This window comes from Homalodisca vitripennis, chromosome 4 (genome assembly GCF_021130785.1).
Source record: "Homalodisca vitripennis isolate AUS2020 chromosome 4, UT_GWSS_2.1, whole genome shotgun sequence".
Lineage (NCBI taxonomy): Eukaryota > Metazoa > Arthropoda > Insecta > Hemiptera > Cicadellidae > Homalodisca > Homalodisca vitripennis.
The window spans coordinates 90889371-91033549 of NC_060210.1; positions in this window are offsets into that span (position 1 = coordinate 90889371).

Sequence of the window (144179 nt, forward strand, 5' to 3'; positions counted from 1 at the left end):
CATAAATGACAAATTGATGAGAGCCCTTGACGTTGAAAGGGCTGAAACCTCGTCCCTCTCCAAACCACACTGGCGTAGGTCACAGTTAATTGGATAAACACGTTTTAACTCCGCCACAACAGTCGAGAGCCGGGGAAGAATGGGGACATTGTTGGTAAAAACGGATTGCCACTTGTCGTGAAATGTTTACATTTACAAGGATGAAAGGACAAAATGTATTGAGGTATTGAGACAGAGTAGCCTAGCATTGTGGCAGCACAAAGACGATTCAGCGCGAAATTGAGGTGTGAGGCGAGGTGTCGAGGGCACTACACCGGCTATCACGGCCTGAAAGCCACTAATGAGCGAGACTGACTGACCCTTGGCGAAATCACATGTGACGAGTGGCGCCTTTTGTACCAAAACGCGGGACGGCGCGGCGGCGGGCAAACTGCGCGCGTTTTAATTGCCGCATTTACGCTGAGAATGCATTCACCCGCGTATGAATGCAAAATGCTCAAGAGCCGCTGGTCCTTGCCTTCCGGCCGCATTTGCCTAATTATTGGAATTGTTTTAATGAGCTCGCCGGTTTCCCTCAATTAGAATGGATTTGTTTGCGCTATAACGGTGAATTAAGGGTTTTATTTTTAGAGTGGTACGGACAATAATTATGTGTTGCCTTTTAATAACGTGGTTTTATCAATGTAAACTGTTCGTTTCACAGGTGAAGCATACTCATTGTAAACAGATGCTATTGAATATGTACAACAGCTGATATGTCAGCTGTTTATATAAATAACGAAAACGAACCACGGAAGCTGGGCAGCCACTAGAATACTTGCACTAAAGATAATATTAATGAATTAATCTTCATGAAGTACTACATTTATTAAATAGAATGGTGAAGAGGGACGTCGTTTAAAGGGGTTCAAATCAAAATCATTATCATATTATATATATATATATATATATATATATATATATATATATATATATATATATATATTACATTATTTTTAATTTCATTCACGTATAACCAAGCGTAAGATACCTAAATAATATGTCAGTGTCAGCCAAGGAGTAACGAGACTGAAAGTCACAATTCTCAGTCAAATAGTCGGTATTTTTCTCTCTTACTTACATTTTACACTTACAACAAGCGTAAGATACCTAAATAATAGGTCAGTGTCAGCCAAGGAATAACGAGACTGAAAGTCACAATTCTCAGTCAAATAGTCGGTATTTTTCTCTCTTACTTACATTTTACACGCGTAAGATGCCTAAATAATAGGTCAGTGTCAGCCAAGGAGTAACGAGACTGAAAGTCACAATTCTCAGACAAACAGTCGGTATTTTTCTCTCTTACTTACATTGTACACTTACAACAAGCGTAAGATACCTAAATAATAGGTCAGTGTCAGCCAAGGAATAACGAGACTGAAAGTCACAATTCTCAGTCAAATAGTCTGTATTTTTCTCTCTTACTTACATTTTACACTTACAACAAGCGTAAGATACCTAAATAATAGGTCAGTGTCAGCCAAGGAGTAACGAGACTGAAAGTCACAATTCTCAGTCAAATAGTCGGTATTTTTCTCTCTTACTTACATTTTACACTTACAACAAGCGTAAGATACCTAAATAATAGGTCAGTGTCAGCCAAGGAGTAACGAGACTGAAAGTCACAGCTCTCAGTCAAATAGTCGGTATTTTTCTCTCTTACTTACATTTTACACTTACAACAAGCGTAAGATACCTAAATAATAGGTCAGTGTCAGCCAAGGAGTAACGAGACTGAAAGTCACAATTCTCAGTCAAATAGTCGGTATTGTTCTCTCTTACTTACATTTTACACTTATAACAAGCGTAAGATACCTAAATAATAGGTCAGTGTCAGCCAAGGAGTAACGAGACTGAAAGTCACAATTCTCAGTCAAATAGTCGGTATTTTTCTCTCTTACTTACATTTTACACTTACAACAAGCGTAAGATACCTAAATAATAGGTCAGTGTCAGCCAAGGAGTAACGAGACTGAAAGTCACAATTCTCAGTCAAATAGTCGGTATTGTTCTCTCTTACTTACATTGTACACTTATAACAAGTGTAAGATACCTAAATAATAGGTCAGTGTCAGCCAAGGAGTAACGAGACTGAAAGTCACAATTCTCAGTCAAACAGTCGGTATTTTTCTCTCTTACTTACATTGTACACTTACAACAAGCGTAAGATACCTAAATAATAGGTCAGTGTCAGCCAAGGAGTAACGAGACTGAAAGTCACAATTCTCAGTCAAATAGTCGGTATTTTTCTCTCTTACTTACATTTTACACTTATAACAAGTGTAAGATACCTAAGTAATAGGTCAGTGTCAGCCAAGGAGTAATGAAACTGAAAGTCACAATTCTCAGTCAAATAGTCGGTATTGTTCTCTCTTATTTAAATTTTACACTTATAACAAGCGTAAGATACCTAAATACTAGGTCAGTGTCAGCCAAGGAGTAACGAGACTGAAAGTCACAATTCTCAGTCAAATAGTCGGTATTGTTCTCTCTTTTTTAAATTTTACACTTATAACAAGCATAAGATACCTAAATACTAGGTCAGTGTCAGCTAAGGAGTAACGAGACTGAAAGTCACAATTATTCTCAGTTAAATTGTTGGTATTGTTCTCCCTTATTTAACTTTTACACTCATTACCAAGTGTAAGATACCTTTCGATACGTCTTATTTCAATCCTTAAAAAAGGTTGTTGGGTACATATTTCGTTGTTAAAGGAAATTCCTCGGTATTTAACGGAAAACTAGAAGATAATGTGAAAATTGTCTCTTAATTTCTGAGCTATTTCGAAAGAGAAAAATCATATACGTATACCTCAAAAAAAAAAAAAAAAAAATAACAAAGCAGAAAGAAATTAGGTTTTGTGAAATATTTTTGGTAGGCCTACTTTGGTACTATCCGGAGGCCACTATCTTTGGAAGACTTTTTCTTACCGGAGACCGAAAAGAACTACATACATTAGAATCGCCAGATTTTATTTGGCTTACGTAATATGACGGTGGAAAAGTTGGAAAATCTTGGTCGTGATATGAGGTTGAGAAAGTGCGATCGAAAATGCCCCTGGCCATCAGTAACCCGCCTTCGGCGACACTCCGCGCTTCTGGCAAAAATCCCTCGAAATAGTACTCAAACGTAAGCGCAGATCACATGTCAAATCGTCCACCGTGATCTGACATTAGAAAAGTTTGCAGATCGTGGACGTGATTTAAGGGCGGGAAAGTACCGATCGGAAATGCCTCTGGCCATCAGTGCAGGCCATTATACTTTTCATATTTTAACCACTTTGAAACCCTGTCGTTTTAACCTCCACCAAAACTATCACGGCTGACTATATATTTCTTTCTTAGTAAAAAATCCTTTATTGATTTTAAGAAAACCAGTTTGTGTACTTACAAAATTCAAAGTAACTCTTGGACTACATTGGACACATACACAATTTGAATCTAAGAGGTAAGTACCAAATTAAAACAAACTTGCGGGGAGAAATTAGAATTAACACTGAAATTCATTAAACAAACTATCCCTTTTTAAAACAATTACGTAGAAAACTAAATACATTGGTAATAAAAAATGTTACCTACTTTAACAGTTAAAATATAATAAACAATGGATCTTCACAATATGTGACAATTAAACTATATTTATTTCAAAGAAAAGGCTCGAATCATGACGACACACAAGCGAATTTAATTAATTATGAAAATAACTTATGGAAAAGTGTAGAGTATTTTGCTAGAATGCAGTTGACTCTATTCACTCACGGCAAGGCTCTCGGCCGCGGCCTGTGGCGCGCCACTACCGATGTCATAAAAGCCTTATCAACACGCCACTGTGGAGCCGGGCTACCCGTCCGTGCGAATGTGAGTGTAAATTAAGAACTAAACAATGTGCTGAACAGTTCGCATGTCGGCAGACCGTACATAACCTACAGTGGGCGAAGAAATCTAGGGTCGGCTTTCGTGATCCCAGTCGGCAGCGTAAATAAGAGTAATATCACCAGAAACGCGTTAATGGGCGCCGTTTAAACGGAGTTTAAAACCAGTAGTGACGCGATCTAATTTGTTATGTGGATTCAACGCGTTTGGTTTCATAGAGTACCACACTAAGTAAAATGACCAAAAATCAATGATGCTCGTTCAATGCGATGTACGGATAGCATAACACACTGAATATGTATTTTATCTCCCAATGTATAAAGTATATAGAAACCCAAATACATTTAACGTGAATTCGGTTTACTATTGAGATGCCTAATTAAAAAATTTTAATTAAAATATGTGATCTCAAGATTGGGAAAAATCGAATGAATTGAGTTTTCTTTAAGGAGAAGCCGATTCCTTTTTAAATTGCAGGGCTTTTTCTGCACCGTCTTTTCTCAGACCTATAAAGATATACAGGTAGTAAACATATGGGCAAAGTTTTAATATTGGGATGGATTGTTAACTTGATAGTATGAAAAAGGTAAATAAATAAAAACGCCTTTATTGTCGAGCTATTTTTCAGACAAATTCTGTTTTTAAAAATAACTCCAGTTATATATATATATAATATATAATTATATAATTTATATAACTAACGTAGGTGGTCGTAGGTGGTTAGTAGACGAATGAAGACGTATTGTGACCTGTATTCCGTAGTTCAGTTTTAATGATTAGTATTTTGTATAGTTTTTTATTAAGTGCATGTTTATAGAGTTAGTGAAGTTGACACACAACATGTAGGTTGTGATTCCTGACTTAGGCGTGCCACAACGCTTTGGTAAGATTTGTTTATTTTAACCTAGTTTGTAATATTATGTATTAGGTTAGTTCTTTACCTGAAGAAGAGATCAGATTGCAGATCTCGAAACGTAGTGTTACTGATTTATTGTTTCACTGAACGATGGCAAATGTCCGGAAAAATCCTGTTTCCTTCACAATCCTTCCATCGTCAAAAATAACCTTAAAAAAAATGAACTGTAAATTTGAAATTCGTCATACTTTTATTACTTTGTCCCTCTCACTATATGTATGTATTTCTGTCTTGCACAGGATATCTCGTCAACGAATTAGGATGGCAAGAATTCTTTCATGAACCTTCCTTCATACGTAGGCAAGATTGAGTTGGATAGTGGTGCATGCCCGACAACGAGGCATGCATGGCTGAGCGTTGCCGATGTTCAACTGACTGCGTGAATCTCTAAAATTAATTGAGATACCAACTTTTTTGTAAACATTTGCTTAGTTAGGGAAGGCAGGTCAACGATGACGAATGGACATCCAGGAAATGTCCTTGATAATCGTTTGTGAATGGATGCTACGCGAACCGTGGTATCTTGTTATTAGGTTCTCCGAGGGGTATTGCTATTTCCACAAAAACGTATTAATAAATACTCAAAAACACTCTCACATGAAGGTAAAACAGCCTTCCAAAATAGATAAGCTATGAACACCTGTGTTACAAAATGTGGTCGTGTTGTTGCTTTTGAAAGGAAATATTTCGTCAGTACAGTATATAAGTCAAGAGACAAGCATTTGAGCAAGCGAGAGGCAACATAATAGTCGTAAAACCTCTAAGTACAAATCTCAAAGACCATGAAGTCATCTGGCGCTCGCGTGATAGGACCAGTTAGAGCAACGCGCCGGTTTGCAGCGTCAACTATAAAGGAAAATGGGATCTCTTATTAAATAAGCTGCCTGATGGCCACCGAGCTCTGTAGTTGTGGCGCGGATGTGAACAGGTTCGGGCTGTAAAGCTCCAGGGCTTTGTGGCCATCAAAAGTTTATGTGGCCATCAGATACTCATGACACTAGGATTGCCCTGAAGAATGTAGAAGTGTTCGCACTTATGAGAGTCTTTGTAGCACCCGCCCAAGAGTATCCATGGGGAGTTAATAACTCTACTGACATCTTTGAAATTCAATTTAGGAAGGATCTTATTGAAATTGTAGCTTTGTCTATGTATACCTGTCTGTTCAACTGTGATAATTATCAATAGAAAAGTCCTAGAAATGAGCTTCTTCTACTACAAAAGAAGAACCCTATTGGCTTATGGATCAAAATGTCATGATAGCCTGTCTATCCTCTGTGTCTGTCTGTCCGTCTGTGTGATAACTCTTTAAAGTTCTAGAGACCAGAACTTGTACAGCTTCCTCTTGATACAAGAAAGAACCCTATTGCCTTTTGGGTCAAAAAGTCATGAACAATATGTCTGTCTGGGCGATAATTCTTGATAGAAAGTCTTAGTGACTTGGCACTTGTATTATACAAGAGAGAATTTGATTTATGGGGTTAAAAGGTCAAATCTAAGATTGTACTTTTATGTGAAAACTCTTTCTTTCTATTTTCACGTTTTTTCCATACTCTATTATATCGATGTATTTATTCCTACGGTTTCACTATTATTGAAAAATATCCCTATACAGTCTAGATCGATAGCTGCATGCTGGTCTAAAATAATATTTAACATAAAAATAATATTCATAAAATAAATTGCATTAATGTAATGAAAGTATAATACGTATAAGTACACACAAACTAAGTACAACAATAAAACTAACATTATAAAGTGCGGTTGTATTTGCAATATATGCCATAACAATCAGCATAACAATGACAACAATATACAGAATAACAATTACTATATAATTAGTAACAACAATATAATTATCAATAATAACACAATGGGTATCATCAACAATTATAATATGAGAATGAACAATAAAATGGAGTTATGCAGTTATTAAAAATAAACAGCTAAATAATAATAACTAACTCTAAAAATATATATCAACGTAATAGAAGGGACATGTTGTTTAATACAGGATGTTTGAACAAATAAAACATATTATGAAAGAAACATTCTTTATGTTTTGTATTAGTAGACTTGCGATACGATGTTGACCTGCACACGTCGAAACGATATTCCACATATCGCCATGTATTCAGCAACATTTTACGTGAAACTGTCCTAACCGCCGCGACCATTCTTTCCCGTAAATATTTGATTTCTCTGATATTTTCACTGAACACACAATTTTTTACGTGGCCCCAAAAGAAAAAGTCCAGTGGGGTTTAGTCTGGGCTTCGTGATGGCCAAGGTATCGGACAAGTCCTGACTATCCACCTTCCTGAAAAGCGAGTGTAAAGAGCACTGGTAACTTCTCAAAGGTCAAGCAGACCTTCCAATTGCAGGGGACCCAAAATTGGAGAGTTGTTGAATCAAACACTACAAACTAGAATAGTGTAGCCTATGTTACTTTATTATATACATTCTAGAATACATGAAAGTTAAGGAATTCTTATTAAAACTTCCTCTATTATGTGGGATTAAAGATTAAATTCTTAAAGTGACGTTCGTTGACTATTTCATGCTACTTGCCAAAGTGATGGATTTGGAAAAGGGGGTTCTTAGAACTGACTTCTTTCAATTAGTCTGATAACTATGCATAAGTAGTTGAAGGCCAGTTTATACCCATTGCTGTTACTTAGTTAATTTAGTTAAAATTAGTAAAATTAAGTTGTATCAATTATATTAGATACAAGTTTAACCTCCTTGTTTTGAAAACATTGAAACTGATTTCGAGGAGTTCTGCAAGCTTCTAGACTGCAAACACGAGTCTGCCAGGTAGGATAGGAATGTACCTGCAAACACGAGTCTGCCAGGTAGGATAGGGATGGACCTACAAATATGAGGCTTCCAGATAGGATAGGGATGGACCTGCAAACATGAGGCTTCTATGTATGATAGGAATGAACCTGCAAACACCAATTGACCGTGACGTAATTTGTACAAGTAGGTTCCATGGGCACTCTGGAACTTGGTTTGTATAGTTTACATTGAAAGGAAGCAATTAAAATTAACGTTGTAATATATAATTTTGAGTAAAAGAATTATTTATTTAACGGAAACCCATTACATGCAACTACATTACAATTAGCATTTAATGTGTGAAGAAAAAAATTTACACAATAGCTATATATTGCACGGATGGCAGCAGGCAACAACATTAATCAAACAAGAGTCCATCGAGCATGAGAGGTATCCAAGTAAAAAAAAGAGAAAGCGTATACAACCAATGACAATACTGTAAGTAATATAAATAAAAATAATCATAATGAGAGAATATAAATATATATAAAAAACAAGGAAAAGAAATATGAAGCAAACTGTGCATACCACAGATGGTTGTAAGAATTCTGCTTCAAAAACTATTGCTTTCATCACGTTCTAGCCACAAGTTGACTGATTTCATTATATTACTTGTATAGTAAGCAGGGTACAATATTCACACTTTGGTAGCCTCTATAAGTCTTTATGTCTGCTCGTAACTATGAAGGATAGATTATATTAAAACTCTTTTAGGAATCCAGTAGATCCTTTTTAACTTTAACGAGTGATCATTTATGATTAATATTAAAATTTGAGTCATCTATAAATACGTTTACATACATATTTAACCAAACAAGCGGTTCGGCAATCATTCCATAACGAGAAAATTATAATAATACGATCTTTTTTCCCTATTTATTTTATACATTGCCTTACCATGCACTTATAAAGTACATACATTTTTGCATGTATTATGTGATAACGGTTGATCGAAGTGATTGAAAGCAATCAGTGTACTGTTTACGTTCGTTTGTCTTAACTAAGATTAATTTGTATTTTATTCTATAACGATCAAATACAAGCCATACTACGTATTAATGAAGTGTAATACTGTAACAAGATAATACAGGCCTTGAATTTTTATTTTGACTACCACTGGGATCAAGGAAACATATTATCTAGGATGGAAGTGTCCGGACAGTTGAATGGAATAGAGGAGGTGGTAGAAAACTGGAGGATTATTTTCTAAACTTAAGGTATAGTTTATAAAAGAAGACACATTTTTGAACTCACTATTTCTTCCAATGTAAAATATCCTTGAAATCTTAAATTGAGCATGATTGCCACAGTATACGCTTACGTCATTGATGAAGAGCATAAGAGCGTGAACACGATGCTCTAAATAATGGGGATACATCTTTAGGACAAAATGTCTTTCAGATAACCGTGTGAATTTAACTTTTCATATTGAAGGAGCGATAGCGCGCCGAGGTTAAGACAGCATCATGCACCACCTACCTTAGGATAAGCCGTAACTGGGAGAAATCTTTATCTCCGACCTTACTTTGTCCGATCGCTACTGATGAAGCCGTGGGAAGGTTCCGATGCGGCATCAGTCTTATTACTAAAACTGTCAATTCCACAAAATTTGTATAACTAATGGTGCCATAAAGGGTGTTAAGGTGACGGTTGGAGTAGTATTCCCATTTAAATATTTATGTAATTATAATGAGTTTCGCACAACCTTTACGTAAGTGTATATTTTAGAAATCGATGATGCATAATTGTGTTCAAAGCTCTTCCACTGCTAAAATTAGATAAATATAACGTGATATTAAAGCTGGATCAATGGTTGTAAAAGATGTGGCCACTGTTGAACTGTTCCCGGACTATCAAGATCTCACCCATCGACCATCGAGTTGCCGACCAGAACCGGCAGCGGTGGCTTCACGCATGGAGGCCGACGGTCGATGGTTTCGAAGAACGTTTGACGGAATCTCGCCGAACAAAGCTCGAACCGTTACAGCAAGTAGATAATGGCGATGGCTAATTAAGACCATTTCTCATGAGGTACAACCGCGACGCGGCCGGCCGGCGTGTGCAGCCACGCGTGAGGCTATACATCCCGCGCTGCTGGCTGGTGCTGCTGGGCCTCGTTAGGCGGTCGGACTATCACTCATTCCGCGGAGAAACTGGTGAAACTATTGTTTACCAATGAAATCATCAGAACTGGAGTGAAATCAACGAGCCACTTGATTGGTGGCAGCGCTATAGTGAAATCCGTGGTCGTTACAAGATACCTGTATTGACACAAATATCGTGGATCTCACGTCAACTACACTAGGGTACAACAACAGTAAAATATATTGTTTTATAAACAGTAATAGTGGGGTATAGCTATATACATTGTGAGGCGTGTTCGTTAAGTAGGGCTATCATCCATCTATACTATATTACTGAATGCTCAACTACTGTGTTACTAAAAAAGTAAATAATATCTTATTCCCACCGTATTCAAACGAGAGAAATTATCACAAAGTGAAGTCCGTGTCAACGTAAATACAATTTTATATTTGCATATGTTTACAAGCTGAAACTTTGTGTACTATACAAATCCTTCTAATAAAATTGCATGTTTTTGAAACACAATAGAATTGAAAAAAGAAGCCTTTGATGAAATGATTAAAGGGACGCTTAAAATGCACGTCCACTGAATATCTAATTTATGCCAAAATAAAACTGTTATCGATTACGCATAAACTTAAGCGGAATCTCATATAATAAGGGAAGCTAGAATGCCGAGAGGAACACAAATAATGTAAGAAATATTTGATAAACTGTAGTGATTAATAACAGGTAGGAATATGCCATACCACGAGTCGCGTAACAGTCTTAGGTTGTATGCAAAATTAATTACAATTCTATAGCTACATATGTTACCATGTCATATATTAAAATGTCATACGAATTTATTGTTTGGTTACAACATTATCTGTTCTGTGATTTATCGTTGTAGTCATGGTTACCCATAAAAGCAATGTAAAAACGTTCACTAACGCTCTGCCAAATCCTATAATGGCATGCACCATTATTGTACTCGATGTTCATCGTATATATATATGAAGCTTATAATAAAAAAATAATAATTTTGGAAAAGGATTTATATAATTTTAATTTTATAAAATTAATTATTCAAGGAATATTACTGTATCATTTTTGTAATAATGCCATTATGTCTTTATATACAGAGTGAATTAGATTTCCAGAGCCACTTATATTAGCGGGTGATTGTATTGAAGGTAGATACTCCAATTCAACTTAATCCCATATTTTGAGGCCGAATCATTTGATTAAATTATTTTTAATGTAAAAAATCTGTATTTTGAAGGTTATTTTGAGGAAAGTAAACGTGGGACATGTGGTATCTTGTTTTTTGTGTTTCTTAGAATGAATAATTAAAGAATTAAATTTATCTTACTGTGTAATGTAAAGAGTGCTCAAAAAGCAATGAAAACCAGTTTTCAGCTTTTTTATTTTTAATTTTACTTTACTGAAAAGCGTATGAAACTACAAATGCAATCCAAAATAGCTAGGGACCTATCTTTCCAAAAAATAACTAAAAATGTAAGCTCCCAAAAAGTGTGGACAATTAAAAACTATTAGGCTAAATAAAACCGCGTGGTTTACATTTCACGAAATTAATCGTAGTTAAATAAAACATTACTTTATTTAACATTTTGCTTCATCTCTAGTGGTTTCAATTTTGTAATAAAATTTCTATATTTTTTAAATTTGTAACTACCGATTTGTCAGTATTATTTTATATAATACTAATTTAACAGTATACTAATACATGCAGTATTATTATTACTAAAGGTAATACATGAACGCTAGGTAGTCAGTAAAAAGCAACTGTAAACGTTTTATTGTAGGAATAAAGAATTATATGATGCATTTCAGCCTGTGTTTTTTCATGATGTTGAGAAATTACAGTTTGTTTGTGATCGTTATTAATTCATTTCTGTCCGCACTAGCTGCCCTCATAAGTTTTAATCTGAACCGAGCGGTCTGTAGACAGCTGAGCTTTTTTTGTTGGGATGAAGAAGCTGTGAAGGCCATTACAATGATGGGCAGGTGAGGTAATTTCTGAGCCTTTGCATAAATATTATTGGCCATGGTTTGACTAATGGTGTGGAGCACGCCGGCGCGGCGATACATTTTAAAGGCCTTTGAAGAGTAATGGCCTTCTTGAGACAAATGGTGTAGGGCCGGGTGTTTAGAGTGCGGAGATTGGAACGAATTAAACAAGTAGCCAAGGGTGATGGATGGTAGGTGATAGCGGAGAGGACGATGATGGAACCAGTCTTGGAACACCAGTACAGGATTCTGAGAGCACTTGCTACTCCATCATTGCGATTTGGAAATCGCATAAATAGGAGAAATTGTAGTTGAGATTTACTTAGTTAGGCTGTCATTTAAATAGGTATTTAAATATCAAGAAAGTGTTTTTAGATATGAAGATAAGATAGATATTTGACAATTGATTTTGTCTATTCTCATGAAGAAACTATGGATAATGTTTTAACACAATTTCTATGAGTTATCAGAAAAAATGTTCGAAACTGCTTCGTTTTTAAGTTTATTTTTATGCCAAATTAAAATACTGTTAAGAGAATGTAATTTAGTTTACAATGTCATGTTTGCTATTACAATATATAGCCTAAATAAAATTTATAAATATTCTAAGAGCATCATGTACAAATTAATGTTTTACATTTTAATTGCATAGTTTTATTGGAGAAAGTGTTTTAAGTTTCTTTTATGCAGATTTGTCTAGTAAAATGCCATTATAATGACTTATATAATATGCACATTTATAATACAAATACTTGAAGAATCGAACCTTAAACAGAAGAGGTTTTTAATCAATTTTAAGTTGAGAAGAAGAATTATGTCAATTATAGGTCTCTAAATGGATTTAATATAAAATAACGTTCAATTAGATAGTTTTTTACGGGACGCATTTCTGATCAAATTGTCATAAATTGATTTTGTGGAGTCTTGGGTTTTGGCTCTATAAAAAGAGTATTTTTGTTGAGGCAAGTAAAAGATTCTTTAATAAAAGTCCAATTATTACTAAGACTCTCATTTGAAGGTCTTGATGAATGAAGAGTAATGTAAATTGACCTCCGTATTTTGCCTTTATTCTAACAGCGCTCATTACGTACAGAAAGGTCGAAATTGGGTTTCTGGGTGTCGTTGGAATTGTATCATCCAGAACTTTCATTTGAGATATCATTAGATGAGGCATTCCATTTAAATTTTTGGGTTGCCTTGTAACACCCAGTTTTATAATGCGGTTGGTAAATTTAAATACATCAGAAACATCTTCCGGCGTTGATATTACATATTTTCAGACAACTACAAAGTTAATATGTGGGGTTGAGACTTTTGGCACACACTATGTACATACTCACAAATTGTGGAAAAAGTAGACATTCTTTGGTCGTTTAAACAGTTCAGTATCCTAAGTTGTTTTTATATACAAATCTATCTACACCTCAATACAAAAATATTATACAATTTTATACATAACAAAATCTGATGTTCAGCCCATATGAATTCCTTCCCAATTAAATCACATAATTTTAAGTTCTTTTTTATTAATAAATGAGATTCAAAATTGAGGTGTTATTACACAAAAAGTTATCATGCAAAAAGAAAGGGAGGAAGATGTAATTACTAGAGAAAGCCGTTTCAAGCGTTCATTGAGATCAGTCATTAGCCTAGAGTTTTAATTAGGAAATTCATAAATTAAATCGACTTCTTAATTATTATGCATGTATTTTTAATCGACTTCAGAATAAGACAAATTATTCATGTTGTATTTTTTGTAGCTTTAACAATCTTTAAAAGGTTGAAAAGGTGGAAAATATTTCCCATTCGATATACCAGTTTAACACTACTGTATATCGAACACCTATACGCAACAGCAATCTCTTGTAAGGTATAATTTGATAGGTCCATCGTAAGATGGAGTGATTCTACAGAAAACTAAGCAGCAAAAGTATACAGTGTATGAACATAATTAAAGTTACTTTACTTTTCAGTTTCTAATATTTTATTTTCCCTTAAAATGCGTAAATACCTGGAAATTCATTCAAAATAAATATAAATAAAATTATTGCATAAGCTTTTACAAAAACTGATGCACAATACAACACTTTTAGATTAACAATAGAAATGTACAAGCCAGGAGTGCTCTAACCACCTATCATGCAACAGCCTTAACTAAGGTTGCATGCAAAATCTTTGAGTTTATAGTTCATATCATTCTGAGAGTAGTTTGAGTACATGTGTTGCTATTGCATAATGTTAAAATTTTATATGATTATTCTCATTTTTTTTTTACAAACAATTACTCTGCGATATTCTTATTGCCATAATACGAGTCACAAGACCAATAAATAAGTTTACTCTCGTTCAGCCAAATCTCATAGAGTGACATGTTCCATCATCGAACTAGATATAGGCTTTAAAGAGATCATGCTTCGTGGAAAATGTCAAGTATGTAGTTCTGTTCGTTCCAGAAATATCGTGCTCGCAAACAGAAATTACATTCTTCCATCCCCTTGATTGATAAAGTTTAGTAACGACCTTCCATAAATGAGATACCGATTAGGGCATATTATGGGTTGATTTACTCCCACTTTTCTTACGGGGTCGTTTTGTGGGGAGCCTATGCAATCAGTCATTCCTGAGGGTGCAGATTGCAAATAGGTGATTTGCGTTATGGGGTTATACATGAGTATGAGACGAGAAGGAGAGATTTATAGGTACATTACTGGAAGACAGGACGTTGGTTTATAAGTACTTGCCTTCGCAGGTAGGTGTTCAATTCATCAACAGATTGCCCGATTAAAAAATACCTCTTAGCCTAAGCCATCAAAAACTCGTCTGAAAAGCTTCCTTGCGTCAAAAACATTTTACAGCGTTGACAAGTTTCTGGAATTTAACCGCCTAATTCGATGACTGGTTCCGTCGCTGGAAGTGGGTTGAATTTGGAAATGGACAAATGAGACTTGGGTGTATAAGTTTGTTTTAAGAGTGATTGTAGGTTTATGTTCCAAATTAAAAATAACGTTTGCTATGGATTGTTTATTGCAACGAGCAAATAACCGATTTTATTTATCATAAGCAAAACTTTGGAATAAACATTGACTATGTCTTTAAAATATACGTTACAGTAAAATGTGTTAAATTATTTGCAGAAACATTTCTATATTTTGATTTATTTAAAACGACGAATTTTAGCATTTTACAGTTCTATTTCCATATGAAATTTTGTTATGCAGGGCACTCTGCTAAAGGTTATTAGAACGCTATGTAGGGTGTGCTAATAAATTTGACTCAGAGTCGTAGTTGTCTCTTTTAGTTTTTTATTCTTTCTTCTGTCCAAGAAATAGTTCCGCAAAGGCGTTGTCTAGCTAAATAAGGCCAAACCCGGTTAACTCATATATGGAGACTATGCCAAGGTTTTTTCCTTTTCTTAGGTCATGGGCGCTGGTTGGATACCAAACGGAAAGGAGAACTAATATGTGTATTCATTTTCAAAGTGGTTAAGATTTTAAGTTATAGACTTTGACACATGAACTACTAAAAATAATATATAAAACACTCCTGATTTAAGTATTTTAGGTTTCATTAATCAGAATGGTTTATACACATCCCCCAATTGATTTAATAAAGATTTAATAAATTGATGCCACGTGATTTCTTACCATAACTACTAGTAGGATTTTACGTATCTAGTGGACTATAGTCTGGAGTATATTGCACCGGCGTGCGTGGAAATCTGGCTTTAATACATTTTTCATTTTAATTCTTTTATTCTTTACGACTCTTTAACAAGAATACGCACTCTATAATACAACGGTCTTTAGCATAAAGATAACACATTTTAAACTTTTCCCATCAAATACTATAATCAGACAACTTGTTAACTGACTTACAGCCATTAGTGGGTAAATGGGGTCGTACAACAACTTATTTGTGAAGACTTTGTAAGAATTTGTAATACAATAATTAGCTTTTCGAACTGATACATACATTTAAGGAAAACTGAGTTTCAAAAGTTCTTCCTTCCCACGTAGTATTTTTTGAAGTTTTTATCGTAACTAAAAATATGATATATCACACAAGTTTTTAATAGCTGGCAATTAGAGTTTTAGAAAGCATTGCAATGGAATATCAAATTCACCTACAATCGTTATTATATAAATAACAATTACTGTTCTTATTTGGGTTCACGTAATAAACTTTTTTGTTGGTGAGCTATTTTAGAAAATATTAGCACGTTACTAAGTTAATTTAAAGCACCGTTAGTAATCAGTGTTCCCTGGATTATGAGACCTCTCCAGACTCAAGTGTTAATCATTATCATAACTTGAAACTTATATGGCAGAGTGTTTTATAGTCAACAAATCTCTTAATGTGCTTCACTAACAAGAGTTAAAAACAATGAATCTTGAATTGATAGACAGGTTTAATTGGGAGCAGTTTCCGCTAAAAAAATGAGCTAAGGGATTGCACAGCAACATTCCGATCAAGCCACTGTCAAGTATTCTCAAATGGCTCGTTATTCTTGTAAAGACATTATTTTTGCATTTCCTTAGGACTTAATGTGCAAATATTAAAATTGCCCGGCCAGAGAACGGCAGAACCAGAGTCTGTAGGCGTTCCACGCACACAGGATGGCACTACGTGCGGTCGTGCCTGGCCGCCTGAGAACTGCCGACCGTCTGTCCTGCAGTTTGCCGACAGTCCTCGCTGCCGCGAGCATCATCTGATAACGGGGGCGGTCGTCGGACAAGCCGTTAGCGCCATCTTACGCCCGCCTTCGGTGTGACTTGAAGACTTGCCGGTCGGTGAAGTCGTTCCGGCCGTTATCAGATGGGCCAAGTGCTCTGAAGATCGTAAGGCACTTACATCACGCGGAGTATCAGGCATCGGTACTTGAGAACATCGATTTGTTCATGGGTCAGTAACGTTACTCGGATAGTATCAAATAAAAAGTTTCTTGCTACATGGACAACCATTTACAAATTCAAAGGGTTCACCATTATGCCCAAGACTTCTTCGCTGTTATGTAACTAGCTGTCACTACTAGCTTCATCAATATTTACCCTGTACTATTGTTCATGGAATACTGAAGATATTAGATCATTTAAATAAATTAGAAATAAGACTGGGCCAAGGATAGATCCCTGAGGTACAGCATAGAGCATGACCTTTTTGTACGTATTTATTAATCAGCATTGATGAACCATTAATAAACCATAGTGATCTGTAATTAGAACTATTTGGACCCCCAGTACGCCAAGTTGTCTTGAGTCCTCCCAATGCATCGTATATGTAATGATTCCTCAACACAGCAAGTGAGTATTCATCAAGAACCAATAACGTTATTGAAATATCCTCAAGGATAACGATCACGTCATTGATGAATCTCCTCTTGCTGCACAGGGTTCGTAGTTTACAGCCAGCATCGGGATCACTTACTTGAGTCGTTTACAACATTTATTATCGTCCAAACAAGCATTGAGGAAATGTATGCAACCCATCCTGTCTCATAACTAGGACCAAATATTTCTAGCCATAACAGGATTTATAATATTGCAACGATATATCTGTACGAAAATTATACAGGATTTTCTAATAATCGTATACTTGGGATATGGTTTTGGTTAATAGATGAAAATCAACAAAAGGTTCCTTGAATCGATTAATTGTCTATATTTGAATTAAAAAAAAAAAACATAAGACAAAAACGATCTAATTTACGACGTTGCAATGTATGAATGTAGATTTTATTACGAATTGACTTTCTGCTGGACGAAAATAATCTATTTCTAATAGTCTGAAATGGTGATCTAATAAAACAATACAAATCTACAATAAGAGATTGAATTGTCAAGACATATAAATATATAATCCAAAAAGACAAACATTTGTATACGTTTTTGTTATATTTTTATACCTTTTGGTTGATGAATGACTATTATTGCGAATCCAATTCAGTCAATAATCAAACTGTTAATGAGTTATTTAAAAAAAATTAAAATATAAACTGGTGCTAATCGAAGCGAAATAGAGTATAGTGTTGTATGAATGTTATGTTTATTTTCACCTATTAAATCATATTCCAAAATATTTTCCACATTTTTTAAACACCTTGTATAAAAAAGTACGAGTAAATTTTTTATGAAGTGTTTTTATATTGCTTATTACAATGTAATGTAAAAATTCAATAAAAGCGAATTGTCTATTGCGTTGTTCCTCTCCGTTTGTTTCTCTATATGACCACAGGACATATCGAGAACAAAATGAGGCATTAGCTTGACATGATGCATGTAAACCTTAGCGACACGTGGCGTGGTGTTCTCATACCTTTCAGTAATAATATTTTATTTTAGAAAAATTATATTTTGAATGTTTTTAAACACACCAGGATGCCCGTTGATTAGCTTGATGTTGTATTTTTGACTTGTGAAGAAGTTGTTCTATGTTGTCTTAGCCGATATTTTCTTCCATCCCTTGTCTCCTCCTTGTGAACCTCCATATTGCTGATCAGAGTACACTATAACGTTTAATTCCGTATCAAATTCGTCATCAATAATCCTAAATTTCAAGAGAAGAGTATAAATAGTATTATGTAGTACTGTTAGATGTTCAGTTTAAAGGCAATAAGTTTGTTGTACGGCAACAATAGTGTACTTCTGAATCATACAAATAAAAGATTATAAATGATAATACAACATTATTATGGATTAATTTTAGTGAGTAGTATTATTTAATTTAATTTTTACTAAAATTTGCTTCAAAAATATGTAGGCCTATATGTATAAGTTCAAGAAAAGAAGATAATATCTCACATAAACATGAAGAATAGAATTCTTTAACCTTTTTTATGTCTAACCAAAAAAATCGTTAAAGCTGCTACATTTGCGTTGTCTCGAAACCACTAGGTTTTGGTTTATGTGTCTTTAAAGTCTTATATTTTTAATTGAATGCCTATGATGATAAAATGATCATTCGAGACATGTTTTTTAGTGAAAATATGAATTTATTCATTATTGTTTTGGGAACATAGTTTACCAACCAATAGTAACAGATGGTTTGCAATAAAATGTGTTGGTCTGTTAACACAGATAACAATTATTTGCGCAATGCCAAATTGAAAATATTTTAAACTTTTGAACAACGAACGATTTATAAAATATTTTGTTAAACGATACTAACCCAATATTACGAAATACATATCTATAACAACATAAAAAATCCTGTGTTAATCAGAAATAGATATTTTTAGGATCTGAAGCAGTAATAGTCCAACTGAGAATATAGATTTGGGGAAGTTACGTTGAAAAGTGGCCTTTAATGCCAATAGGCGACTAACTTAAATTTTTGTTTCATTATGAGTGTCCTTCTGCTTATATGCTATGGAAATGAATGGTTGAATATATTAAAAGTTGGAAAATCTAAAATTTTGCTTTAAACCTGTAAGACAGTAATGCTACACGAATTGCTACGAGCATGTTTTACGAAATTCATGGCATTTCAAGAAAAGTTTAAGATAGATAATGAAGTAAGGAACACGTTGGATTTATGTAATGTTTTGTCTGCGAAGATAAAGAAGACGGTTTTGTTCTACCCTAACATCACAGTGGGGAAATTAAAACACAGCGGTCTGGAAAGGAAGTCGGATAATCTAATGTTCGGATGAGAGAAATACCGTTATTAAGATGTTGTCACATTCATTACAATCATGTTGGCTCTAAGCGCTATTGGAGTTAGTTATAACATTAAAAAAAATGTGTAGTGTTCACTATTCATTTGAGACAGACATTTGATCACAACGAGAAGGGACATTGTAAATGAAATTGTCTTCTTGACTAATTGTTCAGAGTGACTTGAGCTTATTCCTGGAAAGTAAGCCAAGCGGGGAGTTCACAGTCTCGGCCAACACTATCAGGACAACCGTATTGGTTTTGCCATAACGTAATGGAGAGGAGAGCCAGCAATTACATTAGAGGCGGTACAATTACAACGTTAATTAGAAATGGTCTCACTTCCAACAGAGTGCCATGGCGGTGCGGAGCGGCGCATCGGATTGTTGTCTCGATTGATTCTGCCCCTGCGCGGCGCATTACAGAAGATTGTCTCAGTATCTTGGAGCTGTCACCTCAGGGAAAATTTGTTTTTATATAATCACCGTGTTTATCTAATAACAAAGCTATTCACGTAATTCTTCAGTAAGAGCAGACACTGTATATTTGACTTTTCTTAATATGTACTTGATGATTGAAACAAAGTATATATTTGTATATGTTTTAGATTGATCCAACAGTGTAGGTACTGGAAGATGTTGGAGGACCTTAATAGGGAATAAAGGGTACATTATATTCCAAAGCAAGCGAGATACTGCTATATGAGTTTCCTGGCACTTTATGTAGACATTTTTGACTCGCGACTCCTTTAATGTATATATATAATTTTCGGCGATATCCCCACGCTACCTGAAATCATCCACAAATTACTATGATATGCAAATTTAATTATAGCTAATTAATTTAAATATTAAATGTGTACTTTTTTAGGAACAGCACCATATGTGACACATATTATTTGTAACAGTCTACAATGAAACTAATACCATGAAACGGGTTTTATCATTACTTTCGAAAAGTTTTAAAGTATTGGTTATTGAAATACTAATTTAACAAGCTAGGGCGCTAGTATTTGTTTAATGTCGAGTGTGGCTGCTCCTCCTTGGATGGGTGACCGCTGAGCAATCCTGTCCTTGCAAGCAGTACACGTACCCGGCCATTTGTGGACGTTCGGAAGTCACCTTTAAGGCCGCCTCACACCGAACATCCATCCATCCACTGGACGGATTTTATGTCTAAAGGCCATGTCACACTGCCGTGGCGTCGCGTCCGTCGTCCATCCATAGTATGAACGTCCGCGTATGCCGCGACGGTCTCGAATCCGGTCAAACTAGACGTCCACGGGATAGTACCTCACACTGCAAACGTCCATCCAGCGGATGGACGGATGAATGTCTTTCTGTTGAGTTGCGACCTCCGTCAAGAAAACATTGAAATAATGACATTTAGTGTACCTTGGTATAACAGTGATAAGTGTACCATGGATTGCTGCTGAACTGTTAGTGAACGAAAACATGTTAATATGAAAAAAGAAAAGTTTATGGTGAATTTTATCATATTATAGCAGATTTAGAGGAAGACGAAGAGAGATTCAGGCGGTATTTTAGACTAAATAAAGAACAATTCGAAAAGGTTTTGACATTTATAGAGAATGATATAAATAGGGAAGACAAAAATTACAGGAAACCAATCACAAGCAGGAACGGCTAGCGATTACTTGTTACTACAAGTGTCTAACCGTGTCTAAACTATTAAGAACCAGCATAATCCCAAAGGTATGTTTTAGTTAATATCCCCAAAAACATAAATGTATACATCCATCAAAACTCCAAAAAATGTCTTTCAAGAGTAAAAGACAAAAATGTATTTTTATATACATGTATTTGTGTGTGTGTGTTTTTTTTATATATTTTTCACATTGTACTAAAAAATTAAATAATTTAAGTAATTTTAAAATATTTCAAAACATTTTTACCAATAACAAAAAGGCTACTGTATAGCAAGAAAGAGGCAACAGTCCGAAAAGGAGCTTATAATAAAGAATGAGCAAAACCTGATTTGTGAAGTTCAAATATACGGATAACAAGGTTCAGCGACCAAAGACACTACGCGGCGAGGTGGTATCTACTTAAGTGATGCCGTGCGCAAGTTTGTAAAAATTGCAAGCGAATCCAGAACATCCACTGGAAGAACTTTCGTCCAGTGAGCTGCAGCGGTTGAACGGACGCTGGTGTGCGACGTTCCATATAATAAGCAGGCGAGCGATATTTACCGAGCATCCAACCCATAAGACATCCTTTATGTTTTACATTTATTTTTCAGTTCGAATATTACCATGATGACAATTAAAAAAATACGATGTACCCTCAGGTATTAGCCACCAACTAGGGATAGAGCCACAGCGTTAAGGGGGGTCGGAACGAATTTTCGTCAAAATTATCGATTTTTAGATTTTTAGCTATCTAAATTCCTCTACTTTTTAGCTTTAATTTGATACCAAAATTACTGTTATTATTATTATATTTATTTTTTTATGAGACATTTTATTACAGTATGCACCGTAGTTTTTTTCGTGGCTCCACCACGCCGACTGGGCTTCAATATAAGTACTCACTCTAAAAACTGTTACGAAAGATTTTTTTTGTTATTATAGCTGTGTTGGCAACACTTCATATCACGTGATACACTTTTGGTTGTGTCAGTCAGATGTTCTGTTTATTGTTTGTCTGACTTGTTGGTTATGTTTGTGTTTGTAATGTTGTGACAGTGATTGTTTATGCTTCAATGGTGGAAATTTAGTTACCAAAGTTATTGAAAGTGGTTGTAGTTTATATTTTTATTCGAAATGCCTCGCGTACCTAGTAAGACATTTAAAAAACGTAAAAGTTTATTCAGTGGGGTACCAGCTTGGAAGACAAACAATGGAAGTGGTGGTGATACTTCTGCTAGGCCTAGTGTTAGCTCCAATGTCACTGAACTTACGCCTACTCCTGGACCAAGTGATGATTGTAATCTAAATAAACAGAGCACATCAGGGAAAAAGTTAGTTAGTAGTTTAGATGAGTATGAGCAATACATAAGTATGAGTAACAATTGTAGTAATGATATTGTAAACTTGCTGAGTTTTGAGAAGTTGCTTTTAGACATAGCGGTTTGCTCTCAATGCAATGGTTCACTTTCACTTCAAACAAGTAACAGAGTAGGCCTATCTGTGACAATTGAAATAAAGTGTAATGAGTGTGGATTTTCTGTATCATCTAGTAACAGTGAAAAATTAGGAAACCGTAGATCAGAAGTAAATGTTCGAGCAGTTTATGCTTTTTCGCTGTATTGGGAAGGGGGGAGCAGGCAGCGAAGACATTTTGTTCAGTTATGAACTTACCAAAGCCTCCTTCTTTCAAGGCATACAACAAAACCCTTGCAGCAACAGCAAAAGAAATTTGTGAAGAAGAAATGAAACAAGCAGCCACAGAAGCTGTGGTTGAAAAATGATGGCGATATGAATATAACTGGTATTTTTGACGGAACCTGGCAGCGCCGCGGCCATGTCTCACACAACGGTGTTATTACTACTGCTATTGCCGCTAATACCGGGAAAGTAGTAGATGTTAGGGTATTTAGCAGATATTTGTAGGTGCAAAAACAGACTAAATCAACAACATGAAGGTAATTGTGCTGCTAACTATGCCGGGACAAGTGGTGGAATGGAGGTGGCCGGTGTTGTTGACATGTTCAGGAAATCAGAGGCTACTAGGGGTATCAAATACAGATATTACTTAAGGTGACGGCGACAGTGGCTGCATTCCCAACCATTCAAAAGGAAGCCCCTTATGGCCCAGAGTATGTAACAGAAAAGTTAGAGTGTATAGCTCATGTTAGAAAACGTATGGGCACCAGGCTCCGAACTCTAAAGACTAAAATAGGGAAAAAAGATCTTTCCGATGGTAAAAAGATAGGAGGCCATGGTCGCTTGACTAACTCTGTTATAGATGAAATACAGACATATTATGGTCTGGCAATATGAGGAATACAGATAGTTTGCAGAAAATGAAAGCAGCAGTCTGGGCGACTTACTTTTCATCTTGTTTCATCTAACGCTGAACCTGCTCATGCACTATGCCCCAATGGACCTGATACATGGTGCAATTCAAGAAAGCTATAGCTGAGGAAAAACCATACAATCATAAGGACCACACCCATCTGCCTCCAATTGTTATGGATGAAATAAAGCCTATTTTCAGGGATCTCTCTCAAGAGCATCTGCTGCGTAAGTGTCTGCACGGGGGCACGCAGAATCCTAGCGAATCCCTGAACAGTGTCATCTGGTCTCGGGTTCCTAAAGCAGTTTTTTTGTAATGAAGAATACCTTGGAACTAGGAGTGTGTGAAGCAATAGCTACTTACAACCGTGGTAATATTATAAAGTGTAAAATTTTACACAAACTTGGAATCAATCCTGGGTCAAACTGCATCCCGTGTCATGAAGGAGCTTGACGAGGTGCGGATAAAAAAAAATCGGATAAAGCTATGCAAGAAATTGAAAAAACGGTGCCGTAAACAGCTCAGCATTGCCAATAAGAGGTTAGAAGATGTTTATGAAGATATGGAAGACCCTGACAACCCTTCCTATGGAGCAGGCATGCACTAAGGTAGGTTTTTTTTTCCGTTTTTTCATAATAAAGTTGGTTTTTTGGCGTTTTCCGAAAAGTAGATTTTTTTACATTTAGGTACACATATATCAAAAACTACTAAAGATTAATCCAGTTAATTCTTTTTTTGTTGTGTTCCCCACACTTATATCTTTGTTTTAAGCGATGGGTTTTATGATATTCCTATTTTTAAATTTGTCATTAAAAAAAATATACAAATAACATCCGCAAATATTTAAATGACTAATTAAAAAAAAAAGATTTTTTTGGGAAAACATTTTGAGAAATAAAAAACCAAACGCTCTAATTAAAGATTAAGGTGTGGGGAACACAACAAAAAAAGAATTAACTGGATATCTTTATTAGTTATTGAGATATGTGTACCTAAAGATATGGGTATTTTACATAGGGAAGATAGGACGTGCCGACCCCCCAGATATATAATCCTTTACTGATTTTGTCATCAATGATATTTAAACAAAGGCATACTCGATTAATAAACAATCGCGCTCACTTTGGAACTAGAATTTATGAAGAAATGTCTTTTGAGGAACTATATAGGCTGGAGATGCTGAAGTTTTTAATTTTATACAAGGTGTAACAAATCTCTTTACACACTTACAGCAGGAGCTAAAATAAAAAGAATAAATGCAACCAATGGTCTATTGTTTTGTTTACCGTCCGTCTGCCAGTCTTATTTAGTTTTTATTTTTAACACCAGTACAGATAAACACTCAAATTTGAAAAAAATTATTAATTTTGCAGTCTCAAATGAATAGAAAAATACTATGATAACACATATTAAGATGGTGGGCAGTTAAAAAGTGTTAAGCTCCACTCCGTAAAAACTCAAAGCTACATTTAATTACAAACTATTTCGAACAGTAAATAATGTACACATAAGCGTTTAACGGTTGTATTGCAAGACGACATTTCCATTGCTTACATATTAACGGTATCATAATTCATGCACTACAATAGTTAAAAGCTATTACTTGCATTATTTATTGACCGATTTTAATTATTTTAGTGCCAAAATTGGTGTAATAACTTTTACTAATCGTTAATTATTTTCATCATCTTATTAGATTTTACCGTATTACACATTACATTTTCAAACTTTGGACATGTTGAAACTTGATACGGTAATGTAATAGAAATTTCTCAAGTATTTAAGACTACAAGAAAAATAGTTGTACAAACTTTTAATTTTTTTACCTCAACTGGCTTTTGAAATAAAAACTAAAAATCAGACATGGACGGACAAATAGTAAAAGAAAATAGATGGACCATTGGGTGTATTTAGTTTTTAATTCTCTTGTTTCGCGAACAATATCCTACATTTTGTTTGAGTTTTCTGACACCCTGCATACTTGATTTAATTCATACTTGTGCTAAATTTAATTGCTAAAATTTAGTAAGTCAGCACTTTTAATCGTATCAATTTAAGTTTTACTTCTATCTGTAACTATAGAGGATGCTCGGGGGAGAGGGCTTTAAAATAATAATACTTTGCCTCCTCGTATAAACCGATACAACTGATTATGGAATGACCAGATACAACGTAAAAAAGGGGTTACACACAGACTACCCCTTTGACCCCTTTGACCTTTTGACCCCACAGTCAATAGAGTTCTGCCCTGGACCAAGAGAAATCTATGTACAAAATGTCAAGTCTTTAGGACCTTTCTATCAGGAGTTATCGCTCTGACACATGATAACGACACACTCTAAGAAGGATATTAATAAATCGCACCGGTTCCTTGAAAAATCATGTTTATCATTCATTAATTGTTTTAATATTCCATGACCACAAGCAATGAAGTGCAAACTTGTGTTCGAAAAACACACAGACGAGAAAGTGATAAAATAGTCAAATAACATTTTTAACCTGCATAATTACACATTTAAATGTGTACTCCACATCCCCGAAATAACTAAGAGACGGCAAAGAATTCGGAGCTAAGAGAAACAACCGCGGACATTGTACGTGTAGTGCCGTTTTTAGGTTAGTTTAGAAAATGGCTTCCAGGCGAACCTGAGCGTGTTCCGACGGCCGTGCGCTTATTTTTATCACTAAAACGGCAATAAAAGAAGAGTTGTGGCGGGCTGAGCAGAATGCCAAGTATTTCGGACTTGTTTTTCGGTATGCAGTTTGACCGGTGGAGGTCGCGCAGCCCGGGCCAGCCTCACTCAGTCTGGCCTTCAGACAGGTCATGGTCCTCTCTGGCGTTTTGGCCGGACTGGACCAGAAACTTTCAATACACTTTATGTGGTTTTGACACTACACGATTGTACTGTGATCTTAAAATAAATAAAGCTGTTAAGTGTAAGTTTCTTAATATTTACAATTTCTGTTTAGTTTGAAATGGTATTTTAAAATGTTTTAGCTATCCTGAGTTAGTTAAACTTCTTATAGAAAGAATATCAATAGTTGTAAGTTATAATGTCTCTGGTGCATGGAAATGTTACCATTCAGAAACTTTACCTAAATAATCTGTTCTGAATGAATTACAAATTTGTGATAGCTGGAGGAGTTAGACCAGAATTAGGTATATGCATAAACCAAAACAAAAAAATATTGAACTATATACAATAAAGATATCAGGTTTATCGAGTAAAAATACGTACTGGAAATAAAAAATCAGATTTTTAAATCTAAAATATGTATTTTTACCATACCATAACTAAGTATGCGTTGAATTAAACAAAACAAAAAACTATTTCTTAGTCATATCGACAATCACTTGCGACTTTTTTCAAACTGTGCCGAAAGGGTCACTAGTGATACCGAGACCATACTAGTATATACATCTCTTTGAACCTATTATCCGGGTCTATGCAGGTAAGCTGGCAGGTCTCTGATACTCTGTGACAGGTATTCAGTAGGTTACTCAGAGCTGCATCTATATTAACTAATGAGAGCTATCAGTCACCACAACTTTCTCAGTACCACTACCACGTATTACAGGGAGCGCAGTCTTCACAAACAGCAACGCCAGTGGTGTACATCTCTATTGTACGTATTATCCGGGCCTCTCTAGGAACGCTGGCAAGTCTCTGATACTCTGTGACAGATGTTCAGTAGGCTACTCAGAGCTACCTTTATATTAACTAATGAGAGCTATCAGTCACCACAACTTTCTCAGTACCACCATCACGTATTACAGGGAGCGTAGTCTTCACAAACAGCAACGCCAGTGGTGTACATCTCTATTGTACGTATTATCCGGGCCTCTCTAGGAACGCTGCCAAGTCTCTGATACTCTGTGACAGGTGTTCAGTAGGCTACTCAGAGCTACCTCTATATTAACTAATGAGAGCTATCAGTCACCACAACTTTCTCAGTACCACCATCACGTATTACAGGGAGCGTGGTCTTCACAAACAGCAACGCCAGTGGTGTACATCTCTATTGTACGTATTATCCGGGCCTCTCTAGGAACGCTGGCAAGTCTCTGATACTCTGTGACAGGTGTTCAGTAGGCTACTCAGAGCTACCTTTATATTAACTAATGAGAGCTATCAGTCACCACAACTTTCTCAGTACCACCATCACGTATTACAGGGAGCGTAGTCTTCACAAACAGCAACGCCAGTGGTGTACATCTCTATTGTACGTATTATCCGGGCCTCTCTAGGAACGCTGCCAAGTCTCTGATACTCTGTGACAGGTGTTCAGTAGGTTACTCAGAGCTGCATCTGTATTAACTAATGAGAGCTATCAGTCACCACAACTTTCTCAGTACCACCATCACGTATTACAGGGAGCGTGGTCTTCACAAACAGCAACGCCAGTGGTGTACATCTCTATTGTACGTATTATCCGGGCCTCTCTAGGAACGCTGGCAAGTCTCTGATACTCTGTGACAGGTGTTCAGTAGGCTACTCAGAGCTACCTTTATATTAACTAATGAGAGCTATCAGTCACCACAACTTTCTCAGTACCACCATCACGTATTACAGGGAGCGTAGTCTTCACAAACAGCAACGCCAGTGGTGTACATCTCTATTGTACGTATTATCCGGGCCTCTCTAGGAACGCTGCCAAGTCTCTGATACTCTGTGACAGGTGTTCAGTAGGTTACTCAGAGCTGCATCTGTATTAACTAATGAGAGCTATCAGTCACCACAACTTTCTCAGTACCACCATCACGTATTACAGGGAGCGTAGTCTTCACAAACAGCAACGCCAGTGGTGTACATCTCTATTGTACGTATTATCCGGGCCTCTCTAGGAACGCTGCCAAGTCTCTGATACTCTGTGACAGGTGTTCAGTAGGTTACTCAGAGCTGCATCTGTATTAACTAATGAGAGCTATCAGTCACCACAACATTCTCAGTACCACCATCACGTATTACAGGGAGCGTGGTCTTCACAAACAGCAACGCCAGTGGTGTACATCTCTATTGTACGTATTATCCGGGCCTCTCTAGGAACGCTGCCAAGTCTCTGATACTCTGTGACAGGTGTTCAGTAGGCTACTCAGAGCTACCTCTATATTAACTAATGAGAGCTATCAGTCACCACAACTTTCTCAGTACCACCATCACGTATTACAGGGAGCGTGGTCTTCACAAACAGCAACGCCAGTGGTGTACATCTCTATTGTACGTATTATCCGGGCCTCTCTAGGAACGCTGGCAAGTCTCTGATACTCTGTGACAGATGTTCAGTAGGCTACTCAGAGCTGCATCTGTATTAACTAATGAGAGCTATCAGTCACCACAACTTTCTCAGTACCACTACCACGTATTACAGGGAGCGTAGTCTTCACAAACAGCAACGCCAGTGGTGTACATCTCTATTGTACGTATTATCCGGGCCTCTCTAGGAACGCTGGCAAGTCTCTGATACTCTGTGACAGGTGTTCAGTAGGCTACTCAGAGCTGCCTCTATATTAACTAATGAGAGCTATCAGTCACCACAACTTTCTCAGTACCACCATCACGTATTACAGGGAGCGTAGTCTTCACAAACAGCAACGCCAGTGGTGTACATCTCTATTGTACGTATTATCCGGGCCTCTCTAGGAACGCTGCCAAGTCTCTGATACTCTGTGACAGGTGTTCAGTAGGCTACTCAGAGCTGCATCTATATTAACTAATGAGAGCTATCAGTCACCACAACTTTCTCCAGAACCACCATCACGTATTACAGGGAGCGTAGTCTTCACAAACAGCAACGCCAGTGGTGTACATCTCTATTGTACGTATTATCCGGGCCTCTCTAGGAACGCTGGCAAGTCTCTGATACTCTGTGACAGGTGTTCAGTAGGCTACTCAGAGCTGCATCTGTATTAACTAATGAGAGCTATCAGTCACCACAACTTTCTCAGTACCACCATCACGTATTACAGGGAGCGTAGTCTTCACAAACAGCAACGCCAGTGGTGTACATCTCTATTGTACGTATTATCCGGGCCTCTCTAGGAACGCTGGCAAGTCTCTGATACTCTGTGACAGGTGTTCAGTAGGCTACTCAGAGCTACCTTTATATTAACTAATGAGAGCTATCAGTCACCACAACTTTCTCAGTACCACCATCACGTATTACAGGGAGCGTAGTCTTCACAAACAGCAACGCCAGTGGTGTACATCTCTATTGTACGTATTATCCGGGCCTCTCTAGGAACGCTGCCAAGTCTCTGATACTCTGTGACAGGTGTTCAGTAGGCTACTCAGAGCTACCTCTATATTAACTAATGAGAGCTATCAGTCACCACAACTTTCTCAGTACCACCATCACGTATTACAGGGAGCGTGGTCTTCACAAACAGCAACGCCAGTGGTGTACATCTCTATTGTACGTATTATCCGGGCCTCTCTAGGAACGCTGGCAAGTCTCTGATACTCTGTGACAGATGTTCAGTAGGCTACTCAGAGCTGCATCTGTATTAACTAATGAGAGCTATCAGTCACCACAACTTTCTCAGTACCACTACCACGTATTACAGGGAGCGTAGTCTTCACAAACAGCAACGCCACTGGTGTACATCTCTATTGTACGTATTATCCGGGCCTCTCTAGGAACGCTGGCAAGTCTCTGATACTCTGTGACAGGTGTTCAGTAGGCTACTCAGAGCTGCATCTGTATTAACTAATGAGAGCTATCAGTCACCACAACTTTCTCAGTACCACCATCACGTATTACAGGGAGCGTAGTCTTCACAAACAGCAACGCCAGTGGTGTACATCTCTATTGTACGTATTATCCGGGCCTCTCTAGGAACGCTGCCAAGTCTCTGATACTCTGTGACAGGTGTTCAGTAGGTTACTCAGAGCTGCATCTGTATTAACTAATGAGAGCTATCAGTCACCACAACTTTCTCAGTACCACCATCACGTATTACAGGGAGCGTAGTCTTCACAAACAGCAACGCCAGTGGTGTACATCTCTATTGTACGTATTATCCGGGCCTCTCTAGGAACGCTGCCAAGTCTCTGATACTCTGTGACAGGTGTTCAGTAGGCTACTCAGAGCTACCTCTATATTAACTAATGAGAGCTATCAGTCACCACAACTTTCTCAGTACCACCATCACGTATTACAGGGAGCGTGGTCTTCACAAACAGCGACGCCAGTGGTGTACATCTCTATTGTACGTATTATCCGGGCCTCTCTAGGAACGCTGGCAAGTCTCTGATACTCTGTGACAGATGTTCAGTAGGCTACTCAGAGCTGCATCTGTATTAACTAATGAGAGCTATCAGTCACCACAACTTTCTCAGTACCACTACCACGTATTACAGGGAGCGTAGTCTTCACAAACAGCAACGCCACTGGTGTACATCTCTATTGTACGTATTATCCGGGCCTCTCTAGGAACGCTGGCAAGTCTCTGATACTCTGTGACAGGTGTTCAGTAGGCTACTCAGAGCTACCTCTATATTAACTAATGAGAGCTATCAGTCACCACAACTTTCTCAGTACCACCATCACGTATTACAGGGAGCGTAGTCTTCACAAACAGCAACGCCAGTGGTGTACATCTCTATTGTACGTATTATCCGGGCCTCTCTAGGAACGCTGCCAAGTCTCTGATACTCTGTGACAGGTGTTCAGTAGGTTACTCAGAGCTGCATCTGTATTAACTAATGAGAGCTATCAGTCACCACAACTTTCTCAGTACCACCATCACGTATTACAGAGAGCGTGGTCTTCACAAACAGCAACGCCAGTGGTGTACATCTCTATTGTACGTATTATCCGGGCCTCTCTAGGAACGCTGGCAAGTCTCTGATACTCTGTGACAGGTGTTCAGTAGGCTACTCAGAGCTACCTCTATATTAACTAATGAGAGCTATCAGTCACCACAACTTTCTCAGTCCCACCATCACGTATTACAGGGAGCGTAGTCTTCACAAACAGCAAAGCCAGTGGTGTACATTTCTATTGTACGTATTATCCGGGCCTCTCTAGGAACGCTGGCAAGTCTCTGATACTCTGTGGCAGGTGTTCAGTAGGCTACTCAGAGCTGCATCTATATTAACTAATGAGAGCTATCAGTCACCACAACTTTCTCAGTACCACTACCACGTATTATATGGAGCGTAGTCTTCACAAACAGCAACGCCAGTGGTGTACATCTCTATTGTACGTATTATCCGGGTCTCTCTAGGAACGCTGGCAAGTCTGTGATACTCTGTGACAGGTGTTCAGTAGGCTACTCAGAGCTGCCTCTGTATTAACTAATGAGAGCTATCAGTCACCACAACTTTCTCAGAACCACCATCACGTATTACAGGGAGCGTAATCTTCACAAACAGCAAAGCCAGTGGTGTACATCTCTATTGTACGTATTATCCGGGCCTCTCTAGGAACGCTGCCAAGTCTCTGATACTCTGTGACAGGTGTTCAGTAGGCTACTCAGAGCTGCATCTGTATTAACTAATGAGAGCTATCAGTCACCACAACTTTCTCAGAACCACCATCACGTATTACAGGGAGCGTAATCTTCACAAACAGCAACGCCAGTGGTGTACATCTCTATTGTACGTATTATCCGGGCCTCTCTAGGAACGCTGCCAAGTCTCTGATACTCTGTGACAGGTGTTCAGTAGGCTACTCAGAGCTGCATCTATATTAACTAATGAGAGCTATCAGTCACCACATTTTTCTCCAGAACCACCATCACGTATTACAGGGAGCGTAGTCTTCACAAACAGCAACGCCAGTGGTGTACATCTCTATTGTACGTATTATCCGGGCCTCTCTAGGAACGCTGCCAAGTCTCTGATACTCTGTGACAGGTGTTCAGTAGGTTACTCAGAGCTGCATCTGTATTAACTAATGAGAGCTATCAGTCACCACAACTTTCTCAGTACCACCATCACGTATTACAGGGAGCGTGGTCTTCACAAACAGCAACGCCAGTGGTGTACATCTCTATTGTACGTATTATCCGGGCCTCTCTAGGAACGCTGGCAAGTCTCTGATACTCTGTGACAGGTGTTCAGTAGGCTACTCAGAGCTACCTTTATATTAACTAATGAGAGCTATCAGTCACCACAACTTTCTCAGTACCACCATCACGTATTACAGGGAGCGTAGTCTTCACAAACAGCAACGCCAGTGGTGTACATCTCTATTGTACGTATTATCCGGGCCTCTCTAGGAACGCTGCCAAGTCTCTGATACTCTGTGACAGGTGTTCAGTAGGCTACTCAGAGCTACCTCTATATTAACTAATGAGAGCTATCAGTCACCACAACTTTCTCAGTACCACTACTCACGTATTACAGGGAGCGTGGTCTTCACAAACAGCAACGCCAGTGGTGTACATCTCTATTGTACGTATTATCCGGGCCTCTCTAGGAACGCTGGCAAAGTCTCTGATACTCTGTGACAGGTGTTCAGTAGGCTACTCAGAGCTGCATCTGTATTAACTAATGAGAGCTATCAGTCACCACAACTTTCTCAGTACCACCATCACGTATTACAGGGAGCGTAGTCTTCACAAACAGCAACGCCACTGGTGTACATCTCTATTGTACGTATTATCCGGGCCTCTCTAGGAACGCTGGCAAGTCTCTGATACTCTGTGACAGGTGTTCAGTAGGCTACTCAGAGCTGCATCTGTATTAACTAATGAGAGCTATCAGTCACCACAACTTTCTCAGTACCACCATCACGTATTACAGGGAGCGTAGTCTTCACAAACAGCAACGCCAGTGGTGTACATCTCTATTGTACGTATTATCCGGGCCTCTCTAGGAACGCTGCCAAGTCTCTGATACTCTGTGACAGGTGTTCAGTAGGTTACTCAGAGCTGCATCTGTATTAACTAATGAGAGCTATCAGTCACCACAACTTTCTCAGTACCACCATCACGTATTACAGGGAGCGTGGTCTTCACAAACAGCAACGCCAGTGGTGTACATCTCTATTGTACGTATTATCCGGGCCTCTCTAGGAACGCTGCCAAGTCTCTGATACTCTGTGACAGGTGTTCAGTAGGCTACTCAGAGCTACCTCTATATTAACTAATGAGAGCTATCAGTCACCACAACTTTCTCAGTACCACCATCACGTATTACAGGGAGCGTGGTCTTCACAAACAGCAACGCCAGTGGTGTACATCTCTATTGTACGTATTATCCGGGCCTCTCTAGGAACGCTGGCAAAGTCTCTGATACTCTGTGACAGATGTTCAGTAGGCTACTCAGAGCTGCATCTGTATTAACTAATGAGAGCTATCAGTCACCACAACTTTCTCAGTACCACTATCACGTATTACACAGTCTTCACAAACAGCAACGCCATACATCTCTATTGTACGTATTATCCGGGCCTCTCTAGGAACGCTGCAACAGTCATTCAGTAGACTAATGAGAGCTATCAGTCACCACAACTTTCTCAGCGTATTACAGGCAGCCAGTGGTGTACATCTCTATTGTACGTATTATCCGGGCCTCTCTAGGAACGCTGGCAAGTCTCTGATACTCTGTGACAGGTGTTCAGTAGGCTACTCAGAGCTGCATCTGTATTAACTAATGAGAGCTATCAGTCACCACAACTTTCTCAGTACCACCATCACGTATTACAGGGAGCGTAGTCTTCACAAACAGCAACGCCAGTGGTGTACATCTCTATTGTACGTATTATCCGGGCCTCTCTAGGAACGCTGCCAAGTCTCTGATACTCTGTGACAGGTGTTCAGTAGGTTACTCAGAGCTGCATCTGTATTAACTAATGAGAGCTATCAGTCACCACAACTTTCTCAGTACCACCATCACGTATTACAGGGAGCGTGGTCTTCACAAACAGCAACGCCAGTGGTGTACATCTCTATTGTACGTATTATCCGGGCCTCTCTAGGAACGCTGGCAAGTCTCTGATACTCTGTGACAGGTGTTCAGTAGGCTACTCAGAGCTACCTCTATATTAACTAATGAGAGCTATCAGTCACCACAACTTTCTCAGTACCACCATCACGTATTACAGGGAGCGTAGTCTTCACAAACAGCAAAGCCAGTGGTGTACATCTCTATTGTACGTATTATCCGGGCCTCTCTAGGAACGCTGGCAAGTCTCTGATACTCTGTGACAGGTGTTCAGTAGGCTACTCAGAGCTGCATCTATATTAACTAATGAGAGCTATCAGTCACCACAACTTTCTCAGTACCACTACCACGTATTACATGGAGCGTAGTCTTCACAAACAGCAACGCCAGTGGTGTACATCTCTATTGTACGTATTATCCGGGCCTCTCTAGGAACGCTGGCAAGTCTCTGATACTCTGTGACAGGTGTTCAGTAGGCTACTCAGAGCTGCCTCTGTATTAACTAATGAGAGCTATCAGTCACCACAACTTTCTCAGAACCACCATCACGTATTACAGGGAGCGTAATCTTCACAAACAGCAAAGCCAGTGGTGTACATCTCTATTGTACGTATTATCCGGGCCTCTCTAGGAACGCTGCCAAGTCTCTGATACTCTGTGACAGGTGTTCAGTAGGCTACTCAGAGCTGCCTCTGTATTAACTAATGAGAGCTATCAGTCACCACAACTTTCTCAGAACCACCATCACGTATTACAGGGAGCGTAATCTTCACAAACAGCAACGCCAGTGGTGTACATCTCTATTGTACGTATTATCCGGGCCTCTCTAGGAACGCTGCCAAGTCTCTGATACTCTGTGACAGGTGTTCAGTAGGCTACTCAGAGCTGCATCTATATTAACTAATGAGAGCTATCAGTCACCACAACTTTCTCCAGAACCACCATCACGTATTACAGGGAGCGTAGTCTTCACAAACAGCAACGCCAGTGGTGTACATCTCTATTGTACGTATTATCCGGGCCTCTCTAGGAACGCTGCCAAGTCTCTGATACTCTGTGACAGGTGTTCAGTAGGCTACTCAGAGCTGCATCTATATTAACTAATGAGAGCTATCAGTCACCACAACTTTCTCAGTACCACCATCACGTATTACAGGGAGCGTGGTCTTCACAAACAGCAACGCCAGTGGTGTACATCTCTATTGTACGTATTATCCGGGCCTCTCTAGGAACGCTGGCAAGTCTCTGATACTCTGTGACAGGTGTTCAGTAGGCTACTCAGAGCTACCTCTATATTAACTAATGAGAGCTATCAGTCACCACAACTTTCTCAGTACCACCATCACGTATTACAGGGAGCGTGGTCTTCACAAACAGCAACGCCAGTGGTGTACATCTCTATTGTACGTATTATCCGGGCCTCTCTAGGAACGCTGGCAAGTCTCTGATACTCTGTGACAGGTGTTCAGTAGGCTACTCAGAGCTACCTCTATATTAACTAATGAGAGCTATCAGTCACCACAACTTTCTCAGTACCACCATCACGTATTACAGGGAGCGTGGTCTTCACAAACAGCAACGCCAGTGGTGTACATCTCTATTGTACGTATTATCCGGGCCTCTCTAGGAACGCTGGCAAGTCTCTGATACTCTGTGACAGATGTTCAGTAGGCTACTCAGAGCTGCATCTGTATTAACTAATGAGAGCTATCAGTCACCACAACTTTCTCAGTACCACTACCACGTATTACAGGGAGCGTAGTCTTCACAAACAGCAACGCCACTGGTGTACATCTCTATTGTACGTATTATCCGGGCCTCTCTAGGAACGCTGGCAAGTCTCTGATACTCTGTGACAGGTGTTCAGTAGGCTACTCAGAGCTACCTTTATATTAACTAATGAGAGCTATCAGTCACCACAACTTTCTCAGTACCACCATCACGTATTACAGGGAGCGTAGTCTTCACAAACAGCAACGCCAGTGGTGTACATCTCTATTGTACGTATTATCCGGGCCTCTCTAGGAACGCTGCCAAGTCTCTGATACTCTGTGACAGGTGTTCAGTAGGTTACTCAGAGCTGCATCTGTATTAACTAATGAGAGCTATCAGTCACCACAACTTTCTCAGTACCACCATCACGTATTACAGAGAGCGTGGTCTTCACAAACAGCAACGCCAGTGGTGTACATCTCTATTGTACGTATTATCCGGGCCTCTCTAGGAACGCTGCCAAGTCTCTGATACTCTGTGACAGGTGTTCAGTAGGCTACTCAGAGCTACCTCTATATTAACTAATGAGAGCTATCAGTCACCACAACTTTCTCAGTACCACCATCACGTATTACAGGGAGCGTAGTCTTCACAAACAGCAAAGCCAGTGGTGTACATCTCTATTGTACGTATTATCCGGGCCTCTCTAGGAACGCTGGCAAGTCTCTGATACTCTGTGACAGGTGTTCAGTAGGCTACTCAGAGCTGCATCTATATTAACTAATGAGAGCTATCAGTCACCACAACTTTCTCAGTACCACTACCACGTATTACATGGAGCGTAGTCTTCACAAACAGCAACGCCAGTGGTGTACATCTCTATTGTACGTATTATCCGGGCCTCTCTAGGAACGCTGGCAAGTCTCTGATACTCTGTGACAGGTGTTCAGTAGGCTACTCAGAGCTGCCTCTGTATTAACTAATGAGAGCTATCAGTCACCACAACTTTCTCAGAACCACCATCACGTATTACAGGGAGCGTAATCTTCACAAACAGCAACGCCAGTGGTGTACATCTCTATTGTACGTATTATCCGGGCCTCTCTAGGAACGCTGCCAAGTCTCTGATACTCTGTGACAGGTGTTCAGTAGGCTACTCAGAGCTGCCTCTGTATTAACTAATGAGAGCTATCAGTCACCACAACTTTCTCAGAACCACCATCACGTATTACAGGGAGCGTAATCTTCACAAACAGCAACGCCAGTGGTGTACATCTCTATTGTACGTATTATCCGGGCCTCTCTAGGAACGCTGCCAAGTCTCTGATACTCTGTGACAGGTGTTCAGTAGGCTACTCAGAGCTGCATCTATATTAACTAATGAGAGCTATCAGTCACCACAACTTTCTCCAGAACCACCATCACGTATTACAGGGAGCGTAGTCTTCACAAACAGCAACGCCAGTGGTGTACATCTCTATTGTACGTATTATCCGGGCCTCTCTAGGAACGCTGCCAAGTCTCTGATACTCTGTGACAGGTGTTCAGTAGGCTACTCAGAGCTACCTCTATATTAACTAATGAGAGCTATCAGTCACCACAACTTTCTCAGTACCACCATCACGTATTACAGGGAGCGTGGTCTTCACAAACAGCAACGCCAGTGGTGTACATCTCTATTGTACGTATTATCCGGGCCTCTCTAGGAACGCTGGCAAGTCTCTGATACTCTGTGACAGGTGTTCAGTAGGCTACTCAGAGCTACCTTTATATTAACTAATGAGAGCTATCAGTCACCACAACTTTCTCAGTACCACCATCACGTATTACAGGGAGCGTAGTCTTCACAAACAGCAACGCCAGTGGTGTACATCTCTATTGTACGTATTATCCGGGCCTCTCTAGGAACGCTGCCAAGTCTCTGATACTCTGTGACAGGTGTTCAGTAGGCTACTCAGAGCTGCATCTGTATTAACTAATGAGAGCTATCAGTCACCACAACTTTCTCAGTACCACCATCACGTATTACAGGGAGCGTAGTCTTCACAAACAGCAACGCCAGTGGTGTACATCTCTATTGTACGTATTATCCGGGCCTCTCTAGGAACGCTGCCAAGTCTCTGATACTCTGTGACAGGTGTTCAGTAGGCTACTCAGAGCTGCATCTGTATTAACTAATGAGAGCTATCAGTCACCACAACTTTCTCAGTACCACCATCACGTATTACAGGGAGCGTAGTCTTCACAAACAGCAACGCCAGTGGTGTACATCTCTATTGTACGTATTATCCGGGCCTCTCTAGGAACGCTGGCAAGTCTCTGATACTCTGTGACAGGTGTTCAGTAGGCTACTCAGAGCTGCATCTGTATTAACTAATGAGAGCTATCAGTCACCACAACTTTCTCAGTACCACCATCACGTATTACAGGGAGCGTAGTCTTCACAAACAGCAACGCCAGTGGTGTACATCTCTATTGTACGTATTATCCGGGCCTCTCTAGGAACGCTGGCAAGTCTCTGATACTCTGTGACAGGTGTTCAGTAGGCTACTCAGAGCTGCATCTGTATTAACTAATGAGAGCTATCAGTCACCACAACTTTCTCAGTACCACCATCACGTATTACAGGGAGCGTAGTCTTCACAAACAGCAACGCCAGTGGTGTACATCTCTATTGTACGTATTATCCGGGCCTCTCTAGGAACGCTGCCAAGTCTCTGATACTCTGTGACAGGTGTTCAGTAGGCTACTCAGAGCTGCATCTATATTAACTAATGAGAGCTATCAGTCACCACAACTTTCTCAGTACCACCATCACGTATTACAGGGAGCGTGGTCTTCACAAACAGCAACGCCAGTGGTGTACATCTCTATTGTACGTATTATCCGGGCCTCTCTAGGAACGCTGGCAAGTCTCTGATACTCTGTGACAGGTGTTCAGTAGGCTACTCAGAGCTGCATCTGTATTAACTAATGAGAGCTATCAGTCACCACAACTTTCTCAGTACCACCATCACGTATTACAGGGAGCGTAGTCTTCACAAACAGCAACGCCAGTGGTGTACATCTCTATTGTACGTATTATCCGGGCCTCTCTAGGAACGCTGGCAAGTCTCTGATACTCTGTGACAGGTGTTCAGTAGGCTACTCAGAGCTGCATCTATATTAACTAATGAGAGCTATCAGTCACCACAACTTTCTCCAGTACCACCATCACGTATTACAGGGAGCGTAGTCTTCACAAACAGCAACGCCAGTGGTGTACATCTCTATTGTACGTATTATCCGGGCCTCTCTAGGAACGCTGGCAAGTCTCTGATACTCTGTGACAGGTGTTCAGTAGGCTACTCAGAGCTACCTCTATATTAACTAATGAGAGCTATCAGTCACCACAACTTTCTCAGTACCACCATCACGTATTACAGGGAGCGTAGTCTTCACAAACAGCAAAGCCAGTGGTGTACATTTCTATTGTACGTATTATCCGGGCCTCTCTAGGAACGCTGGCAAGTCTCTGATACTCTGTGACAGGTGTTCAGTAGGCTACTCAGAGCTGCATCTATATTAACTAATGAGAGCTATCAGTCACCACAACTTTCTCAGTACCACTACCACGTATTACATGGAGCGTAGTCTTCACAAACAGCAACGCCAGTGGTGTACATCTCTATTGTACGTATTATCCGGGCCTCTCTAGGAACGCTGGCAAGTCTCTGATACTCTGTGACAGGTGTTCAGTAGGCTACTCAGAGCTGCCTCTGTATTAACTAATGAGAGCTATCAGTCACCACAACTTTCTCAGAACCACCATCACGTATTACAGGGAGCGTAATCTTCACAAACAGCAAAGCCAGTGGTGTACATCTCTATTGTACGTATTATCCGGGCCTCTCTAGGAACGCTGCCAAGTCTCTGATACTCTGTGACAGGTGTTCAGTAGGCTACTCAGAGCTGCATCTATATTAACTAATGAGAGCTATCAGTCACCACAACTTTCTCCAGAACCACCATCACGTATTACAGGGAGCGTAGTCTTCACAAACAGCAACGCCAGTGGTGTACATCTCTATGGTACGTATTATCCGGGCCTCTCTAGGAACGCTGGCAAGTCTCTGATACTCTGTGACAGGTGTTCAGTAGGTTACTCAGAGCTGCATCTATATTAACTAATGAGAGCTATCAGTCACCACAACTTTCTCAGTACCACTACCACGTATTACAGGGAGCGTAGTCTTCACAAACAGCAACGCCAGTGGTGTACATCTCTATTGTACGTATTATCCGGGCCTCTCTAGGAACGCTGGCAAGTCTCTGATACTCTGTGACAGGTGTTCAGTAGGATACTCAGAGCTGCATCTGTATTAACTAATGAGAGCTATCAGTCACCACAACTTTCTCAGTACCACCATCACGTATTACAGGGAGCGTAGTCTTCACAAACAGCAACGCCGGAGGTGTACATCTCTATGGTACGTATTGTCCGGTCCTCTCTAGGAACTCTGGGAAGGACATTTGTCTCTAATTCTCTGTGACAAATGTTCTGTACTCAGAGCTGCCTCTATTTATCTAATGAGAGCTATCAGTCACTACAACTTTCTCGGTGCCATTATCACTTATTACCGATAGTCTTTTTACAACTCGTACTCGTTTCGCGTCTTCCCTTTGCACCAGACACTCATTCATCTTGTACTTGTCATAGACTACCTAAAACACCACCTGTTTTGAAAAAATCTCTGGGTACTCTATTATATGTTTCAAATTTGTTTTCATACTCTACATACACCATATATTCTTTTGCTATTGCATGAAGTAAATTCATGATAAAATAATGATCATAAAAACACATTTATTAGATCAACATCTTTTAAACATTTTTTTTGGAAACATGTTTCGTCTAAAATGTAGAAGTAACGCCTTTTACTTCCTTAAATCTAAAAGTATAAAATGCAAAAAATAAAGCTATGTGTACAAAGTTAATAGCTAACTGAAATTGGATAAAATGTATGATCTTAATAATGTATCTATCAGATTGCAATTTATTTAAAGTTATAGAAGTTTTCATTAACACTTGGATTTTTTATTACAAACAAAATAATCAGTATTTATTTTCACTTATTACATTAGATTTCCCTTAGATGACTTTTGAGAATCTTGCACTTTGCTAACTAAAATCATGATTAATGAGATATTTTAGAGTACTATATTGAGTAGTATATTTGAAAAAAAAGTGCTTATAATTAACATTAATTATTCAACTTAATTTATTACAATGAATTGTGAAAATTAATTAATACCAATCAATTTGGATTTATTAGGTAAAGCTGTAGTTAGTCATATCTAAAGATCTAAAATTTTTTAAAGTAAGAGAAAAATTCATTTTTAATAGTTAAACTTTAGTCCAGAGCATACTATAAAAGAAAAAATATCATAAAAGAATTGCCATACAGTATATTCTAATAAAATCAATAAAAGCTCAGTAATACGCCTGCAATTCTTCAAGAAAGTGCAAAAAACGAGCTGTTGATGTTTTCATGGCCATACTCTTTTATACATATTCATACGGTCAATTTAAAACACGCGAGGTAATTAAGTTGATGTAGGTGGCAGCATTGCGAGTGGTAGTGGCGGGGCGGGGTGGTACATCGGTTCTCCCGCTCACAAAGAGAAGCAGATTTTGCAAGGCGAAAAACGGTAGGTAGGTCCAGGACGTTGGACTTTTTGGTCTAGTGCCCCCGGCCAATTAAAATTAATGTTAGAGACTTGTTATGCAGCAATTTCATAATCACGATCGTGTTTCGGTAGCCGGCCCGCGCATCCACTTCAGGTTCTCTTCTCCCACCCTTTTTTCGAGCCTCTATTGTCTGGTCTGAAAACATCCATTGTTGTTAAGATCGTATCGCGTTCTATTTCCCGCTCACTTTTTGAACCAAGATGAGGTGAAATTGTAAATAATAATAGTTAAATTTGGCTTAAATAATTCTAATTTGATTAAACAACAGTCGGATGCGCTGTTTCAGTGGTTTTAAATTACGCCTGAAGTGAATATCAAAGTAGTAAATTTATGACTAACAATGATGTGGTTAATGCCCTTTTTAATGAAGATAAAACACTTGTTTCTATCATTCCAAGAAGAATGGAAGGCATTTGAAGCAGAGTTTAGAAGTATCCTAACCAGACAAAAAAGTAGTTGACTATAAGGATGAAAATTGTTACAGTATTTACTCATGAAAGATGATGATTGGGGATAAGATATATTTATAAAAAAGCTTTTTTCTTGAGCATAATCGTACTAATTTAGATTTAATTTGTTTCAGTTTGTGTTTTCTGTCACCCTCCCTCTCTATACTCAAGCTGAGAGAGATGAGCTAGATGCTCGCGAAGTACACGTAGCAATCGTCAATATTTGGAGTTATGTTCTAGTCTTTATGAATTCATCTTAATGGCAGCGGACTATCGATGTGAACTAGAGCTGTAAAATCGATACGAGACGTAATACCGGTTGTTCTGATTCTGTGTCGAACCACATCCACATCCTATCTCAATCAGTTCCACGTGATACAGTAGGCAGTCAGTGGCCGGTAGCTGCTGCCACTGACCAGTCTGACAAGACTTTCACAGTCAACAATGGCCACTGTGTTCGCGATAATTCCGATACGTTGCCGGTTTGTGTCCGTCCGTCCTCCGCCTACAGACGTCAAACAACCGGCTCACAAATGTCAGACACATTTGTTTAATTGACGCTGAACGTTGCTATCAAGTGTGACCGGCCCTGTGCACCTTTGAGCCACTGCTGTTGCCAAACACTTTTCAATTTGTGATAAGTTACATTGTCTTTGCAATTACGTACAATTCATTTATATTTCTCAATTTTGCTAATGGGACCGTTTCACCTTCCACATTTGTGGTTCGTTTCCAGTGATCGTTCAACAAAACGTTAACTTTTGCTGGGACGTTTCTATGAAAAGCAAGGTGACACGAAATATTGAAAGTGCCAGTAAATGGAATAAAAGAGCTTTGAAGTTAATTATGCTATTGTTAAATTTGCTATAGTAAAATCTAGGCAAGTGTTATTCATTAGGAATAATTTAATTGTGGTGATAAAATTATTCCACATTTACTTTTGAAGAACTTTGAAGAAAATGGTAGAAAACTGACTTGTATGGCTGTATGATTCATGTTTTGTTTTCATCTTGTTCGTGTTTTCTCAAATTGATTTAAAATTAAAATTTTTTTATATTTAAAAATCTTATAATGTAATTCAGTGATGTTTCAACAACTTTTCTCCAGGAGGCTATTGCTTCCAACCGTCACATAAATTGTACTTTTTTTATCGTTTTTTAACAATACGTGTTAAACAATACGCGTTTTGTTTACATTAGATTTGTAGACGTAATTTGATCTCATAAGTATTTTTTTGTTTTTCAGACTAATAGGAGACTAATGATACTACATAGTTTCCCACCATAAAAACTAATTCATACCTCACTCTTTCATGCAATAAATTACACTTGCATCTTCGATTCATTCGAGACTTTAGTACCGGTTTCAGTAAAACGATGGTTTGTTGTCCCAGTAAAGCGCGTAACATGAACTCTTACACAGAGTAAAACACCTCAGGTCTAAAAAATAAATGTCTTTTAATCGAGCTTTCAAAACTTTTGATTTTTAAACTTTTTAATACTTTGAAGGAGATCATTGATTGGTCTGACACCAGCTTTTGAGATAATTTCATTAAATATCGGGGTTCTACTCTATTGTACTCTATGTCTACCCCTTCTTCTAGTACAATAACTACTGACGTCACTACCCACCATCAATTCATATCGGAATCTCCAGTAGGACGATAAATAACAACAATAGAGCCAAGGTAAAGTCATCAAATCAAGCTCCCTGAAAGCAAATTGATTCGACTCTTTTGTTTTCAATTTTGCTAAAAGAATATCTATTCATGTATTCAGCCATTTATTCATATATCAAGAATTACACCTTTATATAATTAGTAAGACAGTCACTTATTTGAAATTATAAAACATATAAAGGAGGGTAAAACTTATTTACTTTTGCAGGACACTTTGTGCACAATTGAGACTAAGTAACATTCCAAATTTTGCAGTAGTATAAAAACTTAGAATATACTTTTGAATATCCCTTAGTTGCAGGTGCTGCGCATGATCAGTTTATTGATTTGATCTTTTAGCCAGTTAACTTAGCTAGAAGCTGATTGAATAGTAACGGGTCATTTATTACTGCAAGTACAATGGTTCGTCCTATTACTTACCTATTACTCTCTTTACCAATTAATTTATTTCCTATTAGTTAATTAATGTTGTTCGCAATTAATAATGCATAAAGAATAAAAATAGTGCTTCCGGCTCTAGGAATTTACACGCACTCAATATCTCAAAAGCAGTTTGAGATACAACAAAAACGGTTTATAGCAAAAAGCCTAAGAAATACTATAATGGCTATCTTTTAATTGAGTTTACATGTAAGCGCTGTCGAACCCTAGTAGGATATTTCCTTAATGGTTCAATAATGTTCAAACCTCTGGCAGTCTTCCAGACATACATACACGTTGAATATTGGTATTTGAAACTGATGTCAAACTCAACTATCAACCAACTGATAGTTTTCTTCAATGCTCAGCTGATAGTTGCACTAATCGTCTTCAAATATATATCTGGAATAATTAATTTGTTGAAACAGTATCAGTGCTGGTGTAACGATGGTTGATGTTTTCAGGACGGCACAATGAGCCGGCAGAGTGTATTTGGCAGTACGAATGTGACCAGGTCATGGTCCGTGACCTTGACTGTCCCGTCCAGAGCCAATGACCGGTCGTTATAAATTCGGCGGCCTTCGGGTGCCAGTCTGGCTGGTTGTGGCTGGTCGCCTCTGCCCAGCGCCTGCCCTCGCTCCTCGCCCCCCGCTCTGGCGAGACTCTCGGCATAAGCACCAAGTCAACAACATGCTCCCGAAACCCAAAAACTCTCCTCTTCCCATCCAGACCTTTCAAGAAACGGAATGTTTCAAAACATATCTCACCCCAAAAATTGGTGATGGATGAAGAGGAAACTACAAATGAAACAATTCATCTAGCGTTATCTCAAAACAAAAGTTTTGATGTGAAAAACATTACACACCAATTTATGACCATGCTTATCTATATCCTTACAAGTGTTATTCTCCTAGAAATGTCCGGAATTTACATCATATCAATTAGTAATCATATCATAACTTGAAAGGTCATTGAAGAGACAAAACAAAAATCTAGAAAACCTTCAGCTATATATATATATAATGTGTGTGCGTGTGCATGCGTGCGTGTGTGTGTTTGTGTGTGTCACAGTTCACAGTTCAAATACGTTTATTTATTAACAGTTTTTTTATTTTATACATGATCACATCTGCCTCACACAGCATGTGCGGGATTCAGAAAAACAAGCATTATTATTATACTTTTTTTCATATGGCTACTATACAGTGCAATACTTCCAGGAAAAGTCTACTCTACAATTAAATTACTCTTTATAACTAATAATGATAACAATAACAATTAATACCAACAATAACAATATATAATTACAATTTTAAACTAGTAAATGCAACATTTTTGAACAAAACTACATCTCAACAAAACAAAATAAATACCTATTTGGTGTATACATAATTGAGCATTGGTGTATTGTTATATTTCTTTTTACGAAGAACCACACAAAATGTATCAAAATTGAATTTAATATATCTAATTATGTTGATTAATAAATACCATTATAATTTATAGGCATAGTGTCTTAAAATTCGAACATAACCAAAATTCTGACTCTAAATACAAAATGAATTGGAGTGAAACTGAACGTTCTTTAAATTTGAAATATTACAAATAGTTTCTTTGTTTTTTTTTTTTTAGATATATTAATATTAGTCAACGATTCAACATTTCGAAGTACAATTACAAATGAATGCGTTATGTGGTTCACTGTTCATACATAATTAATGTTATTTTAAGACAAGGGATATACATAAAAACCAGACATTTTATTGACTGAGATACTTACAAGATACGGTTTTAATTGGCCAGGTTCGGCATTTCGTCCATAAAACTTATGTACGCCGCTGCCTATGTTGTTTCATTTTCTTAATGGTAGCATAAAACTTCTTTCAGATGACGTAGTTGGATGGGCTATTGTTTTGATATGGATTGTCTTTATTTTTTAACCTTAGGAACGTTATGTTTTAATATTTTTCAAAGATTATAGCTAACATGTTTACGTTAATACTTTTTACCATTTTGATTCACTATATGTTCACGTAATGGGAATAGTTTTGCGAATAGCTATTACTTTTAAGACAGTAATTTGGAATTTTGGCACAAGATCTAGTAGCCTTACAGAGAGATTTTGGTGCGATTGTATTTGAAGTATAATCTTCAAAGTATAACGCTATATAGTCGCAAGGCCATTTCCTCCACGGCACTCTTTATTATCGGTTACAATAAGGCATTTCTTTAGTTCACATCAACAAAAAGAATTATTAAGTATCTCTGAAATTTTCATATCTTGTTTGCCATCATTTTGGAACTCCTTTAACCATTTTTCGGAGTTATACGATAATCATAGTTTTGAGATCGTTTATATTAACGCTCCAAAATAATGGACATTCACTTCTGAAATGGATATTCTGCAGTTCACACAACTTTCTCCTATGCGATGCGATACGAGAAAAAGTAGTCCTAGCGGTCGAAAGATGTGAGTGGCCGCAAAAATACTAATAACTAATTCCCTGTGGAATTTACATGTGATTGATATCTCGAAAACACCTCGAGATACAAAAATATAATTAATTACAAAATGTTTATAAAATGTTATAACCATTATAGAGGCACGTTTTACGGTTCTTCTCTAGGTCCATAAATAACGTAGTCGTGAATTTTTTTAAATCTTAAAATTGAAAATACTAATTCCACCAGTTCTTAGTGGTCGTAAACATATAATGGGGTTTATATCAGATCGATATTTAGAAATCTGTTTGAGATAAATAACTAACATTTACAAAATGTTTAGGAAATATAATCACCAGATATTTTTGCATTTTTCTCTACTTAATTGTGAATTTAAAGACAGTTCAAACGATCGATATATGGGAACGAAATAGCCTATCCAGAAGGCCAACGAACTTTTAAGAGAGAAATTTTAGTAATTAGTTTTTTGGGAAATTTAAACCGGGTGTTATTAAAATTCCACCCTCCTCCTATTAATTTTATTTTGAATAGAGGTGGAGTGATTTACTTTAGGGGATGTTTATATGCCCAACTGAGGAGTTTGTTTACGTATAAACATGAAAATGGGGTATTTTTGGGGTAAGTCTAAATTTTTAAATAGGAAATGTTAGCACGTGACACCTAATTTTAAAGGTATTATAAAAAGAAGACGAATGGAGCAAACTGGAGGTTTCTAATGTTATTATATCAAATTTGGTGGCCAATTAAAGTTTTAATATTTAAAAGGCCCCACAGTTTAAGTTAAATTTAAAGTTATTGTAATGATGAGAAACATTTATTTATTCACTACTTACTTTGAGAACTTAGGACACAAAATCATAAAGAGGTTATTACAAGAAACAACAATAATTATAATTAACATAGCAGTTATTAGATTTTGTTTTGTCTGGCCGAAGCCCATTAGGAAGTCCTGAGAATACCAGTAGCTGGTTTTGCCAAAGGGGTACAGACACGGTAACTGGACTGAATGTGCCTCACATACTAACTGGTAAACAATATGAGACCTGTGACATGACAAAACCAGCTATATTTTAAATCAGACTTTGTAGTTACCTCTAAAAATTCTAATTGATACAGTAAATGCAATCATATTTTTCTGAAGATATTTTACAATGGGAGTAGGACATCCGAAGAATTACTGGTAATTTTTAAATATTCCATAGTGATCAGTTCGGATCCACAGGTGCACATCTAGGACGGAAAGGATGTTCGCCACAAACAAAGTAAGGACGGCACACGGCATAGATCGATGCGACGCCGGTGAGGTACCGTTCTGCGGATTGATGAAGGTCCGGTCCGCAATGGCTCTGAACAGGGAGCCGATGTCATCTGACCGTTAGAACATCATTACTGCAGGCTCTGGTGGAGAGTGCCAGTCATGGCCGCTACTGACTCACCACCACCACAATGGTCACCATTAGCATTGTACAGTGTACACATCGTCCGTAACATCAATGGGCTCGTAGTAGAGTACGACCACAACCACTACGCTCATTCACAACTCCGGAGTCCTTCAAGGATCACGAACCTGAAGGTCCCTTTTTGTTCCCGAAATCCATTCACCTGCCGTCATCTCCTGAATGGGCCCCGGGATAAATGCAGTCGAGGCTGCGGTAGTCATTCATATAGTCTCGGGAGTACTACTGATCACCTCAGTCACTTCTGCTCAGTCATCATCTACTCTCGCTCTCAGAAGCAGCGTAATTCTTTCCTTCAGGTAAATATACTAAACTATTGCGCCACAATAGAGAATCCTTTAATACCCAGCTTTGCAAGTCACCATTGCAGTTCGCGATTAAGCTATGAATTTTTCCACAAACTTAAAATTTGAGTCTTGTTTTCTACCATGGGACTTTTTTACGAAGACGTGATGTTAATTGTTGATTTGTCAGGACTTCACTATCACTTTGATAGTTTCCGAGAGTCAATTGTATAAGCACAGAATCTGGCTTTTTCGATAATCAGCCACGATAGTTTTAGTGGGGTTTGAAATGGGGAGCATCACAAAGATGAACTATATCCAACGATAACCTTTCTTAGATCTTTGTATTAGCTTTACACACTTAAAAAGTAACTGTGACTCGTACCTAACAGATGAAGACCATTTATTAATACAGACTATTTAAAAATGAATTTCGACCGCTTAATCTCATTGGATGACGGTGTTATAACTATTATATAAGTGTCTGGTGGTTAGTATTAAGTGTGCCAAGCTTAAAAGTACAACCTGAGATAAAAATATATATCTCGATATATCGTTTCAATACCCTCCCATTTCGACCTCCAATAAAACTAGCGCGGCTACGTTTTCTTTCGTGTGGTAAACTTTTCTTCGTTTATGAGAACCTCTTTCAATTGTTTTACGCACTAATATAGATGTTGATTGAGTGAAATACGCAAATAAAATAAACTGATATTCCGTATATTTGCAATCCTGGTGGTAGCTCATGTTGAAACTCTTCATAAGCTTTGGCAGAACAGATTTACGCGAGGTATAAGTCGTGGAATTTTGTATCTGATTTTGAGATAACGGAGGTTCGATTCCAGATTGTAACCTTTGCTTTTTTATCTCTATAATCTCCTCCTTATTCAGTTTTATAAGACCCTCGAAAAGGCCTGTGCCCATGTGGACGGGTAGAATAAGGATAAACAGTAGATTAGTCTCTTTTCTTTTTTTTAAGAAGGTTATTTAGGTTTCTCATAGAACGCAGGTCGTGAATCCTCAGAATATCCGAAAACATTTCCATAGATCGCAGTTAGAAGAAACTAACATTCAAAAACTCTTATTAGTTCCACCGACAAATACAGCATTAAAGAAGTAGATCACTGTTGACTTTGTCCCACATATACGAGAAGGATGTACCTAGATCTTGCAGGTCTTCTCATCACCAGGCCAACACCATAGCATGATTACAAGATTCTTCTACTATATGCGACTCAACAGTGGGTGTGAAAGGAAAGTGTTAACTGGAATGTGTGTTCTAGTAGAATAAAGGATAAACTGTTCCAATACTTTCAAGTAGCCAATATTTTCACCTATAGTACTAGAACCAACCATTGGGATCCTCTACTCTCTTTATCAAAGGTGCCGAAGTTGAATGGCTAAAGTCTGAAGGATTACATCGGTTCGTAACTTACAATTTACAAGAACCATTAGTAATAATCCCAGTTAACGAATGTTTATAGAAAGCCAATTAGCAGAATAACAAACTATTGGATGTTGTTCGGGGTACCTGGCAGTACAACATACTAAAAATACTTAACCATGGGTGGCACAAAAGAGGGAAGAGGAATAAAATTTCCCTTTTAGTTTTTGGGCTATCTCAATAGGGGTCCTAAAAACGTTTTGCATGTATACAAAGCCAACATTGATAACATTTCCTACATACAGTAATTTGTACTTATAATTATTTTGATATATGTTACCGTCAATGGCATAGCTCTCATAAATAAGTGCTTTTCAAAAAACCCCTTTTGGCAAAACATATTTGTGTGTTGCAAAACCTCTGTCTCCAGAGCCTTACGTTTACATTCTACAGAAAATGTATTAAAAAGTAAGTTGCATAGAATTAAATTTACTTAAATATGAGTAAATTATTTAATCGAAGGTTAAAGATTTAAAGTATTTTACTGGATGAGAGTTTTTTGGTAGGATCAACAAAATTTCATTTCTTCGTACATGATAGTACTTACCTTCAATCATGATTAGAAGTGGGTGGGGGGGGGGAGAGGGAAAATGAAAATGAAGGATAATTGTTACTAAAATATATTTCATATTCTAAATTGGTTTTATTTCGTTTAGAAGTCATCAATAAGTCACAAATGTGTGTGATGATAAAATCAGGTAAACACTCTTCTTGGTAACATTGTTTGGAAGTACTCACCTCCAGAGTAATCATTGAGATCGTTCATTGCTCGTAGACGTTTTGGGTTTTGGTTGGTGTTACCGTAAGAGTAACACTTTCTACTAATCTCAATCGCGCTGTTTTGGTTTTAAGCACTATATATCGTAACTGGAATTTATCTAGTTTGATTTGATTTATAAAAATACCATCTCAAAAACATTGTATTCTGTGACAAACACTGAGTAATAACCGATGTATCTGCTAAGGTCTTCAGGTTTCATGATAAAACAAGTTTTGAAACAGTTAGTTAATGGTTAGTAACCCTTGTAAATGAGAAAATCTTGCAGAATTACATCTTATCCTTTAAGAAAATCTCCAGTGAAAAACGTGACAACGAGCAATAAAGTAAATTATCACTTCTTCAACCCGAAAAGTCAGCACTCAGCGAAATAAGAAAGGAAGACGTGACACTGATCGGGAGATGCGAGATAAGCGGGACATTCCCAGCACTGGGCGCTTTCCACATTTTTCCCACTTTGTGGAGAGCGCGGCGACGCGGCGGGCGGCACGCGATTTCCGATGCGCCTCGTAATCTTCATAATGAGCCTCAATACGGGCCGCATGCATGCATAAGCACTGGCAGGGCTCGGCGATTAGAGCGGGTACATTGTGTACAGAATGGATTCATTGTATAGACAACGCCCCTCACTCACCCCGTGGGCGAAGAAACGGTAAAGAGAATAGGTCAACACATTTAGCGAATTAGGGGTTATTGGAAAGGTTTAGTTGTGGGATAGGAATAATCTTTAATAATCTTGTGATCAATGTTCTATACAAACATGAAATTGAGCAACATTCAATTCACCCAATAAGTTAATAATCGAATCCTTGAGAAACCTATATTGCAATAATCACTATGTTGAGCATAGTTCAAATTTGTATTGTCACATTAAAAGACGAAATTGTTCCATAGATATGATGTAAAACATATGGGGACTTTTGTAACAGTGTTATGTATCAATAGCTCAACATTTTTAATATGACACGTATCAGTAGGTGCCAATTTGCATTAAACACGGTAAAGTTTTAGATGTATTTGCAATGGAATTTCATCCCCATCCCTTCTTTGAAAGTATGTAAAACACATTTTTTTCAAAACATCCCATATACTCGTAAATTACTACTTCTGTCCGTCTTAAATGCTTTTTTTAAGCTAACTGGTCAGACTTTTTTGTAAACTACTTATAAAATAGATTGAATTTGGTATTGAAAAGTTTAAGCAGTTTAGCCTGTCAGTACGATTAATTAAAACGATTTTGCACCCAATAACTTGGAATCCCGACGTACAAATATGCATGTCCAATCTCATAGAGTAAGGCAAACTGATTTACACGTTGTATCTATTTAAGTACAAAATGTAATAATACATATCAATACTACGATATAACTATGGTAATATTGGCTGTATTATGAACTGAAATAACACAGAATAGATATTTGCCAAATAATGAAGACAACTGAACAAGAATTCAGTGTATTAATACCCAAGTTAACATGTAGACAAAAGAATTTGTTTTGAATGAGAAAAGATAAAACAAATGATATATTGTTTAAATATAGCATACAGTATAGCATAAATTAGTCACAAATGTTACATTCAATATATAAGTTCTATTTAAAACACACACACACACACACACACACACACACACACACACACACACACACACACACACACACACACACACACACACAGGGTGTTTCAAACACTCACTACAAGTTTTAAAATATTGTTCCTTTGACCAATAGGGTCCAAAAACTAGCCTAAATATAAGCTATGATAATTTTTGACGTGACAACGTCTTAAATTAGGTTGCGGCTCGGAGTCACTCATGAAAAAGTGTAACGCCCGGTAACGTTACGATGCCCGTCCAGTGGGTCCGCCGCACGGGATCCGCACGGGATAAAGCAGATAACTGTGGGTCCGCCGCACGGGATAAAGCAGATAACTGTGTTTATTCGTGAAAATGTGGAGTGCTTAGATTCGTCATTTACAACAACTACAACAATAAAGGTAAATAATTGTACACTGATATTTCATTATCGTAAACTATGATTTTGACACTATTGTTAGATTGACACAAAAGTTGAGAAACTGAGTTTATAGGTTATGTCATACTATTGACAAATGTTGATAGTGTTAAGTAAATTATTAGTTTAAATCACTCTGCAATCAATCGTAATTCAGTCGATTGAGAAGAAACAGCGCGTATTGCTAGTCAAACATTTAAAATAACAAATTATAACCTCTAACCTGTCATAACAGTGCGACCAAACAAACGAACTAAACCGACCAATCACCACGCGCGGAGTTAGAATTTAACTGTGTTTAGCAAGAATTTCAAATTCCAATTTTAGTAAATGTTTTATTCAACTTTACCATTTACAATAACAAATTTTAATTAATTTCAAATTATGTACAATGTTTTAGTAAACAAAATATATTTCTATAGTTAAAATTTGTGCAATTCTTATTTTCATTCAATTCCTTGTTCCTATTGTGCAATTTAATAATATTCATATCAATAAATATTCTACCGAGAAAAAGACGTTGTCACGTAAAATCTTCGCCCGTAAAACCGACTTTACAAGCAACCATAATTTTTTCTTTTAGCCTTTGTATGTCCGTATAAGTTTTCCTTGAACCCATCGAAAATAATTTTTTTGCTGTAATTAATTCAATTGTTAAACTGTTATATTATTAATAATTAATAACGTAACAGTTCAACAAGACATAATTGTGAAGATACTTGAAATGAGATTTACTAGATCAGACTAAACTTGCAAATAACTTAGTGATTAGGCATCCGATTTCAAGACAAACTGTGATTTGAGTTTTTTATAACTATTAGGTTTTTTATATTATTGATTATATATTTTAAATGCCCGCCATTTTGAAATTGTATCTGCAGATTCGACAAAACATTTCTAATTTATATATTCTATCAACATAAAGATTTTTAAAAATTTGGTTAAAGTTATGAAAATAATAATATTAATAAAAACACACACACACACATATTTGTTATATATATATAGTTGTAGCTTCATACATGATAATATAATGGAGTGTATACAGAGCTTCAGTTGTGAGCTAAGTCACGTGAACTAAAAGAATTTGTGTCAAACTATGTTAGCAATTCCAGATCAATCATTACTATAATTTTAAAAGAGATTTAATGCTTCCAGTATAAAGCATTTCAATAGAAATGCCTTTCTGGAATTTGGCAATCATGGATCGGGAATATTTTACTCGTGCTGTTGGAAGAGTACACTGTAAAACCCAGTTGCTACTCCAAATTAACCACTAAAATTACTCATAGCATTTACATAAGAAACGCATGCAGGTGCAAATTCAAATGAACAAGTACGGTAACGAGATCTGCCGAGGAAAATCTGTTATTAAATCTGTTTCTCAAGGCCGAACGACGAGCCGTAAGAATATCATTTACGTTGTATAATTGTTATTAGATGCCTGTCCATAAAGTGTCTGACGTGTTCGAGTCGGCCGGAAACACGAAAGTGTTATGGCGGATTGAGCCAGAGAGGATGGGCAGCAATTCTAATTGCGAGTGGGTATATTAGGGTGCCCTGACCTTCCGCAAGAATCAATGACTCCTTCGTCTGGTTCTGCAAGGAGTGAGTGGAAGGGGGACAACATTTGGCGGCAAGGACTCCAATGACCTCTCAAGGGCACGGTCTACCATTAAATTTCGCCCGTATTCCTTTGTCCCGACCGGGTGGAGGCGACTGCCCCGTTTAACTCGTTTATTTCTGCAGCTGCCTCTTTAAATTAGTTCCCCGCTTTCTGTTACGGGTTAAGATATTCCCTAAGGGATTATGAAAAATTGTTTCAACTGTCCTCTCCTTATGTGAATTACTCATATAAAGGGTTGGACTCGAAGATAGCGAGTAATTTCTCACATCATAACTCGAATCGACTTATTGTAATGTCGATCGACATTTGAAAGCTCTTGATGATTGCTTCTGATAGAATACTTACAGCAATCATAATCACGCATGATTTTTCATCGTCAGATCACACTTTTTGTTTCTCATTTTTTGTTGCTTCTATTAATATAATTTATAAAATTACGAGCATTAGCGTAATTATTTTAATGTTAAAAAAACATTCGAGTCCATTTTTCAAGAGGATATAGCTTTATGCCCCGTTTGGGTACGGAGAACAGATTCAATATTCTTGTTAAAAACAATGTATATAATCATAATCTACAAAACTAGGACGAGAAAATGAATTACATTCACTAGTCATGAACATGTTCAGTCACTAGAGCTTTCCAGATTGTTTCATAAGATTGTTCCAGTGAGATGTCTACATTTTTCAGTTGGCAGGTTCTTAGATTTGCAACGCGATACAAAACAAATAATAAACATTCATGAAACCGGTAATTAAAGGTTTAGTAAGAAAGGATTTAACTATTAATGCGAATTCATAATTACTCTGGCATAAAAAAGCATAGACACCCGAGTTTGAAAGTTAACCATACCTGCAAACCAACCAGTAGGGCTAAAATAATGGGGATTACACTAAAACTTAGTTTATTTATTTCTGTGTTTGAAATACAAATCAAACTATGTACAATCGATAATCTATACTTTGTGTGTTGATAACAATAAAAAAATTACCGGTTTTGGCGCTTTTCGACCAAACTGCAACTTTGAATAGTCATAACTCGGAAACTTTTTACCTGATTAAGAATAATGTATACAAAAGACAACTTTCTTTTATAAGTAATTAAAAAAGCAGATGTGCTTTAGAATATTATAATTATATTAAAAAAGTTGTAATCCATCTTAATTTTTATTCTTGACTGCGCGGTTCATTAGTTTCGTTATGGAATATTCTTCAAGCCACATCTTGGATGATTTATAAACCACTATTTAAAACCTTTAACTTTCAAAAGATTTAAATGAGCTGGCTTTGTTACTATGCCGTGGATGTCGCTTGCTCGTCTGAATGTAGTATAAACCACCAGACTCCTCAGGATCGTGTTACTTCGGCAATGAACCGCCCAGTACAGAATAAAATTAAGATAATAATGTAATAACTACTTTTATTATACAATTTACACAAATGTATTCTGAATTGGACCACATTCTAGATATTTTCTCAGTAAAATCCTGTCTTCATGGGATTGAATTAGAAGATTCTAGCTGTATTCACGTCAGCAAATCCCAGTGGAAAATATTATCAACTCAAGCCTATGTGCATGATTTACTTGTGTAGAAATTACGAGAATTTCGAGATCGAAATGCAAAATATTTCTTTATTATTAATAGAAAAATATAATTATCATTCAATGACTAAATACATGTAATGAGGACAAAATAAATATTCTAAAAAGAATCACTTAAAACGTTGTAATTGAGTGTATTGAAATATTTGTAATACTGTACCGTGTAATACTGTAGGCCTGACTCTAACTTTATGCAGTAAATGTTATCGTATAGTACTCATTAGTAGAAAAATAACCACTGGAGAGTATAACTGTAACTAGTTGTAGAATGCTCACCACCATCAGTATATATTATCGTATAGTACTCATTAGTTGAAGAATAGCCACTGGAAAGTGTAACTGCAACTAAGTTGTAGACTGCTTACCGCCAGCCCTTCCACTAAACTGATACAAACATTCGCGTAACTAACAATACTTTGTTCCTTACCACATAGTGAGATGATCTCAAAAACCACATCAGACAACAACATTCGTAACAATTTCACTACTTTAAAATCATAATAAAAAATCTTCTAGCCAATTCATCTTATAACTTTTAAACTAATCTCTTACTGCACCTCTAAGTATTAAGGTAATTATACTTAATAATTGTTTATAACCAAATATTTAAGGATTTTAGACAAAAAGACATCTACTTTATGATTAAAGTATATACTGATAATGTTGTGAGTTATGTTTCATATTTTATCTATTCAACATAATTACATTACATTGTTTTATAAAGTTTTTATAACTCTTAGTTTAAGTACTTATCGTTTTAGAATGGGGGTTTTATGTCAAAATTACTGATACAACTCTTCAGTAGTATATTATAATAAAAGTTATTCAGTTCTTACTTTTTGTTATTGATAATTTTAGCCAGTAGTGAAGTTGCATGTGCTTAACCCATCTGGTAAAGCAGTTTTTGTTTTACTAATTAATTTTACGAAAGCTGACGCTGTCACTTGACTTCTTAAATCTAGAGTTAATGTTCGCCTGCACAATTGAGTGCACTACGATGTTTTAGACACGATCTCAAAGCACGCCAATGAGAATACCTATTCATCTAGATTACACTTCATTCTGTAGTCTAGATGTATGTGGTGTCGAAACGATGATGCGTATAGTTCAGTTAGAGCTTCTTTGTTGTCAACTTTTTGGGTCTCTGTGGAAACCTGTGACAGCGTCAGCTTTCAGACGCTACGCTAAGCGGTGTGTAAATTGGAGCGTAATAATTTGGACTGAATAAACCCTTCCCACGTTATCATACCTACGTTATGTGTAATGTCTCGGTTTAAAGCTTATTAGTTTGGTGTCGTTTTAGGTGGGATCGTCGTCAAGGAGTTCGAGGTAGGAATTCATCATTGTAGTCATCTTCACTTCCTAGAGCCAAGATTTGTCATCGTCCAGTTGAAGGGAAGTAGGAAGTGTTCAGGATTAGGAAACTAGCAATACGTTTTTCTTAATAAGTCAATCAAAAATCGTTACAGGCAAGTCATTACAATACAACAGTGCGTTATAATACATAATTATTATCAGCCTTAAAGGCTAAGATTATTTATTAAAATAAACCTCCATGGACAACGATATAATACTAAATCATTCATTTAGCTCCAAAGAGGTACATGATTATTCTAGCTAAACTTATGATCAAAAGAATGTATTTTTCTATTTGTAATAAAATGTATTCATCCACAGAAGCTTTGACTGTGTAGTCAGAAGATCTACTAGCATCCAGATGGGAATTGTGTTACATATTTTTTTCAGTAAAGCTAATTCTGTTTCATAACGCATAGATCTGCTGTACCAAATCTTTTGTCTATAGTTGTAATCCATTTTAATTTTATACTAATTGTATCTTTTTACAAATTAAATTTTGAAAAATGTTGAGCATTTTTTATTATCGTCAGAGTTTACTCAATATAAAGTGTGTAGTATTTTTCTGTAATATTTATGTATGATCGCTGTCTCCTTCGTTTGCCGCAAGATATCGAGCAACATCAGTGCCGGTTTTAGCACTACTAGCGCCCTGGGCGAGATTTCTTCGGCGCCCCCTAACTGCAATTCAATTACATACGAAAAAAGGCTACATACGCTGTGGCCCAACCGCGCCCTAACCTAACGCCGCTCCTGAGCAACATTAATGTTTCAAGTAACAGGAGGTTTTAGCATTGGATGCATCTTCTCGTAGACTTATATGTAAATCAAAGATAAAATATTCGTCATGGATAAGAAGTAGATTATCCATTTATCCATACATAAGTGATCCCTGATGCTAGTTTGGCTAGATTAGCTAATTCCAAAAATGGTTGTGATAGATGTGCGGACAAGTTTTTGTGGTCTATCGATTGCTATTAAAGGCCTAACTAGTCGGCGTGGCGGTACCATTTGTGGTAACAATTAAACTAACTGCAACTAGTGAGTTGTAGTGTTCTCTGTTTACATTCAACAAAATGTGTGTATTACTGGTAAGGTTTTTATGTTGTATGTATTATATTGTTTTAATGACTCATATCCAACTAAAAAAAACTAGAGTTGGAAACGAACTATATTTATTAGGTTATCAGTACGCTAATCTCGTCATCGTTATGTAATGTTCAATATATATATATATATATATATATATATATATATATATATATTTATAAATAAATATATATATTTAGTTGCTTATTAAGTTACTTATTTGCTTTATTAACATGGATTTCAAAGTCGAATTAATCATGTTTATGAAATCAAATGCAGGTGTCAAAAGTATTCATCAAACATACAAATGGTTAAATATAAAATTTTTACATACTAAAGCCTACTATGTGCCATCGCCAGTGACGGCAGATAGGTCGGACGGCGCGTATGACGGTGTGCGCGCGTTCAGGTGTAAGGGTCGCATTTTACTTTTCTAGGGCTCTTGTGGCAGCGGACTAACTATATTTTTTTTATTGTTATTGACACAGTGTAGCAATAATTGTTTTATTGGTCTGTACGAATAAAGACGAAATGAAATTTGTTTTATTTATCAGTAATAATTCGAACTTGCACACAGTTCAAAGGACAGTTTCGTGTTTTGGATTGCGAAACCATTTATCTTTTGCTGAGCTCGCACAATCACCCTTAAAATAAAATGAGTTTATTTCAAAACTTTGATAAAACTCAGATTTAGTAACTTTTCAAATGAACATCCAGTACAAGTACAAAAGTACACCTTACCAAGTTGAATCGATTTTCTGAATATATTCTAAATTTGTTAAGTAAAAATATTCTTTGGCTGATTTCCTGAGCAAGCACTTTTAAACGCTTCGTTGATAAAAACTGTGTTGGTCAAAGCTCATTCTACTGCGTAGTTTACAATTCCAACCAACTCTCTAGTAACTGCAGTTAGGAATTTCTTACAATTCTCAGACATCTACACATCTAGAAGAGTATTAAATGTTTAATAGGGCCTTTGATGAAACCTTTCGTTCACGCACCGAATCTAAAAATAAATTAGTGTTTTTGTTGTTAGCTTATTTACACACATTAAAATAGCGGCAAACTATTCCACATAAAGATTACATGAACTTCAATGGTAAATTATTAGGATTAGGTCTATTAGGATTGAAGAATAAGCATATTATTAAATATTAGTAATAATAGGATAAGATATGATAACCAAAGAAGTAAAATAAAAAGAAGTAGGAAATGGTAGAAACAGTTCCAAATGTAAAATATTGAAAGATTTGTTGCGGGCTCTTGTCAGAAAATCGTTCGTGTGGACTTTTCTGTATTAAAATTGCGTTTTGATTTTCTGAAATTTCTTATGTTTTTCTTTTTCATCCATTTTGATTAAGATTTAATCACAAAATTTCTTTTTGTGAAGTATAATATGATCTAAACCATTTCATAAGTGTGACAATTCAACTAATTTTAAATAAAAAACTAGGAGTTAATTGAAATTGTAATGTCTTTAGAGATACATGTTCTGAATACGAACCTATTTCATCATACAATTTTATTTTGGGAGGGAAGATGCTATTTCCTATCTCGAATGAAGCTACAGTATAACGAGTAGCGAGCAATGTCTAATCCGCAATCCAAAACAACCGCAAGAGTAACATTCTTTAGCTGTAACAGCTCCCCATCTGGACTGGAACAGCGAGTCAGGAAGCTATAGTCGAAGGATTAGTTCCGAGTATAAACCTTTGCTCGCCCAATATAAGCGAGAGGCCGGGCCGGGGCCGTTGACTCTAGGAAGCATGGGTGACCGCCCAGCCAAATGGGTGTAGGCTTTGTTTGTCCTGTCGTGTCCACCCTCTGATACCGGCCTAGAGCACTTCGCTGTAGCCTTTCACCGTAATTACCCTGGAACTCCGATGTTTCTGGAAGCATCCGCCGGTGCTCATGTAGACCTGCCGTTACTCGCCTCGTTAGCAGAGCCGTAACTCGATCGAACTTACTGATCCGTTCACCGGGCTGAAAAAACTGAAAAGTCTTTGAATGCCAGTATCGTTTCAGTCTTAGTTTTTTAAACTGTTTAAGTTTTAATAAGATAGCAGAATTTTGGACGATTGCAATCGTTATATGTTACACAAACAACATTGTTGGCACGTCTCGAGGAATCTTTCTTCTTTTTCATGTATCAAAATGACAGTACAAAATTAATATACAAATCCAAAAAGAAATGAATTAATACATCAAATCGCTAAAGGAAACTTGACAGCAGAACAAGTTTTGCGTCGACTAGGATAGGGATGCCAAAAAGCGTGTGAAACCTAAAGAAAGAAAATATCTTTGAGTACGATACCTTACCTTAATCCTGATTCCCATACGAATTTGAATCCTGGAACTTCAAACCTAGGCAATAGTTTCAGTTTTATTGAGTTTTTTTTTAGATATAATAGAAAATAATAAGAAATATTTTGAGTTCCAGTTGGGATGACTTATAATTTTAGAATGTTCCAGGGAACCATTCATTTTAAGGGAATCTTAGTAAATGGTCTTGTTGGTATGTTTTTCTGTAGGTTTATTAATTAACACAATAACTTTTTAAAATAGAAAAGTCAGTGTAAGAAAGTGAATATCAGGCAAGTTAACAGTGCGAGGGATAATAAAATGTGAGCGTCTTCAAAACAACTTGACGGCTTGACGTCCAAAGCTGCTCTGTCTTCAAGAGACGTTAAGATCGAGAAGGTTAATACACCCAGAGAGGAGTGAGCCTCGTCTCGTATTACCAGTACTATTTACAAGCAGTAACACAGGCGCACCCATACCATCGGCACTCCAGAGGTCTTTGGTCTAGGCCGTTTCGTAGGACTGTGACCGGCCTGTTGGCAATTAGCTTTGTGGGTCCGTGACCAATACGGCACACATGGACGGTCGTCCACCCCGCCAGCTGGCTCGCCACGGGCTGCAATTGTAAATAGAGTAGTGGTTAATGTGCGTTACTCCCACGGCGTATGCTAGACTAAACAGCGGTGAACGCCCTAGGGCTCTAGGGCCAGGCAGGTGTTGCAGGCGCGAGAGATCGTCTCTTCCGCTCAACTGGGAACCCTGGAACGGTGTGATCAAGAACTGAACGTTATCGACACCTCCGGCCGACTCGGGTAGGAAAGAACAAACTACAGTATAAAGTTACATCTGGAGTTTCTAATGTAAACTGAGTATACATTGGAGGTTTCAAGCTGTGCGCTTTCTACGAGGATATTCAGACAAACGTTTACTGATACTCTTACATTGTTTCATATGATTTTTTTCTAAGAAAACAGATTAGATGGATTCTTAAATCTTCCCACTTCCTTATCACTGTCTACATACCTAAACTAAATTTACCAAATTGCAGAGTAAACTTCTCAGGTGAACTTTAGTAATAACAGCCCGTTCGGAAGAAACGCATTTCAAATAAAACTTAAAGTTCGTATAAATATAATTATTGAACCAAAAACGATAGATATGGATTGATACAGTATTGTTAATGGAAAGTTCTGCTGTCTTAAATTGATATTCCTCCTTTGCACATGAGTCATCAAATAGGATATGACTTAGCGGGAAACATAAATAAACTGGTCGTTAATAGTTTCTTATACAGGGTGTTAAAAGCGTTCCGCACAGGCTTGATAATTCCCTAACGATTATAGGTAAAGCAATAAAACTTGGTACATCATTATACTGTACCTATGAATATACTTATTGAAATAACTACAATTTTTGTCATGTCAGGGGGATGGCCCGCAAGGAATCAGAAACAAATCTGTAATGTGAGCACAGATCGAGTAGTACATCAAATTAAAGGTAAATCCTGCCTTTGAGGTTCAATATTACCTCAAAATTACGCCTTTTAAAATTTTGAAACATTTTCAATGTAGATCCCGTTCTAGATGGTATAACATTATTGTCTTGGCTCAAGTTGTGAAAATTAAACTTTGTAATTGAACACTGGACTTAATAAACAGTTTTTACGTTAGTTAGTGACTTTTCACATTCGATGGAGGATGGTCTACAAGGAGTTCGGCTGAACGTAAGCTTAGCTCAAGATGGAAATTATTTTAAAGTGTAATGTAAGATATACATACATCAAGTAAACTCCAAAGACTAACCTAAATATTAGATATTTCCATTATAATAACTGATACCATAGTTTTCCCTTTTCATTTATCTCTGTTAAACAACCCCTGTATGTAGTACTCACTTCGTGTTGTATTAACAGCGGATAAAGACCGTAAATAATTTACAAGTTCATGTAAAAGTTGGAAGTAAACCCGTACTTTGTATCAACTACCACAATGCGCACAGAGACTAAGTTGGACCCCAAACATTTTAGAAAAATAAGCTGAAATTAAAATAGACAAGTATAATTTTGTATTCGATTATAACCATTAATAACGCAGGACCGTTTGAGTTTAATATTTGCTATAAAATAATGATACCCTTTGGAGGCCTCAGTTTCTAATGCTATTTTTAAACTTAGACACAAAATAAAATCATACTTACTAATCATAAATAACCCGTCTGCGACGTATTACAAGACGAATGTGAATGAAGATTGAGATGAAAAGTAAAGTATTAAAAGTATTTAAATTTAACAAGTGCCATTCATTAATAGGCCAAAGAACACAAATTCACTTCAGGAAAATGCTAAAATCCAGTGTTTCGCGATATTCCATTCCTCTACATCAACGTTAACGTTGACGCATTTACAAGTTTCGATATCACATAACTAATGGAGACAAGAGGTGATGTAGAAAGATCAGATTTGATACACTCAAGACCTAAAACTTATCTTTTATACTGAATTTAATGTATAGTATATCAAGAGTATAATAGTATTGGTATATAACACGTTCGCTAGTGATGATTACAGTAGTAGTGTGTGATGACACGCGTACTATCAGACATTGAGTCACTTGGTAGTCAATATACTAACGTTTTATAGTATAACGATAGTAGTATTGGTATATAACACGCTCGCTAGCGAAGATTACAGTAGTGGTGTGTGATGACACGCATACTATCAGATATTGAGTCACTTGGTAGGCAATATATTAACATTTTATAGTACAACGATAGTAGTATTGGTATATAACACGCTCGCTAGCGAAGATTACAGTAGTGGTGTGTGATGACACGCATACTATCAGATATTTAGTCACTTGGTAGGCAATATACTAACGTTTTATAGTATAACGATAGTAGTATTGGTATATAACACGCTCGCTAGCGAAGATTACAGTAGTGGTGTGTGATGACACGCATACTATCAGATATTGAGTCACTTGGTTGTCAATATACTAACGTTTTATAGTATAACGATAGTAGTATTGGTATATAACACGCTCGCTAGCGAAGATTACAGTAGTGGTGTGTGATGACACGCATACTATCAGATATTTAGTCACTTGGTAGGCAATATATTAACGTTTTATAGTATAACGATAGTAGTATTGGTATATAACACGCTCGCTAGCGAAGATTACAGTAGTGGTGTGTGATGACACGCATACTATCAGATATTTAGTCATTTGGTAGGCAATATATTAACGTTTTATAGTATATCGATAGTAGTATTGGTATATATCACGCTCGCTAGTGAAGATTACAGAAGTGGTGTGTGATGACACGCATACTATCAGATATTGAGTCACTTGGTAGGCAATATATTAACGTTTTATAGTATAACGATAGTAGTATTGGTATATAACACGCTCGCTAGCGAAGATTACAGTAGTGGTGTGTGATGACACGCGTGTTATCAGATATTAAGCGACCTGGTAATCAACATATTAACTTTTTATAGTATAACTGGAATATAACCTATGGCTATTTAATATTGTACAGTTTAAGAGACAAATAATGAGACACTCAAAATACACATATGCGTGACATTTATATTGAAGTTGGTTATTATTATTTCTACATTAATAGCGAAATCGAGTTTCGGGCTATTAAATTATTGTTTTGTACATTATTTATGTAAGAGAACAAAAAAAAAGAGTCTGGTCTCATTTAGAAGCAGAACGGAACCTATAAACGGTCATGAAAGGCTTTCTTAAATGGAAGTGAATATTCTATCTAATATATTTATATATGCCGACTGCCATTAACTATGTTTTCTTTACAACAATACATTTTAATAGCAATTAAATGTATAGATGAAATAACTGGATAGTTAGTTTACTTTAAAATATAATTGAAATTATCCTCCTCTAGAAATATACAGGATATTCTCATGTACATAATTAAGTAGGAAATATGCGTATTTTATTAATTGCCTGAGCATTAGTGAAGCCTATCACTTGAGAAGCTTGGCAATTTTAATTTCTGTCTGTCTGTGGTCCGCATTATATCTCGGAAACAAACTGACCTATGCACTAGAAATTTTGAATGAAGCTTGATTTCTACATAGGAAACACTGAGTCCGATGATGGTACATGTCATTCCATGGGATTTGGCTGAGCGTTAGGAAATATTTTTTATATTGATCTTATTAGTAACCATGATGGAAGCGAGAAAACAGCAGGATAAATAAATTTCCAATAAGATAATTACAATTAAATGAGATTTTAAAATGTTAAATATCAGCACATGTAGATCCTTCATACACTAAAAGACAAAACAAAGTGAAAATTAAATGTTAGAAGTCAGTGACAACATTTGATTTCATTACACACTTGCGTTGTAGTACCCTTCCTGGCTCACCGAACAATGGAAAAATATGAATGTATTATGTAGCAAGATATCTGGAGAAAGGTTTCGTTTGTAGACTTCAAGTTTGGATAGCACTAAAATTCTAGATAGAGAAGAATGAGTTCTTGGGTGGTGTTCGTCCAACCAGAGAATTCGGCTGAGCTTCATTGAAGCCTATCACCTCAATCTCAGCGAAGCCTGCCGTGCTACACGACGTTATGTATGACTTATTCCTATCTTGGTTTATTAAAATAATATTATTATTTACTTAAGTATAATTATTACTAAATATGAAGAATAATTCTAGTATTTAAAATCATGAAATTATGTAACTCTCTATACAGTAAAAAAGAAGAGGAGGGTACTAGTTTATCACTCAAATAGGTTCAAACCCATTAAATAAAAGTGGCAAATTAAATGGTTGTTCATCGCTCATAGTTATAAATCAAACTAAATTCAATATCTCAAATAGATAAAGTTTTCCTCCTACACAAATTAATAGCTGGGCGTGGCTGCACACCTACAGATCTGATAGACGCCAACGTTGTTCATAGTTGAACAGAATTATGTTAAGAGCTGCAGCAACTTTAATTTTAGTATTTTGACATATGCTAGACTATTCATAATGAACATACTTCAAATTAATTAACCAACTTAAAACCCTGATATAAATTATTACATGTTTCAGAACATCACTTTCGTATGTGTAACTTTGAAATTCTTGTTTCTAAAACTGGTAATAATGCTGGATATAATATTTGAAGACTAAAAGACGTCATTGTTTATAGACAAACTATGAACACCGCAAAACTTTACCTGTGGGCCCAAGATTATTCAATGATACAAATTAAGCCTTCTTACATTACTGGATGGTTTATACAGCATTAGTGCATGTATGTACAATGTTTATTTTTATTACAAAACTGCTGCTATATTTTGCACTTTATTTATTTCTAACTATGGTTCTATGGAAACTGTCTGTTGAAAAATAATACTAAAAATGTGAATGATTTAACATTTAAAAAATATATATTATTGTATATCTTGTGTGTGTGTTAAATAGAATGTATATATTCATTGAATGTAACATTTGTGACTAATTTAAGTTAATACAAAAATTGTGTTATTATAAGGCCATGTATCTCGTTTAATAGGTGTTAAAAATATGAAATTATTAATAATATTTAGAAGATTCATTCTGTTCCAATATGTTTTAAACGTACAATTCACGAGAACGTATGGTAATGTTCTAATGCAAAGTTCTAATGGCTTATTCTAATGCAACGTCTAATACGAAGAATTTGTGTTCAATTAGTGTATTTATTGTTTTTCTGAATACAGACAGTTTTCTACAAAAAATTGTGATGAATGGTATCCTTACAATTGGTTGAGTGTTATAGAATACTCGACCGCACGTGGATTGGAAATATCAAAGTATTTTCGTTTTGCTCCGATGTTAGCTGAATGAAACGTGGTACTAACTAGAAGTTTTGCACAAATTACAGTCCAGAATTAGAACCAAAATCACATCAATAAATTTTGGTGACAATATTTCTAAGAAAAGTAGGTAAAACAATGTAGCTTAAGAAGTTAATGAAAGTACAACTTTTTAAAATATTTCTTTGCAAATTCAGAAATCAAATAAATATATCTACATATGTATACCTATTTTATAAAATATATGGTATGAAAAGATTGAGAAAATGAAAACTTACGGTTTTAGTACAAAATAATGATTCAATGGTAAAAAAACTCAAATACATAAATTCAAATAAATTTTAAAAACTCTTGAAATAATTCCAAAAGCAATTAAGCAAATGTGTACTTGACGCGACTGATGACACAATCGACGGGTCTGTAGGAATCGTTCAGTATCTTCATATGTATGCAAGGTCTTTATTCGCAACGGTACTGCATAACATTATGCTTAAACGTGGCTCTATATTGGTCTTTACATAAAAATATTGAGTCTAGAAATTTGGTTTAAAATATTTGCTTCGTAAAGAAAATTAAATCTTCAAAATTACTTGTTTAAGATTGTTTTTGACAATGGATGGATTGTGATGGAAACATGATTTTCTAAAAATTTGTCCTTTTTTTAGTGATACATGAAATCAGTAACACTAGGTTTCAATATCTTCAATCTGATTTCTTCTTTAGGTGGAGATCTAAACTAAGACATAACTACAATCTAGGTTAAAATGCGTGGCACTTGGTATAAACGGTTTATTTTAACATAGATTGTAGTTATGTGTTAGGTTAATTATGCACCTCAAGAAGAGATTAGGTTGCTGATCTCGCAGCGTATTGTTATTGATTTTTACATCGCTGAACAATGACAAATGTCTGGAAAAAATCTTGTTTCATTCATTTATAAATTCTTTAGAACTAGTCTAATAATTTTAGATACGGAAGGAAAAACGGAAAAAATACGTAGCTTTATTTTAAAACGACATGCAGTGTTAAATTTATTCACTGCCTAAATTAGATCAATTTTATTTCAACCCAAAGAGAATATACAGTGTTTAAAATTATGGCATTAAAACAATCTATAAAATGGGTAAACGCTAAAACGTCTTCCTTGGTTACATTTTTCTTACTACTATTATACATACTACAAAAATTTATTATACATATCTTGACGCGGAAGTTGAAGCAATAGGTCAAACCAAAAGATAGTTTTGGTATTACTGTTTCCGTCTGTCAGCAGATTCACAAGAATCACTTAGAAATTTCTTCACTGAGTTAAACAGTAGGGAAAAAGTACAATACGTACTAGAGAAATGTGGCAAGCCTTAACATAATCATATAAAATCTTGCTGTTACGATAAAAAAATGTTTACATGCAATTAAGTTATTGATTGAAATACCTTAAACATTTAAATGAAGGTAGGGCCCAGGGTAAGTTAAGTTAAGTTTTGAACAATTTATAAAATATTTAAAAAACACGATTCTTCAGCACTGACTGTAAATACGTGAAAGTTAATAAGTTTATCATTGAGGAAGTAAAGGTAAAGATTGCCTTGTTTTTCCTGAAGAACAGGAATATATTAAAACTTATTAACTTTTACAACTTATTAACATTAATAGAAAAGTGGTAACTAATTAATATATAATAAAGTAATTAGCTGGTTACTTCATTCTGGTTGTTAATACATTACCTATTTACTTACTATCACTAAAGCTCGTGGGAATGAAGTTCATTAGTGTTTTCTTATATTTGATTAAGGTAAATTCGACAAACAGGTATTGAAATAGGAAGTTATAATCACTGGAAATGACTTGGAATGAGTGGAAATAATTTAAAATTTATCAGCACTGTAATAAGTTAAACATAGTGCATCTTGACTAAGCATTTTCTAAAAAAGGAAAGTAGCTTTAGCAATTGACTAAATTGTCAATTTTTTGGACAGTTCTTTAGTGCATTACCGCTAACAGAAAATGCTGACTGGAGAAACGCAAATTAAGCTACTTAAATGCGTTCTTAAAAAACAACAGTGTACTTATAGTCCAGCCAATGATGGCAGAAAAGTGTAAACTGTGTATTTATCCCATACGGCATCGATTTGTATGGAAATTTAGATTTAGGTTCTATTTACCCTCTATTTCAAAATCTACTCTGTGCCGGGGTTGCTTTTAGGGGTAAAAACCTCCCCTTTTCAAAACATTTATATTGGAGCATATAATCAGTTGAAACCATATTTATATTAGTTAAATGAACGTAAATATCAGTTAACTACAACTTTTGGCTAAACAGTTTGCGTGTTTATTACTCATTTAATGAAGTTAATACACTTCAAATCTAAACAAAGACTTGATAAGTTTTTCGGGTTACTCGTGAGACACCCTGTATATAAGTGATAGATTTACTAAGCCAAAAATATAGCTATTATGAGTGGTCATTATTATACTAGTATACATTATATCACTATACATGTTCTAATTTCTTCAAAATATGATTGTTCCGTCGTTCATAACTTGCTTATATTTTAAGCAATGAAGTTCTTCTAAAAAGCATGGTAGGTTTTTTAAGAGCTATAAACTCATTTAAATAATTTTTTTCAGATCTTAGTTTTTAATAAATTTTTTATTAAAAGGGCTCCTAAAAGGTACTTTGCGCGAACGCACGCAAACTTTACACTGTTAAATCTTCTTATTCAAGTTTTACCCTATAAAAAAATAAAACGCCAAAATATAAAATAAACATCTAGAATTTCGTACTCTAAAAAATTTTGCGTATCATTAGTAGTTTTCGAGTTATTTGGAAGAAAAGGAGATTTTTCGCAAAAGTACGAAAACGATTTTCTTACTTCAAGCTCAATAAAAAAAAGTACTTTGAAATTTTCAAACACACAAAACGTATTATAAGAACATAAATAACGTTAATTAATTCTAAAGTGGCAACAATTTTTTCAAATGGGGTGGAAGAGAGAGTAAGATTGTTTCTATTTTTTCCAACAAAAGAATAGGAATCTACATTACTCTCCTCATAACTCAACCGGCATAATTTACTCAAAATTCGGTAGTTTTCGGACTTGATTTCTTGACTGTAAAATCAAACCTATTTGGATTAAAAATGTATTCCATGCTTTTCACACTTTTGTCACAGTTTCATTTATTGTCACATGTAAACATTATTATCACTTCCAGGACCACTCAACAATTCGGTCAAAAACATGATAGCTTATTTTGTTTCTTATTGGTGAATTTCAAACAAAAACTTCTTTGATACGTGTACTGAAATTATTGATACATTTTATAACATTTATAACAGTTATTATCTTATTTTATGTTATGATATGTAAAAACATCTATTTACATAATGTGATACGGTGTAAACCACTATTTCAAAAGCCATTTCTTAAGCTAGTGCCATATTAGTTCTAGTTACAGTTAGAACATACAGTTAATGTGGTTTAAATATTTCAGGAAAATGTTTGGTAAAAAAAATTCTTTAGTAGCGTATAATTAGTAGTTTTCGAGTTATTTGGAAGAAAAGGAGATTTTCCGCAAAAGTACGAAAACGATTTTCTTACTCCAAGCTCAATTTTTTTCAAAAAGTCCTTTAAACTGGTCAAACAAACAAAAACGTATTAGAAGAACATAAATAAAGTCAATTATATAGTGGCAAAGACTGTTCAAATGGGGTGGAAGAGGGTAAGATTTTCACTAGTTGTTTTCCAACGAAAGAATAGAAATCTACATTACTCTCCTCATAACTCGCTGAGTTTCGATGGTAGGAACTTTTATAAACAATCAAAATAAAGGTTTTTTAAAGGACTTTAAAAAAGGATTCTATGAATTTCCCCGGAAAATGCATTGGTTTTTGGTTAATGTAGAAACTTTCCTTTTTGCGTTTGAAAATACCAATTAACTTTCAACAAGCAATAGTTCTGTTTTTATTAGGTGCGCATATGTCATAAGTACACGATTTTTTATAAGCTATAATTTTTCTCTTAACAGGTGTTTCAATGAAATTCATATTGTTCCAGTTATTCGCGAAAACCCGTCTTAAAAACGCGAATAAGTCGAAAAGTATTGACTTTCAGAAAAACCTTCATAGAACAAAAGTTACTTAGAATTAGTTAATTTATCAATTTTCGCACTTATTTTTAATGATAAATTGCTCGCCCCCGAGAAGAGGCGACATCCACCCCGAGGGAAAAAGCAACCCCTGGCACAGGGTAGACTTTGAAGTAGTGGATAAGTAGAACCTACATTTTATGAAAATGGGTGCTGTATAGGATAAATACACGGTCATTGATTGGACTATTAAGAAAACCCAATTAAGATAAAGCAAAAATACGTTTTAATAATTCAAAATATAATAGGACCATCATGTGCTAGCACTTATTATTAATTTCAGTGAGATATTTAACACAATATAAGAGGTATAAAACATAAGTTTTTGTAAAAATAGATAATGTTTAACTAAAGTAATTTAATATCTTGATGAAAAGGAAAATATATTTTCTTATCTCTCATGGGAGTGTACTTAGACCAAGGAAACAGTGTTTTAAAATACTCAGTCACAGTACCTAGAATGATGACTAAATGGGAAAGAGTTATGAGCACGGATCCAGATCTGTTTAGTGATTCCCAAAGATACTGTATACATCGCTTATTTTAAATTTAAATTATGTAATTTAAGTGCTCAACCGGCATAATTTACTCAAAATTCGGTAGTTTTCGGACTTGATTTCTTGAATGTAAAATCAAACCTATTTGGATTAAAAATGTATTCCATGCTTTTCACACTTTTGTCACAGTTTCACTTATTGTCACATGTAAACATTATTATCACTTCCAGGACCACTCAACAATTCGGTCAAAAACATGATAGCTTATTTTGTTTCTTATTGGTGAATTTCAAACAAAAACTTCTTTGATACGTATACTGAAATTATTGATACATTTTATAACATTTATAACAGTTATTATCTTATTTTATGTTATGATATGTAAAAACATCTATTTACATAATGTGATACGGTGTAAACCACTATTTCAAAAGCCATTTCTTAAGCTAGTGCCATATTAGTTCTAGTTACAGTTAGAACATACAGTTAATGTGGTTTAAATATTTCAGGAAAATGTTTGGTAAAAAAAATTCTTTAGTAGCGTATCATTAGTAGTTTTCGAGTTATTTGGAAGAAAAGGAGATTTTCCGCAAAAGTACGAAAACGATTTTCTTACTCCAAGCTCAATTTTTTTTTCAAAAATAAGTCCTTTAAAACTGGTCAAACAAACAAAACGTATTATAAGAACATAAATAAAGTCAATTATATAGTGGCAAAGATTTTTCAAATGGGGTGGAAGAGAGGGTAAGATTTTCACTAGTTTTTTTTCCAACGAGAGAATAGGAATCTACATTACTCTCCTCATAACTCACTGAGTTTAGATGCTATGGACATTTATAAACAATCAAAATAAAGTTTTTCTAAAGGACTTTAAAAAAGGATTATATGAATTTCCTCCCGAAAATGCATTGGTTTTTTGGTTAATGTAGAAACTTTCCTCTTTGCGTTTGAAAATACCAATTAACTTTCAACAAGCAAAAGTTCTGTTTTTATTAGGTGCGCATATGTCATAAGTACACGATTTTTTATAAGCTATAATTTTTTCTCTTAACAGGTGTTTCAATGAAATTCATATTGTTCCAGTTATTCGCGAAAACCCGTCTTAAAAACGCGAATAAGTCGAAAAGTATTGACTTTCAGAAAAACCTTCATAGAACAAAAGTTACTTAGAATTAGTTAATTTATCAATTTTCGCACTTATTTTTAATGATAAATTGCTCGCCCCCGAGAAGAGGCGACATCCACCCCGAGGGAAAAAGCAACCCCTGGCACAGGGTAGACTTTGAAGTAGTGGATAAGTAGAACCTACATTTTATGAAAATGGGTGCTGTATAGGATAAATACACGGTCATTGATTGGACTATTAAGAAAACCCAATTAAGATAAAGCAAAAATACGTTTTAATAATTCAAAATATAATAGGACCATCATGTGCTAGCACTTATTATTAATTTCAGTGAGATATTTAACATAATATAAGAGGTATAAAACATAAGTTTTTGTAAAAATAGATAATGTTTAACTAAAGTAATTTAATATCTTGATGAAAAGGAAAATATATTTTCTTATCTCTCATGGGAGTGTACTTAGACCAAGGAAACAGTGTTTTAAAATACTCAGTCACAGTACCTAGAATGATGACTAAATGGGAAAGAGTTATGAGCACGGATCCAGATCTGTTTAGTGATTCCCAAAGATACTGTATACATCGCTTATATTAAATTTAAATTATGTAATTTAAGTGCTCAACCGGCATAATTTACTCAAAATTCGGTAGTTTTCGGACTTGATTTCTTGAATGTAAAATCAAACCTATTTGGATTAAAAATGTATTCCATGCTTTTCACACTTTTGTCACAGTTTCACTTATTGTCACATGTAAACATTATTATCACTTCCAGGACCACTCAACAATTCGGTCAAAAACATGATAGCTTATTTTGTTTCTTATTGGTGAATTTCAAACAAAAACTTCTTTGATACGTATACTGAAATTATTGATACATTTTATAACATTTATAACAGTTATTATCTTATTTTATGTTATGATATGTAAAAACATCTATTTACATAATGTGATACGGTGTAAACCACTATTTCAAAAGCCATTTCTTAAGCTAGTGCCATATTAGTTCTAGTTACAGTTAGAACATACAGTTAATGTGGTTTAAATATTTCAGGAAAATGTTTGGTAAAAAAAAATTCTTTAGTAGCGTATAATTAGTAGTTTTCGAGTTATTTGGAAGAAAAGGAGATTTTCCGCAAAAGTACGAAAACGATTTTCTTACTCCAAGCTCAATTTTTTTTCAAAAATAAGTCCTTTAAACTGGTCAAACAAACAAAACGTATTATAAGAACATAAATAAAGTCAATTATATAGTGGCAAAGATTTTTCAAATGGGGTGGAAGAGAGGGTAAGATTTTCACTAGTTTTTTTCCAACGAGAGAATAGGAATCTACATTACTCTCCTCATAACTCACTGAGTTTAGATGCTATGGACATTTATAAACAATCAAAATAAAGTTTTTCTAAAGGACTTTAAAAAAGGATTATATGAATTTCCTCCCGAAAATGCATTGGTTTTTTGGTTAATGTATGTAGAAACTTTCCTCTTTGCGTTTGAAAATACCAATTAACTTTCAACAAGCAATAATTCCGTTTTTGTTGGGTCCGCATATATCATAAATACACGGTTTTTTATAAGCTGTAATTTTTCATAGTTACAGTTAGAACATACAGTTAATGTGGTTTAAATATTTCAGGAAAACGTTTGGTAAAAAAAATTTTGCACTTATTTCAAAGATTTTATTTAAGAAACGTATGAGATTCCATTGTGTCATGTTGGATTGTAAGTGTACAATTAAAATAAATGAAATGAGATGTTTGAAAGACAGGCTCGATTGTTGTAAATATGTTGTAAAGTACTGCCTTACAAAAGGAAGCGATGTCGGCGAGAAGTATGCTACTCTGTTCTTATCTATTTCTAGTTATTACGCGATGTAAGTAGGTTTAGATTAGGTTATCGTTTACAGTAGTACCAATGGTAAAGTTAACCTATACGAGCGCTCACGTGATCTGTGCTTGAATTTGGGTACTACCACGAGGGATGATTTCCTTTTTTCATCAGAAGTGCGGGGAGGCGCCAACACCGAAGCCCGCACTGGCTAGGGGCAATTCCGATCGGGACGTTCCCGTACCAGAGATCTCGTCCCAGATCGCCCAAATTTTACGACATCAGATCACGTTGGTCATGGTATCGACTTTTTGTATTTATAATACATAAGTACGTATAGCCTAATAACAAATAGTAGATAGTGACAGACTGGCTTCCTTTCGGGAGCCAGAAAACAAGAACCGATCGTCATAAAGCCATGTAATTTTTCACAGTAAGTGAAATAAAACCTTTCTAATAATGTAGTGTTTTTAGGTCCGCGGTAAAAAAAACTGTTGAAAATAATGACCTGTGAATACCATAGTACCTATTCATCTTCTAAACACGTAATAAAAACACAGTTAGCTCATATGGTGTGAAATGTTTATTCATTTGATATCCTGCTTTAAGTTAGAAATACTCAGGATTTAAATTAAAAAAATTACGTTAGATATGAAAATACTTTGGAAGGTATATAATAAATCCATACACTACTTTATTGGTCACTTTCAGTCTCTTTATCAAGTTTTCTAACGGCAATATAACAATTATTTATGTGTCTGACGGTTTGGTTAGAAATATTTCAAGCTAGAAAAAATTTAGTCTAAGAAAAATTTACGTTTCATACTTTTAACCCTTTTGGTGCCCAACGTTTCGACCACTATCAAAACTAGTGTGACAGGCGATCGATTTCTTTCTGCTTAGTGTGCTTACACATTACAAGTAGTGTGCTTACTACTAGGCGACACGGCTCTCGGCGCCTAGATCATTTACTGGTTTCCACGATTGAAATTAAATATGGAATTACATTAGTCTTTGGCTTTTACTTTCTCCCATTGCTGGATAAATTGACCATAAATCTTAGTATTTAGGAAAATTTTTTTTAAATCATCCTCGAATAAACTTAATAATTAAAAATGCGTAATTACGAAAAAAGTGCTCGTATCTTTTCATTTTATTTTGGACTATCATGTTTATAATGTTTTTTACAAATTATTTTATTTAATGCCCACATTGCAATGAAAAACTCAAATTATTTTTACTCGACATCTTTAGCGTTTATAGTACTCCACACTTTCATTAAGGTGTCTTATACCAAAATTCTGGCAATTCTTTTTAAAAAGAAATAAAATACTTCATTATATTAATTTTTGGTTAACATTTTTATTTTAATCATAATTATAACGAAATGGCACATGTTTGGTGACAGTTGACATTTGGTGCGAAACTGCACATAGATTCACACATATTTTTAATTATATCAATTAATTTATTTTGATATTTTTAACCCTAATTGCTGAACTGCGATTTTTATAAGAATTACAATTTTAAACTTTTCATATAATACGTAAAAAACATCAACGAGGAAAAAACAAATTGTCCAAAAATATATATGTTAGATAAAAAACAAATAAAACAGTGCTTTAAAGATTACGATTACACATAGCTCATTAAAGTAGAATGAAAAAAAAAAAAAAAACTCCAGACTGAATGTGAAAAATGTTAGTTGAAATTATTTAAAATGGGCCAAGATTAAAATATTTATTTTTACCTTACATGAAGCCCAATTTTCTAAAATATTTAGACGACTCAAAACTATTAAGGTAAATTTTAAAACAATAAAATAATAGGTTTTTTAAAATTCAAAACAAAAGAATATTATTATTGTACATATACATGTTACATCCATATCAGAAACATATGAGTTACACATAAAAAACTATAAAACAGTAACAGAAATGAGCAGTTCTTATAGAGATAATTTTGATTTTTAAATTAGGACAGAAACTTTAACAGAATCCTGGTTGTAGTTGATATTTTTCTGGCAGTTACTGTGATCAATTATCTTTTTTAATTATCGAAATGCACACTGATATTGCCAGAGAAAATGGGAGTAGAAGGGAGCACATAAAAACACAGTAACATTTTAAAAGTCTAACAAACTGAATTTAATTAAAACTGTTTATTCCAATCCCGATTTTAAGCACATGTGTTTAAATATGATTTTATATGAAGTTGAATAAATATACATTGTTACCGGCTGTAAACAGGCAGAACAGACTACGGTGAAACAAATTTTCTATTGAAATCAAGAAATATCCCGTGATGTTAAAATACTAATGCTTTAAGAAATTCCCTTTTTTCCTAATTAGTATGAGGAAAAGCAAAGCCTTTATGTAATGATGTTACATAAAGCTGCTGTTGAATTTTGAACTAAACTATAGAGTAAACAATGCGTAACTGTACTGTCAATAGCAGTAGTGGCAGTAGTTTGTTGAAGTAGTTGTAGCGGCGACCACTAGATGACGGTGCTTGTACGCTGAGACAGAAGGTCACACTACTGACCTACTCTCTCAAGGCCAAATCTCCTCTCTACCCACCGCGCGACCAGGCTCTAGCTACTTACTACGTTCGTCTTTGTTCGGACAAATATAGACACCCGGCCATTACAATCATGTTCTGGATAATGATAACATTCGTCATTGTGCGAGCGTAACGCGTACAAAATTCATCCTGCCATGTGGGTTTAGATTGTTAAGAGAGACCAGATGCTCCATAGGTTACTTGAAATCTAGGCCAACGGATCAATAAGCGGTTGTTTAATACAATATGGAAGATAAGAGCAGTGGTGTGTTTGTTTTCGTTTGTAAGCAAGTTGTGGAGGAACAAACACAACTTATGTTCATAGAAACATAATGAAAGTAAACAGGAAATTGTCAAGATCTCGTATAGTATGAAAAAATGAGAACAGGCTTACAAAGTTGTTTTTTTTTTTTTAATAATTCTATTTCCTGGGCGTAACACAACTTTTTCCCCTAGGAAGGCAGATTTCTGAGATATACTAAGAGTTTATTAGGTAGTTAGTTAAGGAATTTGGGATACACCTTCCAAAAGTATTATCATATCTATGTACTTTTTAAAACCTTCAAACCCTAAGTATCTGTAACGTAAACAGCATATCAAATGAATAAAAATTCCTAACCATATGACCTAACTCTCTTTATTACCGTGTGTTATACAGTGCTACAGTTTTTCGTACTGGAGACCTAAAACACTAAATTGTTAGAAAGAGCAGACTTTATTTCTCTTACTGTAAAAATTACATGGCATTATGACTATCGGTTCTTTTTTCTGGCTCCCGAAAGGAAGCCACTATGTCTCTATCTACTATTTCTTATTGTATTATAGGTATACAAAGTTAAAGTCAATATCACGACCAACGTGATCTTACGTTGTAAAATTTGGACGATCTTGGACGTGATCTCAGGTCGGGAAAGTGCTCGTTTAGTGCGGGCTTCGGTGTCGGCGAAAAACGAAAAACTCCGCACTTCCGGCGAAAAAAGAAAATCATCCCTCGAGATAGTACCCAAATCAAGCTCAGATCACGTGAGCGATCGCAAAAGTTAACTTTAACTTTGGTATTAATAGTGACGATAACCTAATCTAATCTTACTTACTGTATATTACATAATAACCAGAAGTAGATAGGGTCAGAATGGCCTTCTTCTCGCATATATCGCTTCCTTTCGGGAGGCAGAAAACAAGTACTGGTCGTCATAATGACGTGTGATTTTCACAGTAAGTCGTGTAAAATTTATTATATTCAGTCATTCTAATTAATGGTGGTTTTAGAACCCGCATAAGATAAATCGTTCCAAAAACAGTGGCCTCCACATAAAACCAAAGTTAGGATCGATACTATAGGATCGCCTTACAACTAAATAACATTTTCAACCAACTCGGAGGTTGACCTATATATATATATATATATATATATATATATATATATATATATATATTTCTTATTCTCAAAGTCTATTACTTTTATATAATACCCCACTTGTATAATTTTCTGTATTATACAATTTTAAATTTTTGGAGCCTTAGCGCATGAAATATTTTGTATGACCCTCACATACGTATACAATCACGTGAAATTCCGCTCAATCGTGCCTTTGATGATTCGTGGAAAACACGTCGTCAAGGACACGTTAATTGGACAAGCTTTATTTAACATAACCTGTTAGTTTTAATGTCTCTTCGGTTATGATAATAAAAATCGGTTTGGTTTATTTTAGAGGTAGGTACTGCTCACGCGTGTTTTAATAACAAATATGGTGAGTTTATAATCTCTTAATAACATTGATGAGATAGTAGGACTCTAATATTTTATAAATTATTATTTTATTTATTTCTGAGGCATTTTAGTGACCACTATGACATCACATTCATTGTTGCAAGCGATATATGGAATTTCGTTTAGAATGTTATGACATTTCAATAACTACACATGAATTTTAAATTCGTCACAATTCTCCTAGTTTCTGTCTAGTTGTAGCATACGATGTAACAAACGTTAAGAGTTCATACATTGTTCGTGTACATTGACAAATTTGACCGGTGTTTTATTTATACCAATATTATACAAGTGCAACATTGATGTAGGTTGTAAATAGACAAATTTCCATGGACATTGCAGTACTGTAACTGTAAAGTTCAATTAATTACAAGATTAATTTTTAACTAAAAATATACGCAGTGACAATTAATGTAAAAAACAGCACTGTATGTTGATGTAAGAAAAAGTCACTAATCGTGAAATACAAAATCCACAAATTAGAACCACATTCTGTGTGAATAACAAAATGTCATTTATATAACATAAGGTAGCTGCAATATTAGAACAGAAATTATCATTTTCGTATTTATTTATCATTAGATCAAACTTATAATTTGAAAAAAGTACTGTACCCGATTTTCATAGCGATATTTTACATTCTTGTCACTTTTTGCCTGTTCTCATTAAACAATAAACGTATGAAATATCTACCATTTTGAAACCAGTGAATGAAATGATTCTCGTTTTATGAATCTAGGCGTTAAAATGCAACATTTATAAATTATTGATCAAATATCATTATTACACACGAGGGGGGCTTATCTAGGTAAAACGATACGTCTAAGCAATCCTGGCCTGAAGCCAATAATAGCTACTGGAATACGAGCCAACCATATTTCTTTCGCTACGGTACCATGGCGTACGTATTCAGGAAGACTTACCGGACGCTGATATGCCCTCAATCATCTCTAAGGTCAGTAATGTCTACTGAATGAAATCCGCTTAGTCGCAAAGTCCCGTCTCATCCTCACAGAAGCACATTGCGTCGTCAGGAGCTTCATTGAGACGCTTATATGGTTATTGTGACATTCCTGAGGATGTTATTGGGTAGTGAAGATTAGGGAAATCACCATAACTTATCTCATCCCGTTTCGATGCATGTGCCCTAGAAATATGGTGTCCCACAGGGACGGTGCTTAGTCGACTACGTGTTCCCAAAGATCACTGAGTTTGGTGATAGTCAATTGAATAAATTTTAATTTAAATTAGTTTGTCGACACATGGCACCAGATCTGAATCAACGTGCACCAAGAGTTAATTATAATTTTTCGACATGTGGTACAAGCCATGGATCAATTTTGGGACAATTCCTTGCTAGTTATAATTTTTCAATACGTGGCACAAGACGTTGAATTAATTATTCCCAGCTAATTATAAATTTTTGACATGTGGCACCAGATATATTTTTTTCGACATGTTGCACCAGCCCTGGATCAATGATGAAACCAATTCATGAGTTCCAAATATGGTTCATGATCAGATATTAGTTATTGTCAAAATTCCCCATACTCATTTCCATTTCGTATCGATGCAAGATGCTTAGAAGCAGATGGTCTCTAAAGAGGTGTTACAAAAACTTCTGACCTAGACTGAAAACTTTCTTAGATTCCACAAAGTCAGTGAAGATAAATGAGAGAAACTCGAACTTCACCACCTTCTAGAACTAGCTCGTAGACTACTTCATATACATTGTACATCGGAATGTCCTCTGAGGTTATTGATAGTCCCAATATGACTCTTGAAATAATCTTTGAGTCACTGTCTTTAAGTTTGTATATACATTTTTCTTATAAAGTGGTTAATCTTTCATATGGTTAGGTGATGTTGCGGTAAATGTAACGAAGAAATTATTATTTGGTACAATTAATCAGTTCTTAAATACTAACAGACAAAAATTGAAAATTTACCGGTTTATTTTCTCTAGTCCACGTTCTCGATAAAACGAAGATATTCCTATAATGGTAAAATTAATAAATATAACATTTTATGTCCATTTACGTTTAAAACTTTTATACTGTGAATTCAATGATAAATTATTTGTGTTATGGGTTGTTCCCTAGCCGTGCACATTACAGCAAATAGATAGACTATTTAAAACTGAGTTAGGACTGCTATATGTGTAACGATAAGAGGTGTTCTTCTTCACGAGAGCGGCCTCCGTACAATTTACGAGTTCTCTCAATGTTGAAAGGCATGGGTGAGAGAATTTGCAATAGTTAGTCATGATCTACACATATTTAAGACCCACAATACTCGTAGGGGGGGAGACACGTGACAGGTTATTCAAAAGGTGGGTGATCCAGAGTTTATACAGACGACATCTTTAAACCTACGGTTGTGAATCATGCAAGTTGGAAGTTTTAAAATATTTGATTGCTATTTTTTCAGTAAGATCTCCTGATTATATTTTGGGAACCCCCCGGGGGAAGGTAGTTACAAAACCCTAGTAACTCCCCAGATGGCTTCACCACTGACGGAACACACTGTAAAGTTGCACAGTTCACCTAGACTTGGTGTGTCTCAGAGTGATGTAACTTGGCCGAAGTTAACGGTAAAGCGGCGGCGCGGTGCGGCAAGGCGGGAGGCCATGTCGAGAGGAAACACTAAAGGCAGGACCAAGGCTGATGTTTATAGTTGGGAGCGCTCAAGGTGCTAGTTAACTGCCTCCTAGACAAACTTCATGGTTCATAACTCCCCCACTCTAACTTCAACTTTCCACTCCTCAAAATACGTAGTTCAACGTTTTTTTTTTTTTTTAATTCTTGAGTATTTTGAATGTGTAAGCATTATTTTGAAGATATCACTGTCAGGTCTAACCATTCTTATTGAACAGTTTCAGTAGTATGATTTGGTCAGTACACAACTTTAAACTACGTTTTTAAATAATAAAAAGTAAATATCCGTTTATAAACGTAATAATAAGATTAAGTTCTCAAAAAGCTGATTTCTATTTTCATGCATTATTCTGCTTGTCAAGATATTTCTTGGAGCACGTATCCATGCCATTGTAGAAACAAACCTTGGACTTACAGGAAGAAACAAAATTAACGTTTTAGGAAAGGTATGATATTGTACTTTGCCGAATAATTTTTATAAAAAGTTAGTTTGGAATAAAAAAAACAATAGAAAAATTGACAAAACAATGTATTTTATAACTGATTATGAATTTTTTTAGACAGAGTTATTTTAGGACGTTTATCCTCGAAACCACAAAAAAAACTAAAAAAGTATGTTATAACAATTTGTTGACTCAATAAATTGCCAGCAATATCGAATACTGAATAAAATTGTTAAAGGAATTGTATAATATGATTTAATATGGCATTTAAAGTTAACATAAAGTGGTAAACTCACTTTAAAAATGCATTAATATTCAAACAGCATATAATTATTGTTACATTAATTGGTGATCCAAAGAAATAATATATTTTTAAATTAAAATGCAGAAACACAGGTTAAGTACCAGTATGTCAATATTATTTTGGTAAATGATTAATTTTATATTGTTTGTTAATACTACATAGTAAGTATGGCAGACAAAAAAGAAAATTAGAAACCTTTATAACGTAATGATATCGGAATAAATAACAGAATTAGTTACAACTCATAGAATTAAGTTTTACCACCTTAAACGTATGCAAAATTATTCTAGGTTGAGAAACAAAGTAGTCGGTATTTATATGGCCAATTCCAAACGGTACCGGGCCCATTTGTATGTCTACAAGACAACAGTGGCCATTGCTATAAACGGGCCAACAATGGGTTTTGTCTCTTTGTTTTTCCCGTAGACTCGTGCCAACCGTTCTCTCAGTTCGCTGGCTGGAGACGGTCCAAGACTGCCACTTTAGTACACGAAATGCACGTCACACACGCATAGCTATAGCACTGGAGCGCGAGCAGACAACTCTTTACTGCATTGATGGTCTCGTTACTTCTACTGTTGCCACGTACAACCTCAATGTTGGGTATCACTGCTGGAGCGTGCAAGACTGCCACTTTAGTACACGAAATGTACGTCACACACGCATAGTTATAATACTACAACGCGAGCTGATTACTTTTTATTGCATTGATGATCTCGTAACTTTCACTGTTATCACGTTCCAACGCCTATGTCTGTTGTCAATGCTGAAGACGATCTAAGAATGCCATTTTAGTACATTGCCACGTACTAATGCATATAATTGCTGTATTATTGTTATTGTTTTTATTCAATTCGGATTAACAATTATCCTCGACATTAGGCGAAGTGAGAAAATCAATTAGTATGTCTTCCCTTAAGTACATAAAATACCATGACGGAATAAATATCAACGATATCAATAAAAAAATGCGGGTTACAATTATTCCTATTGATAATTACTTCAATCGATATCACCGGAGGCGGTATATATCGTGAATGTCAAGAACACTGAAACAACCATTAACCGTTATATCAGCTAATGTCAGTGCCTTAGGTGATTTGAAACATCCTTAGTTATCTACGTGTATATGCTGTTGAAGGAGATCCGGAAATAAAACTGAACGTTTACAAACCTTTTTATGGAATAGGATTTCTTGAACACAAGTGTAATTCTTATTTTCTCGAAGGAATAATAAAATATTTTATATATTTCAACTTGGATATTGCTATTTACAACGGCATTGACGTCAATATCTGCATAGATTGTAGATACAGTTTTCATAAAAAACGTTAACAATGCACTTGTAAAAGATAATGTAAATTTAATTAATTAAATCCGGTTTGAACAAATATTGCGAAAACCTAATTGTAATAGGTCGCAAAAACCAATTTTATCGCAAGACGGGACCTTGTTTCGTCCCACGATGATAAACTCACAAAAGAAACACGGTCTAACAAAAATCAGGAAACAATACCGCTATTTCAGTATTTACCAAAATCACAAGAGAAAAGTTCAGAGTCAAAGGTCAAATGTGATTCCCGAGAATAATTGGTTATTTAAAAACAGTTTTTGTGCGTTTGTTGAAATTCAACGTTGAAGTTTGATCTGTGTCGAAATAGCAAAATAGTCCAGGGTCAGAGCTTTAGATCTACTTTATTTGTTTCGTGCAACAGTTTTTATTGTTCTGACATTGAAAATGGGACATAACTAATTTATAAATATACCAGTTGTCTAAAACTTTTAATAATCTTTTAAATTTGCAACTATTTATTTAATATGTTTACATAAATAAAGCCAACGAGATATTTTAATAATTGCATATTAAAAATGTAAATTTAATCAGAGAACTACAAAATTAATTTTGTTACTTTTGTTTCCTTTAAACGTTAGCTTACGAGTTTTGTAGTAAAATGTTATGATATATTTAAATATTTGGTCTTATTTAAGAGCAAAGCGAAAATTTTAAACGAAGTTACAAACAAAATACAGAGCTCTTTCTTATTGAGCTTTTCTTAATAAAAAATAATTATAAGGTTCATATGATCTTAAAACCGGAAACGCTTTTTATAGCGTCACGGACAGCGGAAGCTTTCACCTTGATTTCAGTACCTCCCATGATACAAGTTCGTTCAGAAATCATTAATGTACTTTAGACGGTCAAAGAAGATAACATCTAGGGATGCCGATGATGTTACATGAACCGCATGCATCAAACTGTAATTAATCGTCCATGGACCTGGAAGGCTTTCATTGTTAAGTTGTAACTATTGAAAAGTGGGTGCTTATCCGTCTTGTATTCCGAGTCACGCACAACGCAGGCCTGGCAAGAACGGGGACAGGAAGAGAAGATATACACCCAGGTTAATTGTAGACCTACGAGGTTGATTGGCGAGGGATATTTACACTCTTTTTCTGCAGAAAGTGGGAAGAAAAAAATAAAGAACTCGATATGTCCGTCGGCTAAATCTTCGATCAGTATCCCTGCTTATATAGACACGATTTAAAAAATCATAAGAGCTAAAGAAAGATAATGTAGGCAACTCTGATGGAACAATCGCACCACTTTCAAGTGGAAATCGGTCACGAGAGAGAAAAGCTTGAGTCTATTTTAGGATAGTTGGTGAGAGCCTCTGTTAATGTAATGCATTCGAATTCGGGCCTAGAAAATATTTTTTTTGTATTTATTTCATACTTTAATGTATACAACGTCCCTGAAAACAGAAAAAAGTACAAGAAAATTTCATTCCACGTGAAATTATAGCCACTCACGGTAGAAAATTTTGGCACATTTGTAATCAGGCCCAAATAAAAACGACTAAAGATAAAATGTGATGTGAGTTAAAATACAGATTCTGGGAGCGACATGTGTTTATTAATTTATGTCTGAAGCGAATTACACGGTATTCTGCATCAAATTTCTTGTTTTAAATTTTTTAACAAAATAAATGTTCTATAGATAAATAAAATCACTCCCTAAAGTGAAGAATTCCCGTGAAGGGATAAAATATTTCGAGTCTGTATTTGTAGCATATAAAGGAAATCAATTTTTATTCCGCCTTACCGAATTTTGATTTACTTTTGTCAGATAGTAAGCAAGATTTCTGAAGTTTCACTGCGTACCTACATTGACGATATTTTAAGCATCAGGGTATCTTAAACAAGAAGTTTTTTATTTTTGAAGTCATTTGAGTGTTAAAGGATTAATAATACTTTACAACTAAAAACTATCGCTGCTTCACTGACTTCGGCTGCTTCAATTCGATAACAATTCCTGTGACCCTGTGACTTTCGAGTTTAGATATGTCATGATATTTGTAGTGTGTAAGGTACAATAAATAATAATAATAAATCTTTATTGTGTTCACAATTTAAGCAAATTGTATACAATCTCAATATACATGTATTAAAATGAATTAAACTAATTAAAATAAATCAATTTAAATGCAAGTCAATTCAGTCATTAAAAAGTTTTCAGGTATGCTGATTACAATTTAGAACAGAACTAAAGGACTAGCCAATTTATTTCAATTAACTTCAAATTTAATCCCAGCGGCTCATCATAAACTCTTCAACAGAGTAGAACACCCTCGACACCAATAGGTTTCTCAATCGAGCTTTGAATTTTTTAGGATCATTTAAATTTTTTTATCTCATCAGGGAGCTTATTTATGAACCTTACGCCAACCTCGGATGGTAGACGTTCGAACATGGCAGTTCTGTGCTGTTGAATACGGAAATTGTCCCGGCCTCTAGTCCCGTATTGGTGAACGTCCCTGCCTTGGACCAACTCACACTTTAATCGGCAGTACAGAGCAACCTCAAGGATATAGAGACAGGGCAAAGTCAGTAATTCAAGCTCCCTAAAGGAATTTTTACATGAATCTCTGAATTTCAATTTTGAAATTAGTCGGACCGCTTTCTTTTGAATTCTAAATACTCTTTCAAATTTGTATTTAGAACAGCTGCCCCACAGTCTCAGCCCGTATGTTATATGAGGATATACAAGGCCAAAATAGGCCGTTCTTAAATGTCCTCTGTTTATAAACTAGAAGGGCAATGACCTTATCCGGACCCCTCTGGAACCCCATTCAAACCGCTTAACCCCGGATGGTCATCAGAACTAGATTTACAAAGGTCCTATTCACGATTGCGCACAATACGTGGTCTGTCTCGCTCTGTATTCATCATCCGAATACAATTAACGATTATCACTATTTGTTATTGCTCATGAATTCCATAGATTCGTCTAACCTCACTCTTCTTTAATTGAAATACAGCTAAACCCTTTTGTCGCAAACATTAATTTACTTATTTATAGTTTAAGTAAACAAGCAATCTAGTGGAGTTTTCCTCTACTCATAAACGCTAATTGTAGGCACTTAATTGTTGAGTAAAACTGCTAATATAGGATAGTATGTATTTGCACTCATATCCTAAATGTGTACCAAATAAAGTAGAATTAAGGATTAAATATTTTAATACGTAGTCCTTTATAGGCAATGGATTTACACCTTTACTCGTTAAATAACGTTAGGAAGTAGTAAAAGTCAAGAATTCTAGGAAAGAAAAGGCTTTACAGTTTTAAAAATAATTCAGACAACTTAAACGCAATGGTGTAATTTGATTGAGTAGAAGATATTCTCCAAATAAAACAAAATTAAATATCTCCAAATTCATCAACACATTGAACGTACGTCCAGGGCATAGAGTAACATACTCTATATACAGTAAAAGTACATTACCGTATGACGTGGTGTATAAAATGAACTTAAAACAACGGGTTCAATGAAGTTTGTTGTTTACAATCACGTTGACTGGATCATAATACATTTATTTCATAAGTACCCTAGTTAAATTTTGACAATTTTAGCGAGAATTGGCTCATTTGGCTCATATAGAAATATAAACAATTGGCCCAATTAAAAAAAGAGGATTTCAAAACCTTATGCTTATTGGAGTAATCCCATGTTCCAGATTAGACTTGTTATGATCTGCCAAACTGTTAGCACTTTCTAGTGTTAACGGACTTAATTTTGTCCATCCAACATGTCCTCATATAGTAACTTCTTATTATAAAATCCATCAAAGTTTCGGCGTGGTTTACGCATCACTGGATCTGGAAAGAATTGAGGTATTGAAAGTTAAGTATAATTTAAATTGTATTTGTGTAAAATTATGTTTCTAAAACTGTTATTTTCAAAGTCTTATCTATACATTTGTTTATCATCATTTATGCACATTACTGGCTTTTGCTATGTTTTCTGAAAGTTGATGTATTTGAAAAAATACAAATGTTGAAAAAGAATTGATGGCCTCTTTTAAATACACGTATTATTCTCCATTTCATACTGAAAAAAAATATACACCACATCATATACATTACTCTTTTTTTGTTTTAGTGAATTAAAATAAAAACCCTCGTGTGAACCTCCAAAATTGCATAACACTACAGGACAAAATAAACAGCACTAGCAGGGTTAAAATATACAACGGCCATAGCCGGTCGGCCAACTCGTGTTGCGGCGTGCCTTTGGGATTGTAACTGGGACCAGATTTGTTCCGCTTCTCGCGGGTCACAGGGCGCTAAATCCTGAGGCGTGAGCCACTCTCTCCGGTCCGGTCCCCATTCCTGGACTCTGGCCCCGCCCGCCACCCTTTCTTCAATATTTCATTAATTGCGGCCGTTATCAGGGTCACAGAGGAGTTATCAGATGCCGACGGACGCTGGTATATGGGGCCCTGGACCAGTTATTAGAGAAGGCGGGCGGCAGGGACACCGGGCTATCGCGGCATCTAGCGGAGTTATGGAGTGGTTGGGAAATTAGCCCGACACCCTCTACGTAATTAGGTGGCCGAGAGAGGCGAAACGTTTGGCAATGCTCTTTTTTAATTGGGTCTATTGTTTTCCGAACTTAAAAATGTCAAGTTTCACTAGGATAGTTCGAAATAAATTTACCCTGATCCAATCTTCTTACTTGAACACTAAACTATGATGGACATAGTTCTTGATATTTGTGTTATGTACCACATAGTGAACGATATATTATAAGATAACAATATGAGTAATATGTAACAAAATGTTATAGACAAAAATAATAAATATTAATAATCTTACTCTCTTTAGGAGTTTTTCTGTTTTTCTACTGCTAAGTAAAACATTTCAAACTACAATTTATATATATATATATATATATATATATATATATATATATATATATATATATAAATTTTAATACCAGTTGGTACTGCAACAATTATAGTGGCTGAAGTAAAATATGCACGTGTATCCACGTCTATCCCAACAGTAAACATGTGGTGAGCTCATATATATATGAGGTATGTCATGATATATATATATATATATATATATATATATATATATATATATATATATATATATACTAACAACAGGATAATTGTTTTAATCGACATGTTGTGGATTGGTATCAGTCGTTTGTTTTCCGTATAAACTATTCGTAAGTAATTGAATAATCTAAGTCGGAATTTTACTCTTCAAAATAAAATCAAATTCGTAATTGTGTAAAGAGCCTCGTTTACACAAACTCATGTACAAATTTGATTGAGAGAATGTACATAACAAAGTTATAGTTCTGTAGACTATATATAGCACACATAAATGTAAAACACATTCAGGAAATCATCTGTAATGGAATTCGAAAGACGAATGATTTAAATGAGAGAAATATAATTGTATGTCGTGGTAAAATAACATAAGAAATCACCCATTTTTAACATAAACTGGGATTTGATAAATTAGAGTCATTATTTGTAGTAGCCAGTATGTAGTAGTTCTTATTTGAACCAACACTTAAAAGAAATACAATTCTTGCAAAACAGGTTTTACAATTCGGCTGTTAAATAATAGTAATACGGTGGGAGAAACGTGTCTCAAATGTTTGTTTTCGAGGCAATCCTGTTTTAAGATGGTTTGTACAAAATTTTTTTAATCATAAAAAGGAAATATATTCCTTAATGAAAGGGGAAACAGGAAAGGCGCAACACAAACAAGTTCTTTTGATTATCTTTATGCAATGTCCTTCACCTTATCCTAAAAGCACCTTAGCGCTGCTTCTGGAGTGATAGGATATTCTGGATGGGTAAGGTTGGAGGTCTAGGCCGCCTCCTGTCCAGATCCATGAGGAAGAATTTAAGTCACCTATCTTAGTCATATTCCCTCGGAAGAAGGGGAAGCCAGTTCTAAACCATCTTCTCCAGTCAAAGCAGGCAAAGTGTGGTACGCCCTTATGTCTAAGCTAACAAGAACCTTTGACTCTTAGGGAACCCCACAAACTCCAACAGTCACAGCCCTAAGTAAAGTAGACCTATCGAACTACGCTTGCACTCCAGAATCTCGACATTTGCGGTTAGTGATATGCCTCTCCTGGACATGCATAAGATTACCCATATTTAAGCAGTTTTTACTGTGCCAGAAGTGACTATTTTTTTATTTTTTATTTTATTTTATTTTACTTTATTTTACATTTCAACGGACATCTCCATTTTTACAGTTTTGAACAATAATTAAGCAATGACAGTAAACAACCACAGTGACAAATAGAGCAATAACGATTAATAAACTATTTAAGTGACGAAACGGATATAAACTATGAATGACAATAACGTAATTAATTATTAGTGTACCGTGTACCTATGGAAAACAATAACAGCAATAAATTAGCACGAAACAATAAGAATAAAACAAGAATAGACAAGAATTAACAAGACACAATATATAAATAACAGCAATGAGAGACGTACAGGTAAAGTGTAAGAACGAGTGTCTTCCCTCATTGTGCAACTCCTAGGCAGATAACTCTTGCAGACCGGCGATCTTCCTCTTGAGCACTGGTATACTGTCCACAAAAAAGTCAACGATGTCAGCGACGCTATTACCAGAACTCTGAAGTCGGTACATCGTATCGTTTGCTGCGTAGTTGGTGCGATGTTGCTGCCTAGCGAACAGGTCTCTGGAGCGAGTGGCTGAAGGGGTCCTGAAGAGGATCTGGCTCAGCATATCGGGACAGTCGATCTTGCCGTTAAGGATCTTTGACAGCAGTACAACGTCAGCGGAGAATCTGCGATTCGCAAGAGTCAGGAGTCCCAGATCACGAGACACTTCCCCGATGGGAACCTGACGATAGAGAAGACCACTCCTGACACCCACTATTCGAATAAATCTTCTTTGAATAGTCTCTAGTTCATCTATGAGAAACTTCTGGTGGGGGTTCCACACTGGAGAGCCATATTCAAGGATTTGGCGTACCAAAGCACAATACAAAGTTTTTTAAAGCCGTGTCACTTAAGCCTTTTGAGAAGCGGGAGACAAATCCAAGCATTTTGTTTCCTCTGCTGCAAATGTTTCGCACATGCAACTCAGGATTCAGTGAAGGTACTAATGTAATACCAAGATCTTTTACCTGCAGTACACGAGTTAAGGGCTCACTGCGTATATTGTACTCATGGACAACGGGGGAGAGATTCCGATGGAAGGTCATCACTTGGCATTTCTTAGTGTTGAGTTTCATTTTGTTCTCTTCGCACCAGCGGTCGATCGCACAAACATCTTCCTGGATTCGTAGGCAGTCCTCTTCAGTGGATACGATGGAAAACAGTTTCACATCATCAGCAAACAGAAGTGAGTCGCATTGTAGAGCTTCAGGAAGGTCATTTATGAAGAGTGAAAAGAGATAGGGTCCCAACAGCGATCCTTGGGGAACTCCAGAGTATGAAATGAATTCTGATGAAGTGGCCGAAGCAAACTTGATGAATGAACGCCGGTTTGAGAGGTAGCTTGTCAGCCACTTAATTTCCGTGCTTCCAAATCCTTGATCAAGCAATTTTCTCAAAAGTAGTGTGTGGTCTACCGTGTCGAAAGCCTTGGAGAAATCCAGATATATGGCATCTAACTGATTATTGACGGTGAAGGCCTCATGTATTTTGGACTGAAATAACGTTAAGTTCTTCTGGGGTAAACAAGTTGGTTACAAAAGACCTACTAATATTAAAGCTGTAAATGCCACCATGTCAAAGTAAGCCAGGTGCTATTTAAATTTATATGTCCTGGAGAAAGATTTTCTATTGAGCAGAAAGACACGTGAAACCAGTTTGGGTTGTTATGCGAGCTCAAATCGGACTTGGCTAACCATTAATATATTCCGGCTGTTCGCCAAAGCGACCAAAGACTAGGGCACCTTGAAGTTGTCGTCGCTTCCTCACTATAGAACAAGTGGTTCTTAGAACAGACCTTGACCTACTGATTTCCAACATGAATGGACCACTGATTCTTCCATACCTGGACTCCACTGACTCTAAGAATAAAATGTTGATTAAACTTTCTTCCTACACTGTCCAGCATATGCTATTTGGTAAACGGAGTTCCATTCGTCTTAACAGTGTAGTTGCAAAGTATTTGGTTGTAAATTCAACCATATGCATCGTTTGCGTTACCCTTGGAACAGGAATTTTCACAAGTCACCGGTAGTTCATACCTGCATGCATAAATAATAACGTTGCTCTTTAAAATGCATTCATATCCTGGAGAAAGCAAGTAATATTGCGTATAACACAGCTAGTTTTGAATTATGTTGAAAACAGTAAAGTATAGTACCTACTGAACCTAAGCTAACCTTCATCATTCCGCGTTATTTTAAATCACCTCGCTGTAGCGATGCAACTGCTCAACATTTGCGCGATGTAAGTGTCGATGTATGGCAGGTTTAATGGAGTGCAACTTACTCGTCTCTTGATTATTTAGCTACTATAGCATCAACACTGTAGTTGTTCCAGATTTGGCAGGGTTTTCAATGCAGATGGTTCCAAAGTGGAAGATTCCAGTGATCAGTGATTTCCGAAATTTAGATGTTCATTGAAACTAGGGTTTACAGGAGAGATCCCCTCTTAAGTTCCTAAACACCAGTTAGAACGAAGTCTTGGGCTTCCAGAGGATAAGGTCACCTAAATGCAGTATCGCAAATGGCAGGACATTTCGTCACGTAATGGCTTATACATTTCTTCATAAAACAATTTCTTCACAGAATTGCTGACTTAAAATTTATCGTTTACTTTATATCCACTCGATCACTTTATTTTGATAATTTTGAATAACTAAGAAATATCGAACGGGTGAATCGATCACAGTTCCAATACTAAGTTAAATATTGTTTGTTGTAAAACGCAATACACTTAATTAAAAAGATTCCGTATAGGTATGTATGAATGAACTGTACAACTAGAATGATTATCGTGCATTAACCGTTGTTTGTCAATAATATTGAGTTGACTGTTATTATTTCGGATCATTCAGTCCCTTACTGATTATAGTGTGACTTTTAACATAAGTGGTTTTGTAAAAGACTTTTAATGAATAATTATTTATTGCACGGTAATGAACAACAAACAAAAAGAGCAGACAGGCTACACTCGTCGAACGCGTCTCTTTTATATACCCCAAAATCTTCAGCATTCCAGTCTGAGAAAGAGTCGTCTCCAACGCTCCAGGTTGAGAACAGAATTGTCTCCAGCACTCCAGGCCGAGAACAGAATTGTCTCCAGCACTCCACGTTCAGAGCAGAACGGTTTCCAACACTCCAGGCCGAGAGAAGAATAATTGTCTCTAGCACTCCAGATTCAGAGCAGAACAGTTTCCAGAACTTCAGGCCAAGTACAGAATCGACTGATGAGGAATTTCACGGTCAAACCAAACAAGATGAACTCGAGGTCATAGGCGAGAGTTTACTCATATGCCATATCTCATCTTACTTCTGCGCGTGTAATCTTTTGCTTCAAAAAAGACAAGTGCTGAATTGGCAATTCGAAATATTTTAAATCAAGACTAAGTCAATATTAGCTACAGAAAAGAATACTTTAGAAATTACTCAAATGAGTAGAGTAGTTGTAAATTTCATTAAACACAACTATTTTACGGAAATAAATGTAGATAATGAATAAATATACTATTCCTCAGTTCTTACTTACATTTTTTAAGTCTCAGAGTGTCTCAGACACAACAGTTAAATTGATTAAGGGGCTTACATGAAATGTATATTAATTTATTATTCTGTAAAACTAATTTTAATGATTTTAGTATTATAATTCAAATTTATTGTAAATTTAGTTGTACATCTATTTCATCATATACTATAATCTACAATTCTGAACTGGTTGGGTTCTACTGACTGCACTACAAATGGGTGACTGTGTTACTGGTTACTTACACCATAAATGTGTTCATTAAAAATAAACTCCTCTTGAAGGTTGGGGCCATAAAGGTGTACATTAATACCCACATCAATGATAGTAAATTATATTATTTAGCCATATTTGGTAAGTTGCGTCTAAGAAACAGATACTGTTATAGAAATCATTAGAAAGTGTCATTATTATCTCAATACCAAAATACGGCAACGGTTTGAGTTTATGCATACTAATTATTTTAAAATAAATATTATATAGATACACATTTTGTTGCGGTACTCTTTATCAATATTGGTTAAAATTTCTAAAAGATATCATTATTTCTGATTGTAATAGATTTTATACAAGTGAGACAGGATTTTTTAGATCGAGGGATAATTTAAAAAGTAAGATAAGCCATGCAGTTGGGGGAGTGGTGAGCATGTATGCTGTATTAATGACAGACAGGATCATTCCCAAAAATTTGTTTTTCTTGTGTCAGTTATATTCTAATATTAAATTTGCGACTGAAATAATATCATCGGAGGAAAAATGGTTGCCAATGATACGTTATAAATGTCGCCAAGTCATAACCACTTCCTGTAAAAGATAAGGATTATCTCCGAGTTCAAAATTTTGGTCTGCTTATCACTCTTCGTCGATTAGATAAAGTGTCCACGTGCATGGCGAAATGTCATAACCACAAATAGGAATATCCCTTTATCAGTTTTAACGTTAGTCTGTGGTCCCTTGTTTAACGTCCAGTTTTAATTTATACCCAAATGTATTCTCTTAACTGGTAACAAGGTACAATTAGTAACGGAAGAGAAAGCGTGACCAGACAATTAAATGTATTAATCAAGATAATGTCAATAATGTCTCAGAGCAAAGAGAACACAACAACAGTAATTTGTTCTTTTCAATATTCCCTGTCCGAGGATTTTCCCACATATGAATTTTCGCGTGTGCCTGGTCCGGGGTCTGCAGGGTCAATAATTGCAGTATTTGAGGAGGAACGTGCTTATTCAGACCCGTTAAACGGCGAGTGTCCTGCGCATGCACGTGAGTGACCTCAGCGAGCGTGCGACCGGGTCTGACCCCTCCCCCACTTTCGAGGCGCTGAGGGGACATGTAAGCACAAGTAAGAAGTAATAGTTCATTTGGAAAACTATTTCTAAACCCATGATATTAACCACCCCCTCTCCTATTGAAATGCAGTACGTTATTGTCAACAATATGGATAAATCTGTATTCATTATTTGAAAATCACTACCGACCATAAAGACCTTGAAGGATCCAGTAACTAAAACTGGTTATCATTTACCAGTTACTTCACATTAGAACATTATTTATATCAGGTGCTTTGGTTATTATATCTAGTCGTCCCGTATTTATGTTACAACTTCCTAAAATTACAAATTAAAGGTCTGTAGCTGTCGAATACATAGATAGGACTACTGATACTTCAAGAGGCGAAAGCCAATTTTAATTGTGCAATACAATCTGGGTATTCTTGAAATCCATAGAGACATATTTTTAAAGAAAGAATTCAATCATCAGCCGCGCTTGTTTTGGCGTTTGTCGTAATGGGAGGGTAACAAACATTATAAAGTATTCACAGTTTAGTTCATAGGTCACAACATCTTTATTCAAAAAATATATACAAACAGTACAGCACACGTTCTCATGCACCACAAACCGGCGCGTATATTTAATTTTCGGAGAGTCATGCAAACAATACTAAAATAGGAGCCAATTTCAAAATATTTGGAACTAATAGTTAATAATATGAACAATAAAAAACAAAAATAAACATTTGAATAACACTTCTATAAATAACTTATATATTCATATCTTGTAGATAACAAATACATGCAATGAAACAATTACAATAATTTACCTTATACAAAAATAACTTTGATAGACTATGCATAAAATGCTATATAGATTACAATTAAACATTTAACACAAAGATCAGCAGTAACAATAGATAGGTAACATTAACAAATACTATTAGTTTATTACGATATAATAAATAAAAATACATGTATCTTGTTCAAATATACTGTAAAAATAGGTCACTGAATTACTGTCATACTGTAGTTCAACTGTACAATTTATTACTTGTTCAATTACTGTACAAACATATTGCTTTCATTTAAACTTTTGGCTTCTTATCAAAATGTAATCCATTGCCATAATAAGTAAGAAATTGGTTAAAACGCTTGGAAACGAATAATAATAATAATTCTTTATTGCAGTAAAACAATTAACAGCATTGCATTGCAAGCGTCATTTCAACATATTGATTAAAAAATCTATAAACTAAACCTATCTTAATTACAAAGCTGGTGGTGCGAGGAACTTGTTCTGAAAATTGTACTTTTAAACAATTTGTTTTTGGTTACTACGAGTAGATCTGTTTAATTTTCTAACTGTAAATTCGTTTATGTACTTATTGGAGTGTGCATGAGTAAACATAGATTCATCAATATTAGATTAAAACTATGTACTAATTAAATTCTATCTCTGACCTGGTAAAAAAACATCAATTATATCAAATATACAGGGTGTAAATTATATCCTGATACGGCTGGATATAAACGGATTGAGATATCAATGTAAAATCTTCACCATACCTATTAATATACTTTTTTAGACTTTTTACAGGGTAAAAATATCCCTCCCCCCTTTTAAAGGAGGGTCACTTTAAAATTTCATATTGCTACCCCTATCTTGTAAAATGTTATTTGAAAGGTAAATTAAAATAAACACAGTGACATGATCAAAACATGTCTACCACGATATTTGCTAAAGTTATGGGCAAACAATCCCTTACATCTAAGGGTGTAAATTAAGTCCTGAGAAGCCTGGATATATTCCGAATGGATTAAGATATCGATGTACAACTTTTACCATACTTATTACATTATTGTTTTAGATTTTTTGAGGGTGAAAATATTTCCCTCCCTCTTTTCAAGGGTGCATAAGGGGGTAACTTCAAACTGTCAAATTGCAACATTTTGGTGTTGACCAAAAAACTATGGTTTTAAAAAGTGGATGATATTTTATGCTTCAACAACACAACAAGGACATACACAAATGCCTGTACATTGAAGTGATGCATAAAACGGATTTTACGAAAAAAGAACAAATTAAGGTATACAGATTAGTCAATTGGTGTTCTTTGAAGAGCTGAATAATTTATTGTCCATGCTGTATTCCAATGATGATTATTAATAGTTGGCTGCAGTAAAACGATCTCGTGATCTCCCCCATAACAACAATGTTGGACCTCATGCGCTTCTACCCACTCTTTTTTATCGGTTTTAGGTTTTATTCAGAAGAGTACTAATTTTGAGTATTTAAAATATGAATTCTGAACAAATGTGACATCTTAATAAACTTTAATATATACAGTATAAAAACTGAAAAGCGGTTGGATAAGTATTCATTACGTATTTAAAATGTTATATCTCCGGTAATTCGACAACTAAAGATAAGGTTGTGCAAGTGCATCTGGTTCTAATAATTGTTCTTGTGGAGTTAAAATGAAGATGACCGCCAGTATGGCCGACTCAAAACTAAGAGTGATATATAACGGGCAGTTTAGGTAACTAGATAACATGCGAATACTTCCCACAATTACCAGTCTATTAGAACGCCTGCAAGTAATGTTAGAACTGGAAATAATGTTCATTGTATGGAATTTTCAGTGACAAAACTTCTTATGATATATGAAGCATATCTGCCAAGAGATCAAACACAGGCCGACGTACCGCGCGTGCCTCCGCGTCACGTCCGCTCGCCACCACGGCATGTGGACTATGGACGCCGCCGCCCGCTCGCCACCACCGCAAGTGGACTATGGACGCCGCAGTCCGCTCGCCACCACCGCATGTGGACTATGGACGCCGCCGTCCGCTCGCCACCACGGCATGTTGACTATGGACGCCGCCGCCCGCTCGCCACCACCGCAAGTGGACTATGGACGCCGCAGTCCACTCGCCACCACCGCATGTGGACTATGGACGCCGCAGTCCGCTCGCCACCCCCTCATGTGAACTATGGACGCCGCCGTCCGCTCGTCACCACCGCATGTGGACTATGGACGCCGCAGTCCACTCGCCACAACGGCATGTGGACTATGGACGCCGCCGCCCGCTCGCCACCACCGCATGTGAAATATGGACGCCGCCGCCCGCTCGCCACCACCGATTCTGTTGCAACGCCACAAAGCATACAGGAAAAACGCGTTAAACTGAAATGATTTTCTTTACACAACGTTATATAAAGTAAATAGAAAAATGCGTCGGTTTTAGTGAAATAGAAGGCAACTCCCGTTTATGGGGCAGCTGTAATAATAATAATGATTCTTTATTGCATTAAAACAATTAAAAAAATTGCATTGCAAGCGTCATTTCAACATATTGATTTAAAAAAACCTATAAACTAAAACCTATCTTATCATAGGCACAGTCAATTCCACATACTAATGTGTGAACCTAACAATATATTGTATTTTGCATGTTTTGGATATCAGAAAAGGATAAATAAAATAATAATAATAAAATGCTAATTTTAATCCCAGCGGCCCATCGTAAACTCATCAACGGAGTAAAATGCCTTTGACAACAAAAAGTGTCTTAATCGGGATTTGAATTGTTTGGGTTCATTAATTCGTTTGAGATCTCCAGGGAGCTTATTGATTGACTTGACACCCATTTGAGATGGCAAGTGTTCGAACATAGCCGTTCTATGCTGTTCATTTCTGAAGTTGTTCCTGCCTCTGGTCTCGTACTGATGGACGTCCCTGCCCTTAACCAGTTCAAATTTGAATCGGCAATACAGGGTGATGTCGAGAATATAGAGGCTGGGTAAGGTTAGAAATCCAAGCTCCCAGAAGGCAATTTTACACGACTCTCTGGTTTCAACTTCGAAATTATTCGAACAGCTTTCTTTTGTGTTCGAAATACTCTGTCAAATTTGTATTTAGAACAGCTGCCTCATAGTCTCAAACCGTAGGTCAAATGTGGATGTACTATGCCAAAGTAGGCTGTTTTCAGTACATCAAACGAGTAGAATTTTGCTAAATTGCGTAAGACATAAATGCCTGAGGCAACCTTTGAGCAAACTCTGTCAATGTGATCGCTCCAGGTCAGTCCCCGGTCCAGGTACATCCCCAGAAACTTGGTGGATTCGGCTTCATCTAAGATAGCTTCATCCGCCATCACAATTGGTCTGTATTCGTCTTCTTGTTGACGGAGACAAAATTGTATTAAGTTAGTTTTGGCATAGTTAGTTTTTAGATTTATCTTTGAAAAGAGCTCGATGCATGCGTTTAGTTCAATAAAGGCTTTGATCTCAAGATCTTGTATCGTCCGCATATTGAATCACTTCTCCATTTTGAATTGATGAATTCAATCTGTTGACGTAAATGAGAAAAAGTTGGGCCCCAAAATTGAACCCTGGGGAACACCGTACTGCATTTTTACTTTGCCTTACAGGGTGTTCGCGATCTGCACACACTGCTCGCTGCCACTGTGATATGACGAAAACCATTTATGTGGCTTACCTTGGACACCATATGTCCATAACTGATGCAACAGTGTCCCATGATGCACACAGTCTAAGGCCTTTGAAATACGCTGAGCACTTGTTCTCGCCTCTCCAAGCCATCAACAACACAGTCAATGAGATTTGTTACAGCATCAATCGTCGATTTGTTAAGAATTTCAAAACTGTTCAAGAAAACCTTCAAGCCTTCTAATGAAAACCTTTTCGAAAATTTTGCTCATGACTGGACGAATGGAAACAGGATGGTAATTACTTGCGATGCAAGGATCATCCTTTTTAAAGATCGGAACCACTCTTGCTGTCTTCAAAGCTGAAGGGAAAACGCCTTGGGCGAAGGACAGATTTATCAATTTAGTAAGTGGTGTCAAGATGTGCTTGAAGCAACGCTTGCTCAGCCACACTGACATTCCGTTGATGTCGCTGGACTTCTTCGGCTTGACTGTGTAAAAATCTGGAATATTATAGAATACAAATACAAATTATTTATTGCTTGAGAAATGATTTGCATCTATAACAACAGTGAATCTAATCACTATTAATTTATATCACGTTAATAATGTTACATAACACAACATAATGTTAAAAACCTCAACCTTTTTAGTAGACATTACACTGTGGCACAATTGTGGTTTAAGTTAATACTTAAAAATCGTTGCTTGTCTTACAAGACAACCTCAGCCCAAAGAGTAAGGATTTACTAAACGTTACATACGTGTATACACATGTTACAATGTTACATACTGTACATTAAGAGCATTACTCTCATGCCGCAGAAACCCTCCATCTGTATAAAACCTATTTTTTCCAACATATTCTCTCAGCCGCCTCTTGAAATCATCTGTGGCGGAAGTTGGTTTGATGGCACGTGGTAATCTAATCTATTAAATAAGATTACGCCAACATTTTGTGTTAGTGAGGCAGAAATATTCGGTCTACAAGTTCCAGGTCTAAGGTCGTTTATACTCGATGTATTATACCCATTTACATCAGTATGTTGTACACAATTCTCTCCAAATCATGCAACAGAATTAACTTCAAATATGAATGAAATGACAAGGTAAGAATAGAGGTAGGGAATAGAATTCCCTAACCCCCCCCCCCCACCCCCCCCCCCCCCCACCCCCCCCCCCCCCCACCCCCCCCCCCCCCCACCCCCCCCCCCCCCCACCCCCCCCCCCCCCCACCCCCCCAAAACTACTCTTTTATTACAAAATATCACATGTTAAAGATTGGAGATGCAACGATACAATAGTTTCAGGTCACGTGTAACCACGTTCGCTTGGTTTTATTAAGTCAACAATTGAATTTAAATTGTTTTACAGCTTGTTCGGCTCCAAGCGGCAATCTTTTAATTTACTAATTCACCGCTCCACTTTATACTGACTTGCTGTTTTCTCAGTCGCCACCCAAATGCCAATGGCGCAGTGTAGCGAATAAGACTGTTATTGAACAATAACCGATTGATGCCAACCAAGCATTGGCGAGCGTGGCAGCAACTTGGATGGGTGACCGCTGGCGATCCTGTACTTGTAAGCAACCCTCCTGCTTGGAAGTTGGAGCCGTTGTTTCTCCAGGAGAAGTGTAAGAAGGGGAGAGTTTCTTAGCCTTAACTACTTGTAACGTAAGACATCATCCTTTACATTTAAAAAATCTAAGATTCATTCAGCGTTTAGTTGTTCCTATAATAAATATTTAGATTCATACAGTTTCTGGTAGTCGTTTGAATTTTTATCGACATTGTAAAAATAAGTAAGTACATAAGGCTATCCTTGCGCCCAGGATCTTGTTCTCACCCTTTACGTTGTATAAAGCAGTTGAAACTAAGAAAAGTATGTTTTTATTAATCGTACTGGTGGTCCTTACAGATAATCAAAATTGACCTTCTTGAACTGATGGTTCTACCTTTTGGTCTTGATTAGTTATTGTTTCCCTTAATTGTAATTATATATCTTTGGTATTTAAACGTTTATAAAAATATAAATACACGAAGGAGGCTATAATAATATTATATTCAGAATGCGAGTTTATACGAATTAGTGTAACTACAATCTAATATCCTCAATTGTATTTTTAACATACACTGTTATTATGGAATTCTTCTATGGGATTCTATCTACTCTCTAAATAGTAACAATATTATATCAGCCGTAATAGTAAGAATACTGCCTCAAGTCACTTGAAAATTACCATTTGTCCATGAGCACGTTTTCAATAGCTCTTCGACTCATTCTAAGCCAAGGAAACTTTACAACCGTAACTTTCCCCCAGGCCGGTGACTCATTTACAAGTTAAAAGGCAAGAGCGCTTCCTCCTGGCTCGGCTTGACCCCTCTCCTTCGTGAGAAACAAAACCCGCACCGGGAGAGCCACATAAGGCAGCAGTGCCTAGGCTAGCCTTGGTCTTTCCCCTCCTAAGGAACGCTATTTTATGTCGGCCGGCGTCAATTTCACGGATTTCACGATCTCGTTAAGGTGGACTTTAATGCATGGGAAAACAAAGATACAGGCGCGGCCGTGAAGTTGTAAAAATCCAGAAAGGTGGGCGTGCGTGCGTGTGTCACTGTATGTGTGTTCAAGGTTAGATACGCCCCTAACCCAACTTCTAGCCTAGGAAGACTCCATGCTGACCTCGAATATCTTATTCTATTCGCTATTCATAGATTCGTCATCATGATAGACCAAGGTAAGGCGACGCTTTGCGCAACCAGTTTCTATTGGCTAGGCCATATTTATTTCGCTCTTTTGTCTTGGCTCTCGTAGGCCGGCCTGTCCAAGTCCCATCCTGGACACAATGGAAAACTTGTTAACTCTTGTTTTGTTCGCTTGTTCCGGGTTCTTTCGGATCAGGCTAAGTCCTTTGTGCAGTTGTTTTATGTCCTCATCAGGATATCAGAAGGGTATCGTAAGAATCCAGTTTTTTTTACTACGTGAACCAAATGAAATTAGTTTTATCACATTATTTACTTAAAACGCAGAACAGCATTAGGACGTATCGTTTCCTCCGAGGAGCTTCTCCAGAAACATGTTACTAAAAGGGATTATGCCGTGTATGTTTTTCTAATTTCTGACAGTGTTATCTGTAAGATATGAAAATTTACTTTATTACACATTTTTGCAATAAAGTGAGAAACTGTGCTACTTAAAATTGTTTTTTTTTATATAAAAAACCACAGAAATCACTAGGTTCTATAACTATAAATTGTACTTTAACTTTTTTCGTAAATACACAACTTTGTATTGTTAAAATGCATGAAAGGAGAGGCCACCATGGCGAAATCTTTAGGATGATTTCAAAATTACTCAGAGCAAAGGGACAAAGAAGCAGTAATCGAGGCGGGGACCCGGGTTATCGGTAAACTGCAGCCTAGTGATAAGGAACTGTGTCAAGGTCGGAGATAAGCAAGCGCATCCGCTGCAGCCCCCGCTTATTCAGCCGCCTCCGAGATGTTCGCACATGTCTGCAGTCCACGTCTCCTAGAACAGGAATTGCTTACCTCGCTGTCCTTTCACTTGTCGGACCCGGCAAGGGCAGAAGCAGAAGAGAGAGGAAGGGTATCGTGACCCCGTTGTCACAGGTTTCTGGCCAGCTGCCAGATGAACTGCCCAGGTGATAATGTTTGTGCTCAGCAGTGGTGTTGATGTCACCTCTTCTCCTGTTCGGGAGACGCTCCTCTTAACGGAAATCAATTCCTCCTTCTCGACAATTCGTTGTCATGGACATTATAATAGTTTCTACGCTCTCTCGGAAATTCAATTCTCAAAAATCAGACCGTCACAACTTTATGAAACAGGACGTGATATATTAAACTACTGGTTAAGAATTGTACACTACAATACATTCAATGCGGTACAATCATCTTGGGTTTGGAGAATATTTTGCAGCGCTAACTTTTTATGATAGCTTCACCGAATACACAGAAAAAGTGGAACCAAATGTTTTGATTACACAACGTGAAATTACATTAGAGTTTTAGAGTTGAAAATTTAGGTATTTTATAATCAGGCCAAATGCAAACAGCTTGAGAAAAATGTGATTTTATCAGTTTATACATGAGTTGAAATATAATTTCATGTTTTTAAATAAAAAAAAAATCTATTTCGTTTGGATTTTTAAAGTTATATTTTATCATACAATGTTTCCTTAAGTCGTAAATTATTGTTTTCGCTCATTGTCATCAGAGTTGGCTTTTTCTTAAACTATAAATATTTTCTAATCCATGTATATACAATCATAAAAACTACGTAGTTGGAGTTTATACCGTTTAAGTAGTTAATAGCATGGGGGAAATTTTATTTGTCGAGCAAGCTAACTGAATTTGATCAGGTAAAAAGAACTTAGTAAGACTAGCGTGTTCTTTAACTATATAAGTCATAATTACAGTGTGTTAAGTGTTCACTCACAAACGTTTTTAAAGTTATAGACATTAACCGCACAATATTACTCCTACTTTAATCTTAATAATAAAACTAGCACAAAATGTTCTAGAAATGTAATGAGTAACTTTTAGGGGTAATATACATTGGTCACTGAATGATAGGAAATACATTTTATACTCTTTAGAGGTTAATATTGTTAAAGGTCAATCGCTTGAGTGTTGTAATCTTGCTTTATACAATGTATTAATTACCGTACTTATATACTAACTCTCCACTGTTACGGTGTTACAAAAATAAAGACTGACTGTTTATATTCTTTATCCTGTACAATTAGTAAGATAATGGAAACAATTTAACTATTCGATTTGAATGTAAATGGATGCATTGATCAATTGTTTTTCACATATTTTCCTCACTGAGCGAAGTGTTATAAATATTAAGTAATTTGTTACTTTTATTGTTTAAAACGTAAACTTAACGTACGCTGTAGTAAGTGTTCATAGTTACTATTATGTGTTATAAGTGTTTATCGTTGGCTGAGCATTAGGAAAAGCTATTATTTAAGAAGACGAAATTGCTTTTCCGTCTGAGTCCGCACGATATCTTAAGAACGAATTAAGACAGCCTTCAAATGTTGCATGTAACCTTTGATAATGGTGCATGTCCGTCGATGCTTATTGGCTGGGTGTTAGCGAAGAGTTATAACTCAGGGGATATCTCAAGATCAAATTAAGTTGTAGATTTCACATACTTTGTGTGCCTTTAAATTCTTCCTACCCATAAAAAATCTAGATCAATTATATTCACGCACTTTCATGGAGTTTTACTGAACGTTTTAAAAGACTATAACTCAGGAGAGAACAGATTGAGTTATACTCCTAGACATGAAGTTTCTCATTCAACATAAGCGAAGCCTACTCTGGGAAGCCTGCTAACCCTACCTCGTGGGTTTGTTACACTCCAGGAGCCAAGAGCCAAGTTGCACTGTATAAGAGTACAACCTATTTTTATGTTAAATCGATAGAGTATAAATCGATCATCAGCCGCGCTAGTTTTAGAGTTCCAACAAAAGGGTATCAAAAGGGTTACAAATAGGAAATATAATATATTTTTATCATATAACATTTCCTACCTTGAAGTACTTAAAACTAACCGTCAGACTCATCCTAATCCTATTAATATTATAAATGTGAAAATGTCTTTGTTTGTTTTTATTTCACGAGCAAACTATTAAACCGATTTGTACTGACATTTTTACATAGACACTCTCATGTCCCTGTATGAATATATGCCTATTCTTAATTCGAAAATCCCTCCGGGTTACTCCCCACTGGTCGTTAAATCAGCGAACATATTAATTAAAAGAGTATGTCTAATGCTATCACCTGTTCTACGTAAACACTGTTTATTATTTCCAATTTATTTACACTTACAGTGAGCACATTCTAATATGAGTTATTTATAATAATCGTAAAAGATTAGGTAAGTACTCATCTACCTTAAAACATTTCCTAAAACATAAGATAGTAAGAATTTGACTCCGAGGACCCCCCTTGAAGCATTCAACTAGATGAAAGTTCGCTGGAATGTGCTTTGAACCTAATGCACCGATTCCAGCTATAAATGTTCTCAAGTATTAACAATATGTCATTGTTAATGTACTATTATCTGTAAATTATTTATCAAATTTAAGTATTAGACCTAAAAGACAATGTTACAATCTAACTTGTTTACTATTAGTTTAAAGACTGATATATAAAACAGCAGTGGGCTTCTCTGATCTGTGATATATATTTTTTTCTGACTGGGAAAGAGGCAAAATCACCTATTGAACAAAAATGCTAAGATCAGAGTAAGTTACAATCACTATAAATATACACTTGTTATCATATTTTCTTGATCGTGGGAAGAAGGCCAACTTAACATTGGCGTCAGAAAATAATTCACTCGAACCACCAGTTGACATACGTATTAAACTGCGTGTAAAGGAGCTGGGTAACTAGTAGCAGTATAGATATAGTCAACAATATAATCTAACTTTTTAATTTAAAGACTGTTACGAAACATAAAATAATTTACCTTTAGACAAAAGTAGGGATTTCAAAGCTAAGAATGTATATATGTTTCTTGATCGGGAAAGAAGAAAAGTCTGCTGTGGAACATAAAATACTGAGAGGTCGGCAGTAAATTACAAAGACCATAAATATACTACACTTTTTACAGATTTTCTTGATCATACAAAGGACATAATTAACTGGAACCAAAAGTGCTTAAACATGTGCAAAACCTACTACAATTGCGTGTGAAACCGCGGGTAACTGCTATTAAATAATTATTGTACATCACCAGAAAATTAGATAAAAAGGCTCATTTTCACCACTTTAAAGGTCTGTGTACACAGTTACCTGACGCTGATTTGACATTTATTTGCAAGTTTCCCGGTTAGTGTTAAATGTGTCGAATTAAGAAAATGCGTAATGAAAACAAATCATTTAATATTTTTACCCTTTTGGTACTCCAAAATTTTGACCACCAAAACTAGCGGCGGCTGACGACCCATTTCTTTCTTATGGGAAATTCCTCTCACTATTTTAATAAAATCCACTTTCTTTGCTTAACAATTGAAATTGGTTCTCAGCTCCTGGATTATTATTTTCATAGGAAGTATAAAAAGTCTTATAGGGAGTAGGAAAACTTAAGTTAATTTAAATTCCACGTATAAACTTTGTATAATAGACAATGATAAAGCAAAATGAAAGTCGGTTAATTGGTATAAATTATTTGTAGTTTCTTTTTACATCACCAGTAACTTAATTTATTTAACATCATGTTTGATTAATATAAAAAGGAAAAACGTAACAGTTTACTAACGCACGTATGTTACCAGAGTCACGAGTAATTTCTTTCACACGCAGCGATTCAGACTTGCCTCATGCGAGACCGGCGTTAATTATTAAAATATGTTAATCCCATTCAAGGTCATGTACGCAAAATGTATATTTTCAGCAAATAATCATTCAAATTTCCGCTTACCTCATAGACAATTTTCGTTAATTAATTCCTTAAACACTGTATTCTTCTTTAATAACTGGTTTGTTGGAATCTTTTTACAAACAGAAACAGAACAACATACTGTACTCGTATATACCATATCTCGTGCAGTTATTGTAAAGGAACTCCGGATTTTCCGGACATTTGCATCGTTCAAGACACTACGTACGTTTCGAGACCTGAAAATCTGATCTCTTCCTCAGGTTAATAAATAACCTAACAGATAACTACAATCTAGGTTACAATAAACAAATCATACGATGTGACACGCATAATCAGGAATCTCAACCGCCATGTTGTTTTTCAACTCCATACACATTATATCTAAAACAACCACTGAATAAAAGAAAACACAAAACTAATTATTAAAAGTTAACTACAGAATCAGCTTTCACGATAGGTCTGTAATCACCACAAAGAACTAACCGGATGCAAATAGTAGTAAATACTAATGTGTTTGTGTTGTAATAACCATACTGTGGGGTCAGAATATATATAGAGTATATATATATATATATATATATATATATATATATATATATATATATATATATATATATATAATTTCAATACAACTTTTTTTTCAATAAACATTGAATCACAAAAAGTATGTATATATATATATATATATATAATATAATAAATAATTATATAATAAGTTAATAATAAAAAGGTCTATCTTGTTCTGCTGTCATTTAATATTGGCCTTTGGTCAGTTCTATGTGGTTGGTTGGTGAGTACTGACCCTATTGTGACCTTAATTCCGTAGTTCCGTTTTAATAATTAGTGTTGCGTTTTGGTTTTACTAAGCGCGTGTTTTAGAATTAGTGTGAAGGGGGTTGCCACAAAACATAACTCTTGTGATTCTTAATGCTTGTCACCACGCTCTTTTATGATTCTTTAATTTAACCTAGATTGTAGTTATGCGCCTGAAGAAGAGAAGAGATTTGTTGTATCACTGAACGAGGGCAAATGTATGAACAATTTTGTTTCCCTCTCAATTATTCCATTGCACAAACCAATCTTCAGTACTACCGATTCTGGAGTAAAGAAAGAAAACGATTCTATATATATATATATATATATATATGAGTCCAGGTCAGATGTCTAAGGCATGGGCTAATTGAAAATGTAATGGGTTCGAACTGACCCTGTAATGTTGGTGTGGATGAGGTAGAGTGGAGCATCACCTTATATATCCACATTTTTGACATAATGAAATCTTTTATGCTTTACTACTCTCGAATGATTCCTGACTCAGAGCGTCGTAGTAACGCGAGAGAGGTTGTACCGCCAAAACCATGTGACGCTGTGTTGACGGTGGGGAGAAAGTGCGGGTTGCACGGGGGCGGGTCACGAGCCTCTCTCAGATCGGGGTCCGTAGGCTGGCTGATAGCCATCTGTCGCTGAGGTGTGGGAGCAGCACAACGCAGCTAGGGGAAATAACTCATGGTTTCGTTGCATTGCGTGCAGCCTATTGTCTAAACCTTCAGATCCTGCATTTCCGACCGGCTTTCTCGAGTACTGCTGATTAACAACTTCTTTCTAATCGAAATTTCTAATTCTAAAATTACATAAATTTGTGGGACGTTAAATTTTATTGTGATTAAAAACATAAGCTGTTTGTATTACATTTGTGTGTTGTCGCTCATTTTGTTTCCTTATCTTGTTTTATCTTTAATTGGAACTAAGAGTCAAACCCCACGCTTTCCCTGCACACAAACTGGATGCCCTACATTATCACTTACTTACCATCCTACTTACACTCAGGGCCGTGCGCAGAATTTTATTTAGGGGGGGGGGTTCTATACTTATTTTAAGAAATAAAAAAGAAGAAACTTAAATAAGTAATAGATTAAAAATTAATACGTATGGAAAATGAGTTTATTATAAAATTGTAAAACTACATACTTTTAATACATTTGTAACTCATTCTTTAAACAAAGTAAAAACTTTTTCAAATAAAAACATATGTGATCTACTCTTTCAATAAGTTGATGCGTCGAGGTACAGAAAAAAATTCATCTAATACTGAGTTCACATCTACTTCAATGTCTCGATGAATGTTCAGTGATGCCAATCCGTTCAATCGATTTTCACTCATGGTAGAACGCAAATAATTTTTCAACCTGCGTAATGTTGAGAAAGAGCGTTCGTTTGTCGAAGTTAGCGCGTCGGAGCTCCAATTTTTAAAACAGTATATAACACAAATCAGGCGGAAAGCGCGCGCAATCAAACGATTGGAAATATTTGCGCGCGCATGCGCGTAAACTGACGGCGCAATAGAGCACAATTAATTAAACTGATATATGGAAACAATATGATATATCCCAATCTTCAAGGGGGGGGGGTTTTTGAACCCCCAACCCCCCCCCCCATGCGCACGGGCCTGCTTACACTTAATCATAACTTCTTGAGCTAAAACATTAAGGGTAATTTTAAACACGATCGTTGTAACAACGTGCATTAGGCTTCGTTGAGGTTATATGCAAAATTTAGTGTCTATACCGTATTTAATTCTTGAGATGTCCTGCAGAGAGGCAGACAATCACACAAAATTGAATTAATTGTTTACATCCCTACGAATCTGCTTACTGAGTGATATACTTCAATGACACTAAGCCAATTCCCGTGGATGGTGAACCTTTACGGAAGTTGTTCTCCGAGGTTTTACGATGGGAGGGATTAAAAATTGTTAGATTAATCTTGGTGGAGAATTGTAGAAGTTTTTTAACGGGTTGATTATCAGAGTAAAAGTCAAATTTATATTAGAAAATTTATAAACAGTATCGAATTTATCAAATGTTTGCACAGTTCTCTAGATGAATTTCAACTAGTATAGTTATAGATGAATAATTTTAACACTTTTTTTACTATAAAATAAAATAATCGACAAATAAAGAATTACAAAAACCATGGGTCTAGCATTAAAGAAAACGTAAAGTCAAAAGGCACCTTCTGCAGTATGATGCGTGCCATAGAATCAATACACCCTGAAACGAAATATATTCGTTAAGAGTGTACTCGTATTTGAATAGCTATGAAAATAATAATAATAGTAAAGGTTGTTATGAAACTATGTTATTATTGTATGGATAAAATATATGATTATGAAAATATTATCATTATGAACAGTAATAAGCTATTGAGGGTTACCAAATAATTAATGGGTTACATCATATTTAATTATTTTCGGTGTTTTAAAGGTATCTATTTTTACTTTTCTACTATTTTTACAAAAAAACTTCCAAACCGTTTCAATGCAACTCTGCTTATTCTGAAATAATTTTATGGTCAACCAAATCAAAAACTTTTTTAAGCCAACGAAACTTTCTGCTGTTTTAATCTATTAAATATTTCCTTTTTGGTAGTAGTAAAGCGTCCTCAGTCTATTTACTCCTTTTAAAACCATGCTGAAAAAAACTAAAAATGTTAATATATCCAAAAGTGTTTAATCTAGTTATCATGAGCTTTTTAAATATTTTAAAATAGATCTTAGAGTTCTGAGAATAAGCTATTTGTCGGAGAGAATCCAATTTAACAGATTATCGCTTTTGAAATAAGGGAACTTGCTTTTTAAAGTTTCAGGAAAAATGTCGTAACTAAAACTATTATTAGCAATATATACTAATGCTGCACCAGTGTCACTAACAATACATTTTAAGAAACATTTAGCCTATGTTACGAAAGCTAGTAATTTGTTTCCTTTTTCACTGCTGACAGCAGATTTTACGTCATTCTTAGTAGTCGGCACTCAGATGTAGTTACCGCGCTCGCGCTCAGAACGGCAGCACACGTGTTGGACACAGCTGACCAGACTGTACAGAGATAAGATACAAGTAGTTGTTTTATCTCATTAGTAGTCTCACTTGGTTCGCTGAGTGATAACAGTTCCTCTCGCCATCTCAATTTTGTCAAGGTGGTTTATTTTCATACCAATCGATGAAAAGATTGTGTTTTTCCATGGTTGGTACGAATTTCCGTTACAATTAATTTATTTTATCTGTTTATAAATTGGCCTTTGTACGAGTAATAACTATTTGTATTTTAAAACCTATAAACAATTTTTTAGATACTTGAAATACTAGAAAAAACTCGATCATGTGGTCTATATTATTTGCGTTTCTACATTTATTCTATATGTTGTTAACCCTGGACTCTGTGACTTGGCTTTTAAATGCCGTACTTATAACCACTAGTAATTGTTTTAGGAATATAACCATGTAGAATACCGTAAAACATATAGGAACTCACATCATCCTCCAAAATTACAACAGGTTTATGAGAAGTAGGGTAAAACTGCGTATAAAGTCTGGATCAAGTATAACATCGAATGGTATACGGAATAATAATTTTAACCCTTTTAAGACCAGCAGATCATATATTGCCCAATTTTTCAGTAGCCTACTTTACATTTTCCGTAATTTGACCGATATTAATTTTACACTCTGTAATTGTAGAATATATACAGAGTGACCATAAAGTCCGCCCCATCTGCCCGGTTTAACTTAGTGAAATGAAACAGTTCCTAGAGAAATAGGAACTACTTCTGGCGTGTTTCAAATTATCGAAATTTTCTTGCGCAACGTCTTTGGGAACAACGCATTACCCAACGTTTGCTATTTAAAGGAAAATACTAACGTCCTTTCGTAGTAGTAGTTTAGAGTTGACGCCTACATGTGAATGAGCATTGAGTCTGGAATGCAAAAATCTGTTACGCAACGTTTTCGGTAGTAATGTGTTGATTAATTCACTTTACCGAGAAGGATTCCGTCCTCCAACCTTGAGTGACAAGGCGTTATTAAATTCTTCGAGAGTGTATTTTCTCGGGAACCACTCTGAGGAAGACGAGTAGGAGCGACATTCTTGGCACTCTCTTCCTCGCAGAACCCGAGTGTAGGGTAATGGTTGTTTATGGTGTTGGCCGTCAGAGGGCGGGTCTCGGGCTCACCGGGCGGGCTCGGATAGATCACCGCGGCCGTGCAGAGAAAGTCCTTACCACACCTCTGCTGCTCGCCTGCCTGCATGTCTTCATACATTGCGGGGAAAAACATTGTTTACCCGATACTCGGGCATTGGGTTTCCGTTGTTGGGTCAGCCTACCACGTGTGCTTCTCAACCCTCTGTCCCGGCTGGAAAAAAACTTACTGCAAGTAGCTTTACTTGTTGTGACACTGAAGCGGATGTACACCTTTCAGCACCTTAATACTTACCGATCATTAAAGAAACACAAACATAGGTTTGATGACTTCAGGTTTACTTACGTCTGCGTTTCAACAAACCGCCAATGCAAAATCCGCAAAATAACCACGCCTCCTCAGTAACCTGTTTAACCTGTACTGGTTAATCTGTAACCGACACAATGCGAAGTTTCGGTTTTGCGGTTACGCTTTAACCTTTAAGGATCTCTGCTAAAGTTTTACATATAGAAGCACAGGCTTGATGATGTATAATCACATAAAAAGTAAACGAATACGTCACCAATCGTTCACCAATTCGCCAATTCGTGTTGTAGTACTATCGTTCGGTAAGTAACCATTGTGTAACACTGAATTTCGCGTGTCTACTACCTGAAGCGGTATTAAAAGGGTTTGAAAATGTATACGCTTCGGACCAAACATTATAATATTACAATTTTTTTACCATATGGTTCAATGAATGTCAACACCTACTGTGGAATTTTAAAGTAAACAATATCAAGATCAAATTCCATGACACGTGTAGCCTATAAACTAAAAAAATTATTAATTTAAGTTTTTTTTACAATGCGCTGCTAATAAACGAGCTTAATTAATTAACATAAATAACATGATTCGTGTTATTTATGTCCGGGATCGCACTCAATGGAACCATGTACTATTTTGTTATCACTTAACAAGAAAAATAAACTTGTATTAAAATGTTCATCTAAAAGTATTCCATATTTCAATATTTCCCCCCCCCCCCCCACCCCCCCCCCCCCCCACCCCCCCCCCCCCCCACCCCCCCCCCCCCCCACCCCCCCCCCCCCCCACCCCCCCCCCCCCCCACCCCACTACGATCTCTGGTTTTAATGGTGCAACGCTTGGGAAAAAAGTCCTGCACTGGTCAGCGGTTGCGTAAACAGATTTAGTGTAAATAAATTTAAAACTCCCTTTATCAGAATGTTAAGTTGATCAGGGATTTTATTTAATCAGGAGTTTATCAACCAGGAAATTCCCAGGTGGGGCGTTAAGAGATTTGGTGATTAGAAAAAATTCTGACATGAGTCATGCCAGGAAATTTTCTGGGGTGGGGGTTTTTTAATGTTACAAGGGGTTAAGACATCAGGGGGTTATCTGGTCATACCAGGAACTTCCCAAGGGAGGGGGTTAAGAGATTTGGTGATTGGTAAAATTCGGCATGAGGTCATGCCAGGAAATTCCTGGGTGGGTTTAAATGTTACCAGGGGTTAAGACATCAGGGGGTTATTTGTCATACCAGGAACTTCCAAGGGGGGTTAAGAGATTTAGTGATTGGTAAAAATTTGGGACATGAGGTCATGCCAAAAATTTCCCCTGGGGGGTTAATGTTACCGGGGTTAATTCGACTAAGTTTCCAAATTTCATGTATCCGTTTTTGAGAATCGTACGGCTCTTAATGCTTCGCTAAGGCTCACCAATTGATGTGTAGTGTATGATTTTAAAATCAATGGATATTATTAATATCCTATCGTGTGCTTAACCACACGAGATAGGACAAAAAGTCACTGGACCTTTTTTGTAGTTCACTTCATTCCTGACTAACGATTTTTCGTCAGATTGAAGCTAGCTCCAACGGTTCACCCGCTATCGGCTTACAAGAAATGGCCTGCAGGGGTAAAGAATGCGCGATTTTTGGGGAATTTTTTTGAGGGGTTTTAAAAAATTAAAAAACCCCGGGTTTTCAAAATTTTTCCTGTTGGTATACGGCAAAAGGTACCTACGTCCCAAAAATTTCAAGTTTCTAGCACTTCTAGAAGTAGGTTAGAATTTTTTATACATTATCAGTGAGTGAGTTACACATGCGGCTGTATAGTATATTAGAAACCGTTAGAGATACAAGAAAAAGTGAATGGACCTTTCTTGTCAAAATTGATTTTTTCTTTCGATTATGCCATCAGATTTAAGCTACGACCTATAATTTAGGCAGTACAGAGCTTAGGACAAAAGGCTGCACTGGGCACTTTAAAAAATATCACGTAAAACTTAAAAAATCAAATTTAAAAACGCGTTATGCGGCCAAAACCGTTGAGGATAGGGCAAAATGTTACTGAACACTTTTTGTATATCACGAAATTTCATAAATCCTTTTTTAAATTTGTTTTGAGCTACGACCAACATTTAGCCGCTATCGAGCCCGAAATGTAAATCTTTAGGCAATAATTTCCAAATACTTTCACTTAATCGCGTTTTGCGGCCAAAACCAATGGAGATAGAGCAAAAAGTCACAGGACCTTTTTTGTAGTCACTTCATTCCTGACCAATGAATTTTTCGTCAGCTCCGGCTAGCTCTAAACGGTTTCGCCGCTATCGGGCTTACAAGAAAGGCTTAGCATGGGTTAAGAATGCGCGATTTTTCGGGATTACTTTTGAGGCGTTAAAATTTCAAAATTTCACGTTTACAGACTTTTCCTTTGGTTATACGCAAAAGGTACCTTGCGTGCAAATTAATTTCCGCACTTCTGACTATGTTAGATTGTATCTAATACAGTGAGGATCAGTTCACATGCGGCTGTATTATATTAGATAGAGATATGACAAAAAGTGACTGCACATTTCTTGTCGAAAATTTAATTTTGTCTTTCGATCTATGCCATCAGAATTAAGCTACGACCTATAATTTAGGCAGTACAGAGCTTAGGACAAAAGACTGCACTGGCAGTTTAAAAATATCACGTAACACATAAAAATCAATACGTTAAAACGCGGTTATGCAGCCAAACCAGAGAGGATAGGGCAAATTGGTTTACTGAGCGCCTTTTTTGTAGATCACCTTATTTGCTAAATCCTGTTGAAAATATATGTTTTGAGCAACTGAGCAACCGTTTAGACCGCTATCAAGAACTGGCTGAATGTAAAATTGTAGGCAGGAAAAATTTCCCACAAATCTTTTCACTTAATTCGCATTTTGCGGGCCAATACTAATGGAGATAGAGTTAAAAAGTCACTTGACCTTTTATGTAGATCACTTCATTTCCTATATCTAACCTGTGTTTTATTTTGCCCTCCGACCAATGGTTTCGCCGCTTAATCGACCTCAAAAACAAACTGTTTCTCACGGTAAATATTACAAAAGGAAATTGCACATAATCACGTGTTTTTTTTTTTTTTTTTTTTTTGTGAGCCTAACACCAATGGAGATAGGGCAAAAAATAAGTCACGATGGTACCTTTTCTGTAGATCGCGCAATTTGCTAATTGTGATGGGAGTCAGATTCATGATTTGAGCTAAAACGAATCCCACAAACGGTTTCGGCCGCTATCGGGCTCGAAACATTATTTATTATCAGAACAAAATCTCTGGAATGTCAAATGTTCGAGCGTTTTGTCGCATAACCACGGAAGATAGAGCAAAAAGTCACTGGACCTTTTTTGTAGTTCACTCCATTCCTGACCATGAATTTTTCGTCAGATCCGAGCTAGCTCTAACGGTTCGCCCGCTATCGGGCTTACAAAAAAGGCCTGCAAGGGTGAAAAATGCATGAATTTTCTCGAATTTTTTGAGGGGTTTAAAAGTAAAAAAGTCCGGTTTTCAGACTTTTCCTCCGGGTCATATTGTGAAAGGTACCTGCGTGCCAAATTTCAAGTTTCCAGCACTTCTAGAACTATGTTAGAATTTGTATCTATATATCAGTGAGTGAGTCAGTTTCACATGCGGCTGTATATATATTAGATAGAGATATGACAAAAAGTGACTGCAACATTTCTTGTCGAAAATTTAATTTTGTCTTTCGATTATGCCATCAGAATTTAAGCTACGACCTATAATTTAGGCAGTACAGAGCTTAGGACAAAAGACTGCACTGGGCAGTTTAATAATATCACGTAAAAACATTAAAAAATCAATACTTTAAAAAACGTTATATCGCAGCCAAACCGTTGAGGATAGGGCAAATTGTTACTGAGCCTTTTTTGTAGATCACATTATTTGCTAAATCCTGTTGAAAATTTGTTTTGAGCAACGAGCAACCGTTTAGCCGCTATCAAGCCCTGAATGTAAATTTGTAGGCGAAAATTTCCAAATCTTTTCACTTAATCGCATTTTGCGGCCCAAACTAATGGAGATAAGAGTAAAAAGTCACTTGACCTTTTATGTAGATCACTTCAGTTCCTATATCTAACCTGTGTTTTATTTTGCCCTCCGACCAATGGTTTCGCCGCTATCGACCTCAAAAACAAACTTTTCACGTAAATATTACAAAAGAATTGCACATAATCACGTTTTTCGGCCAAACCAATGGAGATAGGGCAAAAAAAAGTCACTAGACCTTTTCTGTAGATCGCGCAATTTGCTAATTTGATGGGTCAATCAGATTTGAGCTACGACCAACGGTTCGGCCGCTATCGGGCTCGAAACATTATTTTTATCGAAAAAAATCTCTGGAATGTCAAATGTTTCGAGCGTTTTGTCGCATAACCACCACGGAAGATAGAGCAAAAAGTCACTGGACCTTTTTTGTAGTTCACTCCATTCCCTGACCATGAATTTTTCGTTCAGATCCGAGCTAGCTCTAACGGTTCGCCCCGCTATCGGGCTTACAAAAAAGGGCCTGCAAGGGTGAAAAATGCATGAATTTTCTCGAATTTTTTTTGAGGGGTTTTAAAAGTAAAAAAAGTCCGGTTTTCAGACTTTTCCTCCGGGTCATATTGTGAAAGGTACCTGCGTGCCAAATTTCAAGTTTCCAGCACTTCTAGAACTATGTTAGAATTTGTATCTATATATCAAGTGAGTGAGTCAGTTTCACATGCGGCTGTATATATATTAGATAGAGATATGGACAAAAAGTGACTGCACATTTCTTGTCGAAAATTTAATTTTGTCTTTCGATTATTGCCATCAGATTTAAGCTACGACCTATAATTTAGGCAGTACAGAGCTATAGGACAAAAGACTGCACTGGGCCAGTTTAAAAATAATCACGTAAAACATAAAAATCAATACTTTAAAACGCGTTATGCAGCCAAACCGTTGAGGATAGGGCAAATTGTTACTGAGCCTTTTTTGTAGATCACATTATTTGCTCAATCCTGTCGAAAATTTTGTTTTGAGCAACCGAGCAACCGTTTAGCCGCTATCAAGCCCTGAATGTAAATTTGTAGGCGAAAATTTCCAAATCTTTTCACTTAATCGCATTTTGCGGCCAAACTAATGGAGATAGAGTAAAAAGTCACTTGACCTTTTATGTAGATCACTTCATTTCCTATATCTAACCTGTGTTTTATTTTGCCCTCCGACCAATGGTTTTCGCCGCTATCGACCTCAAAAACAAACTTTTCACGTAAATATTACAAAAGAATTGCACATAATCACGTTTTTTTCGGCCAAACCAATGGAGATAGGGCAAAAAGTCACTAGACCTTTTCTGTAGATCGCGCAATTTGCCTAATTTGATGGGTCAATCAGATTTGAGCTACGACCAACGGTTCGGCCGCTATCGGGCTCGAAACATTATTTTTATCGAAAAAATCTCTGGAATGTCAAATGTTCGAGCGTTTTTGTCGCATAACCACGGAAGATAGAGCAAAAAGTCACTGGACCTTTTTTGTAGTTCACTTCCATTCCTGACCATGAATTTTTCGTCAGATCCGAGCTAGCTCTAACGGTTCGCCGCTATCGGGCTTACAAAAAAGGCCTGCAAGGGTGAAAAAATGCATGAATTTTCTCGAATTTTTTTGAGGGGTTTAAAAGTAAAAAAGTCCGGTTTTCAGACTTTTCCTCCGGGTCATATTGTGAAAGGTACCTGCGTGCCAAATTTCAAGTTTCCAGCACTTCTAGAACTATGTTAGAATTTGTATCTATATATATCAGTGAGTGAGTCAGGGGGTTTTTCACATGCGGCTGTATATATATTAGATAGAGATATGACAAAAAGTGACTGCACATTTCTTGTCGAAAAATTTAATTTTGTCTTTCGATTATGCCATCAGATTTAAGCTACGACCTATAAATTTAGGCAGTACAGAGCTTAGGACAAAAGACTGCACTGGGCAGTTTAAAAATATCACGTAAAACATAAAAATCAATACTTTAAAACGCGTTATGCAGCCAAAACGTTGAGGATAGGGCAAATTGTTACTGAGCCTTTTTTGTAGATCACATTATTTGCTAAATCCTGTTGAAAAATTTGTTTTGAGCAACGAGCAACCGTTTAGCCGCTATCAAGCCCTGAATGTAAATTTGTAGGCGAAAATTTCCAAATCTTTTCACTTAATCGCATTTTGCGGCCAAACTAATGGAGAGATAGAGTAAAAAAAGTCACTTGACCTTTTATGTGTAGATCACTTCATTTCCTATATCTAACCTGTGTTTTATTTTGCCCTCCGACCAATGGTTTCGCCGCTATCGACCTCAAAAACAAACTTTTCACGTAAATATTACAAAAGAATTGCACATAATCACGTTTTTCGGCCAAACCAATGGAGATAGGGCAAAAAGTCACTGGACCTTTTCTGTAGATCGCGCAATTTGCTAATTTGATGGGTCAATCAGATTTGAGCTAACGACCCAACGGTTCGGCCGCTATCGGGCTCGAAACATTATTTTTATCGAAAAAATCTCTGGAATGTCAAATGTTCGAGCGTTTTTGTCGCATAACCACGGAAGATAGAGCAAAAAGTCACTGGACCTTTTTTTGTAGTTCACTCCATTCCTGACCATGAATTTTTCGTCAGATCCGAGCTAGCTCTAACGGTTCGCCCGCTATCGGGCTTTACAAAAAAGGCCTGCAAGGGTGAAAAATGCATGAATTTTCTCGAATTTTTTTGAGGGGTTTAAAAGTAAAAAAGTCCGGTTTTCAGAACTTTTCCTCCGGGTCATATTGTGGAAAGGTTACCTGCGTGCCAAATTTCAAGTTTCCAGCACTTCTAGAACTATGTTAGAATTTGTATCTATATATCAGTGAGTGAGTCAGTTTCACATTGCGGCTGTATATATATTAGATAGAGATATGACAAAAAGTGACTGCACATTTCTTGTCGAAAATTTAATTTTGTCTTTCGATTATGCCATCAGATTTAAGCTTACGACCTATAATTTAGGCAGTACAGAGCTTAGGACAAAAGACTGCTGCACTGGGCAGTTTAAAAATATCACGTAAAACATAAAAATCAATACTTTAAAACGCGTTATGCAGCCAAACCGTTGAGGATAGGGCAAATTGTTTACTGAGCCTTTTTTGTAGATCACATTATTTGCTAAATCCTGTTGAAAATTTGTTTTCGAGCAACGAGCAACCGTTTAGCCGCTATCAAGCCCTGAATGTAAATTTGTAGGCGAAAATTTCCAAATCTTTTCACTTAATCGCATTTTGCGGCCAAACTTAATGGAGATAGAGTAAAAAGTCACTTCGACCTTTTATGTAGATCACTTCATTTCCTATATCTAACTGTGTTTTATTTTGCCTCCGACCAATGGTTTCGCCGCTATCGACCTCAAAAACAAACTTTTCACGTAAATATTACAAAAGAATTGCCACATAATCACGTTTTTCGGCCAAACCAATGGAGATAGGGCAAAAAGTCACTAGACCTTTTCTGTAGATCGCGCAATTTGCTAATTTGATGGGTCAATCAGATTTGAGCTACGACCAACGGTTCGGCCGCTATCGGGCTCGAAACATTATTTTTATCGAAAAAATCTCTGGAAATGTTCAAATGTTCGAGCGTTTTGTCGCATAACCACGGAAGATAGAGCAAAAAGTCACTGGACCTTTTTTGTAGTTCACTCCATTCCTGACCATGAATTTTTTCGTCAGATCCGAGCTAGCTCTAACGGTTCGCCCGCTATCGGGCTTACAAAAAAGGCCTGCAAGGGTGAAAAATGCATGAATTTTCTCGAATTTTTTTGAGGGGTTTAAAAGTAAAAAAGTCCGGTTTTCAGACTTTTCCTCCGGGTCATATTGTGAAAGGTACCTGGCGTGCCAAATTTCAAGTTTCCAGCACTTCTAGAACTATGTTAGAATTTGTATCTATATATCAGTGAGTGAGTCAGTTTCACATGCGGCCTGTATATATAATTAGATAACCGTTAGATATGCACAAAAAGTGACTGCACGATTTCTTTGTCGTAAATGATAAATTTTGTCTTTCGAATTTATGCCCCATCAGATTTAAGCTGAACGACCTATAAATTTAGGCAGATAACAGAGCTCTAGGACAAGGAGACTGCAACTGGTGGCAGTTTAAAATAATATCACGTAAAAGTTAAAAAATCAACACTTAAAAACGCGTTATGCGGCAAAACCGTTTGAGGATAATAGGCAAAATGTTACTGAACATTATTTGTAGATCACGCAATTTCATAACTCCTTTTAAAAATTTGGTTTTGAGCTACGACCCAACATTTAAGGCCGCTAAATCGAGCCCGAAAGGTAAATTTTTAGGCGAAAAATTTTCAAATACTGTCACTTATTCACGTTTTGCGGCCAAACCAATGGAGGATAGAGTAAAGAGTCACTGGACCAATTTTGTAGACCACTTCATCACCTGACTAACGATTTTTCGTCAAATCGTGAAGCTAGCTCCAACGGTTCACCCCGCTTTACAAGAAAATGCCTGCAGGGGTAAAGAATGCGAGATTTTTGAGGAATTTTTTTTGAGGGGTTTAAAAGTAAAAAAAGTCCCCCCCGTTTTCCAGACTTTTTCCTCCGGGGTCATATTGTGTAAGGTACCTGCGTGCCAAATTTCACGTTTCCAGCACTTCCTAGAAGTATGTTAGAATTTGTATCTTATATATCAGTGAGTCCGCTTCCACATGCGGCTGTATAAGTAATTAGATATAGAGAGCAAATCCCTCCAACAGGCGTCGGATCTATTTGCAGCCTGACATATTGATGACTCCAATCATCGGGCCTGTGGTTGGTCTGTGAATATCAAGACATATCGCCACCGGGTAAAGAAATATACGATCAACAATTAAGCTCACCAGGAAGTAGTCAGTTATTTTCGAACCAATACGATGTTTTTAGGGACGAAACTCTACAGGCTATCCTTTTGAGCACGAGCTTCGTTCTTGAACGGAAACCTGCGGCCAGTTTTAAGGTGATTTCTCCCATGGGCAAATCTATTTGCTAATAATTTTTCCAATTAATAAGTGTTGTTGATCATGTCGACTTTTAAATCCCAACAAGAAAAGAAAATTACCAAAGACTATCAAGTAATTCAACTTACTGAAACTTTTTTACAGATTTAGGATCCAACAGTTTTGTGGTAATTTGACTCGTTCTCGATGAGCAAGTGCGTGCTTGACTTACAATCAGTTATCGAGTCCATATGTCTTATTAATGACGTTTAACAAATGATGCTACTGAATTAATGAATTACAATTTCAATATTAATTGTTTGACACAAATATGTTTAACAGTAGTCAATAAGTGGTATTTTTAATACTGACCGTCCTATATTCTCTTTTAATCCAATGGCTTGCCTCTCGAGAAATCTGCAACTTAATAACGACAGTTATCCAACCATCCTACGCATTAGTGAAGAAACACGTATTAGTGTACCATATACAACTAGAAACGTACAACTGTTTTGTATAAATGAATGGTTATATATGTCCAAGTCTGGAATAAAATGGAGCTAATAATCAATGAGGTTGACCCTATTTGTGGTCGAGAGTAGCCTCGGTAGTGGAGCGGTCCCGATTTTGTGGCGGTCACCATCACTTACCGTGAGAAACCACAAGCGGCAAGGAGCCGCTCCGCTCCATCATTCCCTGTCTACGCTGACTGTTCTGAAATTTGCATAATTTCTAAATTAATAAATGACTCTAGCGGCAAGACCATTCCATTTCTTACGAGGCCTCGGGTGTTCTATCAATTACTATCGCGGGAACGTCCTCCGCCCTTGTGTAGCTTGACGTCCTGCAGGTTTTATCATAAGTAATTAGTGACTGCAACACACACTTCGAGATGTTGCTTCGCAAAAGGTTTAATACTTTCACTTTTGTCTAACTCTTCTATATATATATATATATATATATATATCATATATATATTTATATATATATATATGTATATATATATATATATATATAGTATATATATTTATATATATTATATATATGTATATATTTCACCTTCAGTTCAAATATACAGGCTTTTATTTTCACTACAAACATATCAGGAATTATCATATAATCAAATCATTATAAAAGGTCCACTAGAAAAAACCTTGTGGTTGAAGTACAGTTTATAAACTTTTGTTTATATAAACACTGTAATACATTACCATTTATCTTACTGTTTCAACTGAAAGGCATCTAAAGGAAACCGAAAACGCCAACGGGCTTATTATCTAGGCGCTCCTGTTTAATAAAGTTCGGGTAACATTTAACTACTTTACAAAATATTAATGTTGTGATAATATGAGGACAAACGAGAAAATTTAGAATGTGGCTAGGACTCATAAGGTATTAGTTATGTTGTTTTAAACCTTGATATAACAGTGCAATTTGAGTAGATAAGGAAAAAAAAAAAGTGGGGGAAAAAAAAGCAGTTTTTTTTTTTTTTTTTTTTTTAAAAAAAAGCAATTTTTAAAGTTGGTGGTTGCAAACAAAAGGGGGGGCACATAAAAGACAATTTTGAGAACCGATACAGACACGCATTTGTGTTTTTTGTGAATAATAAAAAACAAATATTGAATATATGGGATTGAAGGTTTGTGTAGACGCGACGAGTAATAATTTTCTTTCTGCAAGCCTTTACTCTCTATTAGGAAACTTTTTTACCACAACGAAAAATTGTGTAATGAACATGAGATATTCCTACTAGGGATATTTATATCCAACCTTTAAAAATTATTAATTGAGATTTTACAGGGGGCACTGTAAAGAAAAAGGACACGCACCCAGGAGAGCTAAATAATAGTTAAGACATCGTCTTGTAATGTATTTATTTGTTTTCACATTGTAATATAAAACAAATTGTCTGTATAACAAAGAAAGATCAAGGAACTTGGCGAGTGTTAATTTATAAGGTTCATATTTTGGTAATTTTTTAGTTTGAATTTTGATAGTTTAAAGGAAAAAAAAAAAAACACTCCCAAGATAGTTACAGTTATAAAAGGTTATGTATTATCTTCCTCTAGCGAAACCGGGAAGAAAAGAATTTTTACAATCGTTTCGCGAGAAAGAAAGATACCGAAGCATATCGATCAAACTTTTTTCTGAATATTGAGGTTCTTTACAATAGCAACGGATAGTTGTATTTTCTACAACTTTATTACATATTATTTTCTGTTTAAATAGTAAGTACTCTATAACAAGTGATTAAAAAATAGCCTGTAAATAAATTGTACTCATAACAGTGATTAAAAATAGTCTGTAAATTATATATATCGCATAGATTTTTATCTACCCCAGTTTATGGGGGGGGATAATTACATGGGCCTCCTTAGTTAAGTGTTTTAACAACTAAAATGACGTTTTGAAGAAGCACCGGTATCTGTACTCATCTTCAGTTGCAGATATCCCTTTTTAAAACCACATCAATTCATTCAATATTGTACATTATGCAAATGTCACATATTATTTAAATGCATTCGTAGGCAAATATGAGTACCATTTAACATTATGGGCAAGAATGAAATTTAGATGTCCTGTGTAAGTTTTGATACCACCGTTTGGCGGTTTACTTGTCACCCGCGTCCCGTAGATAGGTAAAAAATAAGCAGTTTATAGTTCTAGTGACTAAAAAAAATATAGAAATTCTACAGTGAAACAGTTCGACGATACTTCATGTATATTTCTGGATGCAAATTCAAAAGCCCCGTTTTATTGTCGTTCCACAAATTCCAACTTTTTAAAAAATCCTTTATTTAAATCTGTATTTGTTTGGTACTTTACCCACTTATGCAGCAAAGTGGTCGGACTTTTAGCCATAATTATGTAATACAAGAAACTTGATATTGCTTGATAGTGAAATTCTGACCTGCTGTGTGAAAGCGAAACACTTCCATGTTTTTTTAAAATGTTTTTTTAATTTATTTATTTAATTCTTCTATCCTAAATTATTGATATGTTTTCCATTATAAACTATTAATTATTATCATTATTTATAATTATAATTATTTAATGTGCATTACGGACCTTAACGGTTACTATTGATTTCAGGTAATTTTTCTTTACCTAGTTTAACACCCAACTGATACACAGCTCCAGGTAAAACTTTTTCGCGAGCTGTTTAACAATTTTAAGGCATTGAATTCCTTTGGATTAAAATATTATGGATTTTTAGTGGAAACGTATTCAGTGTGTTATTATGGAACGTTTCCGTGTACTTAATCTTCAGGAATTAAGTGATTTCATTTCGAAGATCAATTCTACCAAAGGTCAACTGCTTCCTATCGGGGGGGGGTCACTAAGGTCTGGATTCCAGGAGGCATTCCACCGCCACGAGTGAGAGGGCCAATTTGTGGCCTCCTGCTTTGATTCCTACCCGTGGTTGGGATCCGCGGTCCCTCCCCATTGATGCTCATTGATTACAGGACTGGGGGAGACCACATGCCTAAAAAGGTTTAATAAACGGTTCGGAAGTTTCTCCATACGCGAATACGGAGTGGGGATGGGGCACGGGGGGGTAGGGGTGGGGGTGGGTCGGGGGGGATTGGTGAGGAGGAGACGGGGGGGGGGGTTGCGACCAGGTGGGGGGAGGGGGAGGATTCTGGAATGGGGATAATTTGCTAATCTATTGATTTTGATCCGATATATTGATCGATATTGCTAATAGTAGCTCTTCTTTGCACTTTTAGATTTTTTCTTTTTTAATACGTTAATTTTTAATATTAAATAGAAGGCAGTTGAGCGGAAAGGAAAAGGTTAGGCTTTTGAATAGGACTATTTTTTGTTTTTTAGATTTTCTTTTTTTATTTATTTACTCTCCCTTCCCATCCACCAACATGGGGATTAATTATAATTTATCTATCATAAAACTATATGAAAAAAAATCGCTTTGAAATAGAACTATATTAAAAGGATCTTGTTTGAACCTACACTAGCAAAATTTGAAATTGCTATAGCATATTGCGGACATTAAAAAATTGAATCAATTTGTTTATATACTATAAAGGAAATAGAATTTTAAAATTTAGAACTATGTCACTTTTGGGTCTACCAAAAAGGCATGTTCTGTCAAAACTTTCGTTTGGATGGTTTCGCTTATCATAATGTTTAAACTTGAAAGAATTTACCACCTCAACTATGGGGCTGGGAGTCAAGTTGGGATGACGTTTTTTTTTTTTTTTTATTTTTTTTTTTTTTTTTTTTTTTTTTTTTGGTAGGGGGGGGGGTGGGGGGGGTTTGTTTAGGTGGGATGTTTGTTTGGTGGGGATCGTGAGAGGAGAGGAAAGGGGGGCTGACGGGGTAGGGTGGGGGGGGGGGAGAGGTGTATACTTACGGTTCATCGAAAAAGTTTTTCTTTGATGGTTATTGCCCTTTTTGGAAAGAAACATTTCCGTCTTTTTTTTGAAAATTCTCCGGGGAAGACCTTAATTCGGAAGGACCATGGGGGTTATCGACCAAGGCACCAATTACATAAATTAAACCCAGGCAAACAAAAATTGTAATATTAATTTCTTCCCAGAGATTCAAACACAGCAGCAATCTCACACCCCCACAAGTGGCCCCCACCTATTTTTCCAAGCCAATGGAAAAAATTTTCAAAATTTTTACTGCCACTAAAACGTTTTTATTTCCACACTAAAGATTGAAAGAGGTCTGTCAAAGTGTTTAACTTTAACCTTAGGAAGTCAGAATTATCCCGAATAATTAAAACAATTATTTTTAATTAAAGGTATATTTATTACCGGACTTTTTGGTTCAGGTTCAAATAGTTTCCTGTGTATTGCGAGGCGTGTGGGGTTTTTTTTTGTTTTTTGAAAAAAAAGTTTACACGCCTAATGTTGTATTATTACTGATTGTTGAAATCACCCGTGAAACTGCGTAAGTGCAATCGAGTGTTACAATTTTTAAAAATTTGTAGTTAAGATGATAACCGCGATTAACCTAAATACTAGATGAGGCTCTTGCACTCATAACAACCCCCACTAATTACTAATTTACTTTTAGTTCTTCTTCGTTTCATTCTATGATATTCACAAGACTATCCAGTTTAAAATTCAACATCCCACATTCTAGGTCGCATTTCTGGTAAGTATGGCGCTATTACTATTGTTTTTTCAAGCAGAGGCATTTAATAACACTGAGAGATAATAGATGGGGGAGGAGCATGAAACACGCTTAATTAATATGAGACACGTATACTTTTATTACAATTTGAGTCAGGGGGACGGCGTCCTTTACATTTTAAACCAGGGCTTTTGGACCCTTAATTGATCTCCTTTACCATATCTTTATGGGAATTTCAAAGATATTAAAATTGTAATTTTTTCTTTACAAGTTGGTAATTATACTCGTTTACTGTTGTATACTTACGTTGTTTTTTTCTCTTCTAATATGCAAGAGAAGGGGGAATGGATTTTTTGCATTTTTTTGGTCACATTACATTTACTCATTCAAGAATTCGTTTATTTTAGAGGATTTTGAGAGAGGCCCTGTTTTAATAATAAGCCACGCTTTACCTCAGCCCAGTTTATGTGAGATGAGGCACATGTTTGGATAGGGTTGAAAAAAACGGAAGTGGAAAGTTAGTTTTTTTTGTGAATACGGTTTGCTCGGCCGTCTCGTTAACTTTTTATTTTTTTTTTTTTTTTTTTTTTTTTTTTTTTTTTTTTTTTTTACCATTTTTTGCTTGACTGGATTGTATAATTTTTGAGAAAATTCTCAAATTTTTTCATGACGGGAGGGGGGGGGACCCAAAATTTTTTTTGGTATTTCCTTTCTTGCTTAATCTGCCATAGACTGGTTGGGGCAGATGATGTTGGAAATGCTGTGCTGAGATGAGTTCCCCTACTAGGCGTTTATAAACCTAATTTACTGTGGGAATTTTTCCGGATTATCTGGTCACTACATACTTCCCATATTTGTTAAAACTTTTTTTGACACTTTATGATTGTTTACTTTATTTTTTAAAAATGTGAATGGTTTAGACTCCCACTATATTTAAGAACAATAGAAGATTTATGCTTCTAAAATAAATCCGTTTTTATCATTAAACTGATTAGGTAAAAACCTCTTTATTCCACGAACTTAGGACCACCGTTATAAAATAGCTAAATTCTCCCTAGTGTGATAGTTCCTTATTAATAGTTCTTTTGTTTTTTACTTAGTAACAAACTCTTGGTGGAAAAAGTTAATTTAATTAGAAAAAGTTTGTATTTGATATAAAATATATTTTCTAGTTATTTCCAACTTAGCTGTGGCGCGCGATTAAATCGACGTGAAAAATTGACTTCTGGTAGGAGATATTTGCATTCGAAAAGGTGGCTCTTAGTTGATTTTATTACGGACAGTTATAATTATACTGCATCGGTGGGGACGTCCTGTTATATAGAATTATCAGTGATGTAACTGATAACAGAGTATATTCGGCAAGTAGTACCCCACAGATTCTGATATGCATACAGACTAAAAGAACGCGCTTGATTAGATTTAAAGGTTAATGACTATACATTTTGAAATGCCTCAGCTAATTTATTACTGTTAGGGAATTAGGTTATTGGACAGAATCACGTGATTTCTTCCGATCCGATTCAACAAATTTCACCGAACCCCCCCCCCCCCCACCCCCCCCCCCCCCCACCCCCCCCCCCCCCCACCCCCCCCCCCCCCCACCCCCCCCCCCCCCCACCCCCCCCCCCCCCCACCCCCACCGCCCAAACCTCTGCTCCATACAGAAGGGTTGAGTTTACCGTAGACATGAGGAGTATTATTTTTGATCATAATAATATATAATAAATTATAATAACTGATAAAAATATTTCAAAAGTAAAAAGGGTTAGTACGCGTATTATTCATGTCTATAAAAAGCGACATCTCTCGTAAGTGTACGCTAAAGATTAAATATAATAAATAAAACTATAACTTTCGTTGTAGGGCTAAAACCAAAAGCCACTACTACAACTGGCTCATAAACTAATAATTTTGTTTTATTTATACTTTGTACTACGTGATATTAAACAGAAGTTATAAGATCTAATCGATAGTCATCAATATTGAAACTGAAAATTCAAGGTTTCTTCATGTGTACGTAGATTAAGAGAAAGAAAGTGATTGACACAAGTGTTTCAGTAAACAGTTTGACAGTTCTATTGGTATTGCCTGACCGGACAGTGGCTATTACATAATTGATGATGAGAATTAGAACGCACAAAGTAACAAATCCTTTAGCCTCTCCGCTGCTTGGTCATAATGAAGCTTTAAAAAAAAAGAAACTTCCTTATTCTTATACACACTTTATTTTCTCTAATCGCATAACATTTTGGCTAGTCTCATTTAGTTAAAGAAATCAGATATACCTATTTCTAATGAGTGGTGCCCAGTAAGTAATTCAGTGAATTAAACAACTTTTGTTTTACAAACAATGTGTTAAATTTAGATTTAAAAGTGTGTTTACTAGTACGGGTTCAAACTAATGCAAAAAGGTTAATAATATTAAGGGTGTAAATAATAAAAGAAATTTCGAACTTTCTTGATATATGCTGTGAAACTATAAGGTTTATGGGTATGGTAGTTATGATTTCTTAGTTGAAAATATTCGGTATTTTAAAGAGTATAAACCGATGTTAAATAACCAAAGAGAGAATGAAAAGTTAATAGCTTTTAACGGAAAACTCCCTCCTTGCAGTTCTCCTTCCCCTTTAAACCATAAAACATAGAAATCCCTCTTCTATATTACAGAAAGTTTGTTGATTGAAGTCAGGTATGCATTTCCCCCAATCAAAAATTATATGACATTGCAGATAGAAAATAACCATAATAAATTACCTTAGGGCGTAAACATTTAAAATTTGTGAAATTTTAAGAGATACAATCAATAACTGAGTTTTGGACAAATTACTTACTTTACATTTGATCAATTAATAATTATTATCAGTTAAGTTTTAACTGATAATTAATAATATCAATAAAGTTATACGAACAACGAGATATTTAAAACAAGGAGATATTTTTCACAGTAACATATTTAATTAAAGCATGTTTTCTTATTGTGGATTGATAGAGACAACTGCAGTATTCGCAGTACAAGATATAAAAATCGTTCTGTAAAAACCAAATTGATTTAAGTTAATTGAGAGATGTAAAGGAATCCGTCAGTATAGCTACCGTTGGGCCGTACTAATATTGGATTAAATAAAATACATTATACATTATATTGGGAAAATACGTATTGATTAACATTATTAAGTAAGTAAGTAAGTAAGTAAGTAAGTATTATTAAGTAAATTAAAACAATTCAATTTAAAATGAAAAATAACGATCCAAAAATCAACCCTTGTGGTACGCCTTCGTTTATCAGTAGTGACTTTGTTACACCCATTTTATGAGCTACCCACTTCAGGATTCCTTTTGGTTGGATACTGATGTCATCTGGAACTTTTAACCTTTTCACAAAAGACGACACAGATTACAAACACTAAATTCTTTGCACTCAGTTATGCCTAACGATGACTGACTCTTTCTCAGAAGAGTACAATATTACGTAAATCTATTGTCTTATAGGACAACGTGTGGCGGATGTTCTGAGAGCTGCTGACGGAACAATGTCGAGAACGACCAAACATCTTCGGGTTTCTCCACTCACGTACTTAGAAAAAGCAAGCTGTTGTTGGTTGCGTACAAAGAAATGCTCTTTTCATATACAGTTTGAAGACGAGAGGGCTACCGTCAGGATTTAGTTATTTCAAAATATATCATATACAGAATCGACAGCATCTTTTATTCTACTAGGTATAAAAATACAACATAGTTTTAACCTGAAGTACCTTTTATAATACAGTGGCGATTTGCCTTTGGTTGCTCAGTTGAAGGGTAGGTCACACAGTAAACCAAAGATCTAGCCATACGCGGGAGCGGGGTCAGATACTTGGTATTTGCGCGGAGAGCGAGCGGGCGAACTACGGTTGTGAGACAGCCTGTGCTAGAAATGCGGTTTTGCCTTTGGTTGCTCAGTTGAAGGGTAGGTCACACAGTAAACCAAAGATCTAGCCATACGCGGGAGCGGGGTCAGATATTTGGTATTTGCGCGGAGAGTGAGCGGGCGAACTACGGTTGTAAAACAGCATGTGCTAGAAATGCGGTTTTGCATATGATTGCTCAGTTGAAGGGTAGGTCACACAGTAAACCAAAGATCTAGCCATACGCGGGAGCGGGGTCAGATATTTGGTATTTGCGCGGAGAGTGAGCGGGTGAACTACGGTTGTAAAACAGCCTGTGCTAGAAATGCGGTTTTGCCTTTGGTTGCTCAGTTGAAGGGTAGGTCACACAGTAAACCAAAGATCTAGCCATACGCGGGAGCGGGGTCAGATATTTGGTATTTGCGCGGAGAGCGAGCGGGCGAACTACGGTTGTGAAACAGCCTGTGCTAGAAATGCGGTTTTGCCTTTGGTTGCTCAGTTGAAGGGTAGGTCACACAGTAAACCAAAGATCTAGCCATACGCGGGAGCGGGGTCAGATATTTGGTATTTGCGCGGAGAGCGAGCGGGCGAACTACGGTTGTGAGACAGCCTGTGCTAGAAATGCGGTTTTGCCTTTGGTTGCTCAGTTGAAGGGTAGGTCACACAGTAAACCAAAGATCTAGCCATACGCGGGAGCGGGGTCAGATATTTGGTATTTGCGCGGAGAGCGAGCGGGCGAACTACGGTTGTGAGACAGCCTGTGCTAGAAATGCGGTTTTGCCTTTGGTTGATCAGTTGAAGGGTAGGTCACACAGTAAACCAAAGATCTAGCCATACGCGGGAGCGGGGTCAGATATTTGGTATTTGCGCGGAGAGCGAGCGGGCGAACTACGGTTGTGAAACAGCCTGTGCTAGGAATGCGGTTTTGCCTTTGCCGAACGTTCCCATCCTTGTCGCTATGCCGCTTTCCACATCAATTGATTCATTATCGATTCGCGACGTTTTGCCGCGCGACACGGGTTGTCTTTTTTGCCGCCACAATTAGCAACTGTACTCTTGATATACACACCGCGCTGTATGTGTTTACAGGGGAAAACATCGTGGCTTCATGGTTATGAAAGTGCCCCCCTTCACCGGGAGACAACGATGATTTGTGTTATTGACGTGTGGTGGGAATCACGAGTTAAATTACTCGTGGTGTGGGTGGTTTTCTAAACCCCACTGTTAAGTTACAAACAGTTAAACTCATCAGAATAGTATATAATAAACAATCAATGGTTTTGTTTAGAAATGTTGCGTTTCTTACTGGAACCCTTTTGGTAATTTGAGATATATTATAACATTTATAGTCGGTTTATCGTCGACGGTCTTCACTTTAAATATACATTTATAATACTTAATCCCTTTATAAATCTTCAACATGTAAGTTAGCTGGAACGATTATTTTCGTCAAGTACGATAATAATTTATTCGGTTTAAACTAATAATCAATAATATCAATAGAGTTGTACGAAGAACGATTATGTGACTAAACGGACACTTACAAGCCAGTTTATATTATGTAATATTGTAAAAAATATTGCTGTGAGAGTTCTCAAATATATCTTTACTGTTTGTAATTTTAAATTTTACTACAAAATATTCTTTTTGTTTCAGATGATGGTGGTTCCAAAAAAGACACAATTACTTCAGATGCTCTCCATACTTCTCATGTGGGACAGTGACAAAATGCACCTCTCTCAAAATGGACACTATGGAAATTGCAGTTTATGACCGGCCAGTTCGTAGGTGACCTAGCCAGGGATTGTTTAGAACCTAGGAGCACCTTAAAGATCATCTCGGCCCAAAACATCTGAGCAAATAATTATAATAGCTGAGTTATTGACATTTCGGAAGAGATAATCACAGAGCTAGACTGTTAAAAGTGCTTAAAATCGTAGTTACCGTACCTGATAAAATGGACCCCTTGGCAAACCAAATACAGCACATGGCAATGGCCTGTTATTAAAACTAACTGGAGAATAGAGGTCACAATAGGTTTGCGCCAATCAACCAACAACTAAAAACTGTAGAGGACACTTATTGTGACCCGTAATCATTAGTTAAGTTTTAATAATCAGTGTTTTTTTGTTTTAATACGTCTATGTTTTAGGTAATTTTAGGTATTGTGCATGGAAATGACACACTATATTGGTTGTTATGGTTGCTGAGTTTGTGTACTTTAACCTAGTTTGTAGTTATGGGTCCACTTGAGGAAGAGGTTAGATTGCAGATCCCGAAACGCAGTGTTACTGGTTCCTCGTACTACTGAACGATGGTAAATCTACGAAAAATCCCGTTTAATTGACAATCCTTTAATCATCAAGCCAAAAGACTACTGTATTGTTTTTGTACTGTCAGAAAATAATTAAAATCTTTTACTCCATTATTCAGTAAATCCATTTGTTTGTGAAATTTTTAGAATCCGTTAAGTAAAAGCACGCTTTAAGAAATAAGTGTCGCTTCTCTTTTGCTGCATTTTTAAGTCAATAAATCTACGTTTCTACTAAATTTAAATTAAAAATAATTGAGTTCGTAACAGTTCAAGAACTTTTCTCTCGGAGACTTGTTAATGGCGCATCCACTAATGCACATGTTCCTCACTGCAGTCAAGTTTAATCTGTTACAACGGACTTTTGATGGCGTGAGACTTCATGAAACTTGACGCTTTGTAACTAACTAAATTTAACTATAGTTAGCAGCGTTCCGTTTTAACTACGTATATACGCTTCTTGCACCTGTTATTGATATGTTCTCAATGGCACTAACAAGCATGTATACTTACTGTGAGTTTTATTTTATAAATGTCTTGTAAACTTTATGCAAATGTTACACGTGGTACTTGTTCAATACTCTAATGACAACAAACAAACTGTAATAAGGTATATTTTATATTATTACACACTATATCGACTAGAATATTATTTAATTTGCTTTTATCCAGTACATTTTTCTGAATCGATAAGCAGTATTGATTAAGCAGTGTTCAGAAATTAAAGAATAATGAACCATTAACCACACCATACGTAATCGTTTATTCGTTACAGTATTATTATAATAAAGAAAATCATCCTTGTCTTATTCACACATTCTTCGTTCGCGACGACGCGTTATTTTCAGTAAAAAGTGTTAATATCGTTCGTAATGTAAGGGTTTTGATTGTTTTACCATTGTCCATTACTATGATTGTAAAGTTTAGTTAAGATATAGAGTTTATATTTTAGGTTCAAGCAGTATCTATCAAGCAGTGTTCAGAAATTAAAGAATAATGAACCATTAACCACACCATACGAAATCGTTTATTCGTTACAGTATTATTATAATAAAGAAAATCATCCTTATCTTTTTCACACATTCTTCGTTCGCAACGACGCGTTATTTTCAGTAAAAAGTGTTAATGTCGTTCGTAATGTAAGGGTTTGGATTGTTTTACCATTGTCCATTACTATGATTGTAAAGTTTAGTTAAGATACAAGAGTTTATTTAGGTTCTTCTTAAAATCGTGCTGCTGTATGTCTGTGCTGTGATACAAAGATCCTAGAGACTTGAAACTTAGTGCATTGATTTCTCTTGTCTTAGAAGAACTACATTTGTTTCTGGAACCGAAATGTCAAAATTAATACATTGGTGTTATGTGTAAACACAATGGCAAGGCTGGTATAATTAGTTTTTTTGTCTAAAAGGCGTGTTAAAATTTACATATATTTGAAATTTTGAATGCAACCTCAGGGTAGCCTGTTACGTGAAAGGTGATTTGGTGCTATCCTACTTTGCTTTAAAGATCAGTGCCTATGTTGATGTGAGTATTGAATTCTTGTTCTCCCAAAACCATGGGCACACTTTTAACTACACCAATCTTCTCTCATTATTATTTTTATTCCACATTAACCAACTTATTTATACATGTAGTTTACCCTTTAATCAGAATACTCCATAAAAATCATTGTACTAAAAGAAACCTGATTGAGGCACGTAAAATATTTTGTGAAGATATTCCAAGTAATTCCAACTTGTGTAGTGTATTGACGATTTATTCATATGAATCATATCTGCTGATATTCTTATATATGGTTAAGTCAGAATTACTTAAGCTTGTGAATAAACAACAAAGAACTCTCTCAAATTTATTCAAAAGTAAATTTTAAAACCTGTTATCCTTTTGGCGCATCGCTAGAAAATGTGTTGGGAATGTTGAGGCATTATGCCTATGAATTGGGCTCAATCTCTTTGGACTCAAGGCTCTCTTTAGGTTTATACTACTTACAGTGGGGCCCCACCTCAGCTCATCTCAGTAGAGTCGATGAAGAATAAAAATAAAGTATTGTGACTTTATAAATCATATCGATAAAACATTTGCCTATATGCCTACTGTAAGTTAGCCTTGATAAAAATGTCAAGTAAAAACCGTGTCAATTATATAAAACTATGCATTATCATTATACTTATGTTAAGCACATATTTCGTGACTCAGCTCAAAAACCCTAGAAAGGGAGTTACCAAGAGCCAGCCAACGAGAACTACTGAAGAATAAAACATGAGCGGCCAGATCCAGTAGCGTAGCCAGAAATTTCGTTCGGGGGGGGGGGGGGGGTCCGAAACCGGGATCCGGGGGACGTTTTGTGTGTTATTTGCCAATGAGTTCACTGGTAAAAGGTAAAAATATGGAGCTTTAGTAACTATGCCTTATAGAAAGTGGAAAGAATGTAATAGGCAAATTCAACTCTCACAGCAACTCTAGTACCACAAATTTTCTTGTATAAGCTACAGAAACTTTACGAAGTTTCGATTCTGGCCGAGTAGAAGGCACCAATGTGATGTTGCATTCACTGGATAAGAAAGAAGAACAAAACAGAGCTTCACTCAAGTGTATAATTGACACAACAATATTCTGAGGAGAAAAAATTAAATACCCGTTCGGGGGAGATTGGGCCACTGACGGCCGAAAACCCTTTAGAAAAGGTGGGCAATTTTCAAGCGTTGCTCGGGTACAGATCAAAATTAAGTGTCGGAAAATGCACCAGAAAAACTATACTGATTACAAGTTCGGCTGCTTTGGATTTCACTGATAGAGGTATTTATGAATGAGTTATAATGACAATTTTTTGTATCATTACACTGTAGACAAGTACATAATTATCGGAAAAAAATCAAAAAAATCACTTTTGGTCGGAAATAAAATACACATAAAAAACTCAAATGATTAGAACTTCAACTACTTCGGACTTCATTTATTGAGGTAAACGTGGTACTTTTTGATTGAGGTTAGGGTGACGAGTTTTTGTTATCATTAAACTGTACTCGACTAACTATATATATATCGAGAAAAAAATCACTTCCGGTCGGTAAATACCAAAGAAAAGCTCTCTACAGATTCAAGTTTTAAACGATTTTGGATTTCACTGATTGAGTGGTTGAGGTAAAAGTAGTACTTATAATTGTTTCTCGATAATTATATATGTATTAGTCGGCGTAGAAAGAATCAACGTCCTAACACATAATTCTAAGTACCACTTTTACCTCAGTCAGTGAAATCCAAAATCGTCAAAACTTGAATCCGTAGAGAGCTTTCTTCAGTATTTTCCGTCCGGGAGTGATTTTTTTGTTTTTTTTTTTCTCGATAATTATATATGTATTAGTCAGCGTTGAATTAATACCTAAAAATCAACGTCCTAACATAATTCTAAGTACCAATTGTTCCTCAACCAGTGAAATCCAAAATCGTCAAAACTTGAATCCGTAGAGAGCTTTTCCTCGGTATTTTCCGACCGGAAATGATTTTATTGTTTTGTTTCTCGATAATTATATATGTAATATTCGGCGTTGAAAGAATCAACGTCCCTAACATAATTCTAAATACCACTTTTACCTCAATCAGTGAAATCCAAAATCGTCAAAACTTGAATCCGTAGAGAGAGCTTTTCCTCGGTATTTTCCGACCGGAAATGATTTTATTGTTTTGTTTCTCGATAATTATATATGTAATATTCGGCGTTTAATTAATACCTAACACTAACATCAACGTCCTAACAACACAATTTTAAGTACCACTTTTATCTCTCAACGACTCAACCAGTGAAATCCAAAATCGTCAAAACTTGAATCCGTAGAGAGCTTCTCCTCGGTATTTTCCGTCCGGAAGTGATTTTATTGTTTTGTTTTCTCGATAATTATATATGTATTAGTCGGCGTTGAAAGAATCAACGTCCTAACATAATTCTAAATACCACTTTTACCTCAATCAGTGAAATCCAAAATCGTCAAAACTTGAATCCGTAGGGAGCTTTTCTTCAATATTTTCCGTCCGGAAGTGATTTTATTGTTTTTTTTTTTCTCGATAATTATATATGTATTAGTCAGCGTTGAATTAATACCTAAAATCAACGTCCTAACATAATTCTAAGTACCACTTTTAACCTCATCCACTCAACCAGTGAAATCCAAAATCATCAAAACTTGAATCTGTAGAGAGCTTTTATTCGGTATTTACCGACCGGAAGTCATTTTTTTTTCTCGATAATTATATAGGTACAGTGTACAGTTTAATGGGTAACAAAAATCGTACGTCCTAACTCAACCGAAAACACCACGTTTACCTCAATCACTGAATTCCAAATTAGCTGAAGTTTCTAATCAGTAGAGTTTTTCAAGTGTATTTTCCGACCAAAACAGATTTTTTTATTTTGTTTGATAATTATATACACGTCTACAGTTTAATGACACCTAAAATCAACGTCGTAACTTAATTCTAATCGGCCATTTTACGTCCCCAAGACGAATTTGAACGAAGTGGTCGCTAAATTAAACTGTTCGCCGGGTTACGGTTCAGGTTACTTTGCCACGTCACGTGACCGCGCCCTATAGTAATACCGTGATTACACACACTATCCGAAAAGCCGAGCCCAAAAGTATCGTTTGATACTTTATGATTTAAACGAAAGGACAATTATATTTTTAACAACGGTCACTTTCATCAATTTAAATCAATCAATTTAATGTTTGTAGACAAGAGTAAATGATAACTCTCCATTTTTTCCTCCTGCTCCATGCTTCATTTTTTATGTCTTAAAATTTCGGGGGGGTCCGGACTCCCTGGACCCCCCCCCTTCGCTACGCCACTGGCCAGATCCCATCTTATCATTTTTTTGAAATAAATCTTACTTTTTAATAATAATTCCTATAGGAGTGGTTTTAATATAATTGATTGCACCCATAACAATTTTAAATCAATTATATCGTGCAGTTCCTTAATGAGATGTTCAGCGGCTAATGCTTTTGTGTGGATCATACAATGGACACTTTCGCTCAAACGACCTCGAAGCCCCAATTTTCGGCCCGTCATTGAATTGCCACAATTAGTAGACTACTTATAACTTAGACGCACACACACGTATGTGTTACTTCTAACACATTTTTGTTAGTTAACCTCATGCTTATTGGTTTGTCTGGGTGGTTGATGTGTAGCGTCAAGGCAACACGTTCCAAGAAACGGTGGTAGGTGTCTCTCCATGCGATGACGCAGCAGTCTCTTTTGTTTATGCTTAATTGTTTTAATATAAAGGTATTTTTATGTAATGTATGGAGCTGTGGGTACAATAATGATAATTAAATAAATCGATATAACATTATAAATCTAGTCTAGAGTAAAGTCAGTGATAAATATTTATTTTTATTTCTTTTCCATTTGATATGATATTTTAATAATCACTGTAGCTGAACCGCCTCGCCCCCGGCAGGATTTCGAGGCGCCCCGGGGCATCGCAGCGCACACTTTGGGAAGCACGGAGCCAAGGTATAATTTTGTGCTTTAACTTGTTTTAATACACTTCTTTTACCATGTAAGAGTGGTCAATTATTCTTAAATACATATCTCGATTATTTGTAATCACCATTAAATCTAGATAATGATAAGCGTATAATATTAGAATTTAATTCGTTCTATACCTGCGCCTTGACAGATCTAAAATAAAAATTAAAAAAAAGTAAATTTAATGATTTTTCGGAGAACATCCTCGCACCCATCCTCTTCTATGACACCTTTGTTTGAGCACTTGTCGTTACTAGATTAAAACTTGAGAGAAAGAAAATAGGTGGAGACTAATAATGGTAGTCTTAGGTCTAGTTCATGGCGGTTACTCTTAATAAAAACAAATTTAACGAAATTGTGTGAGAGTATGCAAATTGGTTTCTTGTCTTAAATTTAATAACAAGTATTATTACTTTACAAAGTATCTATATTAGAGTTTGAAAATATTTGTATGAAGTTATAAATATGTATTATGTCTTTTTAATTAAGAATTATTAAATAAACAAGGAAGTATTAATATCATTTCACATATTACCAGTCTTAAAACGGCTGTTATAGAATGTTTGACTATGCTCACAATGATGAAGAAACCATCTAAAAACTATTTTTTCCAAATCGATGTTTTAGTTTCATTAATTCTTTCAATTGGCTGAAAGCCAATTAAAGGTATTTGAAGTAATTGAAGGTCAAACCTTTGTTTACCCTAGAATAGTTCACTAATCATTCCAGAATACTGCATTTTTTCCTGTAGTCTAGGTATTTATATACATATTAACAAATAACATAAATTAATTACAGTTAAGTTAAGTTAATTACACGCCTAGGTCACCAATGGTGGTTGTGATTCCTGACCTAGGCGTGCCACAACGCTTTGATATGATTTGTTTATTTTAACCTATTTTGTATTTACTATGTATTAGTTTAGTATTATACATTAATAATAACTTCCATGATTGTTATTAGAAGTGACTATCAATAAACTTACTTATTTAAAAACTTAATTAATCCTAAAGTTACAAACCTAAAAAAGAAAGACTTAAAGAACTTTTATAGTATATCAAGGATATCTTTGAATCCCATTTTTAGTGACATCTCAACCATTCCTGATAAAAATGATGTTTAAAGAAAGACATCCCAGTTCTTGGAGCCTGTTAAGATATTAACAAGTGACCAATGTGTCAGAGTTCTGATGGAGAAACCCCATTTGTAAGTGAGCAGGTATGGGGTAATTTGTATAATAACCATAAAGCTCAACATAAGATGTTTCATGTTGAGCATTACCTATTATTTCATGGTCTTGAAACAGTTAAGCCCAGCTCGTTGAAATAGTTAAACAATGTTTCTTGTAATCATTTTCCAATTAGGATTCATCTGAACTTATTGACTGGGCCAAATTACTCTTTTTAAAACGGGCATATTTATAGTGACGTGGTGAACTTTACGAACTTAACAATAACTATTATTACGTGTTACTTTTTGGTTGTAAAACGTTTGTTAAGACTGGTCGTATTTTAAACGGTTCTAACAATACCTCGAAACTACTGAGGCTATAAATGTTAATAGCTGTAAAATGTACATCGCAAGAAAACTATTAGAAATTTAAAAAAATTAGGCTATTCTTTAGACTTTACGTTAATAAAATAGTGTAGAATTACTGCATTATTAATACTGCTCAAGCTTAAATTATTCTTTCATATTTAAATATGTAGGCTAAGAAGGTGGTGTGTTATTGTACTTATCGAAGTAAATTCTTTTACACGAATTTTCAGGATATCGAATTTATTAAATATTTAACTACTGTAAGAATTTGCTCTGTGATTAAAATAAAGTATACGTTATCGATAATATAGAACGTAATTATTATTTAAGACCTTATTAGGAAGGACGATTTCTTGATTTAAATGAATTGAATAGATCAAATTCAAGAGTTACACAACAATCAAAATAGTGGATTTCAACACCTGTTAAAAAAATTATAATTGTTTTTCCAGAGATATTTTATAGTAAAGCCTACAACCATTTTCAACTCTATTTCCGCATAAACTATTCGCCTATTCCCACAGATTTCAACTTGCACCGGACCTTTTGTTCCTGCCTGATGGGGCGGTGAAAGGCGTCTGAAGGGATTGTCTAAGAAATAAAAATGCGCCTCGATAGTAGAGCCCTGAACAATGGGGCCAGTCTATTTGCTAGGCAAACGATCCGCCTAGTTCTAGCTACCCCGGCCGCCATTTTGAGCCGCCGTTCAATACGACCCTCCCGCCAGCTCCGCCCCTTTTTGCAAATTAACAAAACTTTTCTAGGGTGATGATGATGCATTAATCTTATCGCAGTGCGGGTACCTGTAGCCTCCCGTGCTTCTGGACCTGGTCAACTCCGGGTTCCCTGGTCAGCCGGATTGTCTCGCGGCTTCCGCCCTGGCTCATGGTAAGTGACCGACATCAGGAAATAGACTTTTCGGCTTGTGACTTGTTAATTGTACAAATCTGTCAACGAAGGGGTTCTGAGCGTTGTCAAATCTTTAATAACCCAACACCTTGATTTTGTTTGTTTGAAAAATGAGCGATCTGGATACATCGTAAAACAGTTTCCTGTGCGCTCGTTAATTAAACCTCGTGTATTATCATCTTCTTAGTCTTCTTCAAGAAGATAAGATATAACGGGAGAAAAGCTCGTTAGTCGAGGTTAGCCTCAAATATTTTAATAGTATGAAAGAAATTATTTAAGTTTTTAGGTAATAGGATTAACTGATTATTCTTCAATTGTATAATATGTTATGTATTTCACGAAGTATTTAGACACAAACAAACTCTATTCATGTCTGTTCGATATATTTTAATACTGGTTTATGTTTTAATGATGTAACTATCGCCGTTAGCGCTCTGTTGTGAATACAAGTAGGGTTTATATCAGAAGTGTCAGAGCTCTTTGGAATACCTTTGTAGATTTTATCCTTGGTTCTTAACAAATAAAGAGTGTCATGTAAGCACGGGTGTGAAATTAATAACAGATTCTCTCTGGCCGTGTATTTACTTACTTTTTATTCTTAGTACCAGTTTCAGTTTAATAATCGCCAAACACTACTACGGTGAAGTAACTTTAATCGTAACGTAAATTAGATGCAGGATTTTTTTAAATCTGCAAGTTATTGTCTGAGCTTTAGTGAAGCTTATTAATCATGGGGCTGGAAAAATTTAATTTCCGTTTGTCTGTCTTTCTGCGCGATATCTCGAAAACGAACTCACCTGTAGACTTTGAAGAGTTCTGAGTTCAATGGCGGTGCATGTCACACCACGGATTTTTGGCTGAAACTTAATATTTTTACATTGGTATTATTGGTAACCATGACACTAACATCAGAATAAATACATTGGTAAACAAACCCAGTACACATAAATTTAAATATGTGACATATTAACACATGTATCCTAACTATCCTAACACATACAACAATATTGTTTTTGTTACTTTGTGTGTTTGTTACTTTTATTATTTAAACACTGATATGAAACTTTTTGAGCAAAAACGTGAATGTATCATGTGCTAAGTATCTTAAGAAAGATATCATCTGTAGACTTGACATTTTGGATGAAACTTCATTTCTACGTAGACAAGAACGAATTCTATGATGGAATTTGGCTGAGCGGTGTTGAAGCCTATCACAATATAGGCTCACACAATTTCTCTTTGGCTTGCCGGGGGATGTAACACGTGTATTGGTCTGTCGTACTATTGCCAATAATGAAGCGAACTATAAACTTGACATAGGCTATTGCACTAAATCTCAGCGAAGCCTGTTACGCGACCGTGGTGTGGCGTATAGTACACATAACGTTAGTACACCTACTATGTCGTTATTCAGTATAACATAAATGCATAAATGATTACGATGATGTCTTCCCACTATATGAAGAGAATACAAAGAAATAAACCATCGTTATATGAAAACCATATAAATAACGTACCCAAACGAAACTGCATATTTGTGAACGAGACATATATAAACATAAAATATATTTTACAATTATCTATACTGCTACTAATCCACCTAATAATATCTATACAACCATTTAGGCCATTTACAGGGGAATTAAAAAGCTTAGACACACCCGAGGAGGGTTTTATATGATTCTTTTATTTAAATAGAATGTTCATCTATAAAATAATTGAATTTAAAAACACTTTTACAATATCCCGTTGTAGTGGTGCACATCTTAAGGTAGTTCGATCCGTTTTTAGTACTAATTATTCAAATTTCAGTCTCAGTTCCTTAAGAAAATTAAAGAGTGAAAATAGAAAAAACTACATTTTCACTACACAACGAGTAATGGGATATTTATAACCAGTCTAGTAAAAAATACTAAATGTTATGATCTGTATTAGTACAGTAGAGGTATTTCTATGAATTATTACTAAGGAAATTACATAAAACCTGTTATTTTGTAAACTAAAATAATAACACCTAAAATTGTTAATGTGCACCGAATGTCCTTCAAAATAACATACTATGTGAGCTTATATATATACAAATAAACTATTTTAAAAAGTTAAAATTGGTATAACTTAAAAAAAGTAAATGAACGTATGTTATGACGTATCTTATTTTAAAAGCATGTATCTTCGTCTAATTACTTTTACGTTACAGCTATAAAACATATTTTTAATATAGAAAATAAAGCTGTTCCTAGTATTATTTAAATCAATAACACATGGTCTTAAATTTTAATGAAAATGTTAAATCTTTAATGATGTAAATGTTGGTAAAAACATTTTTTCAAAATATGGTTAATAAAAACAAAGGCTTGCTTAATAAATCGGTATATTCTACGTTTTTGCTAATAACATAAAAACTTGCAGAATCGTAATTGGCAATACATTGTCTTTCAAATTACGAGTTACATGAATATATTTAACAAAACTCTCCTATCTCTAAAAACAAATGTTTAAAACAATGATAAATGACCACAACTCAACTCGTCATGATGTGGTGTCATTTGCAATCTAATCTTAAACGTCTTTGAAACCGAAGTGTTTCGTATAATAAACCATATGTCTGTCTTTGTTTTTGAGTGAAAGTTTAAATCTGTATTTTAATTGTTGAAAATACGGATTTTACTTTTATAGTATGAATCCTAGAAACTAATAATAATCCTTGATTGACAAATAAAGACTTTCTGATTCTAATTAATAAATTAGTATGTTTATTTAAAATACATATTTTTCCTAGGTTCCTAGGTTCCACAAACTAAAGTTTTAAACCTCTATGAGTGAGTTTAGGATATTTTGAACACTGATAAGAACACTCATTGCTTGAATATACAAGTGAATTAGATATTTTCACTGATATTTTCAATGGGTTCCTTTTAGAGAAACTGAAACAGAACCTTTGTCTAATGTTCATAATTTCTCATTCTTAATTTTTAAGAACATCATTTTTGAAACTGAACTGTAGTCATGAAATTATATTTCATCAAATGCTGTGTAACATTAACATTGATTCAAAATTCTTTTTAACGATGGAAGGATTGTGAAGGAAACAGGGTTTCCCGGACATTTGCCATCGTTCAATGATACAAAATCAGTATTACTGCAATACTGTTTCGATGTCTGCAATCTGATCTCTTTCTTAGGTGAATAACTAACCTAACACGTAATAAAATCTAGGTAAAAATTTAAAAAAATATACAAGATCGTTGTGACACGTAATAACAAAAAGCATGTTGTGTGTCAACTCTACTAACTGTAAAAATTAAAAAAATTAAAAAATAAAATATAACAATAATTATTAAATCTAAACTGCAGAATACAGGTCAAAATAGGTCTGCACTCGCCGACCAACAACCCAAGACTCAACCTGAGGAAGAGGTCAGATTATATTTGGAAACGTAGTTTTTCTGATTTTTTTAATCACTGAACAATGGCAAATGTTCGTAAAACATCCTCTTTGCTTCTTTGTTGTTGAATGCATTTCTTGTAATTGTTATATTCCAAACCGTCCTCACACCTATCACCGCTATCACGGTGAGTTGTTTGAGTTCTCCATACATTATGTATCGGTCAGGAGTTCCTCCGTGTCACTGGGACAAAACAATAACCATCTATGCACGGGACGCGGCACCGCGCTGCGCTACCAGCGCTAAAGTGGATACCGTGTCGTTGCTTCTAATTAAACCTGCATAAATGTGAATTAATTTTGAATTAATGTTGCTGAACCAGCAGGCCTTCTTTAGTGGCACCTTTCCTGTCACGGTCTCAACTTTGCCTCTAATTATCGCTTCAGCAGTGTGTTGCCGCTGCGCCCGCTCCGGATCCGAACTGTTCGAGGGACATTAACTCCCGACCTCGTTGTGGAAACAATCAGACAGCGGGTAATGGCTGGGGGTGCTTCCGTGGACTAATTAGACCCCTCTTCATCGAGGCGATTCGTTGAGGTAAACTAAATAATAACATATATTACAGGTATTAAACAAAAATATTTGACAAGAAAGAACGAAACGTATGCTTAAAACGTTTATAATAGATACTTGTTGGTACATATTGTTGTTGGTCACTTCGTAGTTTAACCCAAATCCACATTCTGGCTTGTCTAATGCGAGCCTTATATTTATACTGGTCAGAGACGGAAATGGAGAATATGCCATTTAAATTGCACCGAAGAAAGAAAATTGAGTTGTTTTTATAATATCCTCATTTCATTCTGGTCACGAAATTTATTTTCTTTCATTATTTATTAAAAACAGAACAAAATATGTAATTAAATAATATGTAGTTTAAAAATCTACATAATAATAAAGGAATACTCACTGCGCAATTATATGCGCCTAATGAGAGCCATGCCTTTATAAACAAGAAACCAACAAGGGTTTCAATGTAATGAAAGCCTAACACAATTTTACTCTCGATTATTGCTTAGTACATTAAAGTGCTCATGAATAAGCTATGTAAGATTAGGTTAAAGAAAAGCTAAGCCTAATGGTTGAAAATTAAACACTTGTTCTCTGCACCTTGTTG